A 144,179-nucleotide genomic window follows, 5' to 3' on the forward strand; every position below is an offset into this window, starting at 1 on the left:
CACGGCACACACCAAAGAAACTTCCCACGGTGAGAGAAACGATAAAATAAGGGACTTCTAATTTTTTAGGCGGAAACACTAAGTAGTTTCCGAAAAAAAGACGGTTAAAATTTTGCCGCTACTCATCGCTCCTCTTGCGGATATTAGACAGAATTGTGACGGTAGCGTAGTGGGTAAGAGTACAACTTCAAATTTTTGCGACCCCTCTTCCGATCCAATATTCTGCTGCTTTTTCCCTTTATCTTTCGTTATTGTGGAGGTATGTGACATCAGTATGTTTTGTGTCATAGTAAAATACAATGGAAGTATTGATAAAAAATAATTATTAAAAAAACTTATTACACTATGTGACCAAAAGTATCGGGACACCTGGCTGAAAATGACTTACAAATTCGTGGCACCCTCCATCGGTAATGCTGGAATTCAATATGGTGTTGGCCCACCCTTAACCTTGGTGACAGCTTCCACTCTTGCAGGCATGCGTTCCGTCAGGCGCTGGAAGGTTTCTTGGAGAATGGCAGCCCATTCGTCACGGAGCGCTGCACGGAGGAGAGGTATCGATGTCGGTCGATGAGGCCTGGCACGAAGTCGGCGCTCCAGAACATCCCAAAGGTGCTCTATAGGTTTCAGGTCAGGACTCAGTGCAGGCCAGTCCATTACAGGGAGCTAGAAGAAGAGCAATTTCTTTCGCATAACCTCTATAGAATCTTACAGGTATTTCATATCGTCCAAATGACTTTCCACTACTACGAAGTGTCGTATTCATGATCTATGTAACAAGTACTAATCTAATCTAATCTAATCTACATTTTCAACATAATCTCCGTTCAAGGCGACGGCGTTAGGTCACCTTATTGGGAAGGCCTCTATGCCCACATGGTACCATTCTACTGGTCGACATCGGAGATAGCGCTCCATTAGTAACCCTCTCCATCATCCACGTACTGCTTCCCGCCGAGTGCATCCTTCATTAGGCAAAGAAAATGGAAGTCGGAAGGTGCGAGATCCGGGCTGTAGGAAGAGCAGTCCAATGAAGTTTTGTGAGTTACTCCCAGGTGCGCAGACTTGTCTGAACGTTGAGTTGTCATGGAGAAGGAAAAGTTCGTTTGCATTTTCGTGGCGACGACCACGCTCAAGTTCCTCCAACATTGCACGAGTCACAGCTGTGTGCGGCCGGCCGGCACGCGGGAGATATGGACAGGTTTGCGCGACCTTGTCGTGATGATGATAGGCGCCTCACCCACCGACTCACCGTGCTTTTGTTCACTGCGGAGTCTTCGTAGACATTCTGCAAGCGACTGTGCATATCTGCGATGCTCTTCTTTTCCGCCAAAAGAAACTGAATGATGGGTCCCTCCATGAAATACACCTCCGTTACTGACGCGATTTTGAAGGCTACTTATAGCGACGCTATCTGAATTCATGAAACTATAGGGGCTGAAGTGGAAGTATTCCACGATGTCGCAGAACAAATTTCGCATTTTTTTCAACGAATTTGGCCTTGAGAAAAGGCGTTTGCGTCACTTATTGGATGCCCCTCGTAATTATGAATGTTTTGTGGGCGCAGAGTTGGTGCCCGAGCGACAGCGTCCCAGATGTGTTCCATCGGGCTCACAGCAGGCGAATTTACACTACTGGCCGTTAAAATTGCTACACCAAGAAGAAATGCAGATGATAAACGGGTATTCATTGGGCAAATATATTATACTAGAACTGACATGTGATTACATTTTCACGCAATTTGGGTACATAGATCCTGAGAAATCAGTATCCAGAACAACCACCTCTGGCCGTAATAACGGCCTTGATACGCCTGGGCATTGAGTCAAACAGAGCTTTGATGGCGTGTACAGGTACAGCTGCCCATGCAGCTTCAACACGATACCACAGTTCATCACGAGTAGTGACTGGCGTATTGTGACGAGCCAGTTGCTCGGCCACCATTGACCAGACGTTTTCAGTTGGTGAGAGATCTGGAGAGTGTGCTGGCCAGGGCAGCAGTCGAACATTTTCTGTATCCAGAAAGGCCAGTACAGGGCCTGCAACATGCGGTCGTGCATTATCCTGCTGAAATGTAGGGTTTCGCGGGAATCGAATGAAGGGTAGAGCCATGGGTCGTAACACATCTGAAATGTAACGTCCACTGTTCAAAGTGCCGTCAATGCGAACAAGAGGTGACCGAGACGTGTAACCAATGGCACCCCATACCATCACGCTGGGTGATACGCCAGTATGGCGATGACGAATACACGCTTCCAATGTGCCTTCATCGCAATGTCGCCAAGCGCGGATGCGACCATCATGATGCTGTCTCCGAGCTGATAGTCCATGCTGCTGGAAACGTCGTCGAACTGTTCGTCAGATGGTTGTTGTCTTGCAAACGTCCCCATCTGTTGACTCAGGAAACGAGACGTGGCTGCACGATCCGTTACAGCCATGTGGGTAAGATGCCTGCATCTCGACTGCTAGTGATACGTGGCCGTTGGGATCCAGCACGGCGTTCCGTATTACCCTCCTGAACCCACCGTTCCCATATTCTGCTAACAGTCATTGGATCTCGAGCAATGTATGCAGCAGTGTCGCGATACGATAAACCGCAGTCGCGATAGGCTACAATCCGACCTTTGCCAAAGTCGGAAACGTGATGGTACTCATTTCTCCTCCTTACACGAGGCAACACAACAACGTTTCACCAGGCATCGCCGGTCAACTGCTGTTTGTGTACGAGAAATCGGTTGGAAACTTTCCTCATATCAGCACGTTGTAGGTGTCGCCACCGGCGCCAACCTTGTGTGAATGCTCTGAAAAGCTAATCATTTGCGTATCACAGCATCTTCTTCCTGTCGATAAAATTTCGCGTCTCTAGCACGTCTTCATGGTGTAGCAATTTTAATGGCCAGTAGTGTAGTTACCAACGTATCAATGTGAGTTCACTGATATGCACAATTCTGGCCTTCCTTCTGGAAGATGCCATCGCCGTTGGGGAAGACATCAAACATGAAGTGATGCTGGTGATATGCAATAATGTGCATGGGGCCTTCGAATACTAGCAAAGATCCCATGGAAGCCCAGATGGAAGACACTCATAGCATAAACTTGCCCTTACTGGCCTGCATTCTCGGCGCTCCGCAGGTCCCACCAGCCGTTCGCCTGAATGACGGTGTACATTCGGACGAGACCATCAACCTGGTGAAACAATAAACGTGATTCGTTAGACCAGACTTCACGTTTCCATTGGTCCACGGCCCAAGCCTGATGATCCTGTGTCAACTGAAGTTGTAATTGACGATGTCGCTGGGTCAATCTGGAAACTCCTAGCCGTCGACCAAGCGAGGTGGCGCAGTGGTTGGCACACTGGACTCGCATTCGGGAGGACGACGGTTCAATCCCGCGTCCGGCCATCCTGATTTAGGTTTCCCGTGATTTCCCTAAATCGCTTCAGGCAAATGCCGGGATGGTTCCTTTCACAGGGCACGGTCGACTTCCTTCCCTAATCCGATGAGACCGATGACCTTACTGTTTGGTCTCTTCCCCCAAATCGATCCAATCCAATTCTAGCGGTCGAATACTGCGGACCCCATTGCAAACAATGTGCGCTGGACAGCGTGCTCCGGAAAACCTGTGCCTGCATCAGCATTGCGTTCTGTCGTCAAGTCACCTCCTACCCTGCTTTACAGAGTGGGTAATCCTCCGACCTCCACATTCTGTGGTGAGGTACGGGCGTCCAGCACATTGTCACCTGCTCGTCGTTTCACCGCTCCTCAACCACCTTACATAGAAGCTCACAACAGTAGCACGCCAACAGCCGACCAGCTTCGCCGTTTCGGAGATGATCGCTCCATGACGCCGTACCATAACAATCTGTCCTTTACTGTTACTTGATTCAGAAAAAAATCCTTTAGCGGTCAAGATCGCAGTTTATTATTTTTATTGATTTTAAGTTTCGGCTAAAGCTGTTAACCATCTTCGGATGAATCTGAATACTGTAAACAATAACAGATCGCGTATCTCGAATTTGTCCATGTCAAGGAGCAACAGAAATCTGTCCTCTGTCAAGATCGCTAATGGCAGTGTCCCAATATGCGGCCCGTGTCGTCGCTGGAATGATTCCCCATTGTTCTTTGCTCCGCATGTACACTTTCCTTTCCATAATACGTGCCTGCAAAACCAATTAACAGGCAACAGCAAAATGCCGCATGCACGTACAAATGGTTCAAATGGCTCTGAGCACTATGGACTTAACATCTGAGGTCATCAGTCCCTTGAACTTAGAACTACTTAAACCTAACTAACCTAAGGACATCACACACAGCGGCTCGCCATGCACATACAGGGTGTTCGTTTTAAATTGGGAGAACTAATTATCTCGAAAACGACGCATCGTATGAAGAAAATGTTGTAAGTGATAATTTAATACTAATAAAGGGGACATTTGTCTGTGTTACAAATGGCTACCTCTTAACCATACCTCCTGCATGGGCATGGTCATTTTAGTATTTTAAAATGGGACCCCACCCACACCCCATCATATTTCTATTGCATATTTGGATTCTACGCCAAAAAAATATGTGCGTTTTACTTAAACAATTGTTTCCCGCTCGTGGCAGATGGCGCTGTAATCGACAAATATCAAGTGCGCCAGTTTTTGCAGTTAAGGAACGATGCATTTGATTATCTGTTTCATTTAAGATGTAAATGTAAACCTTTGGGTTCTAACGGTTGATATTTATGTTAAAACGGTACTTGCGCGTTACAATATAAGTAATATGGCTAGACAAACTGCCTATTGGCTTCTGTCTCGGGTTCTTCGGCCGACGTTCATCTAATGATTTTTCTGACGTTTCGCCAGCACGAGTGGCTGGCATTGTCAAAGCTTCACCCTCCATTGCCGGTGGTGAACTGGAGCCGAGCTCGCGGGCGCAGACTATATGTACCTGGCGCGCCAACGTCCGAGGGCTTCTCCGCGGTCATTTCCGGTGCGGTTCTCCTCTTGCTACCTGCGACGGTCGTTCGCTGCAGTACGGGAAGCCAGGATCCGTTGACCTTAAGGGTTTCCTCTTTCTTGTTCAAACTGTTCGCGTGTTTTTGTATTTCTACAGCTTCTCTGAACAAGCGCGTGTGATAGTGGTTCTCTACAGCCAGAACTTCCGTGTCGGCGAATTTTATTACGTCGGGAATATACCGCATACCATGCACATGTGGAAAAGTTTATGTCGGGATGACTGGACGATCCATTAACACCAGGATCAAGGAGCATAAGCGACATTGCAGGTTGGGGCAGGTGGAGAAATCGGCCGTGGCAGAACACGCACTGAATGAGACTGACCACGTAATAAAATTCGCCGACACGGAAGTTCTGGCTGTAGAGAACCACTATCACACGCGCTTGTTCAGAGAAGCTGTAGAAATACAAAAACACGCGAACAGTTTGAACAAGAAAGAGGAAACCCTTAAGGTCAACGGATCCTGGCTTCCCGTACTGCAGCGAACGACCGTCGCAGGTAGCAAGAGGAGAACCGCACCGGAAATGACCGCGGAGAAGCCCTCGGACGTTGGCGCGCCAGGTACATATAGTCTGCGCCCGCGAGCTCGGCTCCAGTTCACCACCGGCAATGGAGGGTGAAGCTTTGACAATGCCAGCCACTCGTGCTGGCGAAACGTCAGAAAAATCATTAGATGAACGTCGGCCGAAGAACCCGAGACAGAAGCCAATAGGCAGTTTGTCAACAAGTGGCCACGAAAGCCTCAACAATATGGCTAGACATTGATCATTCTGGCAAATAAGCTACCTGTATGATAACGTAGTTTTCTGATCCCTACAGTGTCGATTGTGGAGAGTCCCAAAACCATCAGAGTGCTTGATTTCGGTAACCGATCTCGAACCTTGCCATCAAGATGATTTAGGTGTTTATTTCCATCCAACCAACGTAACTCTCGCGATGGTCGCTACGTGGCTACCGGCGGAACACAAACCACAACCATTCTATTAATGTAAAATGTCCATGAGAAGATAGTGATAGGCGCACTTTCCGCGGATACGCACCGAAATCAAGCACCCCAGTGCCAGGAGCCAAGGAGACTCTCGTTATCAAGCACCCCGATGGTGAGGGGCCAGGGGACTCACCAATATCAAACATCCCGATGGGAACAGAAAACTATTACATCTACTGAAATGATAATGACATCAGGACCCTAAGCTGTCGACAGGCGTTGATATACATCAACGGGAACAGCTGAAAATGTGTGCCCCGACTGGGACTCGAACCCGGGATCTCCTGCTTACGTGGCAGACGCTATATCCATCTGAGCCACCGAGGGCACAGACGATAGTGCGACTGCAGGAATTTATCCCTTTCATGCTCCCCGTGAGACCCACATTTCCAACTTAATGTCCACACACCACATTCGTAGTGCCCCTGCCCATTACACTCATTACTCGCGGCAGACAATCTTACCGAGTCCCGTCAGAGTTCGGACAATGCGTGTGCATCCAGCACGGAAGAACAAGGTCAATGACCGGTTAGTTTTAACTATATGAAGATGGTATCTGTTCTTTCGGACATGTCCGAAATAACAGATACCATCTTCATATATTACATCTACGTTTTTGTTCCTGGATCACGCTAAACGTAGCGTCTAACCAGACAGTGAAACGGCTAATCATATTGTACTGTACAAATCTGCAACGCAAAAGTAAATTTCGAACATTAATTCCAACCTTTAAATTTATATCGTAAATGACATGTAGAATCAAATACGTCGGTGGAGACTTGATATAACGATGGTGTGAATAAACATTACATAGTTTTAGTGAAGAATCCGAATAAAAAAAAGGGGGGGTGGATTCCCACTTGAAAAAGCAAATTTGACTCCGTCCAAACAGGAGAGGTGGGTAGGAGGTTTCCAGTTGTAACACAGACAAATGTCCCCTTCACTAATCATCATTTTGTGTCGTTTTCGAGATATCTGGCTGTCTCAAGTTAAATGTCATGTACACTGAATGTCCCTCCTAAGAGTCTTCAGGCGCATTTTGTCCGATGTTTCGTCGAATATTTGCAGTCTTGATTTCGCAATGTGTAGCTGGAGTCAGGCGAAAGAAGCACTGCTCATCAGACCTTTCATATGACTCCCAGTGCCGACGGAAGGTTACGTTTTTTTTTTTTTTCATCAAAAGCAAAATGGCATATTGTTCTGTTTGAATTCAGTAGAGGGGTGACAGCAACGGAGGCAACCAGAAACATTTGCGGCGTGTATGGAGATAACTCCATTGAGCAGAGCACGGCAAGAAAATGGTTTTGTCGTTTTAAGGAGGATCGTTTTGACATTAGTGACTCTCCGTGTTCAGGAAGACCTTCAGGATTTGACGAAGTTCGTTTAAACTCATTAATCCACAATGATCGACGTCGGTGTTCTCGACAAATGGCAAGTATGATAAGCTGTGATCATTTCAACATCGTATGACATTTGCATGCAAACCAAAATCACAAAAAGCAACGCGTGGCCATATAAGCATCTCTGCTTGCTCATCAACTATTCGCTCGTAAATAACACCTACCATTCCTATCCCGTATAGTTACTGGTGGCGAGAAATGATGTCTTTATGCTAACATAAGGAAAAGAAAGGAATGATTGAGCTCAGACAAAGCAGCAGCTCCCGGTACAAAGGCCTGCGCGCATCCACAAAGGATAATGTTATGCATTTGGTGCAACAGCGACGGTGCGGCGAACTACGAATTGGTTCCTCGATGCTGACAGTTATTGTCAACAACTGAGACGCCTTGCAGGCGCAGTTCAAGAACAGTCATCAGGAAGACTGCGTGAAGTGATGGTCGTCCACGATAAGGCCCGCCCGCATTCTGCTAGACTGACTACGAACACTATACAGGAGTTGGACTTGTTTCAGTTTGATGTATAATAAAGATCAGATGTTATCTGACCTTCATACATTATTCGTAGTGTGTAAATTACTAATTAGAAGTTAAAGAAATTGGGCTATAATTAAGAAGTTCAGCGAAAATATCGAGAAGTTCGGCCTGAAACAAAGGCTACATATATATCCCTCCCAATAGTCAACTGGCGCATTTTCCCTGATGTTTAAGCAGATATTTGCAATTTCGTTGTTGAATTGGCAACTCGAGCCAGCTCAAAGAAATACTGCTAATCACGTCTTTCGTGCAACACCAAGTGTCGCTGGAAACCGTCGCTTTGTTTCTTGTTACAAACAAAATTATTTTTACAGCATTCGACAGAGTTGACCCAAATTAGTCTAGCGCAGTAATCATCTCATCGATATGTATTAAGGGGGACAGTAAAAGAGGAAGATAGTAGCATCGACAGCACAGCGCTGGTCATAGAGGTGTCAGAGAGGTCGCAGTTCGTAGCAATTAACGAAAAGTCATCGAGTAAAACAGAAGTGATTTCTGGCGTTCCCCAAGGTAGTGTTATAGGCCCTTTGCTGTTCCTTTTCTATATAAACGATTTTGGAGACAATCTGAGCAGCCGTCTTCGGTTGTTTGCAGATGACGCTGTCGTTTATAGACCAATAAAGTCATCAGAAGATCAAAACAAACTGCAAAACGATTTAGAAAAGATATCTGAATGGTGCGAAAAGTGGCAGTTGACCCTAAATAACGAAAAGTGTCAGTTCATCCACATGAGTGCCAAAAGGAACTCGTTAAACTTCGGTTACACTATAAATCAGTCTGATCTAAAAGCCGTAAATTCAACTAAATACCTAGTTATTACAATTACGAAAAACTTAAATTGGAAGGAACACATATATAACGTGGGGAAGGCTACCCCAGAACTGTGTTTTATTGGCAGGACACTTAGAAAATGTAACAGACCTACTAAGGATACTGCCTACACTACGCTTGCCCGTCTTCTTTTAGAATACTGCTGCGCGGTGTGGGGTCCTTACCAGATAGGACTGACGGAGCACATTGCAAAAGTTCAAAGAAAGGCAGCACGTATTGTATTATCGCGAAATATGGGAGAGAGTGTCACAGAAATGATACAGGATTTGGGCTGGAAATCATTTAAAGAAAGGCGTTTTTCCTTGCGACGGAATCTTCTCACGAAATTCCAATCACCAACTTTCTCTTCCGAATGCCAAAATATTTTGTTGACACCGACCTACATGGGGAGGAACGAACACCACGATAAAATAAGGGAAATCAGAGCTCGTACGGAAAGATATTGGTGTTCATTCTTTCCGCGGGCTATACGAGATTGGAATAATAGAGAATTGTGAAGGTGGTTCGATGAACCCTCTGCCAGGTACTTGAATGTGATTTGCAGAGTATCCATGTAGATGTAGATGCAGATGGCCCGCGCTGACAGCTGCCACCACGCAGCAGCGCCATTGATTTGCTGCTGGAGTACCGGTTATTCTTTACGTTTTACTGTCCCTGTTATACATGCCAATAAAGCGAGTCTGTATCTACATCTATACTCTGCAAACCACCATAGGGTGCATGGCGGAGGGTACGTCCCATTGTACCGGTTATTAGGGTTCCTTCCCGATCCATTCACGTATGGAGCGCGGGAAGAACGATTGTTTGAATGTCTCTGTGCGTGGAGTAATATATTATTCTAATCTTATTCTCCCGATCCCGATCCCGATGAGGGTGATACGTAGGGGTTTGTAATAAATTCCTAAATTTATCACTAATGTCGCACTACACTAATTAAGAACCGCTCTGTCGAATGGGTATGTTCCGATTTCTCCACTCGACACTCCATTTTCTAGCGTCCACAGCTCCACTCACAAGGAACCTCCCCATCGCACCCCCGTCAGATTTAGTTATAAGTTGGCGCAGTGGATAGGCCTTGAAAAACTGAACACAGATCAATCGAGAAAACAGGAAGAAGTTGTGTGGAACTATGAAAAAAATAAGCAAAATTTTCAAATTGAGTAGTCCATGCGCAAGATAGGCAACATCAAGGATACTGTGAACTCAGGAGCGCCGTGGTCCCGTGGTTAGCGTGAGCAGCGGCGGAAGGAGGGGTCCTTGGTTCAAGTCTTCCCTCGAGTGAAAAGTTTAGATTCTTTATTTTCGCAAAGTTATGATCTGTCCGTTCGTTCATTGACGTCTCTGTTCACTGTAATAAGTTTAGTGTCTGTGTTTTGCAACCGCACCGCAAAACCGTGCGATTAGTAGACGAAAGAACGTGCCTCTCCAATGGGAACCGAAAACATTTGATCGCAAGGTCATAGGTCAACCGATTCCTCCACAGGAAAACACGTCTGATATATTCTATACGACACTGGTGACGGCATATGCGTCACATGACAGGAATATGTTGTCGACCCACCTAACTTGTACACTTGGTGAATGGGTAAAAAGATTCTTCTACCTTGCCCGATTTAGGTTTTCTTGTGGATGTGATAATCACTCCCAAAAAGTGATGAAAACATAAGAGTTTGTCACATAAACTGCAACAAACGATTCCCACGCCCGGGTTCCCGGGTTCGATTCCCGGCGGGGTCAGGGATTTTCTCTGCCTCGTGATGACTGGGTGTTGTGTGATGTCCTTAGGTCAGTTAGGTTTAAGTAGTTCTAAGTTCTAGAGGACTGATGACCATAGATGTTAAGTCCCATAGTGCTCAGAGCCATTTGAACCATTTTTTTGCAACAAACGAATGCAACAGTTTCACAGTCGCACAGTTTTCCCTGTGGTCTGTCAAAACATATGTTTTTAACGTTTTCATATTTTTCTGTATGTAGACCGTCAAATCCTGCATATGTCCAAGGAAATCTGAACATGTCCTGGAATTTTGGAGAGCGAAGTTGATTATGTGTGAGTGCCTGAACTTTGATAATTGACACACGATCACGTAAACAATACTGCTCTGTGTACCTGTGCAGCTTCGCAAAATCATAGAATCTTTTCACAAAGTATTTCACTTGCCGAAAACCAAACACATCTAACGGTTGCACAAGAGGTGTACAACCTGGAGGAATGGTAATCACGTCTACTTCCACACTAAAATTGTACAATGCCTGATCCTTCTGTCCTGTATAGCTGTCAAGGAGTAAGGCAAAATCTTTGTCCGCGTAAGGAGCAATCACACGTTCATTAAAGTCTTTCAGTAGTCTTTTCCCCATTTTTCCTGACGCACTGCAATTCACAATGACATACGGCGTTTACGCAGGTACCCTATTCACCTGTTGCTGAACTTGCGGTCCAAATACACCATTTCTTTCCTGCAAACATAAATAAAATGTAGGTAAAAGAAATCCTGCTTTGTTCAGAGCATATTGTATGGTATAACTATGTGAAGTGGCATGCAGCTGGTCTACAGTACATTCCGTGTCGCCTTCTCCAACGAACGATAACGTGCGGGTCGATTTCATTTCATAGTTAAAACCGGACGAATTTGTGGTGATAATATATGCGTCTTCATACTGTTGGAATCTGACGTTAGTTTCTGTAACAAACGTCTTGGAACACTCTAATAGTTCTTCCAGTTTATTCGCGTAGTTCTTGCTTACATATTTCGTAATCTTCCTGCTCGTAATTTTGTATTTTCTTTTGAACGTGACAAGTCAAATAGATGAAGCCTTGAAGTCCAGGCCGATTTGTTTAGCGTAATGCAATCCCCAAATCTGTAGGTATGTATCATGCACTGCACTTAATTCATTTCTGGCTTTAATAAATTGTCGGTACACATGGTTTTCTAGTTCACTGAACTTCTGTCTTCGGGTTCCACCTCGTTCCACGACTTCTTTGCAATATTTAATTGTGCTTTTTTCCTCCATCCCTTTAAATTTCTTAAATTTATTTGTTACTTCACTCCATAATCTATATTTGCGTCTTTTAATTGGTTTGGACAGTAACATGTATTGGAGCATTTCCTTCATGTAACCCAAAGAAATACCATCAGATTGAAGTCGTATTTCCTCTTCGTGTTCTTCGTATGGATCGTCAACAATCTCATCATCTAGTACATACAGCCCCGTAGCAATCAGCAAAGTATCGTCATCACCACACGTATTGTTTATCAACAAATGTAGGAAATAATCATACAAATGCTCGACAATCGTTCGATCCCTTAAGGAACTTTCCGATTCCTTACAGTTCGGAAAATATTCATTGACCTTGTTATTGAAGTCGCGAGCTATATTTGATGGATTCATATTGCCCACGCAATACATCTCACGTCTTTAATGAACTCTCGTCCAAAGTAGCGAACAGTCAACTGCCAGCCAGGGAGCCTCGTTAGCAGGAATATTCTCTCTTCCGTGCGCTGTAGTCGACTGACGTCGTGTGTTTCGATGTTTGCTTAGGTGTAGCGTCCCCATACTACGGGGCAGTTACCTCGCAACGGACGGACAGATAATAATTGTCCGAAAATAAAAAATTAAACTTTTCACTCGAGGCAATACTTGATCCAAACACCTCTCGTTGCCCAGTTGCTCACGCTAACCACAGGACCACGGCGCTCCTGAGTTCACATTATCTTTGATGTTGCCTATCTTGCGCATGGACTACTCAGTTTGTATATTTTGCTTATTTTTTTCATAGTTCTACACAACTTCTTCCTGTTTTCTCGATTGAACCGTGTTCAGTTTTTCAATGCCTATCCACTGTGCCAACTTATAACTAAATCTCAGAGGGGTGCGATGGGGATGGGGAGGTTCCCTTGTCAGTATCTCCTAAAGACAAACGATAGAATGTAAACATAACTGTGGTTGTTGTGGTCTTCAGTCCTGAGACTGGTTTGATGCAGCTCTCCATGCTACTCTATCCTGTGCAAGCTTCTTCATCTCCCAGTACTTACTGCAACCTACATCCTTCTGAATCTGCGTAATGTATTCATCTCTTGGTCTCCCTATACGATTTTTACCCTCCACGCTGCCCTCCAATGCTAAATTTGTGATCCCTTGATGCCTCAGAACATGTTCTACCAACCAGTCCCTTCTTCTTGTCAAGTTGTGCCACAAACTCCTCTTCTCCCCTATTCTATTCAATACCTCCTCATTAGTTATGTGATCTACCCACCTTATCTTCAGCATTCTTCTGTAGCACCACATTTCGAAAGCTTCTATTCTCTTCCTGTCCAAACTATTTATCGTCCATGTTTCGCTTCCATACATGGCTACACTCCATACAAATACTTTCAGAAACGACTTCCTGACACTTAAATCTATACTCGATGTTAACAAATTTCTCTTCTTCAGAAACGCTTTCCTTGCGAATGCCAGTCTACATCCTCTCTACTTGTACCATCATCAGTTATTTTGCTCCCCAAATAGCAAAACTCCTCTACTACTTTAAGTGTCTCATTTCCTAATCTAATTCTCTCAGCATCACTCGATTTAATTCGACTACATTCCACGATCCTCGTTTTGCTTTTGTTGATGTTCATCTTGTATCCTCCTTTCAAGACACTGTCCATTCCGTTCAACTGCTCTTCCAAGTCCTTTGCTGTATCTGACGGAATTACAATGTCATCGGCGAACCTCAAAGTTTTTACTTCTTCTCCATGAATTTTAATACCTACTCCGAATTTTTCTTTTGTTTCCTTTACTGCTTGCTCAATATACAGATTGAATAACATCGGGGAGAGGCTACAACCCTGTCTCACTCCCTTCCCAACCACTGCTTCCCTTTCATGTCCCTCGACTCTTATAACTGCCATCTGGTTTTTGTACAAATTGTAAATAGCCTATCGCTCCCTGTATTTTACCCCTGCCACCTTTAGAATTTGAAAGAGAGTATTCCAGTGAACATTGTCAAAAGCTTTCTCTAAGTCTACATATGCTAGAAACGTAGGTTTGCCTTTCCTTAATCTTTCTTCTAAGATAAGGCGTAAGGTCAGTATTACCTCACGTGTTCCAACATTTCTACTGAATCCAAACTGATCTTCCCCGAGGTCGACTTCTACCAGTTTTTCCATTTGTCTATAAAGAATTCGCGTTAGTATTTTGCAGCTGTGACTTATTAAACTGATAGTTCGGTAATTTTCACATCTGTCAACATCTGCTTTCTTTGGGATTGGAATTATTATATTCTTCTTGAAGTCGGAGGGTATTTCGCCTGTATCACACATCTTGCTCACCAGATGGCAGAGTTTTGTCATGACTGGCTCTCCCAAGGCCGTCAGTAGTTCTAATGGAATGTTGCCTACTCCCGGGACCTTGTTTCGACTCAGGTCTTTCAGCGCTCAAGTAAACATAACTAGCAGCGGTGAACTACAAATAAAAACTGACAATCGATAAACAAACTGTTTCACCAGTAATACCAACATGCAAAACAAAAACGGTACGAACTTATGCATCAGCCTCATAAAAACTACAGAATCATACCCGATTCCTCAACAACGACAGAGGTGACGTTTAAAGAGAAAGTGAAAAAAAAAAGTCGGGTGTGAGTGCGACTCAATGGATCGCGAGGCTGTTATTAACCGCCCGCTGCGCGCCAATTACAGGCTCCGGAAGCGGGACCCGGGCGTGCGGTGCGGCTGTGTGCCCGCGAGGCGAGCCAGGGAGACAGCCGGCGGGAGCGACCGGGTCATGGCTGGCACATATCGCCGTAATTCCGCCACCGTCCCTAACAATAATTGGGAACAATTGGCAGCGATCCGGAGCCCAGCCTGACCCTGGGACCTCGCTTTCGACGGCAATCCGTCCGCCGTTGGCTGCCACTCGCCGCCGACACTCACAACGCGCGATCCGCCGCAGCGCGCCGGCAGGTAAGCAGCGGGAAAGTAGCAAGCGCTGCGGGCGACGTTTCGCCGCGCCGCGCGATGTGATAACTACGTATACCGATCACAACTCTACAACGTACAGTAACGATTATTGATCTTTCCTGGGAATATTGCTTTTCACCTTTCAACCGCAGATGACATTGTTCTTAAATCGATTACGTAAACATCGTGCAGATCGTTGTGAACCTGGTAGTGGTGTGGCAGCAACGACAAATAAGTGCGAATATTTTGATACTTTTTTACGTGTCATCATTTGAATATCTTTTTTAATAAAAATGATCAAATCCATAAATTCGTCAAAATCTTTTCTTACCGTCTTGTTTCTATGACATCACATTTTAGACTATAAAAATTTCAGGACCAATTTGCACTTTTTTCCTGTTGGTGTTAGAACTGTTCTTCTCTAACGACACATTTATAGTGTTCTGCAGAGTCTACAGCGGACATGATAGCCTGATGTCTCTCAGTATATCACTGTATTTTTTATGCACGTCAATGCAATACACTAGTCTTGACGCAAGGTGCTTTGTGTACATATATAATTGTGTGTGCATGTGATGAATAGTTTATTCTACTGCAGAGCATAAAGGACAATTTTGTCATCTATAAAAAGTGAATAAGGAATTATATCCATTTATTCAATGACATACTCAGTCAATCAATCAATCTCTTTATTCATCTGTTAACAATATACATTGTATGGATGTAGTCAATTACAATATAGTTTCTTATCTTTAATTTGTTTCAAAAACTTGGATAATAAATACAAATATTTTATATCAGTATATATAAATAATATTACTTTTCCATATTCAGATATTCTTCAGTGCTATAAAAACTATGTGCTAGTAAAAATTGTTTATGATCTATCTTGAATTTATGAAATTTTTTAATTTTTTTAATTGTAGAAGGCAATGCACTTAAAAGTATTTTGGGCTGGTAGTTTATACTTTTTTTGGCAGAGTGCTTCTTTGTGGGTGTCTCTGTGAAAATCATCCATGTTCCTTGTTTCATGGCTATGAACCTGATTATTTAATGTTGAAAATTCCTGGTGTGTTTTCAGATAGCATACACATTCATAGATGTATAAGCCACGAAGAGTCATTATTTTAAATTCTTTAAATATTTCCCTACATGACACTCTGCAGGGAGCCACTTACATTATTCTAATAGACCTTTTTAGAAGTTTGAAAGCTTGTTTTGCTGTACCTGTATTTCCCCAGAAGATCACACCATATCTAAGCAAACTGTTCATGTAAGCATAGTAGGCACACAGCAATGATTCAGTGTTGTAGCATTCCCGAAGCATTCTTAGCACATAACAGCATTTACTTAATTTTTTACTCAAAACTTCTAGATGCTTTTCCCATCTCAAGTGTTCATCCACCCATATACTGAGGAATTTTGTGTTTGGAGCTTATGCAGCTGTAAGATATCATATTAGCCTGTCTGATTTAGACACTGATGAATGTTGTAAATGTAGTGTTAACGAAGAACAGTTCTAACTACAACAACAAAAAGTGACAAACTGATATTGAAATTTTTATAACCTAAAATATAATCTCATAGAAACAATATGGATGAGGAAAAATCTTGGATGCATTTACAGCCTTGATCATTTTCAATTTATAAATGTAGTTCTTCTCAAGAATGATTTATTCTACTGCATTTCAGAAAGAAAATAGCTCTGTCATGTCTCAACAGTGAATACAGAATTAGCTGTGCCTATTCACCAGGGTTTCATGACTGCTGTAGACTTTTCAGAATGCTGCAAAAGGAACACGTGTGTCTATATAAACAATCTCAGCAGTTAAAATGTAGAATATATTTACTGCAGTGGAGTGACACTGAGAAACACACACACACACACACACACACACACACACACACACACACACACACACACACACATCTTGTTTATTGTTTGTATTTATTGTATTTTTTTTTTTTTTTTTTTTTTTTTTTGCATGGAGACACCAACTGGTGTCTTTTGCAAGCGTCATAGCTTTTTTTTACAAGTTTAGTACAGTCATATATACACACAGGCGTGTGTCTGTATATGTGTCTGTCTGTCTGTGTTTGTATATGTGTGGATGGATATGTGTGTGTGTGCGAGTGTATACCTGTCCTTTTTTCCCCCTAAGGTAAGTCTTTCCACTCCCGGGATTGGAATGACTCCTTACCCTCTCCCTTAAAACCCACATCCTTTCGTCTTTCCCTCTCCTTCCCCTCTTTCCTGATGAGGCAACAGTTTGTTGCGAAAGCTTGAATTTTGTGTGTATGTTTGTGTTTGTTTGTGTGTCTGTCGACCTGCCAGCACTTTCATTTGGTAAGTCACATCATCTTTGTTTTTAGATATATTTTTCCTACGTGGAATGTTTCCCTCTATTATATATATATATATATATATATATATATATATATATATATATATATATATATATATATATAAGTTTAATATTAATATTCACTTAAAGAATATAAACACTTGTCAATCAAGAAATATTTCAGTTTCACTTTGAATAAGTTCCCTTTGTGGCACCTTATAGAGCTCGGTAATCTGTTGTACCATATTTGACCACTAATGCATGGACTATGGTCTGTTGTTTTTAATTTTGTTCTTTGTCTGTAGTAGCAGTCTTTACTTCTTGTATTATAGGCATGCATATCAGAGCACTTTGTTGCTTTGTTTTCATGTATCACAAAAAATATAATTAATTTGTAAAGATACAGTGAGTAGACTGTGAGGTATTTATGATGAACAAAGATTCCCCTGCATGAATCTCTGTACCCTAATCCATGGATAATTCTGATTGCTCTTTTCTGTAGGGTTAATATTCTGTTCATATGTATGTCGGCAGCACAACCCCATATCTCTATCCCGTAATTAATCTGTGCAAAAATGGTTCCATAATAAATTGTTTTTAATGTCTGATGTGGGACTACTTTTGTTAACTGGCTGATTAGATGTAATGAACTGCTGATTTTATTGCATAAAAATTTGATATGGTTTACCCATCTTAGATTTTCATCTAGGTGAATACCTAGAAACCTGCAGCCTTCTGTGTCCACTACTTCCATTCCACCTATGTTACTGATAGAGGTTTGGTGTGAGTTTGTAAGTTTAAATGGCAATAACTGAGATTTACTGATATTAACTTTCAAACCTTGATCTTGGAAATAAGTAGTTATTTGACGTAGGCCCTCAGTTGCTACCAACGTTAACTCATCATTTTGTTTACCAAGAAATAACAGTGAGGTATCGTCTGCATAGGTTACCAATTGAGAGTTGAAAGGTTGCTCTATATCATTAGATCAACCCATAATTTTTCTTTGGCACACCACTGATGCACATGATACATTTTAATTGTATAAGTTCAGAAATTTCTTTCCTCACATGCACACCTCTAAGTCAGAGCAGTTATTTTAGTTTAAACAAACATTTGGAAAAGCTTGTATCTTAACTTTTGCTTCAAATGTTTATCTTCAGTCTGATAGTCCTCTCTTCTTGCGTACCATTGTTAGTCTGTATACAGACACTGGTACCTTTTTCATATAGTTAACAATAAAATAGATGGAACTACATAAACCCCTGCCACATTTTCCATATTGTATTAGTATTTACTGTTGCGTATAAATATGTATACCATCACAGTTGAATTACAACGATTACTCTGTTTTATGGCATTTTTGATGTTAACAGCAATATATTAACTATTTTGTAAATAGCTTACTGCAGAGATGTTATGCAGTGAAGAGTCATGTTAACAAAATGTTCAACATTGCAGTACGTTAGTAGCAGTGGTGAAACGTAACTCATCAACTGTGTATTCACCTCTAGTTAATGAGGCTATAGACTATCCAGTGCATCCATTGTGTTGTGTATGCTTGTCTTTACTCATTTCACTGTACGTTATGATCAAGGGGTTTGCATTATAGTATTAATCTACAAAAATGTAGTTGTTTCCATTGTTGTTTTATATTAAAGAACCCATTTATCAAATTCATTTATACTTTGAATTTCATTGCAATAGGTAAGCCACTCTGTCCTTGTGTACTAATTACTTCCATAAAACAATTTCAGTGCCTGCGTGGGCTATGGCAACTCTGTTGGAAATATTTCCACTATGGAGATTGGATTGCTTACTATTTTTAGTGGCAACAGTAAGTGTACTCTATGCTTATATGATGTGGAAATACAGGCACTGGCAACTACAAGATGTGCCTTTTGTGAAACCAGTATTATTCTTTGGAAATATTGGTGATTATATCACAAGAAAGAAAGCCCTTAGCTCTGTGTATCAAGATTTGTACATGTAAGTAGGAGAAGAAAAACTGTAGTACCATAATACGAAAGTATTGCAGAAATTAATAGATACTAATTTCAAGAAGTTACATTATGAAGAAATGGAAACTTTTTATGTGGAAAGAAAATAGCTGCTACATTAATATAATATTGTTTTCTTCTGTTGATGTGATTCACCAAGCTCCTTTTTAATACTGTCATTAAAAGTAAAAATGGAACAATTTCTTCCCAATAAACTACATTTGAACATCAAATTTCAGCTCAATTTTTCTGTTGAACATAACGGTTTTTACAGGAAGCTGGAAGACCATCCGTATGGTGGTTTTTACAAGTGTCATCAACCAGCAATTTTATTGCGAGATCTGGAGCTAATAAAGACAGTTCTAGTTAAAGATTTCCACAATTTTAGTGACAATGAATTCCAAGTGAATGAAGAAGTTGACCCAGTAGTTGGAAAAAGTCCATCTGTACAGCATGAGGAAAGGTATGCCATGATATCATGTGCTCTTATATCTCTCTTGCTTCAGTGTTCCAATAACAGTGTTGTCAGATTTGTGTACTTGTGTAGTGGTCGTGGTGAACATGAAAAAAGTGAGGGAAACGTATGAGTAATGATATGATATGGAGAATGCACATAAATATGAATATGGCATCAGGAGGAAGCTTACTACAAAGCAGGCAGGGAATTAGCATACTGCACATAATCCTGCATGTGACGAGATGGGAGAGGGAAGAGCAGATTGCAGGATGGATTTATTTTATTTATTTATCATGTAGGTCCAAAAGAACTAATGATAAAATGTTGAGATTTTTATACAAAGACCTATAAAATGAACTGAAGGGAGACCTACAGAATCAAATAGTGAGCTTTATGAAACTTTTGGTGTAGGACTGGTGGCAGGAAATGGCTTGAAGATTGGACTAAAATGTCTAGGTTTTGGAGAGAGGTTCTTTATTCAGGTGCAAAGGTTCTGCATAAGGCCCCATGTGACATAAAACAAGATAGTGAGAATCACTACAAAGTTAAAAGAAAGTCTATGATTGTGTCATAATAAATCAACAGTGTTGTAGAGTAAGTACAAACATTCACAAATGACATTATGTGTTGTATTTTAGCAGCTTTCTAACATACATCTATCATACTAAATTTGGGCACAGAGATCCGAAGATGGTCATAACCATCTGAAACAGTCACTCATCTATTGTAAAACTGTATCAAAGTCTGAAACAAGAAACTTTTTAAAAGTTCCTGAATTGTTGCTATCCTCCACAAAGATAATGCTGTGATTAAAAAAAGTTAAGAACATTTTTTTACTAGCCTTTTCACCTAAATTTTATTTTTTATTAATATTCAAGAGCTAAAGACCCTTGTTAGCTGCACAATGAATAGTAACAGTCATTGTAAACACACCTTCTTTTGTTGCAATTGTAGCTAAGTATTATCCTGTGACAAATATTTTGTAGCTCTGAAGTATCTGATAAGTGTAATTTAAAATATACACCTACATTTAGTTATGCACTGCAAGCCACTGTATGATGTGTCAAGTAGTGTACATAGGGTACCAAAATAATTTGACCCCTCTTCTCATTCAATATGATTATGCTACATGGGAAGAAAGGCTGTTGACACACCTATGCAAGATTCTGAATTTCTCTGATCTTACTACTACAGTCATTGCTTGGGATATATTGGTATGTTGGAGGAGGTAATACTTTTCTTGACTCATTCTGAAATTTGAGCTCTCAGAAATTTGTGAATGAGATTCTACCTAATGTACAGCATTGTTCTTGCAACAGAGTCCTCATCTGGCTCACTTGCACATAAAAATAACCCCAACATATATTTACAAATCATTCATGTACTGTAAGTTTTGGATACACGTAAACTAAGCAAGAATGTTTCTGCTAATGTACTTTAAATGCAAAGCCTCAATTTTTTGTGGATATTAAAATCAGCACTTTTCTCTCTTTGCAGATGGAAAGTCACAAGAAATCTCTTGACTCCAGCAATGACAGTAGCAAAAATTCGACCAATATTCCCTCTGATGATGGAAGTTACCAAGGAGGCCTTGGTATACTTAGAAAAATTGCCAGAAGCCAGGAGTCAAGGTTTGTTATACATATACACTGAGGTGGCAAAAAATCATGGGATAGCAATATGGATGTATACAGATTGCAATAGTATAACATACAAAAGGTATACAAGGGCAGTGCATTGGCAGAACTGTCATTTTTACTCAGGTAATTCATTTGAAAAGGTTTCCAATGTGTTTATGGCTGCATGCCAGGAATTAACAGAGTTTGAATGCATAATGGTAGTTGGAGCTAGATGCTTGGGACATGCCATTTTGAAAATTATTAGAGAATTCAATAGTTTGCTACCCACAGTGTCAAGAGTATGCGAAGAAATCACATTTCAGGTATTATCTCTCACAATGGAGAAAACAGTGGCTGACGGCCTTCTGTAACAACCAAGAGCAGTTATGTTTGCATAGAGCTGGCAGTGCTAACAGTCAAGCAACACTATATGAAATAACTGCAAAAATCAATGTGGAACACTTGACAACCATATCCATTAGGGCAGTGTGGTGAAATTTTGCATTAATGAGACATGGTAGCAGGTGACCATCATGACTGCCCTTGCTAAGAGCACATCACCTGCATCACCTATCCTGGACTTGTGACCATATTGATTGGACCCTAGATGACTGGGAAACCATGGCCTAATCAGGTGAGTCCCTATTTCTGTTGGTAAGAGCAGATGCTAGTGTTCAATGTGGCATGGATCCTGTGAAGCAATGGACCCTAGTCATCAACAAGACACTGCACAAGCTGGTGGTGGCTCCATAATGATGTGGGCTGTGTTTACATGGAATGGGCTGGGTCCTGTGGATGTTCTGCTACATGGAGATGGTTTTCAGCCATTCATGGATGTCATGTTCCCAGACAATGATGGAATTTTAATTGATGACAAAGCACCATTTCACTAAGCCATAAGTGTTCATAGATGGTTTGAAGAACATTCTGGGCAATATGAGTGAATGGTTTGGCCACCCATATCGCCCAACATGAATCCCATAAAACGTTTATGGGACATAATTGAGAGGCCAGTTTGTGCACAAAATCTTGCACTGGCAACATTTTCACAATTGTGGACGGATATAGAGGCAGCATGGCGCATTATTACTGCAGGAGACTTCCAACAACTTGTTGAGGCCATGCCATGTCAAGTTGCTGCACTACTCCAAGAACATTAGGTGGTATCTCATGACTTTTGTCACCTCAGTGCATTAAATACATTAAATATTAAATAGTTGCAGACTGGTTGCATGTATAATAGATGACTTTTATCTTTTATGCCATTAAGTCCTGCAATGCATTTAATTATTGTTATCATTTGAGAATTAGGCATTAAATAAGCACATAAACAAATTTGTGAACACTGCAACTTACTTCCCAAATTTACTTCATCAGAGTGAAGACACTCACACACACTCACACACACACACACACACACACACACACACACACACACACACACACACACGCTTTCTTCACTTGTTTACTGTTGTATAAGTTTCCAGCAACATTGGATGTAAACCCTCATTTTTGTTTAATTATACACTTCATCATACATCATGTTCTCTGGATGGCATGATAAAGGAGAGCCTTTGGGGCTACTGAGTGACTTGAAGTAGTCATCTGTCACTAGAACTAACTGGAATTCACAAACTTTTTCTGAATGTTACATTACTAACATAAGTTTGCTATGCTCCACACAAACATAGAACAACCATAAATGAAACCTCTCAAACAACTGATAAAAAACCTGTTACATTGAAACTGGTAGTATTTCTTCATAGTACTGGTATTTGCTATTCTGTTCTCTTAAGATGCTTGACAGACACTTACACGACTACACTGATAACTTTCTAAGAAAAAGCATTCTATTCACTGTAACAAAAGAGGTAATTTACATTGGGCATCATTATTTATTAACAGGAATCCTCAATTCCTAATATGATGTACTGGTAAACAAGTAATTTGTATTGGGAGTTACTTCTTTTTTTATTTGATAAAATTTGATAGACTGCTAGACACTTAAGTGTGATTTGCAGAGTATCGATGTAGATGTAGACTTACATATGAGTTTACATAACTCTGTTTCGAACTGAATGAATGGATAAATATATACAGAGCGCAAGGCCTTGTATCACAGATGTGAAAATCACAGAATAAATTCATTATTTCTTTCATCAGCATTACCACAGCAGGACTAATAGCAACAAAGAAATATCAAAATTGAATTTCTAAATTCACATATCTATTAATAGAATATACCATTCAGTTGAAAAAAAAACAACAATGAAATAAACCTGCAAGAGGAAGAAGAAAATATAAAAGAAAGACTTGAACAAATAAAACATAATGGATGAATAAAATAAAACTAAAAATAGTATATCAAACAAACAATATAGAAAGAGAGGATTCAGTGAGAATGGCATAAAGACAAATGAAAATGGAAAAGAAGAAAGAATTTATGAAATCAGAAGAGAGTAATAATATAATATTATATTACAAGTTAAATTAAAGGCAATGACAAGTTACTTTTTGCACGAAACACAAAAGGATAAGTTGTGCAAATGTGATAAAAATTGGAGGAAGACAAATTAATGAACCTCTTAAAATAAAATAATAAATGAACCATCATTATTTAAGGACTATTAACTTTACTTTTTGATGTGGCAAGGACTTAACTTAGCATTGTTTCAATGGGTGCAGAAAATGAAATTCATATGTAGCTAGGAGCTTCATTGATCATAGTGTATTTGCTGGCACTAATTCTCAAAGTGAATGATTTCACCAGATGAACTGAACAAAATGTGTTCCTCACCCTCTTGTTACTATCATTACCCTTCCTTTATTCCTTCTTATTGTCCTCACCCTAATGGCCCAGTACTTAATGTCTTTGGTTAGTAATCTCTGTGCATACAAAACTATGACAAAAGAAGGAAGTACTTAAGATTCAAGAAGCCATTGGAGACACAGAAAAATCAGAGATGAAAAGGCCAGCTTGTTGATGAAACAATTAGGTAGATGAATGTAAATGTTAAGATGGGAAATCAGTGGAATAAGCTAGTGAGGTAAAATTCAACCAGACACCCAAAGAAACAAATCCGTGAAAGATGAGAAGATACTTAAAACAAACGAAACAAGAAAGTCAGTAAAATAATGTTGTCATATAACTGAGGGTATAAACACAAAAACTGAAAGCAATTTCCCTGAAGAAAAGCATGAAATTTTTAGACAATGAAATGAAAATGTGAAGACTCCCATAGTGACAACAAAAATGCTACTTAGCTGACTGGAGTATATCAAACAATTGCTTCATGTAAAAGAGGAGTCTGATAACACTATTATAAAAGACCAGCAGGTTGGCATAAAAGAACTATATGATCCAGTTATTCATTCTGTTAGACAGAACACTGAGTCAAGTAAAAATGATCAGCAGGTTTTTTTAGTTTTCTTTGGAGCCACTGAACTATGCAGGGCCTAGGTATACTGAAGTCTCAGATTACTTGATATGGTCCCAAAAAAGCTATGGAATGATTGAAAAAATCAGATTGCCGCGAAATAGATAATTATATTCATTTATTTACACTGTTGAAGCAGATTTTAAAGTTCAGAATATACTTTTAATTCTATATTCAACCTAAAAGCTGTCAAATTCTACATCAGTTACTTGGTGTTATGCATGACAAACTACAAGAAAAAAGAATAACTGGTCAGTATTCACCATCAGGACACAAAATTCTAAGTGCTGCTAATAGATACATATAAATGCAGAATAGAAACTACCATAGTTTCAGAGCTTTTTATTCCTTCCTCAGGGAGGAATGAGGAATCGGTTGGGGAAAACTTTAACTGTGAAGATCATAAAGTTCTATGAAGAAAATTGAAGTCTTATGGCACTAACAGCATCCCTATTGTATAGATGGAGTGTTAACTCCATAACAGCAAGCAGATGATGTATGACAGACTATGTAACAACAATGTAGGGAAAGATATATTGCTACTTAAGTTGCAGACAGGCACAGTTAAAAGGCACTTACGCATAAGCTTTTGCCCACAGCTTTCATCAGAAAAAGAGAAATACACACCATTCATTCACATAAGCAAGCACACATAACGCACACGGGACCGCCAACTTCAGCAGCTTGGGCAAGAATGCAGCTATCGTGTGGGATGGAAGGAGCAGTCTGGAAGGGGTGGGGAATTGGGAGGGATAGGTATGTACAGATGGTAGAAGGGAGGAGTGCTGTCTGGCGGAGTGTGCAGGGACTAGAGTGCCAATAGGTGAAGTGTCGGGAGGTTGTAGGACAGGAAGTTGGGAAAAATGAAGGGGAAAAGGAGAAGAGCATGGAGAAATGGTTGGGTGAAGGAGGTGATAGGACAGAGGAGCAGGTGGAAGCTGTTGGGTAGAAGGTGTGGGAATAGTATGTTTCCATAATTTGAGGCTGGGATGATTACAGGAGCAGAGAATGTGTTTTAAGGATAACTCCCGTCTGTGCAGTTCAGGAAAGCTAGTGGTGGAGGGCAAGATCCGGATGGCTCAGGTAGTGAAGTAGCTATTGAAGTCAAGCATGTTACATTCATCTCCATGTTGTGTAACATGGTGGTCTGCTTTTGCTCATGGCCACAGTTTGGCGGTGGCTGTTCACCCTAGTGGACAGCTTGTTGGTAGTCATACCAATATAAAAGGCTATGAAATGATTGCAACAGAGCTGGTAAAAGAGAAGGCTGCTTTCACAGGTATGCTGGCTCAGGAAGTGGTGAGTGGGGGGATAAGGCAGATCTTGCACCTGAGATGTCCACAGGGATATGATCCCTGTGGTGAGGGGTTGGGACTGGGAGTGCCAAAGGGATGAACTAGGATATTGTGGAGGACAACGGAACACTACTTTCAGAGGAGTGGCAAGATCTCAGGTAGAATGTCCCTCATTTCCAGGTATAATGATAGGTAATCAAAGCCTTTGTGAAGGATGTGGTTCAGTTGTTTCAGTCCAGGGTGGTACTGGGTGATGAAGGAGCACTTCTTTGTGACTGGTTCTTGGGGGTGGTGGGAGGATTTTTCATGTGAGGGGAAAAGGTGAGGTCTTTCAACAGGATTGAAACTTCTGTGGAGATAAGGGTTTTGATGGAAAGATTAACAACAATGTTACAGGAAGGTTTTGGTTCTGCAGTAAGTTGTCAGCTAGGCAGGCTTCAGGCACTATGAGGGGTGGATGAGGAGGAACACTGTGAGTGGGATAAAGGTTGGGTACTAGTACCCCAAGGTGAAAGTAACATGTCAGCAGGTTGAGTAACTTACAGAGGTGGTGTCCATCTAGAAGAGATTTTCCTAGCCAAATCCCAGATCTGGTTCAGTTTCATTGACAATATCTTCATAAATTGGACTCAGGATCAAGACAAAATATCTTCATTCCTTCACAACCTCAACATCTTCTCTCTTATCCTCTTCATTTGGTCTTCCTCAACCCAGCGTGCCATCTCCTTCTCTCCAATGGCTCCATCCACACCTCCTTCCACATTAAACCCATCAACCACCAACAATACCTGCAGTTCAACAGCTGACATTCCTTGCACATGCCAAACAGCCTGGCCACCTGGAGATGGTATATCTGCAGTGACCAGAACTCCCTGGCTCAGTATGCTGAGGGCTTCACCAATGCCTTCACAGACAGGCACTATTCCTCAGACCTGGTTCACAAAATGATCTCCTGTGTCATTTCCCCTCACACCCCAAATTTTCTCACCGCCCTCAAGAACCAGCCACAAATAAGTGTCCTCTTTGTCACCCAATACCACCCTGGACTGGAATGTATCATCATGCCATGAAATGAGGACATTCTACACAAGATCTTTTCCACCCCTTCTAAAGTGGTGTTGTCACCCACACAACCTCCACAACATCCTTGTCCATCCCTATGCCACTAACAATGCCATCTCCTTGCCAAAGGGATCATTTTCCTGTGAAAGACCCAGGTGCGAAATCTGCCCAGTCTCTCCACCCAGTACTTCCTGTTCCAGTCCTGTCACAAACCCGGGCCACCTGTGAAAGCAGCCTTGTCATTTACGAGCTGTGCTGCAATTAATGCATTGCTTTCTGTATTGGTGTGACTACCAACCAGCTGTCCATTAGAATGAATGGACAGCACCAAACTGTGGCCAACAGCAAAGCAGACGACACTGTGGATTAGATTAGATTAGATTAGATTAGATTAATACTAGTTCCATGGATCATGAATACGATATTTCGTAATGATGTGGAACGAGTCGAATTTTCCAATACATGACATAATTAGGTTAATTTAACAACATACTTAAGTTAATATAACAACTTTATTTTATTGTGTTTTTTTTGTTTTTCTTTATTTTTTATTTTTATTTTATTTTTTTTAATATTTTTTTGTTTTTTGTTTTTCTTAATTTATATCTAAAAATTCCTCTACGGAGTAGAAGGAGTTGTCATTCAGAAATTCTTTTAATTTCTTCTTAAATACTTGTTGGTTATCTGTCAGACTTTTGATACTATTTGGTAAGTGACCAAAGACTTTAGTGCCAGTATAATTCACCCCTTTCTGTGCCAAAGTTAGATTTAATCTTGAATAGTGAAGATCATCCTTTCTCCTAGTATTGTAGTTATGCACACTGCTATTACTTTTGAATTGGGTTTGGTTGTTAATAACAAATTTCATAAAAGAGTATATATACTGAGAAGCTACTGTGAATATCCCTAGATCCTTAAATAAATGTCTGCAGGATGATCTTGGGTGGACTCCAGCTATTATTCTGATTACACGCTTTTGTGCAATAAATACTTTATTCCTCAGTGATGAATTACCCCAAAATATGATGCCATATGAAAGCAATGAGTGAAAATAGGCGTAGTAAGCTAATTTACTAAGATGTTTATCACCAAAATTTGCAATGACCCTTATTGCATAAGTAGCTGAACTCAAACGTTTCAGCAGATCATCAATGTGTTTCTTCCAATTTAATCTCTCATCAATGGACACACCTAAAAATTTGCAATATTCTACCTTAGCTATATGCTTCTGATTAAGGTCTATATTTATTAATGGCGTCATACCATTCACTGTACGGAACTGTATGTACTGTGTCTTATCAAAATTCAGTGAGAGTCCGTTTACAAGGAACCACTTAGTAATTTTCTGAAAGACAGTATTGACAATTTCATCAGTTAATTCTTGTTTGTCAGGTGTGATTACTATACTTGTATCATCAGCAAAGAGAACTAACTTTGCCTCTTCATGAATATAGAATGGCAAGTCATTAATATATAATAAGAACAACAAAGGACCCAAGACTGACCCTTGTGGAACCCCATTCTTGATAGTTCCCCAGTTTGAGGAATGTGCTGATCTTTGCATGTTACGAGAACTACTTATTTCAACTTTCTGCACTCTTCCAGTGAGGTACGAATTAAACCATTTGTGCACTGTCCCACTCATGCCACAATACTTGAGCTTGTCTAGCAGAATTTCATGATTTACACAATCAAAAGCCTTTGAGAGATCACAAAAAATCCCAATGGGTGGTGTTCGGTTATTCAGATCATTCAAAATTTGACTGGTGAAAGCATATATGGCATTTTCTGTTGAAAAACCTTTCTGGAAACCAAACTGACATTTTGTTAGTACTTCATTTTTACAGATATGTGAAGCTACTCTTGAATACATTACTTTCTCAAAAATTTTGGATAAAGCTGTTAGAAGGGAGATTGGACGGTAATTGTTGACATCAGATCTATCCCCCTTTTTATGCAAAGGTATAACAATAGCATATTTCAGTCTATCAGGGAAAATGCCCTGTTCCAGAGAGCTATTACACAGGTGGCTGAGAATCTTACTTATCTGTTGAGAACAAGCTTTTAGTATTTTGCTGGAAATGCCATCAATTCCATGTGAGTTTTTGCTTTTAAGCAAGTTTATTATTTTCCTAATTTCAGAGGGAGAAGTGGGTGAGATTTCAATTGTATCAAATTGCATAGGTATGGCCTCTTCCATTAACAGCCTAGCATCTTCTAATGAACACCTGGATCCTACTATATCCACAAGATTTAGAAAATGATTATTAAAAATATTTTCAACTTCTGACTTTTTGTTCGTAAAGTTTTCATTCAATTTGATGGTAATACTGTCTTCCTCTGCTCTTGGTTGACCTGCTTCTCTTTTAATAATATTCCAAATTGTTTTAATTTTATTATCAGAGTTTCTGATTTCAGACATGATACACATACTTCTGGATTTTTTAATAACTTTTCTTAATATAACACAGTAGTTTTTATAATTTTTGATAGTTTCTGGGTCACTACTCTTTCTTGCTGTCAGATACATTTCCCTTTTCCGGTTACAAGATATTTTTATACCCTTAGTAAGCCATGGTTTGTTACAAGGTTTCTTACGAGTATATTTGACTATTTTCTTGGGGAAGCAGTTTTCAAATGCATTTACAAAAATGTCATGAAATAAATTATATTTTAAATTGGCATCATGTTCACGGTACACCTCATCCCAGTCTAACTGCTGTAGGCTTTCCCTGAAATTTGCAATTGTTAAATCGTTGACTGGACGTACTACTTTGGAGGACTGTTTAGTATTGCTGAATGGAGCTATGTCATATATTGTAACTAGCTGTGCACCATGATCAGAAAGACCATTCTCAACAGGCTGAGCATTTATCTGGTTAAACTTATCTTGGTCTATAAAGAAGTTATCTATCAGTGAGCTGCTATCCTTTACCACCCGAGTAGGAAAATCAATAACGGGTGTCAAATTGAAAGAACCGAGTAATACTTCAAGGTCATTTTTCCTATTACCCTCTTTCAGAGAATCTACATTGAAGTCCCCACAAATAATAATTTGCTTCCCCCTGTCTGACAGATAGCACAACAAGGAGTCCAAATTTTTCAGAAATAGATGAAAATTTCCTGATGGGGACCTATATACAGTTACAATTATAAATGTGCCTCTATTTAATTTAAGCTCACAGGCACATGCTTCTATATGTTTCTCTACACAAAACTTTTTTGTTTCTATACTTTTTGCACAATGATAACGTTTGACATATATGGCAACTCCTCCTTTCTCCATATTTTCTGTAATTACATGTGCAGAGAGCTTATATCCACTTACATTTACCTTATCCATATCAGTAACAATGTGATGCTCAGACAGGCATAGTATATCTATTTCATTCTCAGCTTCTAAATCTTCTAAACAAACCAGAAGCTCATCTACTTTATTCTTTAAACTCCCAATATTTTGATGAAATATACTTACATTATTTTTAATTATACTTTTATGAGAACCTTTCCTTATTCTAACATTTGCAGTACTCTCCTGTCTGAGTTTCTCATTGTGCTTAGGCCTAATTCCTATACCAGTGGTCACACGGTGTTCAGAGAGGCAGATTATGTCAACTGGGTTGGGTGACTTTAATTCATCAATGCAATTACCTAGGACTGAGATACAACTTGGTGGAGATAAAATTTCTGGTGATTGGTGAAAATTTATAATTGACAGCTGCGATTGGTGATCCAATGTGCTAGAATTGTGCTGTTTAATTTCTTTCCTAAACTGAAGATTTGTTTCAATCCTGACCTCTCGTAGAACTTGACATCTTTCTGTCTTACCTATCCTAAAAAAGGTGCTGCTCCAACACCTGTAACCACTGGTATTTTACCATTCATGGCAGTGCCTCCCCCCCTTAAATTTCCTGCTATTACCCCAGCCAGTTTCCCCTTCCCTTTCCTGTTGAGATGTAGGCCGTGCCTGGTATAGTCCCACCTACTGAGATAATCAACAGGAACCACACCAATATGAGCCCCCGCACCCGACCCAAGCAGCCGTTCCAATTCCAAATTAACTCTCCCAACAGAAGAGTTCAAATGAGGCCGGTCATGGCGTCTCAGGACAGATACAAATTCAACATTGGTGTGTCTCGATGCCGACGCAATCTTTACCAGGTCACACTCTATACTGTACCCAGGATCTCTGTCGATGCTGTTCCCTGGCCCTCCCACAATAACCACGGTGTCTTCCCTGGTAAATCCTTTACAGAGTGAACCTAAATCCTCTGTCACCTGATCCAGACTAGCACTTGGTTTGAAAAAATTTGTGACCTGGTATTCTGGTCCTAATTCCTCCTGCAGAAGTTGGCCTACACCTCTGGCATGAGAACTGCCTAACAACAAAACTTTCTTCCTTTTCGATGACTTTCCTACATTCTTTTTCAATTTCCTATTGAAAGTTTGTTGTGTCCTGTCTACACCTACCTCTGCTTGAGGCTCATCAGTTTCTAACTGAAGCAACAGGTCAAACTTATTTTTGACATTCACCACAAAACTGTCAGACTTAGTTCTAGGCCTGTTCCTTCTGCTACCTGTTGCCACTTCCCACCTCTCTTTGCCCTTCTCCCTCCTTAACCTGTCCAGATCTTCCCTAGCCTGATCTAGCTCAGCCTGAAGGGCAGCAATTTTCCCCTCCTGTTCCACTATCTTCCTATCTCTGCTGCAAATCCTACATAACCACTGATGAGCCTGATCCACTTTCCCAACACCCACGCCACTGCAATCCCCCCAGTGAAAAAAACTACTACATCCATCACACCAAACCCCGGAACTAACAATTCTACGGCAAGTCAGGCACTTCTCACTCATGGCAAAAATAATACTTTAGCTAGAATAAATCAATTAAATTACCGAAACTCAAAAAAGACGTTACAAGAATTAAGCCTATTCACAATGTATATAAGCAAGTTTCTGATTTAAAATTCCGCTGTTTTTCTGAGATCTGTATTAAAACAATGAAGGTATACGCTATTTATTATATATTTAACTCGATTGAATGAAAAAAAGGACAATTAAACGAGGTACTTTAACTTTGATTCTCCAAAAACGTTACGAGAATTAGGCCTATAAACAAATGTATATAGGCAAGTTTCTGATATAAAGTTACGCTGTTTTTCTGAAATCTGTATTAAAACAATGAAGTTATACGCTATTTACGGTAGTTTACTTATTTGTTACCGAGAAACTAGTTAAATTACTGTGAAACAATAAACAAACACGTTTACAAAATTTAAGCCTAAGCGGGACTTCGCGAGGTTACGATCTTTTCGTGTTTTCTGAAAAAATACGCAAGGAAAAGTCAAACCTTTAATGGCAAGACTAAACGATACACTAATGCACGTATTTAATTTGTTGTCGGCGTTAAACTAAATTATATTCCTGTCTAAATCACTTTACTTTCTGGAAATGGTTTCTGGCGTCACTTACTCGGCGGCCATCTTGCCATGTGGCACAACATGCTGATGAAAGTAACACACTTCATTTCAGTGGCTGCTTCATTACCTGAGTCATTTGGATCCCTTCCTGTTCCCCACCCCTCCAGCTTGCTGCTTCTATTCTGTGTGATAGTTGTATTCTGCTCCAAGCTGCAGGAGTTGGTGGTCATCTGTGCATGGTGTGTGCTTGCTTGTGTGAATGAATGGTGCATGCTTCTCTTTTTCTGACAAAGACTGTGGCCAAAAGCTTATGTGTAAGTGCTGTTTAATTGTGCCTATCTGCAACTTAACATATCATCTTTATGGTAAGTAGCAAATCTATTCCTTCCTACATTGTTGATATTCCTACTTATAGATTCCATTGTTAGACTATGTCACAGGTACAAAAATAACCTCAGAATGGCATACACAATATGTAGAGTGCCAGAGAGATTTGTACTGGACCAACTCTTGTTTCTAACATGCAGAACTGTTCTTTCGAAGACTCTGCAGAGCAGTTCAAAAACTGTAGTGTTTTCTGAGAACACAAACATACTACTCAAGGATCCAAATTCAACCCTAGCAGACACATCTCAGATGATAGCTGAACAGGGCTACAAATGGTATAATGTTTAAGCCTTAATCTCTTAAAAATTCATATTATACAAAATGATGACCTGTTAGCACCAGAAGTAGACATTAATGATCATGCAATGAACATAGTGCTTGTGTAAAATTCTCTGGATATTCAACTGGATAACAAGTAAAAATGGAGTCAAGACATGGATAAACTAATCTGGAGGCTTATTCCAATGTGCTATGTCCTTAGAAGCATGCTCCATTGTGCCACTGCATTGACTTAAAGTCAAGTGTTGGCTTATTTTGCACATTTTCATGCTGTGTTCTCTTCTATAATTATCTTCTGGGATAGTGCAACCAAAGTAAATTGCTTTGTGCTTGGTCACTGGTACACAGCAATATAGACCAGAGGACACCACCATGATGCACTCCTGCTGTGGTACCGCACTGAGTTCCAATCTGTTGCCATCTAGATGACACTCACAATAAAGGACCAATTTCTGCCTCTGTTACAAGAGTGTCAAAGCAACACGTGGAGCTATGTCTTCGTTCTGACATCTGGGTATGGATAAAAACTGTATACAGCAAGCATCTGCTGTGAGTGATATCAGCTGCCCCAGTGGACACTGATATCTGAAATGGTTTTCCTTGTCTTGATGCAAGATTATTCTGCTGATCATAGTGTGTAAGCAAAACCAAAACATGGCGACTCTCATACAGTTTACACGTCAAGATCAGTTGCAATTCACATCTGACTCAGTTCACACCAAGTTCATGTCCGAGTGGCTACTGTTATATATTTCCAGTCTCCATCAGCTGATGATTCTTCATTCACCACCAAGCAACAAGCCACTGTTTATGAGTGTTCAAGAGACTGTTCAATACCAAGTGCCTAGTGAAGTTATTTGTCAGAGACAGAACACAGTACTCTCAAAAATGGCAGTTCAGCTAAATATTTATAGATTTTATGGCTATCTTCAGTGTGTTAGGCAAGTCAGCATGTCCAGTCATGTATCTATTAATGCTCAAAGCTGAGTATTACTTTAAATAAACTTAATAAATGTTTATTATTTGACCCACTTTGTGTTGTTCATATTTCGTATGTTTTAGAGCCCTGTGTTTACATAAAGTTACAAAATGTGCAGACCAGCTACCTTATACAATATGGGTTGAACACAGATTATGATCACTCACACTGGTGGTGATGCAGAGACAGCTGAAACAAACAGTTGGTTCATCTGGGCATTGATGGCACCATTCATGAAGTGAACAGCTAGCCAGAAGCAAAGTCCAGAGAATAGGAAAAATTGTCATAAGCATTTGCAAACAGTCCAAGGAGTGATCTGAGTTGAAAACCATAAACACAGCCAAGGTCAGTCACTCTACTCTCAATGGCATATAATGAAGGCTTCAGAGAAAAGTGAGAACAGCCACATATGTATGGGGCAGTGATGTTGATAGACACTGTTACATTACATACTAGAGGTGGCAGTGGGAACCTCTACAGAGGCTAGCTGTGTTTGTGGTATGAAGCCACAGTATGTCTGGCCTTTCCTGTATATTGATGCCAAAGCTGGGTGGGGAATACAAATCACTGTCAGATACTAAAACTTGCTTCACTGTTGAGGGTTCAGAATTGAGTTATGTACTCTGGTGGTAAGATATTTACGCTCCCACCTAATATAGAGCAAAAAATTGGGACTCCCAATCAATTCAAAAAATACCTCATTAGACAGACTTTTTACAAATTGTCTGAATATCCGGACTCAAGTATTTAAAATATCTGTTATCTACATGGCAAATATCAATATTCATTATAAAGTTGTATGACAGGCAATAATGAACTATAAATAGGGCTCAGTGTACATAAATGTAAAAATATTTTCTTTGAAAAATATCATTGTAATTAAGTAAATGTGAACTTACTAATAGCAGATAAACAGCAGCTATGCAAAAAGACTGAGACAGCAGTTTCTTTTAAAAGTAGCAGTTTTATTACTAATTTACTTGTTTAAATTTTGATGGAATAAGTTTGAACAGTATTAAATAGTATAGTGATAGTACAATATAGAGGTTTAAGTTTCTATGATTTATTTGTTTCATGTTAATGTATATCTTGACTCATTCCATATTCCTGAAGGTTCTTCTTCTTGGCAGGATCTATAGAAAATGATGAATGAATTAATGATTGCGAAGGCAGGGCAGGCCCTCAGGCCTCAGATTGTTAATTAAGCAGAGTGCTACATGTAAAACATGAGAAAGAAATTCTTATGTATATTTATTTGTGCTAAACTGTTGTATCATCTCTTGTGAGAAATTCTATCAGCCAGATTTACTTAATGATGAAGCAGATTTTTGTAGTGTACATGAAAAGCTTAGTGTAGATGAAAAATTTAATCTAAAATTTGTGTTCCACAGAGCACTACATTGACAGTTAAATTTATTTGAAAATTCAGCATAATGATGGAATAAAAGTAATTACCACTAATATATTTTTTATTAAAAGGTAGTTCAAGCTTTGTAATCATTGTAATTGGTTTTCCCTCTAGATGGTGTGGATATTAAGCAGTTTTCACTTCAGTTTGCAACGGATATCATTGCATCAAGTGTCTTTGGTCTTAAAGGAAATGCTTTCAGAGACCCGGAGGCTGATTTTTGGAATATGGCACAAAACATAGTAGTGCCAAATTTATGGAAAGACCTAAAGCATTTTGTAGTTGTTAAAGCACCAAAGCTTGCTGAAATTCTCGGATTCAGGTGAGTGAAATAAGATCTTGCTGAGGGAACTGGAACCACATGTCAGTATAAATCACACACACACACACACACCATTTATTATTTCAGCAGTAATGTTCTTCCTAAGATTATTGGCCGTTTAGACTGAAGAAGACAGAACATCAAAAGGGTAGAGGGTTGTGTAAGGGACATATAACAGACTATGGCTTGGAGTCAGGAAATGATAACCAGTGGCAGATTAGCAGAGAATGAGAGGGAGTGCAGAGGATGAGAGGGAGGACAGATACAGTGAGTGTGGGCTGGGTCACAGCAGGAACTAATTTTATCCAGTTTGTAGTACCTAACCAATAATTCCTAATGATCAGACATGTCTAACCTTATTTTGCTTAAGAAATTTTCAGAGGCACTAATAATTTGCCCATACTACATTTTGAAATTTGTAACTTGGAAACAGCTTGATAGTCACCCCTGTAGACAAAGTTTACAACAGTATGATTATGAACTGCAGTAATGATTAGATTGAAGGGTTTCTATGATCAATAGACATATTTACTTAGAAGCCTTATCCTAAGGTGCAGGTTTGGGGTGGGGGAAGGTATCAGTGATGCCTCTGGGAATGAACAGAAGTACATAATGACTGTCAGTGTGTTCAGCACATTTTGTGTAAATGGTTATTATGCTCCCATCAAAATCATCTATGTCGCTATAAACCAGGACCAGTGATGTGATACCTATTGTATACTTTTTTCATTGTCTTCTATAAGGTCCAACTGATTCCTTGTTCCTCACAGTGAATATCATATCTATAGACGCTCTCATATTCTCATTACCATGATCTTACTGCTACTAAACCTACCCTTACCAATGAAAACAATATTTTGTACAGTTGACAATTAAACTTCACGTATAAGGTTTTTTTTTTTTTTTTTTTTTTTTTTTTTTTTTTTTTTTTTTTTTTTTAAAGCAACAAAATGAAAGGATAGATGTTGCTCATCACATAGAGGAGCCACTGAGTCGCCAAGCAAGTACAGTGAAATAGATTGCAAATATTATTCAAATAGCCAATGTAGACAACAAAACTCACAGACATTCCCACAAGCTCAACTTGCACACAAATGACTACTGTCATCTCCAGGCACTAAAGCTCAAATCTGGCTGTGTCTGAGGAGAGCAACAATCTTTGCTGGGGAGGTTAGTGGTAGTACAGGAAAGGTATGGGGCAAGGAGGAGGAGAGGTGCAGGTTAGGGGTGGGGGAAGGTGTCAGTCATGCCTCTGGGAATGAACAGAACATGGTTATGACCAGATAGTGGACTGGTGAATGCAACACCAGGACACTGTGCACTGTACTCTGGGGGGTGGGGGTGGGGGATGAGTAGAGGGAAGAGGACAGAAATGTGAAAGGTGAAAGGGGTAGTGAGGTATGCTAGCAGGGTAGAAGGCATGAATGGGAGGAGGGAATGGGATAGCCACATGGAGGACTGGTATTGGTGAAGGTTGAGGCCAAGGAATATATGGCAAAGAAATATACTGCCGAAAGAGCACCCACTTGTGCATTTCAGAAAGGCTAGAGTTGGTGAGAAGAATACAGATGTCAAAGGCTGTGAAGAAATAGTCATTAAAATCAAGCAAATTGTGTTGTGTGGCATGCTCAGCAATTGGTTGGTCCAGCTATCTCTTGGCCACAGCTTGGTGGCGATCATTCACATTGTTAGTTGCAGTGCCCATTTAGAATGCAGTACCCTGCTTGCAGCTAAACTGTAGATTGCATGGTTGTTTTCAAAGGTGGTCATGCCTTTGATGGGGTAAGAGAGGCCTGTGACAGGAATGGAGCAGGTGTTAGTGGGTGGATGTCTAGAACAGGTCTTGTGTCTAGGTTTGTTGTGGGAATGTGAGCCATGTGGAAAGGTGTCGGTTGAGGTATTCTGTGTCATCATAATAGCTCAGCTTTGTGTGTGTTATTGATGATTAGCTGTCCCATTGGTATGTGTTCGTCCACATGATTATGAAATTTTCAATGGTTTGGGAGCAGAGGTGGAACAGAGAAAGACAAGGATATTGTGTAAGTTGGATGGGCACTAGAATGCCACTGTGGAAGAGGTGGGGATAATAGTGGGTAGGATTTTTCTCATTCGTGGGAATGAAAAGAGGTAGTTGAAACCCTGGTGGAGAATGTGATTCTGTGGCTCCAGTTGGTAGTGCCACAGAGTCACAAGGGTGGTGCTCCTTTGTGGATGTGCAGTGACTGTATGGGGGTGATATGTGACTGGAGGGACAAGGCACAAGAGATCTGTTTCTGGACAAGGTGTGGAGAATAAATTCACCATTTTTGGAGAGAGATTGCTTGTCACTACAGATGTGACAACCATGGGTGGCTAAGTTGTATGGAAGGGACTTCTTGGTCTGGGAAGGGTGACAGCTGTTGAAGTAGAGGTATTAATGGTGGATGATAGGTTTGATGTGGACAGAGATACTGGTGTAGCCATACCTGAGGTGGAGGTCAATATTGAGAAAGATTGCTTGTTGGGCTGAAGAGGTCCATGTGAAGCGAATGGAGGAGATGATGTTGAGTAACTGGAGGAATGGGGACAGCATGTTCTGATTCTCAGTTCAGATCATGAAAATGTCATTAATAATTGTGAACTAGGTGACTGGTTTGGGTTTCTGGATGGTTAGGCATAGGATGGTGTCATGCAAATTCCCATTGCTGTATCAAAAATTTAAGGGACTCCTTCAGAGGAGAAGGAATTATGGGTGACAATATAGTTGGTCATGGTAATAAGAAAAGAGGTTATAGGTCTGGAGTTGCTGGGTTATTGTGAAAGGTGTTGTTCAATAGCGGCAAGTCCATGGGCGCTGGGGATGTTAGTGTAGAGGAAGGTGGCGTTGACAGTGATGAGCAGGGAACTGAGTGATAAATGAACAGGAACTGTGGAGCATTGGTAGAGGAAGTGGTTGGTGTGTTTAATGCAGGAGGGGTTGGCTACAAGTAATTAGCTGAAGGATGCTGAACTATGCAGATATTCTCTCTGTGGTGGCACTGTAGCTGACCACAGCAGGGCATCCTGGCTGTTTGGGTTTTTGCACTTTATGACGCATGTAGAAGGTAGACAGGATGTGGGTAGTGATGGTGTGAGGAGGGAGATAAACTCAAGGGAGAGGTTCTGTAATGGACATAGGGATTTGAAGAGGGACTCAAGGAGGTTGTGAGATGGACTTAGAGATTTGGGAAGAGACTGGGGATCCTACTAGATTTTTAGAAAGGGGTCAATGAAGCAAAGCTTTTAGTTGGACATTTCTGACAGCTGGTGGAGTGCCCCAAACGGGTAATCCCTGCGGTGCATAACCACATTGTATGACCCTTTGTTGGCAGGTAGTGTTATAAGGTAGACATAAGATTTTAAGGTTGTGAATTGCAGTTCATTGTATGAATGTGGGGTTTGTTTCCATGTCCAGGGGTTTGGGGAATGTTGTTGATACATGGCTGAGGTTAGGAAGTTCTGCAAAATTAACAGTGGATGATTCTGGAGTGGGAATGGATCGTGGTTATAAGGAGGAGTAAACTGAGTCAGACAGGATTCAGTATTGGTTTTGAATTGAGTTTGATTGGTAAGGTTAGTGGCAGAAAGTGGTCCCACTGCAGGGGAAAAGTTAAAACAATTAATTTACTGACCTTCCATATTGTCTCAAGTTCAGGGTGGAGTGCTATAATCATGAAATTCATGAAATTTGTTGAAAATTTAAGGTGTAAATAGCTAAATGAAGAATGACTTTCCAACAACAAATCCATTAACTTACTTCTTATATGTTAAGGAAAATGAGTGTATTTTATTACATCTTTTTTTCTGTGATGGGTATGTATGTAAGCATTTTTATAATATGACAATTAGTACTTTTATGACACCCTCCTTTGAAGTGCCAATTTGATTACAAACCTGTGTAAAGAATCTCACATCACATCCATAGACCATATCATGTATAATTTGTTACTTCATGTGCTCCACCATACACAATATTCACAATCTGAGAGCTGTATTAAAATTACTATCAGCTTACAGAGCCTATGAGTGTTGATACAGTTTGGGGTTGCTGCTGGATTCATTCATCCATCACTTAGGATGAGTAGCAGATGCTTAAAAAAACAAAATTGCATCTCCAATATACAAACTAACTAAAGCTCCAGCCTGAACCCTGCCTCCCTTCCTCCCCCACCCACACTCCACATCTTTCAGGGGTCATAGTGATCAAAAGTAGCCATTTTCTCATCATCTGTTTCAGAGTAATTCATAAAATTTTTATTACTTAGATCCATAAATGACAAATGCCTTCTTATCTTTACAAAACATTATTACTTTTCATAAACACTTTTCAGTTGGTTTCATACACAGCAGTCCCTGTTTGCACTGACATCCGCTTGTACGGCAGCTCTAGATGGATCCCCAGATTAGAACTTTTAAACACAAACAATTCTACAGTTGTGATAACTGCTGTCTGTCCCATACTAAAAGATTCTTCCTCGTCTGTCCTCACACCCATTGCTGTGTCAGCAATCATGAGCTCTCTATGTCCATGTATGCTGAATATCTCATGAAGGTTATTACAGTCAGCAAATATCACACGTGGGAAAAATATATCTAAAAACAAAGATGATGTGACTTATCAAACGAAAGCACTGGCATGCTGATAGACACACAAACAAACACAAACATACACACAAAATTCAAGCTTTCGCAACCAACGGTTGCTTCGTCAGGAAAGAGGGAAGGAGAGGGAAAGACAAAAGGATGTGGGTTTTAAGGGAGAGGGTAAGGAGTCATTCCAATCCCGGGATCGGAAAGACTTACCTTAGGGGGAAAAAAGGACAGGTATACACTCGCACACACACACATATCCATCCACACATGCACAGACACAAGCAGACATTTGTAAAGGCAAAGAGTTTGGGCAGAGATGTCTGTCGAGGCAGAAGTACAGAGGCAAATATGTTGTTGAATGACAGGTGAGGTATGAGTGGCGGCAACTTGAAATTAGTGGAGGTTGAGGCCTGGTGGGTAACGAGAAGAGAGGATATACTGAAGGGCAAGTTCCCATCTCCGGAGTTCTGACAGGTTGGTGTTAGTGGAAAGTATCCAGATAACCCAGACAGTGCAACACTGTGCCAAGATGTGCTGGCCGTGCACCAAGGCATGTTTAGCCACAGGGTGATCCTCATTACCAACAAACACTGTCTGCCTGTGTCCATTCATGTGAATGGACAGTTTGTTGCTGGTCATTCCCACATAGAAAGCTTCACAGTGTAGGCAGGTCAGTTGGTAAATCAGGTGCGTGCTTTCACACGTGGCTCTGCCTTTGATCATGTACACAGGACTGGAGTAGGTGGTGGTGGGAGGGTGCATGGGACAGGTTTTACACTGGGGGCGGTTACAAGGGTAGGAGCCAGAGGGTAGGGGAGGTGGTTTGGGGATTTCATAGGGATGAACCAAGAGGTTACGAAGGTTAGGTGGACGGCGGAAAGACACTCTTGGTGGAGTGGGGAGGATTTCATGAAGGATGGATCTCATTTCAGGGCAGGATTTGAGGAAGTCGTATCCCTGCTGGAGATCCACATTCAGAGTCTGATCCAGTCCCGGAAAGTATCCTGTCACAAATGGGGCACTTTTGGGGTTCTTCTGTGGGAGGTTCTGGGTTTGAGGGGATGAGGAAGTGGCTCTGGTAATTTGCTTCTGTATCAGGTCGGGAGGGTAGTTGCGGGATGCGAAAGCTGTTTTCAGGTTGTTGGTGTAATGGTTCAGGGATTCCGGACTGGAGCAGATTCGTTCGCCACGAAGACCTAGGCTGTAGGGAAGGGACCGTTTGATGTGGAATGGGTGGCAGCTGTCATAATGGAGGTACTGTTGCTTGTTGGTGGGTTTGATGTGGACGGACGTGTGAAGCTGGCCATTGGACAGATGGAGGTCAACGTCAAGGAAAGTGGCATGGGATTTGGAGTAGGACCAGGTGAATCTGATGGAACCAAAGGAGTTGAGGTTGGAGAGGAAATTCTGGAGTTCTTCTTCACTGTGAGTCCAGATCTTGAAGATGTCATCAATAAATCTGTACCAAAATTTGGGTTGGCAGGCCTGGGTAACCAAGAAGGCTTCCTCTAAGCGACCCATAAATAGGTTGGCGTACGAGGGGGCCATCCTGGTACCCATGGCTGTTCCCTTTAATTGTTGGTATGTCTGGTCTTCAAAAGTGAAGAAGTTGTGAGTCAGGATGAAGCTGGCTAAGGTAATGAGGAAAGAGGTTTTAGGTAGGGTGGCAGATGATCGGCGTGAAAGGAAGTGCTCCATCACTGAGAGGCCCTGGACATGCGGAATATTTGTGTATAAGGAAGTGGCATCAATGGTTACAAGGATGGTTTCTGGGGGTAACAGATTGGGTAAGGATTCCAGGCGTTCGAGAAAGTGGTTGGTGTCTTTGATGAAGGACGGGAGACTGCACGTAATGGGTTGAAGGTGTTGATCTACGTAGGCAGAGATACGTTCGGTGGGGGCTTGGTAACCAGCTACAATGGGGCGGCCGGGATGATTGGGTTTATGAATTTTAGGAAGACGGTAGAAGGTAGGGGTGCGGGGTGTCGGTGGGGTCAGGAGGTTGATGGAGTCAGGTGAAAGGTTTTGTAGGGGGCCTAAGGTTCTGAGGATTCCTTGAAACTCCGCCTGGTCATCAGGAATGGGATTACCTTGGCAAACTTTGTATGTAGTGTTGTCTGAAAGCTGATGCAGTCCCTCAGCCACGTACTACCGACGATCAAGTACCATAGTCGTGGAATCCTTGTCCGCCGGAAGAATGACAATGGATCGGTCAGCCTTCAGATCACAGATAGCCTGGGCTTCAGCAGTGGTGATGTTGGGAGTAGGATTAAGGCTTCTTAAGAAGGATTGAGAGGCAAGGCTGGAAGTGAGAAATTCCTGGAAGGTTTGGAGAGGGTGATTTTGAGGAAGAGGAGGTGGGTCCCGCTGTGATGGAGGACCGAACTGTTCCAGGCAGGGTTCAATTTGGATAATGTCTTGGGGAGTTAGATCATTAGGAGTAGGATTAGGATTATTTTGCTTCATGGCAAAGTGATATTTCCAGCAGAGAGTACAAGCGTAGGACAGTAAATCTTTGACGAGGGCTGTTTGGTTGAATCTGGGAGTAGGGCTGAAGGTGAGGCCTTTGGATAGGACATTGGGAGAGAGGTTTGGAGGAAAGGTTAACTACTGAATTAGGGTGTTGTGGTTCCAGATTGTATTGTTTAGAATTTTGAGGTTTTGGGGGGAATGGAGCTGGAAGTGGGAGATTGAGTAGATGGGAGAGACTGGGTCTGTGTGCAATGAGAGGAGGTTGAGGTTTGCTGGAAAGGTTGTGAAGGGTGAGTGAGTTGCCTTTCCGGAGGTGGGAAACCAGGAGATTGGATAGTTTTTTGAGGTGGAGGGTGGCATGCTGTTCTAATTTGCGGTTGGCCTGTAGGAGGATGCTCTGAACAGCCTGTGTGGAAGTGGGAGAGGAAAGATTGAGGACTTTTATTAATTATAGGAGTTGACGGGTGTGTTCATTGGCTGAGTTGATGTGTAGGTGAAGGATTAGGTGAGTGAGGGCAATGGATTGTTCAGTTTGGAACTGGTATAGGGACTGATGGAAAGAAGGGTTACAGCCAGAGATGGGAACTTGAAGTGTGAGTCCTTTGGGGGTAATGCCAAATGTCAGACAAGCCTGAGTAAATAAAACATGGGAGTGTAATCTGGCTAGGGCGAAGGCATGTTTGCGGAGGGAATGTAAATAAAACTTAATGGGGTCGTTGTGGGGATGTTGTGAGGGTGACATGGTATTAGAAGGTGGAAAGTGTAACATGGCTGAAATGAAAATAAAAATATATGGGAAGAGATGAAGGTGAACTAGAAAGCAACTGGAGATCAGGTGTGAAAAAGGTCGAAAAAGTGTTGGTTAAAGATGAGCTATGTTGATCCTGTGGTGAACTTGGGTTGGTAAACAACGATGTGCACAAAGGTTAGGTGGTTGTGTTGCCGTCTGAACACGTTAAAGGGTGGAGAAATTTGGGAAAATTTCGAAAAAACTGCGTGTAAATGTATTAAAAGGAGTGGTTTTGTGGTGGCAGATTATGAAAATGAGGCTAAAAATTGTCTGACGAAGAAATAATGACGTTAAAACCTGTGGGAAGCGGCTAAAAATGATCTGTGATGTGGGAAAAACGGAAATCGAAATAAAGCGAAAGTTATCAGAACTAGCCGAAATGGTTGTTTAATAGGTGAAAGGAACTGTTTGTGAACTGGAAACGGTGGATTTTATAGCAGCGGTAGTTTTGAAAACGGAAAAAAAATTTTTAGTTATGGTTTGGAAGTGGGTTACGTATTATTGAGTATATATAGGCGGGATAAAATTGTATGGTAGATAACGGTAAAAAGGAGGTGAATACAAAGTGAAACTACTTGCAAAAACAGAAAGAGAAAGTAAGATGACAGAAAAGATTTCGAAATGCAATAGTGACAATAACAAACGTAATTGTTGGGTTCAAATTAATGATATGAATATAACAGAGGGAAACCTTACACGTGGGAAAAATATATCTAAAAACAAAGATGATGTGACTTACCAAACGAAAACGCTGGCATGTCGATAGACACACAAACAAACACAAACATACACTCAAAATTCAAGCTTTCGCAACCAACAGTTGCTTCGTCAGGAAAGAGGGAAGGAGAGGGAAAGACGAAAGGATATATATATATATATATATATATATATATATATATATATATATATATATATATATATATATATATATATATATAAACCTGGATATAGATATTTTCATGTGTTACATTACTGAATTGAAATTTTTGTTGCTTACACTGCTAGAGTCAAATGTCTATTCAATATGGAAGTGGAAAAAGAATACTAACAATATTAGAAGTGGAGCCAAAGTAAGAACAGCAATTGCATGGCTGAGAGACATACATATTTATCATACAGCTGAAAGAAGTTTTATATATTTTTATTTATTCAGCTCTACACCAGTTGTTCCTCCTTCAGTGACTGGTAAGTAGATGTTCCATTTCTTGTTTGTCTATACATATATTTATGCATTTTATATATCTATTAGTATACACAATAAATTACCACATAAGTACAAAAAATTCAATTTACATATCAATCTGCAAGGAAACTGATAACTGAATGGGTTGTTGGAGGAAAATACTAATCCCAGGAGCAGATTTTGAGTTGTTGCATATTATGTGTTGGAATAGCTACAAAGAAAAGAATGTAAATGCAATAAGACAAAACAGTTTTATGCAGAAGACAGTTCTGTCTATCAGTATATGTTGAATTACTTCTTACCAGAATGTGGTACATTCAAGTATACTACAGATGAGGTGATCAGATTCATCATAAATTAATGCTGAACCTTTCAGTTTATTGATATATTAAAAGAGATAAATTCCACCAACCACAATTATGTTGAAAAGATTAACAGATACTTCTAAGTGCAGTTTCTGGAAATGGAAAGATTGGTTTTTTAGAAATATTTACCAGCTGCTAAAGTGCAATGATGAAGCAACAACATCCCTGTCTAGTGTTTAAAATAGCATGATTAAGGCACCCCATTGAGTAATAAAGTCGATTCAAGTGACGGACAAAATTTCAGAGATGAAGTGCAGTAGTGAGTGACTGAGCAACAAACAGGAAATACTGGAATGATGTAAAGATTTAGACAAAGTCAGATAAGTCAAAAATATCAACAAGTGGAAATTGTCAGCTGTTGGTGCAGCAGTTCAGTATGATCCAAGAATGTCAATTTAAAAAGTGGAAAGTCAGACTCAATTAAAAGAGTTCATTATATACACATTTGCAAAACACCATATCCATTTCTGCTGTGCAACAAGGAAAATACCATGACTGGTAATGATGGATTTGATGTTGGCAGCATGTGGTTCACAGTTGAAATTCCTCAGTCTGACAATCTGGCATGCCATATCCAGCAAAGATATCCCCGGAATTATTTTGTGTAAGTAATAATAAATACTGCCTGGTACACATATGGGACAGTCAATTGCACACTACAAGCATTTTACACTCCATCAGATTCACTGTAGTTCATGTAAGATGAAGCCCACCCTCACTGTAACCTAGTAATTTTACTTTCTTGTTGAATAGCTTGGACTTTTCCACATTTAATGGAATAGGCATTATCTGACCTGCATACTCCTCCAAATTTATCCCACTGAATAAACTTATTGTAGGATATTTGAAGAGCACTATTTCCTACAGTAATCTTGGAATGCTGGAGAAGCTCACATAGCCATTTGTCCAATTCCTTTACCACATTCCAGCCAATGATGGCTAACTTTGTTATTTGTTTTATAATCAGAGTGCTGAGCATGAATGCAACAACGCCATGCACAGTGCAGACATACCATAGTTTATGATTTCTCCCCTGTACATGATACAGTAACAGCAGTGGCAGCCCTTGAGCCACTGTTTGTCATGTTTAGAATTAAGGTGAAACCTCTGTGTTTGATTTTTTATGACATTCCTGCTAATGAGGCCACTTACTGTAGCCGTTTTTCATTTCAAAATGAAAAACACACTGTATCTGTGATAAATGTGCAGTAACCAAATAACAAAACATTAAACACTTTTCCATGTTTACAGAGACTGTTTCCAGATGTTGAAACACATTGAATTATTTATTAACAATAAAAGGGAAAGAACATCAAACAAGGGAGAAACCAGGATGGAATGTAACAATATTGTGAAAATAAAAGTTGCCACTCACCATACAGCAGAGATGTTGAGTCACAGGTAGACACAACAAAAAGACTATCACAAATGTAGCTATCAGCCAGTAAAGCCTCCATCAAAATTAGATGATAAACACACACATAATCACTCATGCAAATGCTATTCACACACACATGACTGCAGTCTCAGGCAACTGAATGTGACCTCAGTTGCCTGATACTGCAGTTATGTGTCTGTGAGTTACGTTTGCATGAGTGTGTATGTATGTTTCTGTCATCTAATTTTGACGAAGGTCTTATTTGCTGAAAGCTATATTTGTAACAGTCTTCTTGTTGTGCGCATCTGTGACTCAGCATCTCCATTATATGGTGAGCGGCAACTTTTCTTTTCACAATAAGGGAAAAGGATAGATTGCTACTCACTGTAAAGATGACACATTGAGTTGCAGACAGGCTCAATGAAAGGACTGTTACACATTTAATTTTTGACCTAAACCTTCAGTTAAGAAAACACACAGACATTCATTCACACAAGCAAGGACACTTCATGCATACGTGGTTGCCATCTCCAGCAGCTCCAGTCTGAGCTGCCAAAGATGGTGGTCGTGTGTGTGTGTGTGAGGCATGCTTGCTTATGTGAATGCAGGTGTCTGTGTTTTCTTTACTGATGAAGGCTTTGGTAAAAAGCAATGGTCCTTTCATTGTGCCTGTCTGCAACTCAATGTGTCATCTTTACAGTGAGTAGCAATCTATCCTTTCCTTTTTATTGTTGACATGCCAACCTGGATTTTCCATTGCTTGAATTATTTATTAAATTTACCTACACCTCTGGTGATTTATGTGCAACATTCACAGATGTACATCATAATAATAATAAATTCAGTGCAGAAACAATTTCCTTAATGTTCTGACATATTTATAATTGAACCTTGAGTACTTCAATTTTATCAATGATTTTGCCCACAGGATAGTTGATGCTGAAGTGTCAGACTTCTTTTATAGAGCAGTGAAACATGTTGTTTCCTATCGGGATGAGAACAATTTCAAGAGGATGGATTTCATGCAAACGATGATGCAGATACATAAAACAGACTCAGATGAGAGCACAGGTCTGTTAGTGTTTCATTGTCCTCTTTTAGAATTTTTTTCTTAATGAATGCTGATGTTCTTGTGTGCTTCTATGAAAATGAATGATCCAAATTAGAATTGTTTCTGCTTCTAGCATTTTCAGAACCATTGAATAGTTTTTTTTCTGTAAAAAAGTCAGCTGTTAGACTGTTTTATTGATTTGCTACCTGTATATTCCTAATGCTGTGTATGACATCAGAATGGATCCTAAAAATACTTACACTCACATGTCAGAAAGTATACTTGCTGGTGGTGTTCATGCCATCAATTCACACAAAGAATCAAGAAGACAGAGATGAACATTCAATGTTAAAGAGAATGCATTAATTTCAGTGAATGCAGAAACTGACCAGGTTCACTAAGTTATGTACCTGAGATATTGCTCATTACTTAGCTCTCCTATGGTTTAATAACAGTTTTTGGAGCTATAATTGTCATTCCAGAAGTTATTCGATCATATTGGCAACTAATTTTATATAAGTAGCTAATACTAAAGCAGTAAGCTGTAACCAGCATTTTTAATCGCAGCAGAATGTTTATAAAAGAACTGCTCGCTTACTCACTGGTACCTGATTATCCTAAAATAATATTAGACATGAACAGAATGTTGAATCAAAATTATTTTCTAGAACGAATTTTCACTTTCTCCCTGCTCTCTGTTTTAATGGTAAGACTCCATACAAGTAAGAGAGCTGTGTTAATCTCACAACATTTTAAATTCCTAAGTTGAGCTAACGCTTCACATGATCAAAGACATTTGTAGTGCCACAGTCAAAACAAATATAACAAATTGTCGTATATAGCTATTTGTTTTATTTATTATCTGTACAATGCATCATATGCTGTACAATGTGTTCTGTGATACTGGTTACCTAAAACCTAAAATTTTATTGTACTTACTTTTGTTTGCACACTCTGTTTTACAGAATATCATTTAAGAGATTCAACAAAAATATTAAAAGGATAGTTTGCTTCTTATCACATGGAGGAGACAATGACTGACAGAGAGGCACAGTGAATAAAAACTGTTAGACATTGTTTAGCTGCGACACTATATCCTAATCAGTCTTTCCTTCTCATCCCGTGTGGTAAGTCTGTCCTGACCCACGTTTCTGGGTGACTTTCCCAAAATCTGCTCCTTTTCCTAGATCTCTCCAGTTCTTTTCCTTCACCCCTCTTCCTTCCCTTTCAAACCTTCTGCCTGAAGAAGGAGCCACTGGCTCTGAAAGATTGCCTAATTACAACCTTCTTTTGTGTTTGTGTTCTGCTGCCACTTGGTGAGTAGATTTTTTGTTTAGCTAATTAAAGTAGATCATATCCTTTGTCAGATATAGACAAAACACACAAATTTTCACACATACATAACTCAGACACATATGGCCACTGCCATATCAGGGCATTAAGGCCTGACTGTGACTGCCTTTGAGGTGAGTGGCATTCTCAGTCGGGGCAGGTAGTGGGAGTACAGAAGAGACATAGGGTGGGAAAGGTGAGAGGTAGCAGGGTAGGGGTGGGGGAAGGGGCTAGTGCTACCTGTGGGAGCATGCAGGGATGTGGTGGGAACATGATAGGAGGCTAACAGGATTGAGAGGTTGTACTGAAAGGGGGAGGGGGCACAGAGGAGAGTACAGAAGTAGAGAAAGGGAAAGGACTATGCAGGTGTACTGCCAGGCATAAGGTGTGTGCAGGCTGGAGTAGAAGCAGGGAAGAGGATAGAGTCAATTAGAGGACAATGACCTGTACAGGTCCTCTACCAACTCTTCACAGTTCCTAGCCACTATCAATGCCATTGGCCTCTACACCAACATCCCTAGTGACCATGGCACTGTTGCTACTGAACATTACAGTTCCCAATACTTGTCTGACTCTAAGCATATAACCTCCCTTTGGTCACAATGACCAACTATATCCTTACCCAAAATATTATTTCTCATTTGAAGACTTGACCTACAAAAACCCTATGGTACAGCTGGGCATCCACATCACACCATCCTGTGACAACCTATTTATGAGCCATCTAGATGAATCCTTCCTAGCCACCCAGAATCCCAAACTCCTCCAAATTCATTAATGACATCTTCAGCATGTGGATCGAAGGTGAGAACATCCTATCCACATCCAGAACCTCAGCTCCTTCTCCCCATTTGTATCACCTGATTGTCCTCAGATCAACAAGCCACATTCTTTGATGTTGACCCTACCTCACAGATGACTAAATCAGTACCTCCATCTGCATCAAGCCTATATATCACCAACAATGCCTATACTTTGACAGCTATCAACCATTCCACACCAAGAATCCCTTCAGTACAGCCTAGGCACACAATGTTGTTGCATCTGTAGTGACAATCCCTACTTCTCCAAATATGCCCAGTCTCACTGGGTGTTCCTCACTCTCCTCACCTTGTCTAGCAACATATCTCCTGCATGCATCTTGTCTTTCCAGTCACCTATCAACTATCACACATCAACTGAGCAGCCTCAAAGAAGTGCTGCCTTTATCACCAAGTACCATCCAGGACTGGACCAATTGAATTACATTCTTCACAACCATTTAGACTACCTGTTGTCATGGAAGGAACTGAGAAATATCCTCTCCACAGCACATCTGATATGTGCAATATCCTTGTCCATCCCTGTTCCCCTCCTGCTCCCAACCCCTTGTACCATGGCTAATACTGCTGAAATAGATCTAGATGTAAGTCCTGTCCCATACATCCTCCCAGTACCAACTACTACAGCCCTGACGCAAGCATTTTCTACTCCATCAAGGGCAGGGCCACCTGTGAAAGCAGCTACGTGACCTACTAACTTGGCTGCAATCACTATGCAAAATTCTGTGTGAGTATGACCACTAGCAAGCTGTCTGTGTGCATCGTTGACCTCCACCAAACTGTGTCTGGGTGACAGCTGTATCATGTCATTGTTGAGCATGGTGCCCAACATGTGCTTGACTTCAAGAACTGCTTCACAGCCTGTGCCATCTGAATCATCCCACCAACACTAACTTTTATGAATTACACAGGTGAGAATTACCCTCACAGCATTTTCTTCGTTCCTGTAAACCATCCCCAGCCTCAGGCTTCATTAGGCCCTGTCCTCCAACTTCTTGGATTCCATTCATGCCCTACACACAACTTCTATCCCTACAGAATACCTGTGTGGTCCTTTCCCCTTATTTACTTCTCTCCTCTTCTCCTTCCTTACTCTGGCACAGCCTACCAATGCTGCACCTAGCAGTCCACTATCTAGTCCTTGCCATGTCCCTGCATGCTTCCACAGGCAACACCAGCATCTTCCCCAGCCCCTACCTTGTTATCCCACCCCCTGCCTACTCCATCTCGCAGTCAGGACTTGGTGCCTGGAGACATCAGTGGCCGTGTGTGTGTGAGTCATGCATGTCTGAATATGTGTGTGTTTTGTCTATGTTTGATCATGGACTTAGTCCAACAGTTAAATGACATCTAGAAGTGCTCATCAAATGAACTTGTCTGCCACTCAGTGCCTCCACCATATGATGAGTGGCATCTAATCTTTTCATACTGGTGTTATCACATCCAAAATTTTCCAGGGTTTGGTTTAACAGATTCATACATGCGATCACAAAGCATGCATTAATTGCAAATTTAATTTACGATTTGTGAATTAATATTTATATATGTTACCAAAATATCATTATATTGAGTAGATGGAGTGATGCTGCAGAAATATGCTTATCATTTTTCATAATTGATGGATTTTATAGTACATGGAAGCTTGTTGTACAGTTTTATGCCAAATTATGTGTCCTTTTTTGACATCTCTTAGAGCTTGTAGGCGTCACATGTATATTATCTGGCTGCTTTGTACAGTTATTGTGAAAGTCGGAATTTTTTTCACGTTTCCTTATTAATTTCATGTTCCTTGATGGACAATAATCTTTTGAAGATGTACAAGCCAGACAATGGTGGAATATTTAATTTTTTAGAGAATAGTATGAATGGGTGTCTAGTGGTCCTTTCAGCACTCTCGTATTCTGAATTTTTGTATTCTGAAAGTACCCAGTTATGCAGGAGAGATACTTCAGAATATGATTCCATATTTTGGATGTGAATGAAAATGTATAATATTTACTCAGAGCTGCCTGTTCATTTATGCAGATTTTTCAGGATCTTTGGAACACAACAACCTTTGCTCAGCTTTTAGTTAAGGTGTGTCACATGCTTGTCCAAATTCTTTTTACTACAGAACCGTTGATCCAAGTATATTGCACTATATGTACTACTTGGATAATGGGTATTTATAATATGTGTATTGTGAAAATTTAGGGCTACTGTTCTGTTTTATTGTTGTTTATAAACAGATGGTTTGCTGAGAACAGCCACTAAGCTCGTTTCTGTGGTAGTTTTTTTTGAAGAAACTATCTTTTCAAATTTATTTATAATAGTTGTGCCTTCAGCAAATAATATTGTTCTTGTGGACATCTAAATTCAAGATCACATCTTTTCTTTGTCATCAGTCTTCTGAGTGGTTTGATGCAGCTTGCTGCAAATTCCTCTCCTGTGCCAATCTCTTCACCTCAGAGTAATACTTGCACACATTGTCAACATTGTCAACTGTCTTCTCTTACAGTTTTTACCCTCTACAACTCTCTCAAGTACCATGGAAGGTTTCTCCTTGTGTCTTAACACATAACCTATCATCCAGTCCCTTCTACTTGTCAGTGTTTTCCACATGTATCTTTCTTCACCAATTCTATGGACAACATCCTCATTCCAAATGTTATCAGCCCATCTAATTTTCAACATCATTCTGTAGCACCAAATTTTAAATGCTTCAATTCTATTCTTTCCTGGTTTTCCTGCAGTCCTTAATTCACTGACATGCAATGCTGTACTCCATACGTAAACTCGCAGAAATTTCTTCCTCAAATTAAGCCAATGTCTGATGCTAGTGGGCTTGTTTTGGCCAGAAATGACTTCTCTACCTGTGCTAATCTGCTTTTTATATCCTCTGTGGTTCATCTGTAATGTGTTATTTTGCTCCCTAAGTAGGATAATTCCTTTACTTCGTCTACTTTATTGTCCACAATTTTTACGGTAAATTTTTTCACTAATCTTATTTCTGCTGTTCTTCATGAACTTCAGCTTTCTTCAGTTTGTTCTCAGTCTGTATTCTGTGCTCATAAGACTGTTCATTTCATCCACTATGTCATATCATTCTTCCTCATTTTCACTGGGGACAGAAATTTCATCAGTGAATTTTATCATTGATATCCTTTCACTCTGTATTTCAGTACCAGTCATAAAACTTTCTTTTATATTCTTCTTTGCTTCCTCAGTGAAGAGATTGGATGGCAGTTAATAAATGCCGCATTTATGTCTTACACCCTTTTTAATACAAGCACTTTATTCTTGATCTTGCATTCTTATTGTTAGTTCTTGGTTATTATACAGATTGTGTATTACTAGCCTTTCTCTATAACTTACACAGTTTTTTCAGAGTATTACGTACATTTTGCATGATTTTACATTGTCTAGCACTTTTTCTAGGTTGACAAATCCTATGAACATGTCTTCATCCTACTTATTAAGTTCAACATCAGAACTGCTTCTCTGCTGCCTTTACCTTTCATAAAGCCAAAAGCCAAAAGATCACCATCTAACATATCCCCCTGTACACATCTTTCTGTACATTTTCTCAGCAACTTTGATGCATGAGCTGTTAAGCAGATTGTGTGATGTTCCTGTACTTAGCTGCTCCTGCTAACTCTAGGATAGAGTGGTTGATATTTTTCAGAAGTCTGATGGTCCATCTACAGACTTACAAATTGTATAAACAGACATAAATAATTGTTTGGTAGATACTTTCACCAAAGATTTTAAAAATTATGGAGGAATGTTATTTATGCTTTTAACTTTATGCGATCATAAATCTTCTAAAGCTCTCTTAATCTCTGACTAATTCTAGATCCTCTATTTCTACGACTTCAGCTGCTGTTAGTAACAATAATGATAATGATAATAGTAATAATAATATGCATAACTTGTCTGAAAAAAGAAAAAAACATGTTTTTGTAGAATTTTGTTATCTTGTGCTTAATTGATGGCTGTGCGAGTGGGAGTTTTTGTACTTTTTTATTTTTTTTTGGAAAAATGTTCGAGATACCTAATACATGCATTAGTTAACGAATTAACGTCTGGGGCGAAAATCAGTTTTACGTTGCACCCACACAACAACTTATGCTTATTATAGACTTCATTGTTAAAATTTCGCTTTGTTGCCATGCTTATTTGATTTTGTCACTTCCTCAGACAACGGATCTGGTCTGGGAGGCCTAGTTCCTTTGTGGCTAATTATTCCTGGTAATTTCCTTTTCTGTTAGCACTTAAAACAGATCCAACAGAGTTCATGTTAATACTGCATGAGAAAGCCGATTCCTCCACAGTAAACAACCAACGAGAAACCCAAATTGCCATATGTGGAAATAATTAATTTCAAGTAGGACGGTGCTGTTTACCAACATTGGCACCTGATTACGAATGAGGTGCTGAGAGTCACAAGGGTCAAAAGCACACTGTCTTCGACCCCACATTTAAGTGAACATCAGACAAACCAATGAGAGTTTTTCACGAATGTTCATACATATGTATAATGTGGGCCTACACTACAGATAAGCATGGCTCACCGTAAGATCAACAGATGTCAGAAGCATGAATAAATGCAAGAGTCTCACAATCGACGCTGATGTTTAAGGTTATGAGCATATCAAATGGATTACTATATGGCAAAATCCAAATCTTAATTTACTGTATCTCGTTCAGAATCCCACAAAATAGGTTTTTCTGTCAGTATAACTATAACGTATACTGATGTCTGATCTAATTTTACTATATAACGAGTGAATTGGCATATCTGATGAATGTGCTACTGTCTAGTGGGATTTACGAGGTGCAGCAGTAAAGTAATGAGACTGATGTGAAAAAAATGTTGCTTACCGTTTAGTCAAGTTTACTGTTGTCTTCTTCAAAGTAGTTCCCTTCTGATTGCACACATTTTTCCAGCGCTTCTGCCATTGATGGTAACATTTCTGGAACTCATCTTCTATAATATCCTCCAAAGCCCTCGTCACAGCTTTTTGGATATCTTGTGTTGTTTGAAAATGGTGTACCTTGATCGCCGTTTTGACTCTTGGAAATAGAAAAAAGTAGCACGGAGCAATATCTGGTGAATAAGGCGGCTGTGGTAGTACTGAAATTTGTTTTGAGGTTAAAAATTGCTGTACTGACAGAGCAGTATGGAATGGCCCATTGTAGTGATGCAGAATCCAATTATCAGCACTGTTGGCACGGACACGAAGAACTCTTGTACGAAGCTTTCTAAAATTTCTTCATAGTAATATTGGTTAAATGTTTGTGCAGGAGGCATCCACTCTTTATGAACAATTCCCTTGGAATCAAAGAAGCACACAAGCATGTATTTCACTTTTGACTTTGACATGCGAGCTTTTTTTCGCTTTTGACTTTGACATGCGAGTTTTTTTTGGTCTGGATGATCCCTTTGAGCACAATTGCGAACTTTGGCGTTTTGTCTCTGGATCGTACTGAAAAAAACAACTTTCATCACCAGTGATAACGCATCTCAACAATTATGGATTGATTTCAGTTTGCTCTAACAGATCGGCTGCCACATTTTTTTGTTTCTTGCTTTGTGGTGTGAGATGTTTGGGGACCATTTTTGCACAAATATTTCTCATACCAAGATCTTCAGTTATTATTAGACGAACCGTTTCTCGATTAATGTTCAGTTCTTCTGCAATCATTTTCACGGATAATCTTCAATCAAATCATACGAGTTGACACACCCTGGCCAAGCTGACATCCACCCGTGAGGTTGATGGTCGTTCACTGCAGTCTTCATCTTCAACATTCGTTCTGCCTTTACTAAACATTTTATGCCAATGAAAAACTTGAGCTCTTGACATAACCTCCTGTCCAAAAGCCTTCTGAAGCTTACCGTAAGTTGTTGTCGCGTTTTCACCCATTTTAACACGAAAAGAAATGGTATACCATTGCGCAATATTATGCGGTTCCATTTCCGTGACGAGGGACAAAAATGTTCAAATGTTTGTGAAATCTTATGGGACTTAACTGCTAAGGTCGTCAGTCCATAAGCTTACACACTACTTAACCTAAATTATCCTAAGGACGAACACACACACACCCATGCCCGAGGGAGGACTCGAACCTCTGCCGTTACCGACAAGAGACGCAAACACGTCTTAACTTATTACAGCACAACCCATGACTGAGCAGTTGCATCAATGTGTCGCTTGGACTAGAAGCAGCTTATAGGCCAAGGTCAAAGATGCTGTGCCTACGCAAGTCTGCAGGGCTGCCACATCATCCAAAGAAAATCAGTCTCATTACTTTATTGTCGCATCTCGTATGTTGAGCAAAGGGGGATAAAAGTCTGCTGCAGTGTGCTACCACCTCATGGCATTGACATCAACTTGTAGTTGAGTAGTAAAGACCAACTGTTTATCAAATCTGCATTTATTTGGCCCATGAGGCAGTTATGTTATGCCAGTTGTGCAAGTGCAAAAGCCCCTTAAACATGCAAAACTGAAGGTGTACTCGTGCCCCTGATGTCAAGTTTCACCGAGTCTACAGGAGCATAGCGTGGCAGATTTAGTGCTGTGTATTTCAGATTACTACATCTACATTATGTTTAACAGCATTCAGAGAAAAATAATCAATAAATCCAAAAAGTGTCAAAAGTTTGGGTGTTCATGTGCTCCTGTGTTCTTACACAATAGCCGCCACTGAACATCGCTACTCAATGAAGTAAATGAGTTACAAAGTCTCAGCTGTGATGAGTCCCCGGTGTCAGAGAATGAAGCGTCCTCTTGATCCATCTCTCACTATGATGTAAAATAATAGTAGCGTGTACTGAGCTCCGTGTAGATGTCTTTGGCACGATGTACACAACCAGTAGACACCTGAAGCAATATGCAGAACCAGTTACCCATTTAATCCCTGGTGGAGCTTGCAGGTTACTCCTTAGAAGACATCGCAGCGCACGGGACGATGTTCTTCACGGAGGGGTGCGACCCGTGCGCGACTGCCCTCGCCTTCACCCTGTTCGAGCTGGCGCACAACGCGGACGTGCAGGAGCAGCTGCGGGAAGAGGTGGCGGCCGCGTCTGGGGCGGAGCTCACGTACGAGAAGCTGCAGGAGATGGAGCTGCTAGACCGAATCGTCTCTGGTGAGGATCGCTTCAGTACTGCTCCTGTTGCGGGCTGCATGCACTGTCTGATCGGAAGCATCCTGCGTAATGCGGGATTACTTTAAAAACGGACACAAACAGTCCCGACCGCAGAGTCATCAGTCTGCGCCTTCTACATCTACATCTAAATGGATACTCTGCAAATCACATTCAAGTGCCTCGCAGAGGGTTCATCGAACCACCTTCACAATTCTTTATTACTCCAATCTCGTATAGCGTGCGGAAAGAATGAACACCTATGTCTTTCCGTACCAGCTCTCATTTCCCTTATTTTGTCGGGGTTGTCGTTCCTCCCTATGTAGGTCGGTGTCAACAAAATATTTTCGCATTTGGAGGAGAAAGTTGGTGATTGGAATTTCGTGAGAAGATTCCGTCGCAACGAAAAACGCTTTTCTTTTAATGATTTCCAGCCCAAATCCCGTATCATTTCTGTGACACTCCCATATTTCCCGACAATACAAAACGTGCAGCCCTTCTTTGAACTTTTTCGATGTACTCCGTCAGTCCTATCTGGTAAGGTTCCCACACCGCACAGCAGTATTCTAAAAGAGGACGGACAAGCATAGTGTAGGCAGTCTCCTTAGTAGGTCTGTTACATTTTGTCAGTGTCCTGGCAATAAAATGCAGTCTTTGGTTAGCCTTACCCACAACATGTTCTATGTGTTCCTTTCGTTTAAAGTTGTTAGTAATTGTAATACCTAGGTATTTAGTTGAATTTACAGCTTTTAGATTAGACTGATTTATCGTGTAACTGAAGTTTAACGAGTTCCTTTTAGCACTCATCTGGATGAGCTCACACTTTTCGTTATTTACGGTCAACTGCCATTTTTCGCACCATTCAGATATCTCTTCTAAATCGTTTTGCAGTTTGTTTTGATCTTCTGATGACTTATTAGTCGATAAACGACAGCATCATCTGCAAACAACCGAAGACGGGTGCTCAGATTGTCTCCAGAATCGTTTATATAGAAAAGGGACAGCAAAGGGCCTATAACACTACCTTGGGAAACCCCAGAAATCACTTCTGTTTTACTCGATGACTTCCCGTCAATTACGAACTGTGACCTCTCTGACAGGGAATCACTACAGTCACATAAGTGATACTATATTCCATGAGCACACAATTTCACTACGAGCCGCTTGTGTGGTACAGAGTCAAAAGCCTTCCGGAAATCCAGAAATACCCGATCGATCTGAAATCCCTTCTCAATAGCACTCAGCACCTCATGTGAATAAAGAGCTAGTTGTGTTTCACAGGAACGATGTTTTCTAAACCTATGTTGACTGTGTGTCAATAGACCGTTTTCTTCGAGGTAATTCATGATGTTCGAACACAATATATGTTCCAAAATCCTGCTGCATATCGACGTTAACGATATGGGCCTGTAATTTAGTGGATTACTCCTACTACCTTTGTTGAATATTGGTGTGACCTGTGCAACTTTGCCGGCCGGGGTGGCCGAGCGGTTCTAGGCGCTACAGTCTGGAACCGCGCGACCGCTACGATCGAAGGTTCGAATCCTGCATCGGGCATGGATGTTTGTGATGTCCTTAGGTTAGTTAGGTTTAAGTAGTTCTAAGTTCTAGGGGACTGATGACCTCAGCAGTTAAGTCCCATAGTGCTCAGAGCCATTTGAACCATTTTTTTGTGCAACGTTCCAGTCTTTGGGTACGGATCTTTCGTCCAGCGAACGGTTGTATATGATTGTTAAGTATGGAGCTAAAGCATCAGCATACTCCTAAAGGAACCTAATACAGTCTGGACCACAAAACATGCTTTTATTAAGTGATTTAAGTTGTTTCACTACTCTGAGGATATTTACTTCTTCGTTACTCATGTTGGCAGCTGTTCTCGATTCGAATTCTGGAATATTTACTTCGTCTTCTTTTGTAAAGGCATTTCGGAAGGCTGTGTTTAGTTACTCTGCTTTGGCAGCACTGTCTTCGATAGTATCTACATTGCTATCGCGCAGAGAAGGCATTGATTGTTTCTTGCCGCTAGCATACTTCACATATGACCAGAATCTCTTTGGATTTTCTGCCAGGTTTCGAGACAAAGTTTCGTTGTGGAAACTATTCTAGGCATCTCGCATTGAACTATGCGCTAAATTTCGAGCTTCTGTAAAAGATCGCCAATCCTGGGGATTTTTCGTCTGTTTAAATATGGCATGTTTGTTTCGTTGCTTCTGCAATAGTGGTCTAACCCGTTTTGTGTACCAAGGAGGATCAGCTGCGTCGTTTCTTCAGTTATTTGGTATTAATCTCTCAATTGCTTCCGATACTATTTCTTTGAATTTAAGCCACATATGGTCTACACTTATGTTATTAATTTGGAATGAGTGGAGATTGTCTCTTAGGAAGGCATCAAGTGATTTTTTATCTGATTATTTGAATAGGTATAAGTTTCGCTTATTTTTCGAGGATTTGGGGATTGCAGTATTCAATCTCGCTACAACTCTGTGTTCACTAATCCCTGCCTAAATCGGTTTTGATGCTCGTTATTAACTTAGGATTATTTGTTGCTAAGAGGTCAAGTGTGTTTTCACAACCGTTTACTATTCGCGTGGGCTCATGAACTAACTGCTCGAAATAATTTTCAGAGAATTTCGGATGATATTTTATGCGTACCTCCGGAATTAAACATAACGAACACTTTGCATGCGTCTCGTAATTAATCAATGTTTGGCCAACGCCTGTCACTTCATAATCACTCGAAGGACCTATAACGAATAACTTAAAAATTCCTCATACTGCACCTAAAGGATATTTACACCAAGTGATCAAAAGTATCCTGACACCTGGCTGAAAATGACTTACAAGTTCGTGGCGCCCTCCATCGGTTTATTCTGGAATTTAATATGGTGTTGGCTCACCCTTAGTCTTGATGACAGCTTCCACTCTCGCAAGCATACGTTCAACCAAGTGCAGGAAGGTTTCTTGAGGAATGGCAGCCCGTTCTTCACGGAATGCTGCACTGGCGAGAGTTATCAATGTCGGTCGGTAAGGCCTGGTACGAAGTCGGCGTTCCAAAACATTCCAAAGGTGTTCTTTAGGGTTCAGGTCAGGATTCCGTGCAGGCCAGTCCATTACAGGAATGCCATTGTCGTGTAACCACTCCACCACAAGCTGTGCATTATGAACAGGTGCTCAGTCGCGTTGGAAGATGCAACTGCCGTCGCCGAATTGCTCTTCAACAGTGTGAAGCAAGAAGGTGCTTAAAGCATCAGTGTAAGCCTGTGCTGTGATAGTGCCACGCAAAACAACAAGGGGTACAAGCTCCCTCCATGAAAAACACGACCACACCATAACACCACTGCCTCCGAATTTTAGGCAATACACACACTGGCAGATGACGTTCACCGGGCATTCGCCATACCCACACCCTGCCATCGGATCGCCACATTGTGTACCGTGATTCGTCACTCCACACAACGTTTTTCCACTGTTCAATCGTCCAATGTTTACGTTCATTGCACCAAGCGAGGTATCGTTGGCATTTACCGGCGTGATGTGTGGTTTAAGAGCAGCCGCTCGACCATGAAATTCCACCTCCAGCCTAACTGTCATAGTACTTGCAGTAGATCCTGATGCAGTTTGGAATTCCTGTTTGATGGTCTGGATAGATGTCTGGCTATTACACATTACGACCTTCTTGAACTGTCCTCGGTCTGTGTCAGTCAACAGACAAGATCGACCTGTACCGCTTTCGTGCTGTACGCGTCTTTTCACGGTTCCACTTCACTATCATATCGAAAACAGTGGACCTATGGCTGTTTAGGAATGTGGGAATCTCGCATACAGACGTATGGCACCCAATCACCTGTCCACGTTCGAAATTCGTGAGTTCCGCGTAGTGCCCCACTCTGCTCTCTCACTGTGTGTAATGACTACTGAGGTCGCTGATATGGCGTACCTGGCAATAGGTGGCAGCACGATGCACCTAATATGAAAAACGTATGTTTTTGGGGGTGTACGGATACTTTTGATCCCATAGTGTACTTAACACATTAGAAGAGACATAAATTTGTGTTCACTACAAAAATAAACTTTCGTCCACACTCAACAAGCAGTTAAACTTCACATGAAAAGTATTTCTGTAGTCTTTTTGAAGAGTTACTATAAAATGTTTCTGCTCTTTTGTACCTCTTTAATTCTTTATTTTATATTTTATGGAATGTTTTCTTAACTGTATAAAACTTTGCTCACTTTATTTTAAAGTCTTGGCTGCTTATGTTTTTTACTTTTTATTCATGACTACCTTAATGGGCCCACTCAGTTGTATAACAATCACTGTGCAGTATCACCTTTGATGTAATGTGACGATTTTGCTCTGGGCTAACTAATTTTACTTCCGTTCGTTTTAATTATCCTTTTATTTCTCCAAATAATAATTGTAACTGGTCGCTAATTGCTATTTAATGAACGTATGTGACTGTAAATAACTATATTCGCAGTATCCTTTCTACCTTTTGACTGCTTACGCATTAATTTTACGTTTATGACTACGTAGAGTGGTCTACGTAGTGATGTAATCAATATTTCTGTACATCTGACAATATGTACGACCTATGGAATTTCGTGGAATATTTATGACTGTATACAAACATGTTCATAATTCCTTGAAACTTCAACCTCTTATACTCGTTGTTTTGTGGTTTTGACTACCTCAATGAGTAAATGAGATTTTTTGCCGTAGTTCTTTTGCTGTAGCTTGTTTTTACATGCTTTAGATATTATGTATACTACTTTACTTGTTACCTTGTTTGTTACTTGGGTGATCTCATCTGAGGGGTCTGACACATATGACGACAGCTATCTTACTTGCTTACCAGTGTTTTGTAACAGATAGTCGCTATCACAACTTTGAATTTGTGCTGTGTTGAAAAGTGCACATCGACACCTCCACGCCATTTCCATGGCGAATAACGGTTTCACTCAAGCAGTATTTTCACTGGCTTCTAGGAGCAATCGGCAGTACCTGGCATGCATTTCTACATGTCGTCATGCATGCCAGTACGCATTTAACACCCAGTAGGTGTTGCAGCTCTAAAATGGTCTTCATCTGGATAGCGCATATCGAAACGACAACGCCGTCTCCATGGGAACCATTGGTGTTGCTTAACCACTGTCCTTGCTCGCATACAGTCTACAAGTTTGTGACAAATCCCCACAGATGGTTACCGGTGTTCTCACAACCGGTTATGATTGGTTATCTCTTTTATATATATTTTTATTACGTACTGAAGAAATGCTGTTTGTAGCAATTACTTTATATAATGTAATGCGCGTATCTGTTCATTTGTTATTCGCTTTCGTGTAACTATTCTGTATATATCTTATTTTAATAACTGTTTTACGTCCTCTGTACCTGATTGGATGTCGTTGAGGTATTTCGGTATGCAGTGGGTGGAGCATCGCTTATTTAACCAGCAACTACGTTGCTCTCCTTGCCAGTTGACGTTCGTGTAGTTAACAACACCCGCTCATTCACCGCCACCGCCTACCATCATGAGTATAATTTCTTCTTTTAATATTCGTTGTATATAATGTATTTTATATGTTACTACTATTATCAGAGATCCCTCTAAATCGATTCTATGTTCATACACTACTGGCCATTAAAATTACTACGCCAAGAAGAAATACAGATGATAAACGGTTATTCATTGGACAAATATATAATACTAGAACTGTCATGTGATTACATTTTCACGCAATTTGGGTGCATAGATCCTGAGAAATCAGTACCCAGAACAACCATCTCTGCCCGTAATAACGGCCTTGATACACCTGGGCATTCAGTCAGACAGAGCTTGGATGGCGTGGCGTGTACAGGTACAGCTGCCCATGCAGCTTCAACACGATACCACAGTTCATCAAGAGTAGTGACTGGTGTATTGTGACGGGCCAGTTGCTCCGCCACCATTGACCAGACGTTTTCAATTGGTGAGAGATCTGGAGAAGGTGCTGGCCAGGGCAGCTGTCGAACATTTTCTGTATCCAGAAAGGCGCGTACAGTTATCCTGCTGAAATGTAGGGTTTTTCAGGGATCGAATGAAGGGTAGAGCCACGGGTCGTAACACATCTGAAATGTAACGTCCACTGTTCAAAGTGCCGTCAGTGCGAACAAAAGGTGACCGAGCCATGTACCAATGGCACCCCTATACAATCACGCCGGGTGATACGCCAATATGGCGATGACGAATACACGCTTCGAATGTGCGTTCACCGCGATGTCGCCAAACCATCATGTTGCTGTAAACAGAACCTGAATTCATCCGAAAAAATGACGTTTTGCCATTCGTGCACCCAAGTTCGTCGTTGAGTACACCGTCGCAGGCGCTCCTGTCTGTGATGCAGTGTCAAGGGTAACCGCAGCCATGGTCCCCGAGCTGATAGTCCATGCTGCTGCAAACGTCGTCGAACGGTTCGTGCAGATAGTCTTACAAACGTCCCCATCTGTTGACTCAGGGATCGAGACATGGCTTCACGATACGTTACATCCATGCGGATAAGATGCCTGTCATCTCGACTGCTAGTGATACGAGGCCGTTGGGATCCAGCACGGCGTTCCATATTACCCTCCTGAACCCACCGATTCCATATTCTGCTAACAGTCATTGGATCTCGACCAACGCGAGCAGCAATGTCGCGATACGATAACCCGCAATGGCGATAGGCTACAATCCGACCTTTATCAAAGTCGGAAACGGTACGCATTTCTCCTCCTTACACGAGGCATCACAACAACGTTTCACCAGACAACGCCGGTCAACTGTTTGTGTATGGGAAATCGGTTGGAAACTTTCCTCATGTCAGCACTTTGTAGGTGTCGCCACCGGCGCCAACCTTGTGTGAATGCTCTGAAAAGCTAATGATTTGCATATCACAGCATCTTCTTCCTGTCGGTTAAATTTCGCGTCTGTATCACGTCATTTTCGTGGTGTAGCAATTTTAATGGCCAGTAGTGTATTTCAGTATGAGGGTCGAAGGGTCGTCAAAAACTGACCGAAACCGGTACCATGGAAACAAAGGTTTTTGCGGCCGAGACTGTGTCCATTTTTAAAGTAGTTTTAGCCAGAACACTGCTTCTTCACGAGAAATGTTATCAAAAATTAGTAATGCGGAGTTGGCCACTAGATGTCACGAGAGGCAGACCCTCCAGTGTAGAAGGGGACGAGGAGTGCTGTGCTGCCAGTAGAGAAGCGGTAACAGCGAACAGTTCGGTCAGGACAGCTCAATTACTTCGAATGTGGGCTACTCATTGGATGTCACCTTGGTAACAAATGAAAACGGCCTTGCCGCAGTGGATACACCGGTTCCCGTGAGATCACCGAAGTTAAGCGCTGTTAGGCGTGGCCGGCACTTGGATGGGTGACCATCCAGCCGCCATGCGCTGTTGCCACTTTTCGGGGTGCACTCAGCCTCGTGATGCCAATTGAGGAGCTACTCGACCGAATACTAGCGGCTTCGGTCAAGAATACCATCATAACGACTGGGAGAGCGGTGTGCTGACCCCATGCCCCTCCTATCCGCATCCTCCTCTGAGGATGACACGGCGATCGGATGGTCCCGGTAGGCCACTCGTGGCCTGAAGACGGAGTGCTTTGGTAGCAAATCCATCAGGGACGTTTCAATCCTTCTAAAGCTTGTAATGTGTCGCTGGATTTGTTAAATTTTGAATGTGGCAGAGGATAACGTTCTGACTGTCTTCTCAAGTCCAGGGTGGTAAACAAACATTCCACATAGCTATTAACTCTGCCCCTATCTCAAAGTAATCAAAAATGCTACTGTGACATTCCAAGAATACATAAATTGATATTAATGACAAGTTTGGGATTTAAAATAAAATGATAACACAATCTCTCCCTTTTCCATATTACATTTAATTTACCAAAGCTCTCAAGTTGGAATAAATAAGCAAGTTTAATTACCTCTTCTCTCAATAAATTGATTAATATTTAAACATTGAATATGTAAGTAATCAAACTATATCCCTATATTTCAAAATGTTATCAATTGAAACAAGTAAATCTTCAGCAGTGAAAATTACACCTACGTCGTAGATGTACAACGAATTAAGTTCTCATGTACTCATTGGAGGATAGGTTAGTAATTAGCTCTTGAATTTCTCTATTCAAAGCGTACGCATGTTGGAGTATGCAACTCTCGCAAAATTGGACTCAATATTTAATTTCGCCAAAAGCGCTTCGTACATTACCAAACGGCAACTGCGGCGGCGTTGTCTCTGTGCTGGATCTCAAATCGATAATTCCCTACTCTGGTCTTGACTGAAAGTAATCAGTCTCAAGCGCTATGCGTTCCGTGGAACGTTCAAATTTCCCTAGTCGAAATTAATGGCAGTTGCACGCTCGCTCTGGGTTGAAGCGACGTGCACAAAATTCAACCAGAAAAGATTCCCGCAGGAATATTTGACTATCGCTTTATGTTCGTCGCCACGATACGTGAAGCGTATCAGCCTCACTTCGCAAACGTAAAGCAGAGTCAGAGTGGCGCCTTTACCACACGCAGGTGTGTGGCCCGCCGCTAGACATGAGCGCCCGCTCTCTCTGTCTCTGTGGCTTAATTGAGTTCTAAAATGTTCAAATGTGTGTGAGATCTTATGGGACTTAGCTGCTAAGGTCATGAGTCCCTAAGCATACACACTACGTAACCTAAATTATCCTAAGGACAAACACACACATCCATGCCCGAGGGAGGATTCGAACCTCCGCCGGGGCCAGCCGCACAGTCCATGACTGCAGCACCTTTAGACCGCTCGGCTAATTTCGCGCGGCCAATTGAGTTCTCCAAGTGCTTTTATATGACATTATCATCCCCACCTTGATTCTACTAAGTCACACGTCTGGCTTCAGCCGACCGCTCCCACGTTAAAGGTAAATTCTTATTTTTCTTGCCTGGGTCTCCACTCGTTAATGTACTCTGGCCACTTACTTGCGTCTCGGCCGTGTTTATTCTGATAGGTGTTATATTGATTTTCTCTTATTTCTTTCTGCAGTGCGCCTGGGCTTTCTTTTGTTAAAGCTAATTGAGTCGTTCCAGTGTCATTAGCCACCTGGCCTGTCCGTCTCCAAGCTGCATTCAGTTTGTTATGTCACTCATGCCCCTGTCATTAGAAGGGTAAATCGTTTGATATTCCGTACATGAAATGGCTCTAATTATTTCCTTTTGTCCATAATATAGTTATTTGCTGGGATTTTATTCGGTATCGTCGTTATGCAGTTTATGTAAGGCCCGAAAATGTGGACACCTTACAGGGTACCCAAGTCGACTGTTGGTGGTGTGGATGTGAAGTGGAAAATCGAAGGAACAATCGTAGCTAAACTGAAACCAGGCAGGCCTCATGTAATGACAGACGAGGGTTGTCGAGCATCGCGGAGGATTGTTCTAAAAAAGCGAATGAAATCAGCGGAAGGAAACACCTGTGAGTGGCAAAGTGCTATCAGCAGTCCAGCTAACACAATGTGGAAGGATATGAACACATTCTACAGCGTTCTGTACTGTGTACAGTAGAGGAACAGCTTGGAGAAAACGATAACTGCATCAGCGTGACATGGCACTGTGTCATAAAGCAGCATGTGTGGGGTAATGGTTTATGGACAATAATGTGCCTGAAATAGACTGTCTGCCCAGAGACCCGATATGAACCCAATGGAATATCTTTGGTATTAATTAGAACGTTGCTTCACTCCAAACCCCAGCGTCCAACATCACTATCTTCTCTGGTTTCGGCTCTTTAGGAAGAATGGGCTACCAGTCCTACACCTAACTGAAAGTGGCCCAAGCAGAGTTCGAGCCATCATGAAGGCAAACGGTGGATACACCCCAAATTAATGCCTGGCAGTAGGTGTCTGGATACCCTTCATCGATTAGTGGACTTGTTGGGTACAGTTTCTGTTGGAACAGTGCTTCTGTTCCCTTTATTTGAACAAAAGACTAGTTAAAATATCTGTGCTGGTTGAGGATTTGGCGCGTAACACGAACTACTCGCTGGTTGTGATTAAGCAAAAAAAGGAATCTGTGAAATACTGAAAGTCCATGAATAAAGTCATTGTCCATTACATTGGTATGAGAAAGTCAGCCAGAGAGCACCAGACATAGTCCATGCCCACAGTGTAGATCGTCAACAAGAGGCCAGTTGGCGCTTAGGTTGTAAGCATGTAGACTCAATACGACTCTGTCTCGTTGTCACTGTACATGCAGCTTTATCCCTTTCCAGAGACTCCTGGATCACCCCAAGTGACTTGACATGGCGGTGAGGGCGTGTCTCCGCCCCTGTGGTGTGATCGCTGTCTTATATGGTGCCGCTGGCTGTGGCAGTAAATAAATACGAGATATAGTTCTCTCAGTTGCTGGCTCCAGCACCTTCAATACGTTTGATTTTCCTTTCTGTGGTTGAATACTCTTCCTAAGGCTAAAATATCGCACTAGACAACATATGCGAGGACCAGTTGTGCTCACTGCCTGCCTGTGAAGCATTTGATTTCTGTTCTGTGTATTTTTTGAGGCGCAATTGAAGAATCAATTCGGAATTTGTACGTCCGATTCGACTTCCCTTCATACTCCAAAAGGTGTTGACATGGTAATAAGTGCAGTCAGCTCCAATATGTGTAGGATGGATGGTGTTTGATCGAACTGCACAATGGCCATTTGCATAATCGAGTTGAAGAAAGACTTTTTAATACTAGTGTTCTCAGTGAGATAACTGGGTTATTCCATCTTCTTTGTTAGAAGTGCAGACTTAAATTGATAGTTATGTACTCCCAAATTTCACATTTCAGAGTGACCAGCTGTTAGCCATGAGTGACTGCTGTGTGCAGGTGCAAGCTGAGTTGGTAACCCTTCACTCACAGCTCCAGATCATGGAGCTGGCTATGGTCACTTGGATTGAGGTTGTTGCCGATGGCATCACTGTGAGGGGCCTGATGTGGGGATCCAAAGGATAGCTAGCACGTCCCACATGTCTCCCAGTCCGTCCACTGCTGCGATCTCCCCACTTATTGCACGCATTGAGGTTGACCCCCCCCCCCCCCTCCACACACACACACATGTGCTTGAGAGGGAGATTGTCTCCAGTTGTGGCAGGCAGCGAAAGACTTTCCAGAAGGGTTCCCAAGTTTATCTGACAAACAGGTTTCAGGCGCTATCTGTGGCTCATAAAGATCCTGACCCACATTCAGCTGTTTGTAGCGCTTCAGGGAAGCCTCTCAGGCTGCAAGACCTCGATATTCATAGAGGGTGGAGTTCCTATAGTTGGAAGCCCCAATTTTAGGGGTGTAGTGGGGCCCCTTAGGGGCACGGCTGTCAAGGAGCGAAAGAAGCCCATTGTGCACAGTGTGTGCATACTGGCAGGGGAGTGGTGAGCCATCCGCGATGGGAAACGACTATTTTCGGATGCCACGAAGAGACAGAGTACAACCTACTGCTGATGGTGGCTCAGTTTGGTACTAATGATGCACGTCGCTATGGATTGGAAGAGATTCTCTCTGTTTTCTAGCAACTGTCTGAAGTGCCGAAGATAGCAACTGTCTGAAGTGCCGAAGAGTGCCAGTGTTGCTTGTGCAGCAAACGTTTGATAGACGTTTGGTACAGAGCTGAGTGGACAGAGGCACAGGCTATCCTGCCATTATGTAGGTTGCAGACTACTTGATGTGTACTGTAGGGTATTGTATCGGGTTGTGCTTAATAGGTCAGGGACTCATCACATAGTGGAGGCAGCTACACAGGTAACGGGCACTGTGGGGAATGGACTGGGTTGCTTTTTAGGTTAGACAGTCTGGGTATAGTACAAAAAGGCCTTCTATCTCAATGGGTGCAGGTCAGTCACAGGAAAATTCAAAACCTAGGAATCTTAGGTATTATAGCTGTAAATTGTCATTAATGTGTTGGGAAAGAGCTAGAGCTCCATGCACTAATAGAAAGCAATGCAGCTCAAACCGTTATAAGTATTGGAAGCAGACTACAGCTGGAGATAAGTTTGGCTGAAACTTTTACAAAGACTTAAAGGTGTCCAGAAAGGATAGATTAAATACAGTTTGTGGTAAAATGTTTGTTGCTGATAGAAGTAGTTTATCTTGTGGTAAATTACTGAAGTAGATACTTCCTCTGAGTTACAATGGGTAGAGGTTGTACTTTAAATACAGCATAAACTAATAACTGGTTCCTTTTATCGATCTCTGGACTTAAATGACACAGTTGCTGAACAGTGCAAAGAAGACTCGAGTCTCATTTCAATTATATACCCCACTCATACAGTTACACACTAGTGTCCAAAAATAAAGCAATAGTGAGCTGTTTCCCCGTCCTGTGACTAATTCACGATATAATTATACAAACTATCAACAAATGTCCGCACGACCGTGTTCCGCACGGAAGATGGCATTCCGGTCAACGGAAAACCTCGCCGACGATGACGTCAGGGCGACTACCAAACGGGGAAGCGTTTCCGGGTAGACCCACATTCACAATCGCTGTGTACACAGCTGTATGATGTAGTATGGCACAGGGAAGACGCCTACCAGACTCTCTGTGGTGGAGGACGGAAGAATGGAAGCAGGGCGGGCGCAAACTGATGTGGCTCGATGCCTTAATGTGAACCATTCTGTTGTTTCTCGGATGTGGCGACAGTTTATAGAGACCGAAACTGTGTCCTGAAGACCACGCCAGGGCCGACCACGTGTGGCATCAGAAAGAGAAGGCCGTTATGTGGCTGCAAAGGCCCGGGGTACTGCCTTAATACTGCACAACAACTGACAGCTGAACTCGCAGCATCCACTGGACGTGTTGTATCGAAGCAATCGGTGTACAGAAGGCTGTAGCAGAGTGGCCTTCATTGTATGTGACCTTCTGTATGAGCACCACTGATGCCTCTTCACATATGGGAACGTCTAAAATGGAGTCGTCAACATGCCACCTGGACAGTCGAACAGTGGGCCAGTGTGCTTTTCACAGATGAGTCCCAGTTACGTCTGGAGTGTGATTCTCGACGCATTCACATCTGTAGGGAACGAGGAATGCGATTTCTGGACCCAAACATTGTGGAAAGAGACCGATATCTAGGAGGATATCTAACGGTGTTTACAGGGATTATGTTGTCCACTCGAACATGTCTCCACGAAATTGTACGGGTGAATCGGCAAGGTTGCTGTCCGGTATTGTGACGAGATCTTGGGACCTCATGTGCGGTTCTTACGACGTGCTGAGGGTCCAGGCTCCATAATGACGGACGATAATGCTCGACCTCATAGAGTATGCCCGATTGATATTTTCTTGGAAACGGAAAATACTGCTTCCATGGCGTAGCCTGCTCGCTCTCGCGATTTGAATGCCATGGAGCATGTCTTGGATGCACTAGGGAGACGGGTTAAGCCGGCCGAGGTGGCCGAGCGGTTCTAGGCGCTACAGTCTGGAACCGAGCGTCCGCTACGGTTGCAGGTTCGAATCCTGCCTCGGGCATGGATGTGTGTGATGTCCTTAGGTTAGTTAGGTTTAAGTAGTTCTACGTTCAAGGGACTGATGAGCTCAGAAGTTAAGTCCTATAGTGCTCAGAGCCATTTGAACCGCTTGAGACGGGTTAGATCACGTCAGCTTCCAGCAACCACTCTCCAAAACTTGCTAGCAGCTCTGCTGGAAGAATGGACGTCACTGCCTCAACATGAGTTGATGACATTCACAGCACACCCCGTCGTTGTATTGTATTGCTGGCAGAGATGGTCACACCCCATACTGAGCACATTAACCAGTTGTCGGAATGTGTGTGCAAATCCGTTAAGTTGGAGAAAAACTAAGAACATTTTTGTCTACCAATTTACATGTTGCAGTTATTTTACGTTCTGTATTCTTTACATTGTTTCTCCTCACTATCACCTGTTTGTACTATTTTGTGGTGAAGTAAACACAACCTTGAAAAATTTCCGTTTACTGCTTCAATATTGGACACCAGTGTAGTCTGTGGTGACTTCAAACTACACTCGATACCTTGGCGAAAATGCATGTTCAAATCCTGTGGTATGCGTAAAAACATTGTCCGAAAATGTGCTAAATGCTTTCTCCGGAAATTATTTTGAGTATTTAGCTCAGGAGCTACTCGAGCTGTGAATGTTAGAGAAACCATGCTTGACCTCTTAGCGAAAAATAATCTTGAGCAAATAGGGAGCATCATGATGGTTACAGGGATTAATCACTAAAAGGTTTCGTTGCGAGACATTCAAACCCGCCAAAAATAAATGCAAAACATATCTACTAGAAAAAGCAGATAAAAATTCACTCGACGCCTTCCTAAAATACAGCCTCCATTACTTCAGAAGTATGTGAGTATAGACCAGACGTGAACTGAATTCAAAGAATGGTATCAACAGAAATTGAGAGACTCATACCAAATGAATTAATAACAGACGGAACTGATCGCCCATGGTACACAACGCAGGCTAGAAATCTGTTGCAGAAGCAACGAAAAAAGTTTGCCAAATTTAAAATAACGAAAAATCCTCAAGGATGGCGAAGTTTTACAAAAGCTCTAAATTTAACTCAGGCTTCAACGCGACGTGCTTGTTATAGTTTTTACAACGAAACTCTGTCTCTAAATCCATCAGAAAATCCAAACAGATTCTTTTTCGTATTTAGTGTACACCAGTGGAAAAACACAATCAATATCTTCGCTGTGCGATAGCAATGGTAAAGTTACCAGTGACACTATCACTAAAGTGGAGTTACTAAATACTGTTTTCCGAAATATGGTTCAAATGGCTCTGAGCACTATGGGACTTAACATCTGTGGTCATCAGTCCCCTAGAACTTAGAACTACTTAAACATAACTAACCTAAGGACATCACACACATCCATGCCGGAGGCAGGATTCGGACCTGCGACCGTTGCGGTCACGCGGTTCCAGACTGAAGCGCCTAGAACCGCACGGCCACACCGGCCGGCACTTTCCGAAATACCTTCATCAAAGAAGGCAAAGAAGACGTTCCAGTATTCGAATCAAGAACAACTGCCTATATGAGCAACTTAGAAGTAGATAACCTCGGTGCAGCGAAACAATTCAAATCATTTAATAAAGGCAAGACTATATACCAATTATGCTCCTTTCAGAGTAAACTGGTGTAATAGTTGCATACTTAGTAATCATAGCAACTACTCAAGAAAGGAAATAATAATAATGGCGTGTGACGAGGTCCTCCCGTCGGGTAGACCGCCCGCCTGGTGCAAGTCATTCGATTTGACGCCACTTCGGCGACTTGCGCGTCGATGGGGATGAAAAGATGATGACTAGGACATCACAATACCAGTCAATGAGGGGAGAAAATCTCCAACTCTGCCGGGAATCGAACCCGGGGCCTTACGATTGAGTCTGTCGCGCTGACCACTTTTTTTTTTTTTTTCGTTGTTGATCGTTGTGTTTGTTCGTTGCGGACGTCACATGACATCCGGTCAAGTTCGTTTCTTGATCGTTTCACTCAGTTTTATTGCAGAGGCCACCCCGCTCTCTGACCGAACACGCTGAGCTACCGTGCCGGCAATGGTTCAAATGGCTCTGAGCACTATGGGACTTAACATCTATGGTCATCAGTCCCCTAGAACTTAGAACTACTTAAACCTAACTAACCTAATTACATCACACAACACCCAGTCATCACGAGACACAGAAAATCCTTGACCCCGCCGGGAATCGAACCCGGGAACCCGGGCGCGGGAAGCGAGAACGCTACCACACGACCACGAGCTGCGGACACCACTCAGCTACCGGGGGCGGACAAGAAAAGAAATGGGATCCGCTGAATAACAGACCCATATCAGTGATGTCGATTTGCAATAAGATTTTGAAACATATACTGTGTTCGAAAATTTTGAATTTTCTCGAAGAAAACGATCTATTCGCACGTACAGAAAATATCGTGCTTGTGCAGCACATTTAGCTCTTTGTTCTCATAAAGTAATGAGTGCTATCGGCATGGATCTCAAATTTATTCCATATTTCTAGATTTCATGAAGGTTTTTGATACTGTTCCTCACAAGCGGCTTCTAATGAAATTGCGTGCCTACGGTGTATCGTCTCACTTGTGCAACTGGACTCGTGATTTACTATCAGAAAGGTCACAGTTCGCAGTAACTGATGAGAAAGTCATTTAGTGAAACATACGCGGTAAGTGATATCTGGCGTTCTTTGAGGAGTGTTTGACATACTCTGCTGTCCCTCATATAGAAGGGCTTGCTGAAAAGTAATGCCATAGAATTTTTTATGTGGAACTCTTAAAGATTTTTAAATAAAAATCATCAACTTTTTCCTCCGAATGCAAAAATATTTTGGTAACATCCAACTACTGTGGAAGATATGATCATCGTAATAAAATAACAGAAGTCAGAGCTCGCACGGAAAGATTCAGTTGTTCGTTCTTCCCGTGCGCTGTTAGAGAGTGAAACAGTACAGAAATAATATGAGAATGGCTCGATGCAGCCTCTGCCAGGCTCTTAAATGTACAGTCATGTCGATGTAGATAAGGGCTAGCAAGTATTTAGTAAATTATCAGTCATTGCCTTCATTTTGCAATACTTGCTCTAGTCAACTTCATTCCTAACAAGGGAAACTCCCCGTCGCACCCCTCTCAGATTTAGTGGTAAGATGGCCTAGTGGATAGTCCGTCAAAAATGAACGGAGTTAAAGCATGAAAACTGGAAGAAGGTTTACTGAACTGTGGAGAAAGAAGCAAGATAGAAACAGTAAACGATCCAAGCTCAAGATGTGCTACATAAAGCGAATATGAATAGCCATTGCGCTGTGATTATGTTGACACGGTGCTGGATTTCCAAGTGGGACGTCCGTATTCAAATCTCTCTCGTACCCCCTCCCCCCCCTTTTTTTTACACAAAACTGTGAACAGTCCGTCCGGTCATTGACATGTCTGTTCACTGCATTTGCGTCCGTGTCGCGGCGTAACGTCCTTTTGCAACAGCGAGGTATAAGAACGGGACGTCCACACGTACCTACCTATTTGTTCGACCCAGGTACCTTGCGTTCCGGTTTGGAAGTTTTGATCCTTGAGTTCTTTCTTTGCAACATAGTTCAGACGCGTTTATTTGTTGTTTTCATTTCTGTGAGAGGTCTGTGCTTCACCTCGCCTGCTCTCATTATTCATTGCATTTTCTTACGACGGTTGTATATTCTTACCACATGACTCATATTCTAGAACCAATGTATAGTATGATAATTGCCAAGACTACAGGAGGAGAACAGACACGTCAATGACCGGACGGTAAGTTCATAATTTTGTGTAATATTTGAACACGGATCTCTCTCTTTGCAGTCCAACGCTGTGATCACGACTCAGTGGTTCTTGCAGTTCGCTCGATGTTGTACATATTGAACTTGGACCGTTCACTGTTCCTATTTTGCTCTTTTTCCACAGTTCAGTACACCTTCTTCCTGTTTTCATGCTTGATCTGTGTTCACTTTTTGACGAGCTATCCACTGGGCCATTTTACCACTAAATGTGAGGGGAGTGCAACGGGGGAGGTTCCCTTGTAAGCACAGACAACACTAATTAAGGTCTGAAACAAGTTATTTCCAAGGGATCTCTAAACATTACATAAATCGAATGCGATTTTCAGATTTGTGAAGACAATGGTGACGTACACTGGCGATTTACAACATTTACAAAAATTAAATGAAAACTATGAAGTCTTAAACTCAGGCTCTGTGGAAGGATAGAGGTTGATTACTACTCATATACAGCTGGCAAATCGAAGAAAGTTGAAAGAAATGAAGAAGGATTCGCAACAGTGGTGAGAATGTGAGGGAAAACTTTTCAGTCTGTTGTGTACATAGTTCCGCGTAGTCAGCGCGTACACAACTTTCCCACTAGAGTGCGCCCAGCTAAGCACAACAGCGCAGGCGCAGCGCTCGTCCGTCTCTGCACTACAAGGTGGCGCTGCCTTAGAGACGGACCAAATTCTGCTTCCGTCGATCCGCGTATTAATATGTAACGCAGCCAATGAGATTGCTGCTAATGCAGAACCTTTTCTCCTCGCGGATCACACTCGTGCAGTGATACATGAACGCGCGAGGTATTATAATAAGTGTACAGACCTCCGATCAGTTAGTCTGCATTAATCTGTACAAGTATGCATTTATCTGCACCTGTCTGTACCAGTCTACATTAGTCTGTACCAGTCTATAGTCCAGTTTCAGTCTGCACCTAAGAAGATTATCATATTCCTGAACATAGCCATGATGATAAATGAATAGACACTTTGTCAAGTATCAGAGATATGTGAGAATAAGATTAACGTACCAAGACCAAAGGAACTTCAGGTTGTCAGTTGTAAACAGCATCCAGAATCAAGTTACGTAATGTCTATGCTTTTTATTATTTTAATAAATGTGTGTGAAAATTAATCAAGTTCTGTTTAAAGTTGCTCACCGTCAATCTGCTACTCTAAGTGTGCAAGTGGCATTTCTATCGTCTGACCTAACGGCAGAAGATAAACACGTCACGGTAAGACCACGAGACATATTGCTGACACTCGCCTGCTTCGTTAGAGCGACAAGTCAAAAAGTCTGATGGTGTTTGTACCGAAGGTCTTACAGTACGCACACCACACAGTCATACGAGTAACAACATAGGATTATACAACCAATCAGTTGCACGTAACCGGTAGGTACATTGACCTAGCTTTCGACACCTACCACGAGATTCGGGAGGACGACGGTTCAATCCCGTCTCCAGCCATCCTGATTTAGGTTTTCCGTGATTTCCCTAAATCGTTTCAGGCAAATGCCGGATGGTTCCTTTGAAAGGGCACGGCCGATTTCCTTCCCCATCCTTCCCTAACCCGAGCTTGCGCTCCGTCTCTAATGACCTCGTTGTCGACGGGACGTTAAACAACACTAACCTAACCTAACCTACCACGAGTGTCTTCATCATAGCGAAATTTTGCTAAATCGTAAAATTACGTTGCCAAAACCCAATGGTCAGAGGAGCAGCAATGCCTAGTAGGTGTCGAACCTAGGTCAATGAACCTACCAGTTATGTGCAACCGGATAGCTGTATAATCCCGTGTTGAAACTAGTATGCGGTTGCTGAGTAACAGCCATGTTCAAAACTGTCATACGAGTGAATTGGCAGATTCGAGACGAGTAACAGGTATGCTCAGTGGTGTGGTATAATGGAAAACACAGGAATAGTCTCTCTATTTGCCGATGTAGGAGGTGTCTCCCGATGTCATATAAGAATTCTGCTCTTGACCATCCTCATTTTTATCTTCATTTCACTTTTATTAGAGGACTACACCAACATGAGTCATTTAACAAATGTCAGATCAGACTATTGCGTCTGTTTTCAATTATTTTTTTAAAGTAATTCCCTATTCTGCGTTTATCAGTACCTCTTCATTCGTTCTTGCTTTGTGTGTGGTGAAAAATGTAAAGTCAGCATAGATTAAAATGCAGAAGTCTTCAGCAATCAAACAAAAAAGGTACGCTCATGAGTGTTTCAGCAATTGTGTTTGTTTTTTAATACTGGTGTTGACAAAAGAAAAGGACATACTGTTGGTGCAGCCATGGAGGGCACTAAAGACTTATGTGTGTAGCTCGGATCTTTGTATAGTGCTAACACACAAAATATGTACAATTTATGTAAAGAGAGTAAAGCTGACTAGGGTAGTCCATGCAGCTACGTTAGCTAGAGTGCTGTGTTGGCGTGATGGCTAACATACCTGCTTAGTAAAGAACGAGACCTGGATCCAAATGTTGGCAATGGCACAAATTTTAATTCATTTCTTCAGCTTCCATGATTATTGGTATGAAAGTAATAAGTTGATATTGGTCGTTAGCCATGTAATCCATACATCAAACTTGGTACACAAATACCTCAATGTCAGGCGACTTTCGCTGTGGGAGTGAGAACCACCTACCCATCAATATGGGGAGGATGGGTGTGAAAAAGAGACGTAGCTTGTGACGCGTGAATTCCCAGACTTTATTTTTCCAGTATTTGTGAAAGAGAGCACTTAGCGTCTTGCAATAAACTTTACACATTATTTCAAACTTTTTCAAATTTTTTTGTCGTACTGCTTTTCTGCTGTTCTTGCAGTTAAAGCACCGCATGAAGCATGTCGTTCAGCATCTACATATGCCGCTGAACGTATCTACAAAATTATATCATTGTACGATTCATAGCTCGCATTCGGAAGGACGACGGTTCAATCCCGCGTCCGGCCATCCTGATCTAGGTTTTCCGTGATTTTCCTAAATCGCTCCAGGCAAATGCCGGGATGGTTCCTTTGAAAGGGCACGGCCGACTTTCTTCCCCATCCTTCCCTAATCCTATGAGACCGATAACCTCGCTGTTTGGTCTCTTCCCCCAAACAACCAACCAACCAACCAACCAACGATTCATAGATGAGGATATATGAAATGATAGTTAAATCGAAACCCTAAGCTGCCAACAGGCGTTGATATACATCAACGGGGACAGTTGAAAATGTGAGCCCCAACTGGGACTCGAACCCCAGATCTCCTGCGCACATGGCAGATGCTCTATCCATCTGAGCCACCGAGGGTACAGAGGATAGTGCGACTGCAGGGACTTATCCCTTGTACACTCCCCGTGCGACCCACATTCCTAACTTAATGTCCACACACTACATTCGTAGTGCCCCTGCCCATTACACTCATTACTCGTGGCAGACAATCTTACTGAGTCCAGTAAGAGTTCGGGCAATGCGTGTACATCCGCACAGAAGAAAATTAATGGCCAGTTAGCCTTAAATATATGAAGTATAATTAAATCAAGACCCCAAGTTGCTGACGAGAGTTCATATACATTAACAGGGGCAGTTGAAAATGTGTGCCTCGACTTGGAATCGAACCAGGGATTTCCTCCTTACATGGCAGACGCTCTATCCATCTGAGCCACCGAGGGCATAGAGGATAGTGCGACTGCAGGGACTTATCACTTGCACGCTCCCCGTGCGACCCACAATCCCAACTTAATGTCCACACACTAAGTTCGTAGTGCCCCTGCCAAATTACACTCATTACTCGCGCAGACAGTGTCAAGGGGAGCATGCAAGGGATAAGTCCCTGCAGTCGCACCATCCTCCGTGCCCTCGGTGGCTCAGACGGATAGAGTGTCTGTCATGTAAGCAGGCGATCCCGGGTTTGAGTCCTGGTCAGGCCACACATTTTCAACTGTCCCCATTGGTGTATATCAACGCCTGTCGGCAGCTAAGGGTCTTGATTTAATTATCATTTCATTGTAGAGAGCTGCACAGTCACCGATGGTGTCTGTTCTTTCGGACATGTCATAAACATTGAGTGGATGACCAGATACTGCATGGTACAAGAATGGACACACAGATAAGTAAACATCTGGATTATGCCGGGTTTCTGTGCTAGTTTACATATAATTGAATAATGGCGATTTTACTTACCAGATACGTTTTTGTCACTTTCTTTGACCTTTTGGAAACACAGTTTGATGCTCTGCAGGTTTTCTCCTATAAAAATTTGCGTAAAATTGACCAGTTTTCAGACGTTTTATGTTTTATAGTGAGGAAAAGAATATTTTTCGCAAAGTCTGAAAAATGCCTTTTGTATGGATAATTTAATCAAACAGCAATGTTTTGGTACTCATTCGACTTAGAATTTAATGCTCTAAAGTTCTGATACCCTGACGTTTTCGATTAAGCGATTAGCTCCAGAGGACTTTGAAAAAAAAAAAAAGTCTAAAATTTTGGTGGTTTTCTTTTCATTGACTTTGCTGCAGTGGTAACACCGGTTCCCGTCAGATAACCAAAGTTAAGCAGTGCGGGGCTGGGCTAGCACTTGGTTGGGTGACCTGCTGAGCGCTGTTGGCCCTTGTGAGACAAACTGAGGACTTACTTGATGGAGAAGTAGCGGCTCCGGTTTCGTGAAATGACATACAGCCTGGAGAGTGGTCCACAGACCACATGCCCCTTCATATCAGCATAAAGTGACGCCTGTGGGCTGAGGATGACACGGCTGCCGGTCGATATCATTGGACATGCTCAGACAGAGTTTAGTTTTAGTGTCCTACCTAAGTGATAAGAGTTTCCAGACTTCCACAAATTTTTGGAAGGCAACCCTCTTTTTTGGAGCTAATTTTGCTGGTCTGTGGGGTGATGTGAGAAAAGTACGTTGCGGCGCTCGGCAGCAGACTGTTTGTGCCGCAGAGAGCCTGCGCAAGCACCCGCCGGTGCCCGCGCTGACGCGGCTGAGCGCCGCCGGCGCCACGTTGTGCGGCCGGCCGCTGGAGGCGGACACCCCTGTCGTGGTGCCCATCCTGGCGCTGCACCGCGACCCTGCCCTCTACCCGGACCCCGAGCTGTTCGACCCGCGCCGCTTCGCCGAACCCGCCGTCGCCGCCCGCCACAGGTTCGCCTACCTGCCGTTCGGCGAGGGACCGCGCGTCTGCCTGGGTAAGACTGGTCGCCGCTGCGGCTGCTACCTCCGGGCTGCTGAACCGTGAATTTACCTTCAAAATCTTTTCTTAAAGAATTTATTTTCTTACTAGCGATTCATCAAGAACATTAACACATTTAATCACACTATGTGAGCATGGAAGTAGTTGCCAGTGGGTAACTGATGAAAACAAACTTGTTTCAACAAATGGAAATTTTATTCCTAAAAACCCCTTTTTTTTAAAAAAACAAAAACAAAAACAGATTTAAAATTTATTTGACAGTATGAGCTTTCGGGCTGAGAACCTTGCCGCTCCCTTTTAACACGGCCGTAGTCACGACCGCTCACAACAACCTCTGAAAGATTACACTGGTGCAAATCTGCAACACAACAGATTACTTTAAACTAAAAATTTTAACAACTCACACAAACACATAAACTATGCACCCTGTAGGAGGGATGGAAATGGTACAACAATCACATAAAAAAAAAAAAAATTACTTGCCACCGAAAGTGCAACTCCTTTTTAAAAGACAACTCTTGTGGTGGAAGGGTGACAACTTTATATACTAAAATGACCATTTAAATAAAAACCTGTGAAATGCATTCTTACATAAAATATACAAACATGCTCTACATTACACATATACCGCATCTCAAGATGATAGGCAAGATAAAAACATATTTCAGGAATTGGGTCGTTACACTTCAAGGCATAAATTCGTTAACACCGAATCCGACAAACTTGACAGCTATTAACGTATGGCAGACCGACAGACAGACAGACTGGCACTAACTGCCTAACAAATGCGGACGGGAGACAGACGAGCAAGCTGGGGACGAGACACTGACCAAGAAAACAATTAGAATTTAACAAGTAAATGAAACAACATATCTCCAATCACTTCACTTCTAATAAACTGAGATTTCTGGCGAAGACCTGACGCAGCGCCCACGAAACGCTCTCCCGAACAGTCCGCTGTCAGCCGCTTCAACGGACGCAGGAAGGAGCGCCGATCTCCCGTCTCACGGCGTCGCAGCCGCCCGGCCAGACTGATGTCGTGGGTTGACTCCTCTTGATCTCGTGTCGGCCGCGAAGCCACCACCCTCGCTATACGGCGCGGGCCACTGGACTGACGTGGCGACCTCACATGCGCCGACGCTCGAGACGGACAAGTAATCTTGTGTCCCAGTGCGCGACCGACCAAACGACCGATCCAACCGCCAATGACCATTGTCTGAACAAACTCGAGCAGACTGGCGGCTTAACACATACTAGCACTCCGGACGACAGACAGACACTCACTGCCCCACACTGACCCGGCTGACCAACTGACTACAGGCGAGCTCATAGCGACCCTTAAATGCACGTGAAAAGGCAACCTTTCCCCTTTCCCACCAGAGGGAGACACCAGAGCTGCGATTGCCACAACGGCGCCACCGCCAGAAACCGAGGGCAACTGCTTCACACTACGTGCTGAGGCGCGCTCTTCAAAACAGCAGTTTTTACCACGGCTCAGCTGCCTCTTCCGCATAATATACTGTTGTTGTTGTTGTGGTCTTCAGTCCTGAGACTGGTTTGATGCAGCTCTCCACGCTACTCTATCCTGAGCGAGCTGCTTCATCTCCCAGTACCTACTGCAACCTACATCCTTCTGAATCCGCTTAATGTATTCATCTCTTGGTCTCCCTCTACGATTTTTACCCTCCACGCTGCCCTCCAATACTAAACTGGTGATCCCTTGATGCCTCAGAACATGTCCTACCAACCGATCCCTTCTTCTAGTCAAGTTGTGCCACAAACTTCTCTTCTCCCCAATCCTATTCAATACTTCCTCATTAGTTATGTGGTCTACCCATCTAATCTTCAACATTCTTCTGTAGCACCACATTTCGAAAGCTTCTATTCTCTTCTTGTCCAAACTAGTTATCGTCCATGTTTCACTTCCATACATGGCTACACTCCATACAAATACTTTCAGAAACGACTTCCTGACGCTTAAATCTATATTCGATGTTAACAAAATTCCTCTTCTTCAGAAACGTTTTCCTTGCGATTGCCAGTCTACATTTTATATCCTCTCTACTTCGACCATCATCAGTTATTTTGCTCCCCAAATAGCAAAACTCATTTACTACTTTAAGCGTCTCATTTCCTAATCTAATTCCCTCAGCATCACCCGACTTAATTCGACTACATTCCACGATCCTCGTTTTGCTATTGTTGATGTTCATCTTATATCCTCCTTTCAAGACACTGTCCATTCCGTTCAACTGCTCTTCCAAGTCCTTTGCTGTCTCTGACAGAATTACAATGTCATCGGCGAACCTCAAAGTTTTTATTTCTTCTCCATGGATTTTAATACCTACTCCGAATTTTTCTTTTGTTTCCTTCACTGCTTGCTCAATATGCAGACTGAATAACATCGGGGAGAGGCTACAACCCTGTCTCACTCCCTTCCCAACCGCTTCTTCCCTTTCATGTCCCTCGACTCTTATAACTGCCATCTGCTTTCTTTTTCGCTCCCTGTATTTTACCCCTGCCACCTTCAGAATTTGAAAGAGAGTATTCCAGTCAACATTGTCAAAAACTTTCTCTAAGTCTACACATGCTAGAAAAGTAGGTTTGCCTTTCCTTAATCTAGCTTCTAAGATAAGTCGTAGGGTCAGTATTGCCTCACGTGTTCCGATATTTCTACGGAATCCAAACTGACCTTCCCTGAGGTCGGCTTCTACTAGTTTTTCCATTCTTCTGTAAAGAATTCGCGTTAGTATTTTGCAGCCGGGACTTATTAAACTGATGGTTCGGTAATTCTCACATCTGTCAACACCTGCTTTCTTTGTGATTGGAATTATTATATTCTTCTTGAAGTATGAGGGTATTTCGCCTGTCTCATACATCTTGCTCACCAGATGGTAGAGTTTTGTCAGGACTGGCTCTCCCAAGGCTGTCAGTAGTTCTAATGGAATGTTGTCTACTCCCGGATCTTTGTTCGACTCAGGTCTTTCAGTGCTCATAATATACTAGTTTCCACAAAATCAAGAAAAACCGCAGAAATAACAACAAAATACAGTTTGTACTGCTTGTGATAATATTCAGCCAATACAGCGTGTTCAAAAAGAATAACCTTGTACTGGACGGCAATAATTACGAAACCTGAGACGTGCCGCCAAGTAAATATGTGTTGTTTCGGGCGTGATCGAGAGTTTTAGGATATTGCCGTTAGATGACAGTCAATGCGTCATCTCAACTTACGGTCAGTCAGAAGTAAGATGGCGCCTGTTCAACACAAGGTGTTTTGTCTGCTGCAGTTTGCAAAGAGTGAGTCAGTAATTTCGGTACAGCGTGCTTTTCATCGGGTTTTGACACTGATCCGCCTGCACCCAAAAAACATTCGTCATTGGTATCGCCAATTTGAAGAGACAGGATGTTCGTGCAAAAGTAAGGTCCAGGTCGGCCTCACACTTCTGATGACACGGTGGAAAGGATTTGGCAAAAAGAATGGGCTTTTCCACTAGTTTAGGAGGAATCAAATGACTTTATTTTCCAACAGGGTGGAGCTCCACCACACTGGCACAACAATGTATATCAGCTTCTCAATGAAACTCTGCCTCAATGTTCTACAGGGTGCATGTGACCTCGAGACACTGCCCTGCATTCTTGGCCTCCAAGAGGGCCAGACATTATCCCATGCGATTGTTTCTTGTGCAGGTACCATAACTTCTGTAACAGTAGATACACTGTGTAAAATTTATGGCGAATTTAGCTATCGTCTAGACGTTGTTCGTGCTGCTGCTGGTGGACACATAGACCATTTACACTGAAGAGCCAAAGAAACTCGTACACCTGCCTAATATCGTGTAGGGCGAGCATGCAGAAGTGCCACAACAGGACGTGGCATGGACTCGATTAATGTCTGGTGCTGGAGGGAACTGACGCCATGAATGCTGAATGCTCCAGGGCTGTCCATAAATCCGTAAAGGGGGGGGGAGGGGGAGATCTCTTCTGAATACCACGTTACAAGGCATCCCAGATATGCTCAATAACGTTTGTGTCTGGCTAGTGTGGTGGCCAACAGAAGTGTTGAAACACAGAAGAGTGTCTTTGGAGCCAGCCTGTAGGAGTTTTGGACGTGTAGGGTGTCGCATTGTCTTGCTGGAATTGCCCAATTCCGTCGGAATGCACAATGGACGTGAACGGATGCACGTGATAAGACAGGATGCCTACGTACGTGTCACCTGTCAGAGTCGTATCTAGACCAATCAGGGGTCCCGTATCACTCCAAGTGCACACGCCCCACACGATTACAGAGCCTCCACCATCTTGAACAGCCCCCTGCTGACACGCAGGGCCCATGTATTCATGAGGTTGTTTCCATACCCATACACTTCCATCCACTCGATACAATTTGAAACGAGACTCGTCGACCAGGCAACATGTTTCCAGTCATCAACAGCCCAATGTCGGTATTGACGGCCCCATACTAGGCGTAAGGCTTTAAGGCTTTGTGTCGTGCAGTCATCAAGGGTACACGAGTGGCCCTTCGGCTCCGAAAGCCGGTACCGATGATGTTTCGTTGAATGGTTCGCAAGCTGACACTTGTCGATGGCTCAGCATTGAAATCTGGAGCAATTTACGGAAGGGTTGCACTTCTGTCACATTGAATGACTCTTCAGTCGTCGTTCGTCCCGTTCCTGTAGGATCTTTTTCCAGCCGCAGCGATGTCGGAGAGTTAATGTTTTATTGGATTCCTGATATTAGGGGTACACTAGTGAAATGGTCGTACGGGAAAATTCCCACTTCATCGCTACCTTGGAGATGCGCCAACTGTAACACCACGTTGAAACTCACTTAAATCTTGATAACCTGCCATTGTAGCAGCAGTTACCGATCTAACTACTGCGCCAGACAGTTGTTGGTTTATGTACGGGTTGCCGACAGCATCGCCATATTCTGCCTGGTTACATACCTTTGTATTTGAATACACTTGACTATACCAGTTTCGTTGGCGGTTCAGTGTATAATAGCATAACTAAAACAAAGATTTTGTGAGTATTTTACAATGCATCCCATGTTTGTAGTATGTTTCTATCAATAAATATGGGGTTTTGAAATCAGGCTAGTCGTTTTGGAGCACCCTGCACATAGAAAACACGAAAAAAATACACCTGACAAAAATGTGTTACCTCATCGTATATCACGCTAATATTGTGTTAACAACGTTTTTTATGACTTGTTTGATATGAATTGCAACAAATTCCTCTCATTCTTCACACTTATGAATTAAAGGAATATTGGAGTTAAGTATGAGAAACGAAGACGTCTACAGTTCATGGCACTCGAAGTATTGTACTGTACAAACCAAAGATACTAAGTGAATGTGATGCAATTGTGTTATGCACTCCAAGCACTAGCTTTTATTGCTTTGTATAGAAAAAGAGACTATTTCTGTTATCATAAAAGGACTGTATATGGAAGAATAATTCTAGCAGCTATTATTTCGAACAGTGAATGCGGAATTACTTAGAAGACGTATAGAGTTTTGTGTGAAATGATATAATAATACATTGGAATATTGTGGAGATAATAATAAAAGCAAGATCCACGAGGTGGCTGGAATGCTTTCGCTCTTTATTTTATTAATCTTCTGTAAGATATTGCAGTACATCATGGCGGTGAGTGAGGAGCTTGGATGCCGTGGTCGAGCCTGCAGCACACGGTGTATGCAAAATTCTAAGCCTCCACAATGAGGTACGACTTCTTATACCTGGCCTGCGGTGATCACCGACTGATTTACTAGCTTTCTGTTGCTGACTTGTGTGGATAAATTTATTAGCTATTGTTTTAATAAATTTTTTGTGGGCTTTCCCGAGGAAAATTGCCAGTAAAATTTGGGAGATAGTATACTGCGTCAACCTTTTCACTTCAGAGTAGCACTTACACTCTAGGTACTTAGTTATTTTCTGAATGTATTGCCATCTCTGGCTTCCTCTACAGTTGTTACCCTCTAAGCTTCTTCTAGTACCATGGAAATTATTCCCTAATGTGTTTTAGCCTTCATAAAGACGTAAATTCGACGAAGAAAGGAGTTCATAAGTTTCTTCAGCTGAAAGGCTAACATCAAATAAATATCGAAAAAGAACGATAAAAGCCAAAGAGCTACCACGTTTTCGGCTTTTTCATTGCTACATTTCACCTGCCGCTGAAAATAGTGCCAGGTAATTTAATGAGCCAGTCAAGCCTGACAGCTGAGTGCACTAACCTCAATTAAAAATTAACCGTGCTTAAGTTGGCATTTAACCTAGTTCAGTGCAAACCTCTGGTGTATCGACTTCAATGAAAGTTAAACGAGGGTGTTGACCATGGTTAAATTTAACCCTGACTCATACCAAATTTTCGCGAGTTGAGCGTGTTTTTATAGGCATATGGTATTAAGATGGCAACACGTAACAGTGCATTGAGACAGACTCAAAGCATTGCGTACTGTACCCTGTACATAACATGGACCCAAAAAGTTTATTAATTTATGAATCAAACTTCCTGGAGTAGAATTAAATTGTGCCTCCACAGATGCCCACATTGACTATTTTCTCTAATAGAGGAACGACATGTCAATCAGATTTTCGCATTTTTTAAAAATTTATGGTACATGAAGCTCAAAACTCAAATACGAGTATATCTCGCCCAAAGCAGTTCGATGCAACTCCCAAAAATGCCCTAGCAAATCAGCTCCTAAGTTTTCCGGCCTTGTTTAAGATGCTACAATAAGGTAGCCGATTTTTTCAGCAAGTTGCGTGAATCTGTGGTAGTGTGCTTGCTTACTTGCTGCATGAGGAGGGGGGGGGGGGCAGATTCCGGTTGGTTTCAAGTTTTTAAACAAAGCATTAACAAAGCATTTTATTGAAGGCTAAAATACAAAAGGATAGAAAAATTTAATTTTTAGTTTTTTAATTATACAATCTTGATTAATAAAATTTTGTAAAAGATCGCTAGTTAAGCATTTTTGTTTGAAGTGAAAACGGAATTTTTGTATGCAGTATGTAGTTAGAAATAAGGAGATGTCCATTTTTGCATAAAAATGACAATGAAATGTGTTAATTAGCATATATTTGATGACTTTTATATTTAATTATGTAGTAATTCGAACCGAACGGAAAGAAACGAAGAACTTAATGAGCAAAACGAGACACTGTATATTTCTTGTGCCATACTGCATCTAACAGTTTTTTTATTTTCAAGAACTGATGCATTCGCACTGACCAATTAGAGAAGTATACTCATCTTCTACTTCGAAAAATTTGGTATTCGTCATTTATTATCCACTTCACGAACGGGACTAATAGCGAGGTAAAAGAACATTTCTGCTTGTTGATGAAAGAGAGAGCATATTACAATGACGTCACATTCACCTGCAATTGTCTAGAAAACTTATGTACGTAAGTGGAAGCATACAAATTCAAATTTCTATTAACATCTTTGCTTCTCAAAGGCGTCTTCCATTGAAGTATGCAGCGTAAACTGTGGTCAAATGTACGGTTATCTGACGACAGTTAGTTGACTTGCAATTAATGTTAGTGCACTGCAGAGACATTTTAAACGTATTTTAATTTTAACCGTGATCACAGGACCTTGGATGTCTTGGATGTCTTTTTACTGACGTTGGTGCTCATCCAATGTGTGCTTGCAGCCCTATAAACAAGGGTGTTGTCATCTTGGAAGATGGGAGTGTGCACAAAATACTCATCATGCAGACACATAAGGAAGGTCAACACTTGGTAAACAAGAGTGTCGAAATAAACATCCATTTTCACGCTAACAGTAAACGAAACAAATGATCATCACATAACTATAACACGACGTGAAAAGGCGGTAGAAACTTTTTTCTTTGCTGATAAATTATATGAAATCCCTGTGTAACAGAAAAAAAACAATAGTAAAAGAAATAACTGTTGTAACTCTTCATAAACAATGGAATAATGAAAACCTCAAGTAATACGCTAAGTAACGTGACTCACAGCGATTCTCAGTCTCAAATGGACGATAAACAGAAAACAATGTAGAAAACGCTTCGTCGTTTTCAGACGACAAGCTGTAGAATAAACTACCGGCATACACAACTTATAACGTCATATGAAATATGCGATCAAAAATATAACCATACAGTTTTCGAGTTAGTATCATAGACCTAAATCTTTCAGCATAGTGCAAGTGTACAACATATTATGTCTCAATTGCGTGACATGTTTCTTTAACTTTAAATATAAACTAACGAAATATACTGGTCGCCTAATTATCACTTCTTTGTAAGTAGCTGTTAATCGAAAAGCTCATATAACCTACGCAAGAGATTTACATGTTATAAAAAATTTTGAGAAAGAAAATAAACGTAAATAAATTCCTACGAAGATAGCACATAAAATGTTGGAACATGCCTGGACAATAACAGATCGAAAAAAAGAAAGAAATGCCGTCTTGAAAGAGTTGGAATTTCTCTCCAGTTGAATACAAACGTTTAGCAGATCTCTTGTATTGTTTACCTTCTTCTTCTTCCGGATTTTACAGCCCTTGATGGGTCTTGGCCTGCTCTAGTACATCATTCTATTCGTCCCCGTCCAGTGTCTTGGGTTTCACACTATGACATGAATAATTTTTAAATTTTCTTGTATGTCATGCAAGTATGGAAGTCTTGGTCTTCCCTGCTTCTTCGTGTGATTCGGTTTTGCAGCTGTGCTATTTTTATTGGGTTCTCATGTTCCTTTCGAAAAACGTGAACGACCCACTTCAGGCGGTTTATTTTAATAAACTTCGTTATTTCAAGCTCTTTATATAATCTGTACAGTTCGACGTTATATCTTCTACTGCATGCTCCATCTTTATTAGTCGCTCCATATACTTTGCGTGACACCTTTCGTTCGAAACATTCTGTTAGCTCTTCTCACTGTTGTGTCAGTGTCCGTGTTTTTGACCCATATGTTAACACTGGACGTATTAAGGTTTTATGCAGCTGACAATTTGTTTTTCTGGGCATATTTCTGTACTTAAGTTGTGGGGCCAGCTCATAACAGCATTTATTAACTTGGTGGATGACCACTTTATTTTCATACTAACACCATTCTGTGATGTTATCACAGTTTCCAGAAAGACAAATTCACTAACAGATTGTATTTATGCCTGGTCAATTTGTGACACTGTATTTAGTCCTGGTCGTATTATTCGCATGTAGCCTATTTGGTTTTATTGATGTTCAGCTTCCAGTCCTATATCTACTGCTGTTGCCACCAGATCCCTATGTGTTTCTTTAGCAGCTAGTACCGCTCTTGCAACAATATTCACATCATCTGCATAGGCCAGAAAGTGCACCATCCTATCGTATATTGTGCCCGTTATGTTGATTTGAGCTGTCTTTATTACCTCGGCTAGTGCTACGATAAAAGCCACACATGAGAGTGCATCCCATTGCCTCAGATCACAGTTAGTTTCAAAACTTGATGTTAAGTTTCCTTGGATCTGTACTTAACGTACTACTTTCTTTATAGTAACACTTACTAAGCGTTTTGGATGTTATGGTATAGCCAACTCGTTTACGGCTTCAATAACGTTATACCTTTTTGTGGTGTCACACGCTGCTTTAAAATCAACAAATATGTGATGTGTTTTTATATTGTATTCCTTTGTTCTTTCTGATATCTCTCTCAGGGTGAATATTTGGTCAACAGTTGATTTGCCAGACGTAAGGCAATATCTCCCAACTGCGTTTTCTGCAAAAGTTTTTACTCGGGTTCAAAGCAGGGAGAAGAGTGTTTTACATGCCGCGTTCAATAATGTAACTCTCCTATAGCTTTACGTTTCAGGAAGCCCCTTTCTTATGTACAGCAAAACTTTAATCCAGTATTCCAATCATGTGGGATGACTTTTTGCTTCCATATAATCGAGCTGAGGGCGCACATGGATCTAACTAGATGTTCTCCACCACACTTAATAAGCTCAGCTGGCAGATTGTCATTGCCACGTGACATATTGTTGGCTAGTTTCTGTATAGCTAACCGAATCTCTTGCATAGAGGGCATATCATTTTCCTCTTCTTCCACTTTTTTGTTTTCGGTTAGCTTCATTGCATCAGCATTTCCTGAGTATAATAACTCTTGAAGTATTTTTTCCTGTGATGCTATTAGTTTACCATCCTTTCCTCTACATTGTACTGTTTTGGTTGAAATTCCTTTCTAAGATTATTGGCCAGTCTGTACAAATTTGCTACTTTCATTAGCGTTATTCAGTGATTCATTGTCCTGCAACTGTCTTCCGATAACGCTTTCCTTTTTTGCTTTCAGAATCCGCTTTTCTGCACGCCATTTTTCTCTATAGTCATTCACCATCATTCTTGGTCTTCTGGCCTGCATATTTTTATATGCTTCATTCTTTGTTCTTTTGCCTCCTCACACTCTTATTCATCATACCATCATACCAATCATTCCCCCTTTCTTCACGTATAAAATATCGTTGGACATTGCTTTAAATCCTATTACTAGTTGTTCATTGCTCTGACTGACTATAAATGCCGCTCCAAATATGTGTTCTCTATTGTGTCCGCTGCAGTACAAAGTACATTGTTATTTTTCGAAGGCACCCTGTCTATTCCATCTTACCTCTTGCGAGGCCATGGTATCCAGCTTGTATGTTTTAACTATTCCAGTCAGACTTCCAAGGGCTCAAATTCTATGTAATGTCTGTAAATCCCATGATCAAATTGTTATGTCCCTTGTTGCTGTGCCATGTCTTTGCATTAGGGTCGGTCCAGCTGCATTTTCTTGAGCTTTCATAATAAGACTTCTTCCTGGGTACGGGCTGTCATTTCATAACCGAAGCCCTGTTTTACTCTGATCCTGTTTCCCACTGGAGTTGGGTACCCAACCTTCTACAGGTTTGGTTAGGTTCCTGGCGTTCACGAACTTGGAGGTGAGGGACAGAATTAAGTAGGAAGGCTGACCTTCACTAGCTTGAAGTCATGTTTTACGCATCACTACCCCATTTTAAACACATATAATTTTCCAATACGACTTTTTATAGATATAGTGCGCCCAAGAAGTGTCTACGTTCCGTTTGCTATCTGTTGTTGTTACACTAACCAAATAAAAAACGATATATATCTGGCAGTACAAGTCTTCTGTTACACGTTCATCTCATAACAAACTCGTTTATAGAGACCAGTTGTATTATGTGGAAAAGAAGGACTATTTTTGTCTCTGTTTCAGGCAAAACAATGGATCATTAACATAGAGCAAGGACATTAGTGGATACATTAGGCATCCAGGGAACAGCTATTGTACCGAGTGATCAAAAAGTCAGTATACATTTGAAATAAACCAGGGAATAATGTAGATAGAGACGTAACAATTGACAGACATGCTTGGAATGACATTGGGTTTTATTAGAACAAAAAGAAAAACAAAGTTCACAAAATGTCCGACAGATGGCGCTGGACAGCAAAACGTCAGTGTCCGCACATGACAATCGTGTATAAAAGGAGCTGCAATGAGAGAGAGAATCCGATGCGCCAGCAGTCGCAGCATGTTGACGTTACCTGAAAAGGCGCTTTTAATGAAGCTGTATTATCAGAATGGGGAATGTGCTAATTCAGCGTTACGATCCTGTCGCCATAGGAAGGGGATTCGAACAAAAATGCAGCCATGGCGAGAATGATTTCGAAGTTCGAAGCCACGGGTTGTTTAGACGATAGACCCCGTAGTGGCCGACCCAGCACAAGGCGTAATGCTGCCGAGATAGTTCAGGAAGAAATGGAGACTGTAGCGGGTTCGTCTATGCACGGGGAAGTCAGCGCTCGTGCAGTCGCACGTCGCACCGGCATTCCACACACTACTGTTTGATTGGCACTTAGGCGTGCACTCCGATACTATCCGTACAAAATCCATCGGCATCATGAACTACTGTTACCTGGCGATTTAGTGAAGCGGAGGGCATTTGCGGTGTGGGCATTTCAAAAGATGGCGGAAGATGACGATTGGTTGAGTAACGTGTTGTGGACCGACGAGGCTCATTTCACGCTCCGAGGGTATGTCAACGCCCACAACTGCAGAATTTGGGCTACCGAAAATCCTAGAACTGTCGTGAAAACTCCATTGCACGACGAGAAAGACACTGTATGGGTTGCATTTATCACATCTACCATTATCGGGCCATTTCTTCTCCGAGGAAATGCGTGAGTCTGGTTTTGTAACTGCTACCGTGACGGGTGAGAGGTACGCCGATATGTTACAGAATCGCATCATCCCCAGCCTGGCTGATAAACACCTGCTGGAACGTACGATGTTTATGCAGGATGGCGCTCCACCCCGTACTGCTAGAGACGTGAAAGATCTCTTGCGCACGTCGTTTGGTGACGATCGTGTGCTCAGCCGCCACTTTCGTCATGCTTGGCCTCCCAGGTCCTCAGACCTCAGTCCGTGCGATTATTGGCTTTGGGATTACCCGAAGTCGCAAGTGTATCGTGATCGACTGAAATCTCTAGGGATGCTGAAAGACAATATCCGACGCCAATGCCTCACCATAACTCCGGACAAGCTTTACAGTGCTGTTCACAACATTATTCCTCGACTACAGCTATTGTTGAGGAATGATGGTGGACATATTGAGCATTTCCTGTAAAGAACATCATCTTTGCTTTGTCTTACTTTGTTATGCTAATTATTGCTATTCAGATCAGATGAAGCGCCATCTGTCGGACATTATTTGAACTTTTGTATTTTTTTTTGTTCTAATAAAACCCCGTGTCATTCCAAGCATGTGTGTCAATTTGTACCTCTCTATCTACATTATACCGTGATTTATTCAGTTTTCAAATTTATACTGACTTTTTGATCACGCGGTATTTCTTCTGCGTGTAGAGGATGTGACGTTTCCATTTAAATTGCTCTAATAGCCTAGGGTAACTTCCTGTGTTCTCCAAATAAGGCAGTGTATCTGTATGTGTGTTGCAGGGATGCGGTTCGCGCTGTCGCTGGTGAAAGTTGCGGTGGCAGGTGTGGTGCGCCGGTTCGAGCTGCGGCCATGCCCACACACAGTGCTGCCGGTGGCGCTCAGCCCCCACCACCACACACTCACTGCTGCCCACGGGCTTCGCGTCACCATCCTGCCCAGGCACGAGACGTGACTACTATTTGCTGTACTGCAGCACCGTGTCGGCACCTTACATCACCTGCTGCTTATGGATGCAGACGATACCGCCCAGTCACAAAAAGTGATGGCAGCTTGTTTTGCAGTTGGACTGTGGTGGATATCTAGATCGTTACGCACTTGTAACTGCACCCAGACTGCCTCTCGATACTCTTGATAGCCACAGCAAGTGGTTAGATGCCATTGTTCCAGTTCATTGTGGTGAGACTCATTAACGCTTTTGTCTGCTGCTGCACATGGACTTGAAAAGTTGTCACAACGTATCTCACCATGTTAACTAGCTCATGCTGTATTATTCGTGAGTGGTCTACAACACCGCACAAAGTTGTTTGTTGGCTTCTTATGCAGTCATAAAAGTATGATATATGTTCCTAACCTCGCCTATAGCTTATGGAGAGATTGTCTAAAGAAGGAAAAAGTTACCGTATACAGAGTGCTTGAAAAGAAAAGTGTCACATATTATTACAGGAAGTGCTGTTGATCACAACTAGAAAAAAAGTTCCCATAACTAGATGCTCAGAAACCAACACCTGTTGTGATATGGGCCAGTCTGTCCTCTCACTCCCATCTGTCTGTTACACAGAAGCAGATGCTGTGGCCATCAGCATGTGGCTACCATGCGTTCTGACACATCCTTCAGCACTTATTCGCAATGAATCATGCACTATTACAAAAACACTTACCTCAATTCAGACTGCATCACATGCATCAGTCACATGCTCCTATAATCTATACACACTGCCGATGGATTTAGCATTCACCAGTGCCTTTAAAAGTCTCTATAGCCAGAAATCCAACGGACTCAGATCTAGTGAAGAGGGAGACCACACTATCGGACCTCCTTGACCAGTCTGCTGCCTATCAAATGTTGCTGTTATGTACTGTCACATGATCTGTAGAAAACAGAGTGGCGCCGCATCGTCCATAATCCACAGTTGTTGTCTTTCTAATCTCCCACAGCGCAGGTAATATCGATGGTGCACCTGTTGATCTCTTTGATAACATGTATGGCCCTATGAATCTGTCATTCACAATTCATTTCCATAGATTGATACTGAAGTGACTCTGATGGCCTCACCTCTATAAGTGCTCGAGGATTTGCATCTGCTCACATGTGTGTATTGTAGTAAATTACAATGCCATCACTTGTAAACGATGGGGCACCTCCCTATTTTCTACAGATTTGCGACATTAGGTCACAGCAATGTTTCATGGGTGACTGATTGGTCGAAGAGGTCCGATGCCAAGGCCTCTCCATCCGCTGGACCAGATTTCTGACTACAGGCACAGTGAAAGGCATCGTAGTACACTCAACTCTTCAACACAGTGTGTGTGATACAGGAGCATGTGATCAATGCATATGACGCAGTCCAAACGAAGCCATGAGTATTTGAACAAGTGCATGATTCGCTGCAAGTAAATACTGAAGGGTGTGTCAGACAGATGGGAGTGAGACGACAGACTGGTCCATATCTCAACAGGCATTGGTTTCTTGACCTATAATTATGGGAACTTTTCTTCTAGTTTTGATCAATACTACATTATGTTGGAATATGTTTCACTTTTTTAAATACCCTGTTTACAATTGGACAAAACGAGTGAAACACACTGAAGTTATTACAAAAGTAAGTGTTTACTTTAGTCATGATTGATTGTGATCCAAATCAACAGTTGCAGAATAATGTAACTCTATTACTGATGAATAAGAGTAATCTTGTTTCAGCATCTGATGTTATTTAATATCTTCTTTTGGTCAAAATTTATATCAGATATGTGTGTATGAGTATTACCCATCACATTACTTCTATCTTGGTCCTCAATTCATTGGTACCGTTTCATGCTGGGTACTGTTAAGGCTAGGTGACAATGGAAACAGTAATTCCAAGGAAGACGGGAGGCACTGTATCTGCCACATAGTGGAAAAGGATTTATTGTACCACAGAAGAGGCGGCTAGGCACCGCTGTATTGAAATGTATGCTTAGAGCTGTGCTCATCAACTTCCGATACTTAAGAGACCACAATTACATTGGAGCCATATTTCTGTCAATCCGATTCAGTGTAGATCGAAGATCGAATGACGTCAGAAGGAATAAAAAGACACCCAGACTAAAATGTAACTGCCTACACAGGAAGCGGAAACCCTACCCAACAACATCTTATCAGACCGACAAGTTTCGCGACCAGACATGTTTGTTTCCAGTCATATCTCGGAGCCCAACAGCATGTAATGATAACAGATACTATTCTAGTTCATACACAGTTAACTACTAACAGTCATTTATTAATAACACCAATATTAGGGTGAAAATATAGCCTAGTTAGCATAGCGTGAATTGTTATTTCTTTTAAAGTAAGAGCTACACAGGCATTTCTCTGTAACAGAAACAAATTTCTAAATCTTATACCACTCTTAAATATTAAGAGAAGTAATAATTCATTTTCACTGAGGGTAATATCTGATATCTTCAAAAACAATTATTGTTGTCCTTATACATATAAGATGGATCACAGTTTATAGTGACACTTGACACTGTGAAAGTATATGATAAGAGAAACGAATGTCTTACAATAAACATGGGTCCGTAAGAAGTTATTTAGGAGATAACTAACCTTTTCCCAATGGTTTTTCCCGTTTGTAAGTTTGACACGTGTGGAACACATCTTCTCCTCCCCTCTCTGTGAGTGCCTTGTCCGCCCTTTGTCTGTCCAACTCATCTTCCCACCTGTATCTGTCTATCTCCTTCTCCCCATTCTCTCTGTTTCCTCATCTCCGTTCTAGGCGCTTCAGTCCGTAACCGTGCGACTGATACAATCGCAGGTTCGAATCCTGCCTCGGGCATGTATGTGTGTGATGTCCTTAGGTTAGTTAGGTTGAAGTAGTTCTAAGTTCTAGGGGCTGATGACGTCAGATGTTAAGTCCCATAGTGCTCAGAGCCACTTGAACCATTTTTGAATCCTCATCTCCTCCTCCCCCTCTGTCAATTTCCTCCATCTCCTCTCTGACCATATCTTCCCCCCTTCCCTCTGACTGTATCCATCTGCCCCTTCCTTTCCATTCTGCCTTCCTTTCCACATTCCCACTGCCCTTCTATTCCTACCATCTGCCTACTGCCCCTCGATATCTTCTACCTGCATCATGCATCTCTTCCTCCTCCTCTCTCTTGCTCTGCCTATTTCCTCCTCCTCTCACTGTCCATCCACTCCTCTGTCCATCACTACTGGTCTACAGCTATGCTTATCAGAATAAAGCTGGTCGACACTACTCGCACAATACGCTTGTCATGCAGGTATGGTTACGCACCAGGTGTTTGAAAGTCATTTATTTGCTCCTGAGACACAGGACGCCAAGAAAAGCAAGTCGATAACGCAGACCAACACAACACACCTGTCATGGAGAGCAACATACATGTTGGGGCCTGGAAAAGCATTTCTTGCCACTTGCAAACCATGTTTATTTGGCAGGCCAATACTGTTCCCACACAACATGCTTGTCTCGCAGGGCAGCCTATACCTCAAGGACTGGAGAAACAGCTTTTACTCATATCTCCACTCCTATTTGGAGATTGTAAGCCCATAGCGCTGATACTTGTGAGGCCTGCTGTTTCTGTGCCACATGTGGTTGAAATTGATCCAGAGGTTTGCGAGGAGTACCAGACATATATGTGGATGTACTCTGATTTATACTCTGTATAACAGATTATGAATGTGTGTTTATGAACTGCCATTAACGTCTGTGCAAGATGTTGTCCTAGTTAGTAGAATTGTATCTGAAATGTAAACTTTCTGATTAAGTAGCTGCCTAACTGGGCTCAAAATTCACCTATTTGCCTACCTTGCCCTGTGCGACACTGGGGAATGTGGCACATGCATGATGGGGAACAGGAATATTTTGTTGCTGTTATAAGATGGCATCTAACATGCAACCACGGTCCGAGACAGATGTGTCAAACAAAGCTTGTCCTTTGGCCTCCAAGGTCATCTGACCTGAATCTTTTGGATTTTTCTGTATGGGTTTTCTCAAAAGTGAAGTGTATAGAACTCCCGCTGATATAGCTGTGAAACTGGAACAGCGAATTGTAAAATGCTGTTAAGAGTTATGATACGACGTGGGTATGTTTTAAGGATTTTGCTGCTCGCAATAGAGATGAGTGCAGTATTGCTTACAAATGTGAGGATGACATGTGGAATACATTTTTTAACGGGCACAAATGCAGAGTAAATTGTGTCAAGTAACACGCTGTAGTAGTATTGTATTTATTGTTAAGGTAGCACTAGAGCGAAATTTGCAGCCAATTAGATGAGGATATCAGCGAGAAATTAAATTTATGTAACAAGTTTGTACTATTAGGACAATATTTCACAGTGGCAGCTTGTAACAACACATTCTCAATGAACTTGCAAAACGGCTCATTTACTCGAACGTTTTTGCTTCTGTGAGTGTTGTCATATACTTTCACCCATGTCTGCTTTCGCTACTTATTATTTTTCCCTCTATATAAAACTTTTGCACTTGGACTCTTTTTGCGCACATTTCACTTTGGCGCCTCCAGCAGCCACTTGTGTTGCTTGGCCCTTAAACCTGCCCTAATCGGTCATATTATTTGTTAATTAGTTAGTTAGTTTCATGTTACAATGGATTATTTGCATGATGAATCATAATGAAGTGGAACAAGGAATTTTACATTCAAATTGCAGATTAATTTGTAAATATGGCTACATGCTGAATATTTATAAATTTTTTTAGATATACAGATGTGAGTTAGCAATTACTGTCGTACACCTTTTATACATTACAATAAAAGAAATTATTCTATGAAATAGAAGGCGTTGTCAAGGAGAAACTTTTTCAGTTTGTTTTCAATTTTACTTTGTTGTTTGAAAGACATTTTATATCACTGGCTTAGTTAACAAAGATTTTAGTTACAGCATTCTGTATCCTTTTTGTGCTACAGACAACCTTCAGGAATGTAGTAATGAATGCCTTTTTCCTTCTGGTATTGTAATTATATACATCATTGTTCCTTTTGAACTACAGTGGATTATTTACAACACACTTCATGAGAGAGTAAACGTATTGTGAAGCAGTAATCAGAATGCCGCACTCCTTAAACAGATGTCTACAAGATGATCGTGGGTGAGCACTACATATTATTCTTACAGAACGTTTTCGACCAATGAAGACATGCTCTCTTCAGTGTAAGTTATTCCAGAACGATGTTCCGTATGATATTACTGAATGAAAATATGTCAACATCCTGATTTGTGTGTCCCCAAGATATGCGATGATTCTAAGTACAAACGTGGCTGAACTACGTTGTTTTAGGAGCTCCAAAATGTGCTCTTTCCAGTTTCAATTCACATTAATACGGAAATCTAAGAATTTTCAAGTTTCCTCCTATTTGCTATTACATCACTATGTGTTGATGTAATAAGCCTAAATGTGCAGAACTGAATATTCATGTATTTTTAAAATTGAGGGTGAGATGATTCACAGAAAACCAGTCAGTTATACTTTTAAAAACGTTGTTTACCATTACTTCTGTTTCTGTATGTGTGCCTTCGTTGATTACAATGGTAAATCTACTTCTTGTATATCAAACAGAAGATCGTTTGAATAGGTGAGGAACAATAGTGGACCTAAGACTGAACTGTGGGGAACCCCATACATGATTTCTCCCCAGTTAGAATAATTTGCCTTCAAAAATGTGATCGAAAGTTTCTGTAGCCCTTGAATTTATCTCGGTAATTTTGTAAAGGCTTGCAGATTCCACAAAACTCTCCTACAGATCTTCATTAAACTGGTGCACCCACTCCTTCTTCTAAGTATCTCATCTAGGAGAACGTTCTTTTCCAGCAGAAACCAACACAAAAAACGACCACAGGGTACATAATCATTGTAAATCAGAGCGGGAGAAATATGGATAAAATATAGGTACTCACGATGGACGGCGTCGAACAACATTGGGTCGCCTAACTGGTCTGCATCGGACTGGATCGGGTCGGATCGGGAGAAATAGGGGTCAACGTAGATGTAGCCTTAGTAACTGCCGCTGGAACCATCTAATGAGGTGCGACACGCGTTGCTGGCGGCGCCTTATCCGCTGTGTTCCACGTGGTGATTATTGCACTGTTTGATATTTAACGATACGTATGGCCAAGGCATCCGTCATTGAACTACAAAATTAAATGTAGCTATGACAATGTTAATTAGAAACTATCGTCTTTCATGTTTCCAGTAAATTTTTTGCAACTTTACATCTGGTCCCAGGACTTCGGCCTTGCTACCGTTGTGTTTTCTTCTACAACGCCAACTCTCGCCTCAAGTGGGGGAGGGCTAACCACTTTCTTTTTCTTTGGGTCGCCCTTCATCAGCGTGTTGTTTTTATAAGCCTATCACCCCTCAGGTGCTATTTGAAACAGAATCCTCGCCGCTACAGATCCTGCAATATTTACTATCGTTTTCTGTAGTTAGAAAAATCCTTGGCAAATTTTTCTGATTTTGTGATAATTTTTCTTCCTTAGACTTCGTTATTACACCTTGTCGAAAGACAATATGGCACCACATAGGCCACTAAAGCCAGCGGTACAACACAATCAAAATCTTGCTCGTACCAACTTACTACTATTCATTGTGTCTCATGGAAACTCACAGTGTTCAGTTTCCTCTTTAAAATTACCTTTTCAGTGCAATTACTTTGAGTTTCAACATTACAATCTAAATAATTAACACTCTTGACAATATGTTTCATGAATGACAATAACTACTAAATTGAATATTTTATTATTGGTAATGACAGTATGAATATTCTACTTCTCATGGATATTGTCATTTACATTCACATTACTTGAATTTTGCTGTTAATGTATGACCCTTACATATAATTAAGACTTCACTCACCTGCAGTTGTCACTGTCCAGTGGTCAATACGGGTCTGGCTTAAAGTTGAGCTAAGCATCTGACAATTCTGTTGTATCCAGTAAATAGTACTTGAATCATGAAATTCTATTACCATATTGACATACGCTAAAGGTGATACGGAAGCTTCCAGTATAAATAATTCAGCCACAACAAAGGCACTAGTTTGCGTATTTTTTTTTAAATAACCATAAGTTATGACCAAACAAAATTTACATTATGACAAAACTTTGAGGCCTTTCACTACACTATCAGTGACGTGGGCGGTCCATTGCTATATAGTCTTGGCGCATTATAGTGCTTTTGTCGAAATCTGGAATAGTGGAAGCTTACTGCTTCGGGATGAATACTTCGGCCCTGAGGCTGAATTCCTCTTGCATCAGTCAGGGCCTTCGTACTTGAAATCCCATGTCAGTAACCATTCATTGTGGTAGAGACATATAGCCTCAATTTCGCACACTTCCAGGAGGATTACCAACATGTGTTTCAAATACTAAAGTACTCATCACTGAGAACATACTGTCTCACACTGTCGATTTAAATGCAGCCTTGCTGATTTTGAATACAGTACTGCATACTCTTGAGCATTGTCCTCACACATCTACAGCGTATTAAATATATTTAAAATCTTCTTCTGCCCACTCCATGACGTTGTGAGAGCTGCGTTCGTCTCGACTTTTTCCTGTGCTTTCTTTTACCTTAATTAGTCGTTTCTGTTGTGAATCTCATTTCCTCTATAGCGCTCCTATGTTTTTGTGTGGATGGCATGCCGGTAGTCTGCAAAAAGTGTGCGCAGAGCTTCGGGACTGGTCAACGATTTTGTTTTGTGATTTTTCACGCGCATATTTAAGCGTTAGTGACTTTTCTTTGAGGACTCACAAGTCTCGTGGAATATTTTTTTTAATATTGCTCTTGAACTTATTTGATGTGGTGAACAGTTATTGAATAAATGTACGGAACACTTTAGCACTTACCTTTTCATTCTCTTCCCATTTCATGACTTAAATTTGGTTTCGATGTCATCTTGCTTGTATGTATCAATATCAATTTCATAACACAGATCGGTGAGCTACATGGATTATAAGTGGTTGCACAGATTCAGATGTGGAATTATAGCAAAGCATATTGACTTAGTTTACGAATGGACTGTGTATTGAACATTACATGTTAGATGCTCACTATAGACAGCCTCACAACATATATAGCAAATGTGCTAGTTAACCAATCATCGACTGATTGGAATTTGGGTGCGACGTCTATATAACGACGCGCGTAGTTTACAAATAAGAAAACGGGAAAATACTCAACTCTCACACTTCAGATACTGGCATGAAACTCGGTTAATGTAAAACACACACAGATACGTTAGGCAGTGAAATTATGTTGATTAATTATTAGCTGTAGATTCAGAAATCGACAAAATTTATGGATACTATTTTGTGAAGTAGAGGTTTCCAAAGCCCACCAAGAACTGACTGGTGATGATGCTGATGATGTTTGGTTTGTGGGGCGCTCAACTGCGCAGTCATCAGCGCCCATACAAAGTCCCAATGTTTACACAGTCCAGTTTTTACACAATCCAATCTAGCCACTGTCACAAATGATGATGATGAAATGATGAGGACACCCAGTCCCCGGGCAGAGAAAATCCCCAACGCGACCGGGAATCGAACTGGGAACCCGTGATAAGAACTCATTGGAAAATTACGTTGTATAGTTCGGTTATTTCGTAAAGTAACATGTTATTTAGGAAAAGTTATACATGTTTGGAAACAGAAAAACTAGGGATACAAAATAGTAACAATGGTATTTTGGTAGGGTTGCATTTTGAGATTGGAGCATTCTGCAATATGAAAATTTTGAATACAAGTAACTTCTGAAATAAGATTGCAAAAAAAAAGGTTGGCGTGTAAGAGGAGAATGAAGCTTTGAAATAAACTAAGTGAATCTTAAAGCAAACAGTTTTCAGAAGGGTTAAATTCCAATGTATCTCACCGCTACTTGTCGAGGCTTTTATTAACTACATTGTCGTTCAAATATTGATCTTCACATTCATGTTATTCATTGATCATATCTTTATACGAACCACCTTGAGGTGTCAATTTGGCACTGAATAGGGAAGAATAAATATCTTTCTTGCAAATTATGATAAAATTTGTCTATAGGGTCTCATTATTCCACATCTGGCGGTGAAGCGAGTAACGAATTTCAAACTAGTCTAACGTACACATAAAGATCAAATTTATTCTCCAGGAAGCATAGTGAGTAATGAATACAATTAACAGAACAGCTGGTTAAAGTAGTTTACTTCGGGGTTAGCTTTTTTTACTACACGCCAAGCGTTAAAAAGGACTCAAAGCTCAAAGCCATATGAAAGCCTTTCCGTATTACGCCATTTCGGAGGCTTGTATGTCTACATCTACATCTACATCTACATTCATACTCCGCAAGCCACCCAACGGTGTGTGGCGGAGGGCGCTTTACGTGCCACTGTTATTACCTCCCTTTCCTGTTCCAGTCGCGTATTGTTCGCGGGAAGAACGACTGTCTGAAAGCCTCCGTGCGCGCTCTAATCTCTCTAATTTTACATTCGTGATCTCCTCGGGAGGTATAAGTAGGGGGAAGCAATATACTCGATACCTCATCCAGAAACGCACCCTCTCGAAACCTGGCGAGCAAGCTACACCGCGATGCAGAGCGCCTCTCTTGCAGAGTCTGCCACTTGAGTTTATTAAACATCTCCGTAACGCTATCACGGTTACCAAATAACCCTGTGACGAAACGCGCCGCTCTTCTTTGGATCTTCTCTATCTCCTCCGTCAACCCGATCTGGTACGGATCCCACACTGATGAGCAATACTCAAGTATAGGTCGAACGAGTGTTTTGTAAGCCACCTCCTTTGTTGCTGGACTACATTTTCTAAGCACTCTCCCAATGAATCTCAACCTGGTACCCGCCTTACCAACAATTAATTTTATATGATCATTCCACTTCAAATCGTTCCGCACGCATACTCCCAGATATTTTACAGAAGTAACTGCTACCAGTGTTTGTTCCGCTATCATATAATCATACAATAAAGGATCCTTCTTTCTATGTATTCGCAATACATTACATTTGTCTATGTTAAGCGACAGTTGCCACTCCCTGCACCAAGTGCCTATCCGCTGCAGATCTTCCTGCATTTCGCTACAATTTTCTAATGCTGCAACTTCTCTGTATACTACAGCATCATCCGCGAAAAGCCGCATGGAACTTCCGACACTATCTACTAGGTCATTTATATATATTGTGAAAAGAAATGGTCCCATAACACTCCCCTGTGGCACGCCAGAGGTTACCTTAACGTCTGTAGACGTCTCTCCATTTATAACAACATGCTGTGTTCTGTTTGCTAAAAAATCTTCAATCCAGCCACACAGCTGGTCTGATATTCCGTAGGCTCTTACTTTGTTTATCAGGCGACAGTGCGGAACTGTATCTAAGGCCTTCCGGAAGTCAAGAAAAATAGCATCCACCTGGGAGCCTGTATCTAATATTTTCTGGGTCTCATGAACAAATAACGCGAGTTGGGTCTCACACGATCGCTGTTTCCGGAATCCATGTTGATTCCTACATAGTAGATTCTGGGTTTCCAAAAACGACATGATACTCGAGCAAAAAACATGTTCTAAAATTCTACAACAGATCGACGTCAGAGATATAGGTCTATAGTTTTGCGCATCTGCTCGACGACCCTTCTTGAAGACTGGGACTACCTGTGCTCTTTTCCAATCATTTGGAACCCTCCGTTCCTCTAGAGACTTGCGGTACACGGCTGTTAGAAGGGGGGCAAGTTCCTTCGCGTACTCTGTGTAGAATCGAATTGGTATCCCGTCAGGTCCAGTGGACTTTCCTCTGTTGAGTGATTCCAGTTGCTTTTCTATTCCTTGGACACTTATTTCGATGTCAGCCATTTTTTCGTTTGTGCGAGGATTTAGAGAAGGACCTGCTGTGCGGTCTTCCTCTGTGAAACAGCTTTGGAAAAAGGTGTTTAGTATTTCAGCTTTACGCGTGTCATCCTCTGTTTCAATGCCATCATCATCCCGGAGTGTCTGGATATGCTGTTTCGAGCCACTTACTGATTTAACGTAAGACCAGAACTTCCTAGGATTTTCTGTCAAGTCGGTACATAGAATTTTACTTTCGAATTCACTGAACGCTTCTCGCATAGCCCTCCTTACGCTAACTTTGACATCGCTTAGCTTCTGTTTGTCTGAGAGGTTTTGGCTGCGTTTAAACTTGGAGTGAAGCTCTCTTTGCTTTCGCAGTAGTTTCCTAACTTTGTTGTTGTACCACGGTGGGTTTTTCCCGTCCCTCACAGTTTTACTCGGCACGTACCTGTCTAAAACGCATTTTACGATTGCCTTGAACTTTTTCCATAAACACTCAACATTGTCAGTGTCGGAACAGAAATTTTCGTTTTGATCTGTTAGGTGGTCTGAAATCTGCCTTCTATTACTCTTGCTAAACAGATAAACCTTCCTCCCTTTTTTTATATTCCTATTAACTTCCATATTCAGGGATGCTACAACGGCCTTATGATCACTGATTCCCTGTTCTGCACTTACAGAGTCGAAAAGTTCGGGTCTGTTTGTTATCAGTAGGTCCAAGATGTTATCTCCACGAGTCGGTTCTCTGTTTAATTGCTCGAGGTAATTTTCGGATAGTGCACTCAGTATAATGTCACTCGATGCTCTGTCCCTACCACCCGTCCTAAACATCTGAGTGTCCCAGTCTATATCTGGTAAATTGAAATCTCCACCTAAGACTATAACATGCTGAGGAAATTTATGCGAAATGTATTCCAAATTTTCTCTCAGTTGTTCTGCCACTAACGCTGCTGAGTCGGGAGGTCGGTAAAAGGAGCCAATTATTAACCCAGCTCGGTTGTTGAGTGTAACCTCCACCCATAATAATTCACAGGAACTATCCACTTCTACTTCACTACAGGATAAACTACTACTAACAGCGACAAACACTCCACCACCGGTTGCATGCAATCTATCCTTCCTAAACACCGTCTGTACCTCTGTAAAAATTTCGGCAGAATTTATCTCTGGCTTAAGCCAGCTCTCTGTACCTATAACGATTTCAGCTTCGGTGCTTTCTATCAGCGCTTGAAGTTCCGGTACTTTACCAACGCAGCTTCGACAGTTTACAATTACAATACCGATTGCTGCTTGGTCCCCGCATGTCCTGACTTTGCTCCGCACCCTTTGAGGCTGTTGCCCTTTCTGTACTTGCCCGAGGCCATCTAACCTAAAAAACCGCCCAGTCCACGCCACACAACCCCTGCTACCCGTGTAGCCGCTTGCTGCGTGTAGTGGACTCCTGACCTATCCAGCGGAACCCGAAACCCCACCACCCTATGGCGCAAGTCGAGGAATCTGCAGCCCACATGGTCGCAGAACCGTCTCAGCCTCTGATTCAGACCCTCCACTCGGCTCTGTACCAAAGGTCCGCAGTCAGTCCTGTCGACGATGCTGCAGATGGTGAGCTCTGCTTTCATCCCGCTAGCGAGACTGGCAGTCTTCACCAAATCAGATAGCCGTCGGAAGCCAGAGAGGATTTCCTCCGATCCATAGCGACACACATCATTGGTGCCGACATGAGCGACCACCTGCAGATGGGTGCACCCTGTACCCTTCATGGCATCCGGAAGGACCCTTTCCACATCTGGAATGACTCCCCCCGGTATGCACACGGAGTGCACATTGGTTTTCTTCCCCTCTCTTGCTGCCATTTCTCTAAGGGGCCCCATTACGCGCCTGACGTTGGAGCTCCCAACTACCAGTAAGCCCACCCTCTGCGACCGCCCGGATCTTGCAGACTGAGGGGCAACCTCTGGAACAGGACAACCAGCCATGTCAGGCCGAAGATCAGTATCAGTATGAGACAGAACCTGAAACCGGTTCGTCAGACAAACTGGAGAGGCCTTCCGTTCAGCCCTCCGGAATGTCTTTCGCCCCCTGCCACACCTTGAGACTACCTCCCACTCTACCACAGGTGAGGGATCAGCCTCAATGCAGGCAGTATCCCGGGCAACCACAGTCTTAGTCCGATCGGGGGATGCGTGGGACGAGCTGGCCGTCCCCGACAAACCCCCATCCGGACCCCCACAGTGATGCCCATTGGCAACAGCCTCAAGCTGTGTGACCGAAGCCAACACTGCCTGAAGCTGGGAGCGAAGGGATGCCAACTCAGCCTGCATCCGAACACAGCAGTTGCAGTCCCTATCCATGCTAAAAACTGTTTTGCAAAGAACGTCTGAACTAATCTACAGAGAGCGCAAACAAATCGACAAAATTTAAACGGTTATTAAAATACAAGATTGCCTAGTAAATGCAGTAATGCTGCTACTAACGCACTGCTGACACACTGCTCGGCAGCGGAAGGAGACTACGCGATTTTACACTATTCAGGTACTAAAACGCGATGCTACAACTCTCAAATACTATAATACGCCCGAAATTTATGTATCAAACAGTGCAAGTACCAAAAACACGCAAAGAAATTAAGAATTAAACTATGTAAGAAATGAGTGAGCTAGGAGTATACGACTTGCTGCTGCAGCTGCTTATCCAACGGCGGCAGGGAGCAATGTATTTGTAGAAAACCTGATTCAATTTGGCCTGATATGGCTGCATAGAGGTCTCTACAGTTTTTCACACTCATTAAAAACCCAAGATCAACGAGAATAAAACCTGTAGTTCCGGCCCATATGTCCTACCAGTGACGTTAACCACTGTCCCACTGTCGCATTTAGTCAAGGACCACGCGATTCGAGCTCCCGGTAACCTATTCTTGCCCATCGGTATATAAATTTTTACAAACAAATGAAAGTGAGTATAGTTATAACTGTGTCTTCTAAGACTGATGTGTGTTTGCTACCGAAACGAGCATCTATGACTTGTACTGACCAAGATAAACACAGTGTCCGACGTAATAAATAGTTTCTGGCATAATTTATGTTCACGTACTGTGATATCGTGCAGTTTGCCAAATGACGAGAGTTTTGATCATATGTAGTTCATAGGCTCTGAAGAGATTTTCTGGGGAAATATTCACCCCGAAAGATGCTGGCTTTGAATGTGTTATTCAACGATAAATTGGAAATCGCCTGCAGTAAAGCTCACGGGCAAAAGTCGATATCACAATAGCACTCACCATGGCGTTACGGAGCCAACACGCTTTCATGCACTAAACAGCGGTTCGCATCCTGAAATTGCTAAGAACGTCGTAACTCTGCATTCTCAAGCACGTTTACCTGGCGAGTTAGAAAGCAGCAGGCAAAAGACAATAAATCATATTTTGTATGTGAAAAGCGAGTAGATGGTTAACAGTCCACACTGCCAATATGCATATCTTATGAACGGCAGTGTGTGACACACATTCTACGTATGACGTTCAAAATCCAGGTAATTAAGCTCTTATCAAGTGGTAATAGCGAAATGTACTCGTCCTTTCGTGTCCCCTTGTCAAAGACCACCTTCACAGGAGACACCAATGACGGGCTTCACTAAATATGCAGAGTATCCTACTACTAAAAACCATTCAAAAGCCGAGATCGCACAATTTTGCTTTATTCATGGCAAATGGTTCCAACAGTCTTGGCTGTCATCTTGAGGTATTAAAAATTTTTTTGTAGTAAAACATGTTCGTTTTATACTGAACCTCATGCACAAGATGACAGGTGGATAAAACCCAGCACATTATAAACGTCTGTCATCGCTAAAATATTTAAAAACACACGGCGCCATGGCCCAGCGGCCATGTCCCTATAGTATTGTTCGCATATGCTTGTTACATGATACAAATACGGTACACAGTAGCACATCTGTTTACATATGCTGGGTATCATGTAACAAGCGTCTGTGGGCAATATGTATCAGACATGGACAAACTAAACGTCTTACGCTCTCTGGCTACTTTAACAGTGAATATTCGCCGCTCTTTCACTTGATAAGTGAGCTGCAAGAAAACTATCCATTGGACGAGCTTCGTTAGAATAAAACGCGCATGAAATTAAGGTAAAATAACAGACTAACTATTGGCAATGGAACACTTAAACAGACATACCATGTAATGACTTCACAATATACATATACAGGGTGTCCCAAAAAACACCAACAACGTTTAGTATGTTTTGTAGGAAGGCAAATTGATTGGTTTTCAAGAAGGAATCCATATCCAGATACCCATAGCTTGGGAGTGGGAGAGCATCGAAGTCTGAGAACTAACGGTAATGACCCTTTAGCCATCTGTGTACTGCGGACGGACGACCTGAGCCTAATAAATTCCTGTGAATGCTCTACACTCCTTCACATAGCCCTTGTGCGCATCTTACTGCGGACCTTGTGTGGTCTGCCACTGCAGTTACGTTGTTGTCAGCAGTGTGGCATGTACCAGTACACAGCTGCGACAATGACCGACAGAGTGTTTGCATACATCAAAACAGATTGCAGTGGAAGAGCTGCTGCAAGATTGTATGCGGACCGTCTTTCAAACAGATGTACCCCACATCTTTCCACGTTTGCGGCCATCGAGAGACGCCTCAGAGAAGCCAGAGAGTTGCACGTAAGTATTTTCTGCCTGAGGCTTGTTAATTGTACAGTAAAAGAGTAGCACATTTTGCTGGGTACTTGCGAACCTATCACCAATCAACTGTTTGTCCTCTGGTAAGTGATGCGGGTCGTCCACGCTCAGCTCGAAGGAGGAGGTGCTGTAAATGTCCCAAGGGGACCCAGTCATCAGCACTCGGCAGGTGGCGTAGACACTGCACGCGGGTAAAAGTGACTTGTGGTGTGTTGTCCATGAACGCCAGCTCTAGCCATACCACCTGCAAATAGTCCAGGAGTTACGGGAGTAGGACTGTCCACGACGGGTACAGTTTTTACAGTGGTATTTACAACAGTGCATACTTCAACCGCAATTTCCGAGATGGTGCTATTCAACAATGAATGCACGTTTACTAGAGACGGCATATTAAATTTGCACAATACGCATGTTTGGCCTTACGAAAATCCGCGTGTGCAAGTTATTCAAGACCAACAACACAGGGTTGGTATTAACATCTTGGCCGGGATAATTGCTGACCATATCATTGAGCCATACCTACTGCTAAACAATCTAACAGTGCCGATGACTTCACATTTATTAGAGATATTTTGCCTGATCTATTGGATGTAGTGCCACTAAATGTTCGAATTGACATGTGGGTGCAACACGACAGAGCTCCAGCACACTTTGATGTCTATGAGTGGAATCACCTCAAAGTCGTATGTCCGAGTCGATGGACTGGCAGAGGTAGACCAGTTCCGTGGCCAACACGGTCGCCAGATCTGAAAGCTCTCGACTATTTTCTGTGACGTAGGGTGGAGTGTAAAGTGTATGGCAACCTGTAACGTCAGTGGAAGACCTTATTGCTCGAGACCACCGAGCGACTGAAATCAAAATCGCACGTGTCGGCTCATGTGCGTGACACTCAGCACCGCCGATGTAGGCTCTGCATTGACGTAGGAGGTACGCAGTTCGATGTCCATTTGTAATACAGTCAGTGCGATGTGCTACTCATGTTGGGTTTATTGATGTAATGTGGAACGCACACCAATCTAAGACTTCTAATCTCTCCCGCACCTAAGTCGTGCTTTTCCGGATATGCTTTCTTTCTTATATTATACTGCGAAAGCGATTCGCCCTCCAATGCAGACCAGGCTTCCCTCATGCAACGCAGGTTGCACGGGCAGTCTACTTGCCAGGCGGAGCGAGACAGCCAACCTTTCGAGCGGCCTAGAACATAAGTCACTAGCATAACAGAAGCTATGTTGCTTGTCAGCAGTCACTTGCAACAAACAGTGTGCCGTTTCACATGACTGCGCTAACCAGGATATAAGCCGTATTCATCGGTCTAACGGGCAGATCCAGTTCCTCAAGCTCAGCAGTTCCAACGCTTCTCACCTGCCGGGGAGGGGAGCATCGATCCTTTTCGCCGAAGGAATCACCAAGTTCGCCGATAACGAGTTCGACGTGAAAACAGCAGCCCAGCGACAACGAAAGACCTTGCCACAGAGCAGTGCATCAGAAACAAAATTGTTGTGTTCACCAATCTGAATTAAGTCTCAGAATGCGTCACTGGCACAGATTAGGACTATTTGTACAACGATCACATGAAAAGTAAGTATTGGTGCTACTGAATAAATGTATGGGCGTAGACATTTGCAGTTATTACTGTAGTTGTGATATTTATATTTATGCTTGCCTTAAACAGTTTGCCTGTCGTAGCACCCCTGTTCCCACAGACGTATCACTGTCATCTCGTAAGGTCTCTTCGCCATGAACATTACTCCAGTGAGAGAAACGTATTTAAAAGGAAGTTCGCCACTATCCAGTCGCCTATAGAACAATATGCTGTTCAGTTCGTTCTTAGTACACGGACTACTGTGGTAAAGTGCCTCAATCCAGCACTGGAAACGCATTTAGTAGTGCACTTCTCTTCAGCCACCTATCGAAAACTCTGCCATTCATTTCTGTTACTACGTGCAATCCTGCAATAGAGTGCTTCAGAATTTTCCACTCAAGCACACTCATCTAATGCAGTTGAACTGGACCAGTGTCTTACGTTTATGTCTGTCTTACGGGTGGTACTTGCCCAAACCTGCACTCGTTCACTGCTGCTGCGACGCCTTTCCAACCTCTACTCACTGTAACTGTCACGTCCCGTAGCTCATTCAGCTGTCTCCCATCTCCTGATACGTTACCCCCTCCTCTAAAACCACCCAATTGGCCGCCTCGTAACTATTAATCCTCATCTTGAAGGACTGGTCATCAATATCATCTCCTTTCAAGAATTATGTGTTACAGTCACGAGTTCCGGTCTCTATCTTCACTCCGCCTATTACGAGGTCTTCCTAGTTCTCTCTTTCCAATCGGCCGATAATTCATTGTTTTCTCTTTTTGGTAACCTATTTTCTATTGTTTCATCAACATGATTCTTCTATTTCATTCCATTCTCTTCCACATTGTCATCAATCGAAAATATTTTTAAACATAGCCTCCTTGTTTCATTCCCAATTTTACCCATTTTTTTTACAGACCCTTACGTATCTCGTTGCCTGTAGATGTGTTTTTTTTGTTATTGTCCATGATTCGGTATCGTGTTTCCTTTCTTGTCTGTCTTTCCAAAGTTCTCGCAATTGTTTCGCAGATTGTTTGAAGTTTATTAACCTTTCTGTCATTGACTTACTCATAGTTAACACTAACATCACATCCTACACAATCACAGGGGAAAATTCTTCTAAAATTTTCTCATTTATTATTGTTTTATGTCTGACTGGATTCTTCCCTTTGAAAGTCATTGTATTTACCTTATTCGAAGATGTCGTTAAATTGTAATATATTGCGTTTTGCTCAGTCTATGTATTGCGCTTTGTAAATTATTCTCTGTTTCCTGTACTGTTGCCTGGTCATCAACATGAAATACATTATTTAATTATATTCATGATCCTAACTGATCCCTAGCTGTATTTCAGCTTTACGCTTGATAACTAGGACGTCAATATATAAATTAAATGAAGTGGAAGGTAGACTACGCCCCTGTCGAACACCTTGGTTTATTAAAATTTTTTCCGAAAGTTTCGAAACTGAACTTACAACTATTTTAGTATGTACATATAGTCTCTTTATGGAATTAAGAAGATGTTTAGGAAGACCTTTCATTTCTAATATTTTTCACAAAAAGGTTCTTTTTACCTTAACAGAGGACTCCTTGTAATCAGTATATGCTAAATGCGTTTCCGCGCCAAAATCCCAGCGTTTTTCAATAATTTGTCTTATTATAAACATATTATTACTACACGAAGGTTCCTTCCTGAGACCTGACTGTTCTGAAACTGTTGCATCTGGTATTGATGACAGACTGATTAAGAATTTATGCATAAATTTTATACCCCCCATTTAGTAAATCTATTCCTCTATTCGGTGGTAGGAGGGACAGGACTTCTAGTCAGACGAGTAGAGGGCTATACTTCCATAATCAAATAGGGGTAATGAAGAAGTAGGTCTAATAATGAAGAAGATAATAGGAATGCGGGCAAGCTACTGTGAACAGCACAATGGACGCTTTATCGCAACCGAGATAGGCACGAACCCCACCCCACAGTAGTACAAGTTAATATGCCAACTAGCAAGGCAGTTAATAAAGAGATTGAAAGAGCGTATGATGAGATAAAGGAAATTATTCAGATACTTAAGCGCTAGGACAATTTAATTGCGTTGGGGGACTGGAATTCGATAGCAGAAAAGGGAAGAGAAAGAAAAATAGAATATGGGCTGGAGGGGAGGGGGAGAAATGAAAGAGGAAGCCGACTGGTAGAATTTGGCACAGAGCGTAACTTAGTCATCGGTAACACTTGATCTAAGAATCGTGCAAGAAGGTTGGGTTTAATAATCGTGAAAAAAGAAACCTAGAGACACTGTAAGATTTCAGAGTGATTATATAATGGAAAGACAGAGATTTCGGAACCAGATTTTAAACTTTAAGACGTTTCCAGTGGCAGACGTGGATACTTACCACAATTTAAGTGTTATGAACTGTACATTAAAAGTGAGGTGACTGCAAAAAGGTAGGAAATGAAGGAAATGGGACCTGATGAGTTGGAATAATCAGAGGTTGTTATGCAACGAGTGACGATAGCAAGGGAAAGGAGAGCCGTGGATGACGAATGGGTAACTTTGAGAGATGAATAGTGAAGGCATTAGAGGATGAAGTAGATAAAAAGACAAGGAGTAGTAGAAATCCTTGAATGTCACAGAGATACTGAATTTATTGAATGATTTCTTGAAGCATTCAGCTGCTATTTTCTTTATTTACTGTACGATTGAACAATTTCGGCCATTTTCAAGTATTTTATGGATGACTTTTTGGTAACAGATTATGTCATATAAGTCGTTGCCCCTATGACATCGCCGGCCGGTGTGGCCGTGCGGTTCTAGGCGCTTCAGTCTGGAACTGCGTGACCGCTACGGTCGCAGGTTCGAATCCTGCCTCGGGCATGGATGTGTGTGATGTCCTCAGGTTAGTTAGGTTTAAGTAGTTCTAAGTTCTAGGGGACTGATGACCTGAGATGTTAAGTCCCATAGTGCTCAGAGCCATTTGAACCCTATGACATCATGTTATGCTCACAAATTAGTTCGAGGTGTTCACGCTATTTTAGTGCTTTATATAAGCAAAGCTCTTATATATAAGAGCTTTGCAACAACTGCTCGAAAGTAACGCGTTCCTAAAATAGCGTGAACATCTCGAACTAATTTATGAGCATAACATGATGTCATAGGAGCAACGACGTGTATGACATAATTTGTTATCAAAAACTCATCCATAAAATACTTGAAAGTGGCCTAAGGCCGAAATTGTACAATCGTACAGGAACTAAAGAAAGTAGCAACCGAATGCTTCAAGAAATCATTCAAAAAATCCATCGCAGCTGCGGACCCTACCGCAGTGGAAAAATATTGAATTTAATTGATGAAAGGATAAAATATAAAAATGCAGCAAATGAAGCTGGCAAAAGGGATTACACACGTCTAAAAATGAGACTGACAGAAAGTGCAAAGCAGAAATGACAAGAGGACAAAATGGTTCAAATGGCTCTGAGCACTATGGGACTCAACTGCCGAGGTCAAAAGTCCCCTAGAATTTAGAACTACTTGAACCTAACTAACCTAAGGACATTACACACATCCATGGCCGAGGCAGGATTCGAACCCGTGACCGTAGCGGTCGCGCGGTTCCGGACTGTAGCGCCTAGAACCGCTTATATATATATATATATATATATATATATATATATATATATATATATATATATATATATATATATATGTGTGTGTGTGTGTGTGTGTAACTAGGGGAAAGATAGTTACTGTCTATAAGAAACTTAAAGAGGCCTTGGAAGAAAAGAGAAGAAGCTGTATGGATGTCAGGAGCTCAGACGGAAAATGTGTAGCAAGTAAAGAAGGAAAAGGTCAAAGTTGCAAGCGGTATGTAGAAGGACTGTACAAGGAAAATGTACCTGAAGGCAATAATACAGAAGGGGAAGAGGATGCAGATGAAGGTCAAATGGGAGATGTGATACTGCAAGAAGAATTTGACAGAGCATTGGAAACCTAATTCGAAACAAGCCCCATGAAGTAGACGACATATCGTCAGAACTACTGATATCTTTGGGAGAGCCAGCCTCGCAGAACTATTCCACCTGATGCATAAAGGTGACTGATGAAATACCCTCAGACTTCAAGAAGAATGGGATAATTCCAATTCCAAAGAAAGCAAGTGTTGACAGGTGTGAATACTACCGAACCGTACGTTTAATAAAGCATGATTACAAAATAGTGACATGAAATACAGAAGAATGGAAGAAAGAAGCCGCCTCAGGGAAGATCAGTTTGGAACCCGAAGGATAATAGGAAAACGCGAAGCAATACTGAACCTACGACTTCTGTTAGAACATAAGTTAGGGAAAGCTACGATTATAGCATTTGTATACTAAATAAAGCTGATAATGTTGATTTGAATGTGGTCTTTAGGTGAAAAATACAAGATGCGAAAAGTTACTTACAACTTGAACAGAAACCAGACGGTAGTTATAGGAGTTCAAAAGCATGAAAAAGACGAACTGGTTGAGAAGGGAATGAGACAGGGTTGTAGCCTATCCCCGATGTTATTCAATCTGACATTGAGCAAGCAATAAAAGAAATCAAATAAAAATTTGAAAAAGAAATTAAAGTTCAGGCAGAAGAAATAAAATCTTTGACGTTTGCCGATGATATTGCAATTCTGTCAGAGACAGCAAAGGACTTGGAAGAGCAGTTGAACGGAATAAACAGTGTCTTGAAAGGAGGATATAATATCAACATCAATAAAATCAAAAGAAGGATAATGGAATGTGGTCGAATTACGTCAGGTGATATTGAGGGAATTAGATTAGGAAACGAAACACTAAAAGTAGCAGTTAAATTTTGCTATTTAGGTAGTAAAATTATTGATGATGCCCGTATTAAAGAAGACATAAAATGCGTACTCACAATGGTAAAGCAAGCATAGCTGAAGAAGATAAATTTGTTAACATCGAATACGGATTTAGCCAGCTTTCAGTAACTATAAGGAATTGAGCTTGTGTGTTTTCTGTTAGCATTTTGAGCTCTGGTTGTCTCCCAACACAGCTACGATAATTTACAGCTACAATACCGATTATTGCTAGGTCTACCCGCGTCCTATGTTTGGCATGCATCCATTAAGACTGAAGCTCTTTCTGTACTTTCCCGAAATCCTCCTACCTAAAAGACCGATCATTATGGCCCACACAGCCCTGACTACCCGTGTATTCGCTTTCTGTGTGTAATGGACCCCTGACCTATTAAGTAGAATCCGAAACCCGAGCTCCTTGCTGCGCAAGTCGAGAGGTCTGCACCCTACACAATCGCAGAACCGTCTGAGCATCAGGTTCTGGACTCGACTCTGTACCAAAGGTCCACAATCAGTACTATTGATGACGAAGCAAGGGCGGCAGCCTTTGCCGCTTCAGGTAGCCGCACGAAACCCCAGAGAATCAATTCACATCCAGAGTGACTGTCATTAGTACTGACATGAGCCACCACTAGCAGCTGGCTGCAGCCAGTGTTTTTCATGGGTCGGACAGCATCCGTTCCACATCCGGTATGCCTCCCTCCACCGACCCGTCCCACCCTTCCCTAGTATACACACAGGGCGCACGCTGAAAGTCTTCCATTCGGTAGCCATATCTTTAAAGGGCCGCATTACGTTTCTGACTTTGGAGCTCCCAACTCCCGGCGTGTGAATGCCCAGATCTTGCAGGACCAGAGGTCTGAAACAGGGCAAGCGACTGCATCCAGCTCAGGAACTTTATCATCCCCAGACAGTGCATAAAAGCTGTTTGCCAGACGAACTGGGAAAGCCTTTCGATCGGCCCTACGGAAAGTCTTTCGCTGCAGGCTACGCCTTGAAACGACCTCGCACTCGACGCCGGGTAACGAAGAGCCTTAATGCGGGCGATAACTGGGGCGGCCACAGTAGTGCACCGATTGGGGGATCCGTGGGAGGTGATGGACGCTCCTCGGATCCCGCGTCAGGCTCCCCACAGTGACGCCCATCGGTAACGGCCTCAAGCTGCGTCAACGAGGCCGGCACTTCCTGGAGGAAGCCAAGGGTCGCCAACTCAGCTCACATCCGAAAACAAGTTACAGTCCCTATCCATACTAAAGACCCTGGAGCTGTACACTAGACATGCGTCATCTTGCTAAGTATACAGGCAAAACATTTACGAATTTAAACCAAGAAGAGCACAACTCAATCAAAATAAGTCTCTTCTCGTGAGAAGCTCGTAAAACATTTCACAAACGAAGCGGTGCGCCCTGCTCTGCTGTTGCAGGGACGGAAATGTTGCCTAACTCTTACCACTATGTGATTTCGTTAAAAAGTGATAGATCCGTTTGTTTGTTAATATATGCTGAAGACTGTTGTGGACTGTGGAAAGCGTGGACACTCAAAAGTCGACCATGTCTCTGTCGTAGAGTCAAAGAAGTGAACACGAGAAGAATGAAACCGACCATAACGCTCACTTGAGCTCTTGAGCTCTGGCCTTTTTTTCGCATCTGTCGACTCCTTGCTGCTTCAAGCGTTGCCGAGCCAGATGGTGACGTGGCAAGGCGCCACTCGTTTGCACCATTACGGAACACGGTTGTAGGCACCTCTGCGGCTAATTTCAAACTTCTGCGTCGCAATGAGAGATAACTGCAGGGCTGCTTAAAAGTGATTTTCTAATTGCGTTGCACAATGCACCTCTAACTGATGAGCAGAATTAAGAGAAGACACATTTCTTTTACTTCTGCACGCGGCCTAGTAGATGTGAATCTAAAGAGTTACTGCCACTACCGCTGTTTTTAACAGTACATAAACATCTGTTGCATTAGAAAGACGCTATTAAATGTCCAGTAAAATCCTAGTTGATGAAATCTGTAAGTGGTATTCATAGACTCCCCACTCGGCCTGCATCTGTGATTCTGATGAGCCACTGACACCAGCGAGTAATATCACAGTGGAGTTGTACAGGCCACCTCCACACCGGTTCTGTCACACGAAGAATACAGTATGATACACTCTAAGACAAAGAAATGACGCACCGCGAAGGTGTTATGCAACTGATCACTGACGGAAAATGCTAAAAATGTTAACTGTGGCAGGCGAAGGATGAACGCGTGACGCCGCCGTGAAATTCCGCCAGGAAGCTAGCAAGGATATTAAACAGAAGACATTTATATACCAGGCCGCAAAGTCTTCACGAATTTCCTTCCATTTACTCAGACAGAAACTATGTCTTTCAGGCGTGTGGTTAAGATATGCAGATGTCAGCATTTGATAGAGGATATGTAGTTGGGCTCAATGAAGCCGACTGGAATAATCGGCGAACCGATCGAAATTTGAATACGAGTGATGCAACTCTTCAACGATGTTGTTAGCAATAGGAGAACTATGGTTGAATACAGCGTCAAGAAGGAAACGGTCGACCTAGAGAGACGAAAGAACGAGAGGCCCGTGGAATCGTAAGAGAAGTACTCAGAGCTCCGTATTCATCATTATCACCGATTCGACGTGCAACTGGTGCTTCAGTGACCATAAGGATCATGGCCTCAGCTCACAGCTGCCGCTGAGCCGACTACCCTTGAGCTCTGTACGCCAACAAGCCCGTTCGCACTGGTATACGATATATCCGGCCTGAAATCTTATTGACTGGATTAGAATTGTCTTCAGCGATGAGCCCCTCTTCGAACTGAGCCCCGATGACTAGGGAAGACGTGTCTGGAGCCTCTCTGGACAACAGTAGGATATCAACTTGACAGTTGTCCACTGTACAGCCCGACAACCAGAAGAGATGGTCTGCGCTGCATTTTCAATTAACCTATAGCGGTACGTCTACGATAGTCTACACCCTGTTTTGTTGCCTTTCATGGCAAGCCGTTCTGGGATTACATTTCAACAACATAATGCCCGCTCACACACAGCGAGGGCTGCTACTGCTCGCCTTCGTGCTTGACAAACCGTTCCTTGGTCAGCAAGGTAGCTGGATCTCTCCCCAGCATTATGGGCAGGGCCTTCCAACCGGCTCGGGATTTTGACGATCTAAGTCGCCACTTGGACAGAATTTGGTACAGTATCCTTCAGAAGTACGTCCAAGAACTGTATCAATCAGTGCCAAACAGAATAACTGCTTGCGTAGTGGCCAATGCGTTACTGACCTGCTCAATTCGTGAAGCTCTTTCTCTTGAATAAATGATCCAATTTTTGTGAAATTGTAATCATTTGTTTGTCTATACGTGTCCATGACATCTACCGATTTCGGTCCCGTTCGAATAATTCCTTCGTGCCACGTCGTTTTTTTTTTTTGTCATAGAGTGTATACCGTTCATGGCAGAAGTTGCAAACAATTGAGTTTCTGTAGTCGAGAAGTTAGGGAAAAAAGTGCTCTAGGTAGACCAAGAAAGCAGATTCTGACTGCGTATCTCGAAAGTAACGGCCAGTGAAGACCCCGTAGCTGCAACATAAATTTAGAACCTGAGCCAAACTACAATGAAGAAAGTGTTCTGCTGTATGCAGATTACAGATACCAACTGAATCCATTTATCTGCGATCTTTAATCCTGACTGATAATCTAAGAATTTGTTACGCCTTCGCAGTCCAGTGGTTGGTGTTTTTGATTATCAATGTGCATGTCCTCCAGGTTTCATTGTCTTATGTCACTTAGGACTTTTTGCGGAGAAAAGTTGCTGAAACGGTCCCTCAGTCTCAGGAGGCCTCGTGAGAAGCTATTTAAGTAAAATAAGTAGCGAACTCAACAAGAAAGCCACCGAAATGCCGTCAAATTGGGAGGTTTGCACCGGACTGGGAACCTCAAGAGACGTTTTCTTGTTTCTGCTGCTGAGTAAGATAAAATCAGAATTAGATTCGCTGTTTATTTCCTAGGCCTCTAGAGAAGAGAACACTGAGAACGTGAAACGTGAGAGAAAAAAAGTATGTAAGGCATTTTATGTAAGAACTGACATTTTCGTGTTCCGTCCAAGAATTCTAAGTAAGACTGCATGCAAGGATATGAAGTGAGACAAAATAATTACACACTTTTTCATTTACTTATGAATTAAGAAACTACCACAAACAATTGTGTTTACAATAAAGGGCAAAAGAAAATTGCAAGGCGATTGTAACCAAGCATAGTCAATATCAAAAAACGTATTGCAAGCCCTCACAGAAGTCTCCAAGTTAACATTCTGTTTCAATCAAAGTGCTTTTTATGAACGCAATCAGATTTGGTCTTTCTGAACATCTGTTACGACGAACTGTTATGACGAACTATCTGTCCCACACTTTTACAACAGTAATTTTTTGAGATCTTCTTTTTGTGGGGCCCACTCAGAGAATGAAACATCTCATCCGAATACGTCAATAATGACTACGATAGCTGTAGTATTTATGTGTGATGCCATTATGGTTGTAAATTCCACATATCCCATTTCTTTCTCTTTCATCCTGTGTAACAGCTCTTTTCCAGTAAAGATGGTAGTGAGTCTGAAATCTTTATTTTTGTCTTCTTTTTGTGTTGTCCTTCACATAAAATTTACGCAAAACAGCAAACACCGTTGGAAAATTATAAATGTTAATTACAAAGAATTTGTAATTAAGTGCTGTATTTTATTACAATAATAACGGTGTTCAGTTTCTACACCTGTCAATACTATGAGTGAAACTTCGGGATTTCATCACTGTGGAGCATCAGTCGGCCAAATTATACTGGATGTCATTTCGCTAAGAAAATGATATTTATTTTGTTGTCAGAGAATCACACCTCCCAATGAGCAATAAAATTTAATCAATCAGAGGATAACAAGTATCTATGGAAGAACAGAATCTGTGGGAACAGATACCATCTCCATATAGTTAAAGGCTACCAGGCCATTGACCTTCTTTTGTGCGAATGCGCACCATTTGCCCGAACTCTTACGGGACTCATCAGCTTAGTCTGGCGCCAGTAATGAGTGAATGGGCAAATATCTATTAGGAACACTACGACTGTAGATTGTGGACAGTTGGGAATGTGGGTCTCACGGGAAGCGTGCAAGGGATAAGTCTCTGCAGTCGCACTATCCGCTGTACCTTCGGTGGCTCAGATGGATAGAGGTCTGTCATGTAACCAATATGTCCCAGTTGGGGTACACATTTTCAGCTGTCCCCATCGATGTATGTCAACAACACCAGTGAGCAGCTAAGTGTTTCGATTTAATTATAATTTCTGTTTTTTTAATGAGGCTATGATGATAGATTTAATGAAAAGATTCTAAAATGGTGCCATTCAATTTTTAGATAATCTGTGTTTTTTTGAGAACTGTTCTGGATATTGTCAATTGAAGAAACAGTATGGGACCTAGTATAACTGTATAGATACACCTCTGATCCAGGTTTTAATTAGCCATTCTTTCACAGCCACAGTACTGAAAATGCTCTTTCCTTATTCGTAAATTATTTTTTTAAACACACAGGCATAGCTCAGACACGTTATCTTAATATTGTCGAAATTGTACGATATCTTGCCATGGAGACGTTAATGACTCACGCCTAGTGCATTTGTACACTGTGTGACGTCGCGAGTTAATGCGCGATAACAATTATTGCAGTAAGCTACACTGCAGTAAAGCCCACAGTATTGGAGCCGGAGGCTGTGAAGGAAACCGCAAGTTGTGTCCTACCAATGAATCATATGCACCTCGTGTCACTTCGAGCGACTGTATATTCATGCCACCTATGAACCTAAATAAACTATATTAAATATTATTCAATCACTTTCAAAACCTGTACACTGCCTTTTGTTATCCAGGAGAAGAGTGTACAAAAATTTCAACATTGTAAGCATCATAGTTTCGGAGATAAAAAAAAAATTACTTAAGAAGTCAAAAACCGACGCTTAGGGAATTAAATTCAGTTAAGAACTATAGTAGTTTATCTTTTAGTATCATTTGAAAACATAAACAGAACTCTTAGTGTGCACAATTAATTAAATGAGATTGTCATATTAAAACTTATTTTTCATTTTCGTAATATAAAATTCAAGCGAAATTATTACTTGTGTCTTACGTCATTGTCGGAGTAAATGAGAGTGAGTGAAAGTGTGTATGTGGGACATACGTTAAATTTCAAGATTAATTTTTTGTAATGCGTTACGCAATCATAGCTTGGGGAAAATGTTTGTACCCACATTGCTGATGACGTATGTCTAAGTGTACTTGCTTTTGTAAAGAGGCAGCCAGAATATAAGTAGGTAGTAAAATCATATTCTAAATTTATTTCAAGATTAGTTTTCTTTTTGTTTGGTTTTGTTAAATAGTATATTAGTATTTGCATGTTGGAATGACGTAGATGCATCTGTGAATAGTGATTGGCACAGGCCAGTTTTGGCGCGAGAATGATCCCGAATGATGATTCTGATTGGCCAGCCAAACAAATCAACCAATCAGAATTAAGCAGTTCCCGTGCACTGCTAGAAAGATATGCTGTGATAGAAACAGACTGAAGGGAAGTCGCTAGTCAGTTATCGGACGTGCAGGTCATGTTGAAAGCTTCCATCTTTATTATGTGTAAAATGGAGAAATAATTGGCTTTCTCGCCTCCAGATTGTGTGGCCGTAGTAGCAGTTGCATTTACGGACAGTTTTGTGAAGACTGGAAGTTTTAGAATTGTTTTGTTGGAAAGTTAGCTGCGTGTGAACTTTCGGCCTGTGTGAAAATTCCGCGTTGCGTATTCTGTATAAATTATAGAATATTTTGAGAGCATCTTTTGTTATAAAGACCAATGAGAAAGACTGAATATAAAACTCAATTATAGTTGCGGATCTGAGACTGTGAGATCGCGTAATCGGTCGGGTCAGACTTACATAAATTCTGGCTGCTTTGCGTGTGAACAGAGAACTATAGATACGTTAATTAGGTAAATGTGGACTTGATAGCCCATTTTCTTGTGTGGAAGAAGCAATAAAAAGGCTTATCTCAAAATTTTATGATCATTTACTGTGAGAAAAATGCACCATATTACCGGCCAAAATTTTGATAAATGTGAGACTGCATGAACTGAAATACTACTAGAGTTTACGCGGACTTTGCTGGGTAGGTATTAGGCGGCATCTTTCTTCAACGCTGCTCTTTCGTCGTCTTGTAAGTATCTACACCTGCAGAGTAAAGGGACTGTGAGCGGTCGCTGTTCTAAGGTAGGTGGACTTTAAATTTGAACAGAACGACGAATGAAATTTCTCAACCCCACATCGGTGCAGCTGGAACACAGCATAGTGGTAGATGTGCAGCAACAAGAAGTCATCGGCTTCTATTCTTCCTTGAAATTCCGAAGAATGGCAAAGAACGAGTAAGACACATTTAAAACCTGCAAAAAGAGAGAAATTAATGTTATTCATTTACATATACATTTTTAATCATAATCAAATATGACCACATTTCTTCTGGAAGTTCAGTATTCTTCAATCTGTTATACATATAAAGCGCGCGCGCGCGCGTGTGTGCGTGTATGACACAGATCTCGTTCCAAATTGTTGGATTGATTTCAACCAAATTTAGCACGGAAACATGAGGCCTCATGAGCAACAACATTGTGGGGCTTATAACTTACTAACTTCAGTTCAAGCAGATGTGGGCAATAACGTGTTTTTCCAAGTGCCTGGCATAGAGGCTGTTCCACATGATAGGAATGGTCTGTGGGAACGGTATCCACCTACCAAGTCAACCTGCTTTGCTGGGCATTATGTATGTTGAGGGCAAGAATCTTTTTTCTGGGCCCCAGCATATAGGTTGCTCTGAAGGAGAGCATGTTGCAGTAATATCGGCTTACTTTATTGAACTGTAGTGCAGGGACTCCACATACCAATGAAATGGCTGGGGACAGGTTGAGGTGTATAGAGGAGGGGATGGATAGAGTGAGGGGCAAAAAGAAATGGACACAGAGAGGGTAGGAGAAGGACATTTATGAAGGAAGTAGAAGGTGTAGAGGGATAATGGACACATGGAAAAGGAAGAGGGGGAGGTAGAGATAGAAAGAGAGAGGGGATGAATGATATGGTCAGGGGAAGGGGAAGGAAGAAATCGTAAATTGCAGGGGGTGGAAAAAAGAGAGGGAAGAGGAGCTGAAGAGACAAGGAGAGTGAGGAGGAAGACATAGAGGAGGGAGGATGAGGTAGGCAGATACAAGGAGGGAGAGGCGGATGCAGAGAGTGGGAGGAGGAGGTGTGTTCAATCTATATGTAGAACAAATACGCAGCAGAAGCCACAGTAAAAAAAAAAAAAAAAATAAATAAAAATAAAAAGAATGGAAATGGGTGGTGAAAATGGGTTAAGGGGAGTTACGAGGTCAGAGCCTTAGTAGTAATTTGTGTAGAAACGAATATTTGCAGTGGAGACAGATGGCAGTCTTCTGTGAGCCTTCTAAATCACTACTAGAGTGTTTGGAGCTGAGTTAGTATGTAAATACCTCGGTACGTGTACTTTGCTCTGGCTAGTTCTGTGACACTTGTGATGTGCGTCTCTGAGTAGGTAACACTTTAACAGAGTGCATTTTATTCTGAGACAAAGGAGTTGGTCTCAGTTGAAATATACCTCCGCGTCTGCATCTACATACTAACAAACATATTGTACTTGGCAGACGATACCTTGTACCACTACTAGCGATTTCCTTTCCTGTTCCATTCGCAAATGGAGCGAGGGCTAAACGACTGACTCTATGCCTCCATCGAGCCGTAATTTCTCTTCTCTTGTTTTCGCGGACCTCACCCGACATGTACATTGATACAAATAGTATAGTCCTGCAGTCAATCACAAAGTTCAGTCCTATAAATTATTTCATTAGCTTTTCGCGAAAAGAAATCGCTTTACCACCAGGTGTTCCCATTTGGATTCGCGAAGCATTTCCGTATATTCGCGTGTTGATTGAACTTTCACGTAAAAAAATCTAGCAAAGTGCCTCTGAACTGCGCTGATGTCTTCCTTTAATCCGACGTGGTGGGGACCCCAAACACTCGAGCAATACTCAAGAATGGGTCGCACAACTATTCTGTACGCCGTCTCCTTTGTAAATGACCTACACTTCATAGAATTCTCCTAATAAACCGAAGTCCACCATTCGCCTTCCCTTCTACCGACCTTACTTACGCTTTACGTTACATATCGCTTTGCCGAATTATGTCTAGATATTTAACCTACGTGACTGAGTCAAGGAACGCACCACTAATACTGAATTGGAATATTACATGTTTATTTTTTTCTCTTATCTGCATTAAGGGTAGGTGCTTTACATTTAGCGCAAGATGCCATTCATCACACTTAAAGATGTCACTTTCTCGTACACTACAGTGCAGAGTGGGCCAGAATCCAGAAGTGGCGATAAATAAAAAATAAAAGTTCGGAGTTAAGAAGTTTCGTTTAATAGGTTGGCTGGGACTATTGAACCCCATTATTAGAAGAGTCCAGCTGCTTCTCTCTTATGTTGAAGTTCAGGCCCAACGTGACCTTCACTTGTGAGCCACGTGCCGTGCTACCCGAGCTGGAAGAGTACTGTATCGTTCGGATGAAATATTTTTGTTCAGGGAAAACATACCAATTTTTTAAATGGACGCTGTTCTAGAAGGTATCATGATCACTAATTTCATTATTTAATCATTAATTAACAACTGGATTCTGTTAATTGACTTTCTACTGGAATACAAATAAAGAAAATGTAAAACGCGAGCCAAAAAGAAGTTGAGTTTTAGGTTCCACGACGTTTCGCCTTCTACTTCACCCCCTACTTAAGTACCTACTACTTTCTTCGCGTATCACTCTTAAAATCCAGCTCCTCCGAGTTTGAGTAACGTTTTAAGCGGCAGGTGCAAATGTCATTACTTACACCGAGAAACTAAAGCTGAAAATTTTACTAAAATATGAGTAAAACACATATGCACACATAATCGTACAGCTGTTTTTTCTCTAAAAGTGCTGATAAGCTACTACAAAATAAAAATATAATTACCACAATTTTACCAACCGTTCGGGTATTGGATATTGCGCAGGAATCAAAAAAGAAGTTAATAAGAAAATAACGCCTAAGCTTTGCCCCAAGAAGAAATGCAGATGATAAACGGGTATTCATTGGACAAATATATTATACTACAAATTACATGTCAGTACATTTTCACGCAATTTGGGTGCATAGAGCCTGAGAAATCAGTATCCTGAACAACCACCTCTGGCCGTAATAACGGCCTTGATACGCCTGGACATTGAGTCAAACGGATCTTGGATGGCGTGTACAGGTACAGCTGCCCATGCAGCTTCAACACGATACCACAGTTCATCAAGAGTAGTGACTGGCTTATTGTGACGAGCCAGTTGCTCGGCCACCATTGACCAGACGTTTTCAGTTGGTGAGAGATCTGGAGAATGTGCTGGCCAGGGCAGCAGTCGAACATTTTCTGTATCCAGAAAGGCCCGTACAGGACATGCAACATGCGGTCGTGCATTATCCTGCTGAAATGTAGGGTTTCGCAGGGATCGAATGAAGGGTAGAGCCACGGGTCGTAACACATCTGAAATGTAACGTCCACTATTCAAAGTGCCGTCAATGCGAACAAGAGGTGACCGAGACGTGTAACCAATGGCACCACTATACAATCACGCCGGGTGATACGCCAGTATGGCGATGACGAATACACGCTTCCAATGTGCGTTCACCGCGATGTCGCCAAACACGAATGCGACCATCATGATGCTGTAAACAGAACCTGGGTTCGCCCAAAAAAATGACGTTTTGCCATTCGTGCACCCAGGTTCGTCGTTGAGTACATCATCGCAGGCGTTCCTGTCTGTGATGCAGCGTCAAGGGTAACCGCAGCCATGGTCTCCGAACCGATTGTCCATGCTGCTGCAAACGTCGTCGAACTGTTCGTGCAGATGGTTGTTGTCTTGCAAACGTTCCGATCTGTTGACTCAGGGATCGAGACGTGGCTGCACGATCTGTTACAGCCATGCGGATAAGATGCCTGTCATCTCGACGAGGCCGTTGGGATCCAGCACGGCGTACCGTATTACCCTCCTGCATCCACTGATTCCATATTCTGCTACGATGCACCGCAATCGCGATAGGCTACAATCCGCCCTTTATCAATGTCCGAAACGTGATGGTACGCATTTCTCCTCTTTACACGAGGCATCACAACAACCTTTCACCAGGCAACGCCGGTCAACTGCTGTTTGTGTATGAGAAATCGGTTGGAAACTTTGCTCATGTCAGCACGTGTAGGTGTCGCCACCGGCGCCAACCTTGTGTGAATGCTCTGAAAAGCTAATCATTTGCATATACAGAATATTTTTCCTGTCAGTTAAACTTCACGTCTGTAGCACGGCATCTTCATGGTGTAGCAATTTTAATGGCCAGTAGTGTATGAAGGACGTTTCCCGGAGACTTCTAGCAGAAACTGCTCCCTACATTTCTTCTTTGAAGAAAGTGGAAACATATTCGTCAGAAGCTGTTGCCCTCTTTGTACCTGCTGCAAAAGATTACGAGGAGTCGTAGCTGGGGATGATAAAGAAGATACAAATGTCGGTGAGGAAGAAGATTTAGAAGAAAATGCAGAGGAAGAAGAAGAAGCACAAGAGGAATAAGATCTTTGTAATAAAGGCAATAATAAAGGCTGCTTTGTAATAACGTTTACCATTAAAATTATAAATGTTGACCGAAAACATTCTTTGTCCTCTTCATTAACTTTTTACAGATTGTTTCAGTATATTGGATCCGTCATTTTGACTTTTTCTATATTGTTATTAAAATCGTTATCAGAAAGGCCATACACTCCATTATACCCATATTGGAGCAGATTTTGAAATTTTGACCAAGTTTTCAGGATTCTGGCCCACTGTACAATACCATCACATACAGTCGCAGATTTCTGTTCACCATGACCGTCAGATCGTTGATGTATACAGAAAATAAATGAGGTCCTGTAACATCTCACTGCGGCACTCCACTCGATACTCTTGTCTCTGATGATGTCTGGCATTCTAGAACATGGTTTTTATTAAGAAGTCTTCGAGACAATCACATATCTGACAACCTATTCCGCATGTTAAGACCTTCGTTAATAGTCTGCAGTAAGGCAATGTGTCAAACGCTTTCCGCAAATATATGAATATGGAATCTGCCTATTGCTCTCCATCCATGGTTAGCAGGAGCTGAGTTTCGTACGAGGGATGCTTTTGAACCCGTGCTGGTTTGTGGACAGAAGCTTTTCTGCCTCAAGGCAGTTTATTGTATTCGAACTAAGAATATGGTCAGGAATTTCTGCAGCAAACCGGCGTATTTTCTGTAATTTGCCAGGTTCGTCCTTTTGCCCTTATTATATACGGGAGTGTCCGCCCAGGTAGCTGAGTGGTCAGCGTGACAGACTGTCAATCCTAAGGGCCCGGGTTCGATTCCCGGCTGGGTCGGAAATTTTCTCCGCTCAGGGAGTGGGTGTTGTGTTGTCCTAATCATCATCATTTCATCCCCATCGACGCGCACGTCGCCGAAGTGGCGTCAAATCGAAAGACCTGCACCAGGCGAACGGTCTACCCGACGGGAGGCCCTAGCCACACGACATTTCCATTTCCATATACGGGAGTCAGGTGCTTTATTTTCCGGTCACTTGGGACTTTGCGCTGAGCGTGAGATTCGCGATAAATTAAAACTATGTAATGGCTAGTGGTGAAAGAAAAAATTTCGAAACCTCATTCGAATGCCATCCGGAACTGGTGACCTATTTGTTTTAAACTCTTTCAGTTGCTTCCCAACGCCAGGTATTTTACATGCCGTTTGATATCCAGTGATGAGGTAAAACCGAAGCAGATTTTAAAACGTTATCTGTCTGACCACCTCACAAAGAGTTTAAGTTAGTTATTTCACTTAATTCCCGACTGACTGGCTCACACATTTTCCATCGTCCATTCACATACTTGAGTGACTGTGTGCCAGGGTATAGTGTGCTGATGGTATTTGGAGCCGAAATAGTAAACAAAATAAAAGTGCGACTATAGAGTGAAGAAAAAAAATTGTTCTGATTGTGTTCGTCGCTGTTCCAGCCGTCTGGAATTGTGGTATTCGCATAAATTGCTGTAGTGTTGTAATGCTTCTTATTCACTTCTTTTTCGTTTGACATTTTGTTTAAGAGACGGTTTAGAGGTTTCTTTCTAATGTTTTATAATTTCTTAATCTTTTAAAAATTTTCGTTGCCTTTGAAATCTCCATAGTTCATTAACCAAAACCGTATCATCACAGAAAACGCAGCTCTGTGTCGTAAAAAAAAAAAAAAAAAAAAAAAAAATTTCACGCAGCAGCGTAGCTCATTATCTTACTGAAGAATGATACGAAACAGCAGTGCCTGTGTTATTAAGAAGTGCGATGCACTGTTCCTTCGGACATGTATTTCTTTGGCAATACTAGATCCTCGACTGTCAATAAATGTGTCCTTCCTGGGGAGAACATACGTAATGCTGGAGTGCAGGTTGTGACACATGGACGGCGATATAGAGATGTTTGTTGCTGACAATGATTCGGGCACAGACAACTGAAGGTGTTAAGGTGACCGCTCGGGGAAAGCGGGGTATCGGGTTTCGAACCGCGCGAGGTGGCCCAGTGATTAGCACACTGAACTCGCATTTGGGAAGACGACGGTTCAAACCCGTCTCCGGCCATCCTGTCCGCCCCCTTTAGCTGAGTGATCAGCGCTGCGGAATGCCACGAAAAAGGTGCCCGTGTTCGATTCCCGGCTAGGGCAGGAGATTTTCTCCGCTCAGGGACTGGGTGTTGTGTTGTTCTCATCATCATTTCATCCCCGTCTCCGACGCGCAAGTCGCCCAATTTGGCGTCGGATGCGATAAGTACTTGCCTTCGGCTGCCGAACTTCCCCGAACGGGGGACTCCCGGTTCAGAATGCTGTGCGCTCATTTCCAATTTTTTCCGGGCATCCTGATTTAGGTTTCCCGTGATTCCCTAAATCGTCTCAGGCAAATGCCGATTTCCTTCCCCATCCTTCCTTAATCCGAGCTTGTGCTCCGTCTCTAATGACCTCGTTGTCGACGGGACGTTAAACACCGATCTCTCCCTCCTCTTCTAAATCCGGGTTCGAGTGCTGGTCAGGCACAAACTTTCATTGTCGTCATTATAATACAATATACAGTTGATAGCAGTTCATATTTGCATTTGCTAATACATTTCCTGTATTGCTGAAGAAGAGTTGAATCTCCAGAATAGTACATGACTTTATGTAATGTGTGTGTGTGTGTGTGTGTGTGTGTGTGACTGAGAGAGAGAGAGAGACAGAGAGAGACACACACAGCGAGAGAGAGAGAGAGAGAGAGAGAGAGAGAGAGAGAGAGCGAGAGAGACAGAGAAAGTCTTTCTTACATTAACGAAGGATTCCCTGGACAGATCGAAGAAGCCGCCAGCCGTAATATGGAGTGGGCGCTGCGCGCGCGTCATCATTAGCAGGAGTGACCGCTTCAGAGACACGGGGCATCCCTCGAGTGACGTCACTGTTGAGTAGACCGCCGCGCTGACTTTCTCGCTCTGCGAAAGCGTAGCGAACATTTTTCATAACGTGAAAAAATGTCATAATGAAGTGTCATAATTTTAGTTTTATGCATGTCTGAAAGTGAAAAGTGCTTTATTTGCACTACTGTATTTAATTTCAGTTCGAAATACTCGACGAAAGTGGATTACGGCCATAGGAACAGCCTAAGGAAATGATAACATCTGTGTCACATAAAATTACTCAACACAAAAGCATCTAGCATCAAGCCTGTGACCTCTAATCGGCTAATGGAATCCTGGCACTAACAAGAACTATGGTTGAAGTTGAAGAGCTCTCGTTCGTACTCTTCTATAACTTTCTTTCATAGAATGCTTTCCGATATTGTACCACGGCCACACTACTGAATTATGATTTAGAAAGATATTGCTATAAAGGGCTTTTTAGGTCATTTCAAATATAAGAAATACTGATCTCAGAAAAATGACACTGCTCGACAGTACAGCTTCTCATAACTCTCGGAATCTGCTTGGAAGAGGATCCTAGGTGAGCACATCTCTCTTGACGAGGACGCAGATAGGCTAAACGTACAGATCTACAGCAGAATGCCGTACTGAAACAAGTGTGTACACGTAATCAGCAAGCAGGCTTATGTGTTACGCCTCTGTAAGAAATGATATTAGATCACACATGTGTCGTATTACAATCCACGTAAGATATCCCCTGACCTTCCTGGATGTTTGCAGCGACCAATGGAAATGTTCTTATGTTCATTGCACTCTACACTTTCTGTACTCTGAGTTTACGAGGCACGAATTGAGTTATGATGAGATTAAGAGTAAGAAGCTTAAGGGAGATATGAGGTAGTAGCTAACGAACTCTGATAATACGGATGATTAGGTATTTTTGTCGTGTGGATCGACGTGGTGACTGACATCTGTCATGCACACACAGTTAACAACTACATTTGACTCTAGAAACAGCAGTTATTCCCGAATCGAGATACTGAGTGTGAAAGTCAGTTCCTGTATACCTCCAGCTATGTTGCCATGTAATCGACTGCTCTCTTCTGATAGCGATGAGACTTTTTTTTTTTTTTTTTTTGAGGTGTCGCGTCGTGTTCAATTTATGCGTGAGTGCCACTCAGAAAGCCAACTACATTACGATTATGAATAACGTGAACTACTCCACGCAATGAGCGTAAATAAGGGAGCTCTCTTTATAACATGGTCCTTGTTCACAATTCGATCAAACTTTCGTATCGCTCACATTTGTTAACATTTCATGGACAATGTCGTCGTTCTTATCTTGCCCAGCAGTCAGCGACAGTCACTGCTTGGAGGTAATCAGGATTCATTTGTGAAGAGGACTCATAGCACTTTTTACAGATCTGAGTAACACACAGACACACACAAACACACACACACACACACACACACACACACACACACACATACATTTGGTTATCAGCACTCTCCTCTAGGATACTGCGTGAGTGGTGCGCGCGTACACACACACACACACACACACACACACACACACACACACACACACACACAACGCAAACTCTTGGTTCACAGGTCCGTTTTATAAAACTGATGTTTAAAAAGGTTCAAATGGCTCTGAGGACTATGGGGCTTAACATCTAGGGTCATCAGTCCCCTAGAACTTAGAACTACTTAAACCTAACTAACCTAAGGACATCACACACATCCATGCCCGAGGCAGGATTCGAACCTGCGACCGTCGCTCGGTTCCAGACTGAAGCGCCTAGAGCCGCTCGGCCACAACGGCCGGTGCAAAAACCGATGTTTACAGTTCTTTGGGTGCTGATGGCAAGCACAACTTCGCCGCGCACTCTACATTCTATTGACAACCAAATGAACGGATCCTTCTGTGGCAACCATCTGACTTCGTTTTTTTTACTGCCTTTCAACAATATGATCTGCAGACATTGAATCGATGTTATCTACGAAGCATTCTGACCTCAGTCACTTCTGCACACTACAGAAGGCTGTTGGGGCCTGAGAGAATAGACATTCTAAAACGACAGATAGCACTAAATAGTCTCAACGGCAATCTCACAGATCTTCACAATATATACATTACTCTTTGTTTCACAACTGTCTATGCCAATTATTCTGTGCCTAATGACTTCAGTTTCGTCTTCAGTCGTTTACTCTCTTCACATGTTTCCACTTTTTTTCTCTCTGGCGCCACTCAACTTTCTATATATTTCTTGTTTACATCGTTTGTGACATCTTCTTTCCTCGGCGGGTGATATTATATGGTGCATCCCAATTTTGACGTTTAGCATGTTATTATTTTCTTGGTAGTCCTCATGCTAAGCAGCTTGTCCAAGCCATTGAACAGCTATCACTTCTTTTAACTAGAATGGTTACTTGATCTGTGAGCATTACCTTTGGTATATCTCCCTTTCTTCCCTTTGGACTGTTGTTGCCCAAAAGCACAGCGGACGATATTCAATTCGAGAAGTCCTTTATAACCTCCATTATTAAACTGTGTAAGTAGTACAGCTGTCGATAGTGATGTGACGTAATCAATCGTACGCCTTACGCATCGCTGTTTATAACATTCGAAGGTGAGCACACCTGTGCTATCAAGAGGCACAGCCTCGCTGCTTCGTTTAACGCTTTACTGATCTAAGCGAGGGTAGCCGACGTTCAGATTCAGCGTGCGACTGTCGTATGCAGTCGATTCACAATAAGAAACATGGACAGTTTGCAAATGTTGACAAAATATGAGTCTGGGAATTTTCTATCGATTGGTAGGGCAATCGGAATGGTTAGTCGATTTATTCGCGGAGGATGCGCTACTTAGCTAGTAGCATCCTTTGGCGAGCTATATTATTCCTTGAACAGTTATTAAAGGAGCTGCGAACTTTTAAAACATGGTAATACAATTGCGAAATCAATGCCGCAGTGTCAAACTTTAATGTGAAAGCTAGCTGAATTCCACTACTAATATGAGCGTAGTTTGATCTAGCCACTGTTAAAAAGTGTTTTACTTACAGACTTAATAACCGGTAGTAAATGAAATGTGATTTTTCAAATCGAACTTTTCACTTATATTGGAGAAGTGATGTCGTTAATATTCGTAAAGAAACGAAGGTTGTCGTTTAGGTAACACTGTCATGTCTCGTACTACAAAACATGTTCTGTGTGTTAACGATGCCTTACCACGTCAGATCGCCACAAGAAGAACTATTTAAATTAAGAATTACCCAAAATAGTGGGCGGTGAAATGTGAACATTGGTCTTTCTGGTGAATGATAGAAAAACCTTCTGTCTATGTGCGTCCTTGGGTTCACCTACAGCATCCTGTAGTTAACGCACCAACCCATCGTATCCGAATTGTATCAAATGGAGCGAAGAGCACTGCACAGATGTAGCGTGCTTATGTGACCCGCAAATCATGTACATGGCATCCTATTGAACACCCGTCGTACGTCTTCGAGAGATATGCTTCCCTTGGACCTTGCTCCGAATTCTCTGCCAGCGGTGGTTGTCCGTTATGGAGCGGGCTGGCTAACGTTGTAAGCATAGAACTGTATCGTTGACTATCGATAGTCGCGTCTCTGCCGAGAGCAGAGTCGTGGCGTAGCTTTCGTGGAGAGTGGGTGGAGTGTTGTGTTGACGCCGTGGCTGCAGCACATATCTTGCAAGTTATGGTTAGGTAATTGAACATGTTTGCCGCACAAGTTTTGCGTTTAATTTCGGTGTTCACGACGCAATATCAATGGTTATCGAAAAGGTGATGTTTCTCGGTTTAGTGTGTCGTGTCGGGAGAACAACAATCAACCGCGTCGCGACGGTTACGGAAAAATAGTGTGGACTGGTATGATACTAACTGCAAGTTCTAAGTGAAAGAAACATATATTGCTTTGACTGGCTGAATATCACGAGGCAGGTACTTTCTCGTTCGTATATAGTACCCCAAATTTGGTAATTTCCAAGAATGATTGCCTATCGAAGTCGCGGGGTTCAAACGATACGTATCGAACGTGTGATTGTAATTCGATCATGCGACTCTGGTGGCGGGTGTTATGAGTATATTTACGGCAACAATAAAAGAAGAGCGTTACAAAAATACTTGTAATTACAGAGGAGACGACTTACCTTACTCGTCGTCGGTGTTGTCGTCATTCGAAAGTCCATGTGATGTGTACTCTACAGGGAAATTCCCTTTTTGCCATAGTCTGGGTAAACTCTGCCAATATCACGCAAGAATATTGGCAGTGTGTCACATGCGTTAACTTTTCACTGAGAACGCAAGTTGTGGAAATAGAGGTACTGAAACAATTACAGTTCGTCTCTTTGTCCTGGACGCCCTTCTCTTTTAATGGAAGATTTCACAGATTTCCATAGGCGCTCGATGTTCTGCGTGTGCTCACTGGGGTCATCCTTCTAGCTAAATGAGATTCGTCCACTTCCACAACTTTACTCGGTCCATCAACTGGTACACTGTCATTTGTCACTACCACATAACACACTTGTCTGCAAAACCCGAAATAGTCACACACTGTATTAGGAGAGAAGTCAGTTTCCGATACTGTTGCTTGCAAGGCGTAGTCTCGAATCCAGCAAGATAGAAGAATTACACTGGTGTGGATGGATAATTTGGAAGAGTCGAACCACGTATTCTACCTGATACTCGTTCGCTAGCCCCACTGTCCGCAATGAAATTGTAACGGTATTTCAGCAGCGAAACTCCTCTTACGACGTTTTACACACTTCGCACCACCACGGTCTACACAGTCCCTCCTTTCCTTGTCCAGTGGTACAACATATTTGCGACAAAAAGTCAAACACTTTTCTATGCTGTATAAGCACGGAATCAGATTTTTCCATCTGTGAGAATCCGCCGAAGAAACGTCAGGAACACCAGACATCCCACTCACTATTTAGTTTCCCAAGCAACTCACAAATAATTCGCGGAGGTACGTAATTTAGAGCAACTAAAGAAACGACGGAAAACAGATAAAAATGACGATCACAAATAATTGATCATAACACCCGCCACCAGAGTCACATGATCGATTTACAATCGCACGATCGATATGTATCGTTTAGACCCCGCGACTTCGATAGGTAATAATTCTTGGAAATTACCCGTGTTATAAGCTATTGAATTAATTTGTACTGTTGGAAGAACTGTGCCAATCGTCAACTGATAAATCATCCGTTGAACAGTGATTATTTTGTGTTCAGTGCGCCGTGTCTTTGCATTGGATGCCATTATTTAAACAACAACCCTATACGTCACAACGGACACGTACTTGGAGTACAAACACTGATCACGTCCATTTTGGAATAATGTTAATTGTGAACAGTGCAGCCCCACCCTGTGCGAGTGTTTAACAGTATACAGTGGATTCTACCAGATCAACTTGGTATTGTTGGTGTGAGTGGCTCCTCTCCTTGTTAGACAACAGTTATTACAGGACACATCGTAGCAGGCAGTGCAGAGAGCAGCAGATCAATGCCGCGGGAAGGACGAGGTAGGTGAGTTTAGGCAACGGTCGTTAAATATCCAGCCCCGTTCCTGTATCTGGAGAGTGTTGTACAGTTACGAGTGCTAAAGGCTAGCTTTTATTAGTACCGCATATGTACCCCCTTTCCTCCCGGGCGTGTTACAACGTTTTTCTTTTACGTGATATATTCCAGCATGTGTAATATTCTCTTTATTATTCTTTTCCCACGTTGTCAGTTTAATCGCGGCAATCAAGTAGCAGCTCACCTCTGTGATGAGGTCGTCTCCGAACCAGCAGTAGACGAACAGCTGAGCCAGCATGACGGACAGGTAGCAGCCGAACTTGCCGGCCTCTGCCAGGCTTTCAGCACTCTGAAAAGGAGAACAGGCTCACAGCGCAGTGTTAACGTAGGTTTCTTAGTACACCTGGCTTATTTTCCTCGGCATTTCATGTTGTCTCAGTTAAGACCTTACGGGTTCATAATCAAGGAATGCGCGTTTTCAACTAGCAGCCAGTTGCTCTATCACGTTCTTCATCCAATCTGTTCGCCCCAGGTCCCTCATATGCGCTGTCGCTTTTCTGAAGTCTGCTCTGATTTTAGGCACCGAATTCGAAATTTCGATTTACAATTGTGATGTGAGCAGTGACTGTTTATTGGCAGAAAAAGTACAGGACACCACATAAAAGTAATATTCAAAGGAATTAGTCTGGAATTTGCAAAATGAAGGCACTCAGCTGACCTGGTCCTAAAAGACCCGTTTCTACAGCGAATGCTGTGAAAAAAACTGTTTACTCTTTGAAGATTAGCAGCTAAAAGAAGTTTCTGTTTCAATGGGGTGTCTTTTGCTAAGTCGAAACGATTGAAGGAAAATCTGTATAAGTGAAATGCACAGACTTATTGGAAACGTCATCGTTCTTGTTAAACAGACGGCGATGTTTATTTAAGAGTGATCCATAATCATTTAGCGTGTAAAGGGGTTTGGGAAGTTAGTTTATTCGCCAGATTAGTCGAAAGAATTCGAATGTGTCGCTGAGGACAACGGAAATAGTAGCGGCGTTTAAGAGACTCACCGTGGCAACCTGGAACAGCTGGAAGCAGATGGAGGCCCCGATGGACAGGCTTTGCCCTAACAGCATGCTTCCCAAGCACTCCTCCAGCGACTCAACGTTCCTGGAAACACAGAAGAAGAGGAGGGTGCATTAAGAAATCAAAAAAGATGGCAGGCCCATAACAACATTACACAACGTAAGGAAGAAGAAAACGCAATTGCAAGAAAATACACTACTGTCCATTAAAATTGCTACAACACTAAGATGACGTGCTACAGATGCGAAATTTAACCGACAGGAAGAAGATGCTGTGATATGCAAATCATTAGCTTTTCAGAGCATTCACACAAGGTTGGCGCCGGTGGCGACACCTACAACATGCTGACATGAGGAAAGTTTCCAGCCGATATCTCATACAAAAACAGCAGTTAACCGACGTTGCCTGGTGAAACGGTGGTGGGATGCCTCGTGTAAGGAGGACAAATGCGTACCATCACGTTTCCGACTTTGATAAAGGTCGAATTGTAGCCTATCGCGATTGCGGTTTATCGTATCGCGACATTGCTGCTCGCGTTGGTCGAGATCCAATGACTGTTAGCAGAATATGGAATCGGTGGGTTCAGGAGGCTAATACGGAACGCCGTGCTGGATCCCAACGGCCTCGTATCACTAGCAGTCGAGATGACAGGCATCTTATCTGCATGGGTGTAACGGATTGTGCAGCCACGTCTCGATCCATGAGTCAACAGATGGGGACGTTTGCAAGACAACAACCATCTGCACGAACAGTTCGACGACGTTTGCAGCAGCATGAACTATCAGCTCGGAGACCATGACTGTGGTTACCCTTGACGCTGCATCACAGACAGGAACGCCTGCGATGGTGTACTCAACGACGAACCTGGGTGCACGAATGGCAAAACGTCATTTTTTCGGATGAATCCAGGTTCTGTTTACAGCATCATGATGGTCGCATCCGTGTTTGGCGACATCGCGGTGAACGCACATTGGAAGCGTGTATTCGTCATCGCCATACTGGCGTATCACCCGGCGTGATGGTATGGGGTGCCATTGGTTACACGTTTCGGTCACCTCTTGTTCGCATTGACGGCACTTTGAACAGTGGACGTTACATTGCAGATGTGTTACGACCCGTGGCTCTACCCTTTATTCGATCCCTGCGAAACCCTACATTGCAGCAGGATAATGCACGACCGCATGCTGCAGGTCCTGTACGGGCCTTTCTGGATACAGAAAATATTCGACTGCTGCCCTGGCCAGCACATTCTCCAGATCTCTCACCAATTGAAAACGTCTGGTCAATGGTGGCCGAGCAACTGGTTCGTCACAATGCGCCAGTCACTACTCTTGATGAACTGTGGTATCGTGTTGAATCTGCATGGGCAGCTGTACCTGTACACGCCATCCAAGCTCTGTTTGACTCAATGCCCAGGCGTATCAAGGCCGTTATTACGGCCAAAGGTGGTTGTTCTGGGTACTGGTTTCTCAGGATCTATGCACCCAAATTGCGTGAAAATGTAATCACATGTCAGTTCCAGCATAATATATTTGTCCAAGGAATACCCGTTTATCATCTGCATTTCTTCTTGGTGTAGCTATTTTGATGGCCAGTAGTGTAATTAAAGTGCACCTACCCAGAGAGGTGCAGTGCGGTCTGTAATTGCCATATGGCAGCAAAAATTGGTAGATGTGGTAATGCACGAGTTAAATCAATTATTATCCGCGAAGTAGTTATAAAATTTTATTGTGATCAAATATGATACTTACAAGAACATCATTTTTCGACATAGTCTCCTTGCGTTTCAACGCACTTGGTCCATCGTTGTACAAGCTCCCTGATGCTCTCATAAAAGAAGGTTCTCGGTTGAACTGCGAGCCAGGAATGCACCGCTTCTTTCACTGCTTCGTCCGAGGCAAATCGACGGCCCCTTAATGCCTGTTTGAGTGGACCAAACAAGTGATAGTTAGAGGGGCAAGATCGAGACTATATGGAGGATGATCCAGTACTTCAAATTTGTTTCTGGTGCGTTCCAGCAGTTTGGGCATTAATAAGCGAACGGGGATTGTCATGCAACAACACAGCACCTTTTGACAGCAATCCTCGGCGTTTGCTTAGAATTGCAGGATTTATCCTGGCAGTAAGCATCTCACTGTAGCGTACACTGTTTATTGTTGTGCTCCTTTCCCCATAATGTTCCAGTATTCGACCTCTTACGTCCAAAAAAACCGTAAGCACCAGTTTTCCTGCGGACGGTTGGGTCTTGAACTATTTCCTTCATGGCGAATTTGGATGTTTCCATTCCATATTCTGCCATTTACTCTCCGGCTCGTAATGATGGAACCATGTTTCATCATCGGCAATGATCCTGTCTAAGACGTTGTTCCTTTCGCTGTCATAGTGACCCTAATGTTTTTTGCCGATGTCCAAGCGCCTTTGTTTATGGAACTGTGTGAGTTGTTTTGGGACTCATCTTGCACAAACTTCATGAAACCAAAGTCTGTTTTGGTGATTTCGTAGGCAGAACCGTGACTGATTTGCAGACGATGTGCCACTTCGTCAATAGTTAATCTTCTGTCTAAGAGAATCACTTCACGTGAACGCTCAATGGTTTCTTCATTTGTGTCGCTAAACGGTCGCCCGGCTTCTTCATCGTGCGTAACACTTGTACGACCACTTCGGAATATTTCAAACCATTCGTAGACACTCCGTTGTGGCAAAAACTCTACCGAAAGTCTTCGATTAACTTCGGCCCCTGATACGCCTTCCGAGCACAAAAAACGGATCATTGAACGTTGCTCTTCTTTGTTGCAAATAGAAAGCGGAGCAGCGATGATTAACAGCACGTCAGCGATAACGAAACTAACCTAGCAGCTTGAAAATTGCAAAGATATAACAACAAATAAACAAAGCATGTGACATCAACGTAGAACGACAGTACTAACAAAATAAAATAAAATATAACTAAATTGCGGATAATAACTGACTTACCGTCGTATTAATGCAGAATCGATTGATGTTGGAAAAAATTAGTCCCAATTTTAGTCACCAGGTTTAAATTTGGTGCTGTACACTGACAGTATGACACTCACATTGTCAGTTTAAAATCCATAATGTGAGTGAACGGTATTACTATCGAGAAGAGGCACCGTGCACAGTTAGTGACACTGTTTTATGTATGGAGCAGCAATTATACTGCTGCAGTGAGAGAATCGTCGACTGAAGCGTCTGACGAGAGGTCTGTCATCATTAAATGGTTTAAAGAAGATGATAATTAAATTTGAAAACATGGGTGAGCTTGGTGTGCGACCTGGAAAAGGAAGGCGTCCTACCTGCTGGAAGTTACTGACGGGGTTGCTGTCGCTGTAATTTACCATGCAGCAGTACCACTCCACAGGTGGAGTGGTACTGCTTGTGCAGTGTCATGAGCATTGTCTGTCCCATGGTCAACAGTACGGACAATTTTGTGGTCTGTTTTACGCTGTTATCAGTACAAGATCCCGATGGTGCAGCAACTGAAACCTCATGATCCACAGCATCGTTCTGAATTTATTGTTCTGTTTCTGGCTTGATTACATATGACTGACCAATATTCTAAGGAGTGATGAGCCACATTTAGCATTACAGTGTGTAGTAAATACACAGAACTGCCGAATTCGCAGTACTGTTAAACCGCCTGTTGTGTATGAAGAGTCATTGCACTCGTCTTTTTTGGTGTGGATTCACAAGCACATTTTCTCGGGTCGTTCTTCTTTGAAGAGAATACACCCATAGGGCCTGTCAGGTGTACCGTGACGTCTGCACATTATCGAGATCTCCTTGTGCAACATGACATGTGATCCTGCTTTCGAAGAGCGTCACTGGGTGGAAACCACAGTCCTCATACAAGACAGGGCAACACCTCATGTTGCTCGCCCGGTAAAACATCTGCCTAATGCAACCTTCCACAAACATCGGATCTGCAATGGTTTTCCAGATACACGGCTTGTAACATTAGCTGTTTTGAATCCATGTGACATTTGGGTCTGGGGATATATAAAAGATAGCATTTGCCGAGACACATATACATTTAGCCTCTGATCTGAAGGCCAATGTACAGGAACACATTGCTCAGATTCCATCGGAACTGTAGAGAGCAGTAGTTGATCACCTCGTTTTACATATGCAGCATCTCCTCTACTCGTCTGGTGCTCATATTGAACAAATTGTATAAGGACAGTTAATACTAAAATCAACATTATGCCTGGTGCTCATATTGAACAAATTGTATAAGGACAGTTAATACTAAAATCAACATTATGCCTTCCTCGTTTGTTTCACCTTTCCTGCCCATGTCCTGTTCTTAATCCACTATACGTGGATATATTTATATGTGTCTTTTCTAGCATTCACACAGCCAGATTTGCACCTGGTGGTCAAAATCGGATCTAATATTTTTCAGTGTAAACTGGTTGCACATTAATGCAGTAGCGTAACTACCAATTACCTATTTGACTGTATTGTTTGATTTCGAATAATAGGAGGATACTATTGTGTGTATGGAAAGAAATACACTACTGGCCATTAAAATTGCTACACCAAGAAGAAATGCAGATGATAAACGGGTATTCATTGGACAAATATATTATACTAGAACTGACATGTGATTACATTTTCACGCAATTTGGGTGCATAGACCCAGAACAACCACCTCTGTCCGTAATAACGGCCTTGATACGCCTGGGCATTGAGTCAAACAGAGCTTGGATGACGTGTACAGGTACAGCTGCCCATGCAGATTCAACACGATACCACAGTTCATCAAGAGTAGTGACTCGCGTATTGTGACGAACCAGTTACTCGGCCACCATTGACCAGAAGTTTTCAATTGGTGAGAGATCTGGAGAATGTGCTGGTCAGGGCAACAGTCGAATATTTTCTGTATCCAGAAAGGCCCGTGCAGGTCCTGCAACATGCGGTCGTGCATTATCCTGCTGAAATGTAGGATTGCGCAGGGATCGAATGAAGGGTAGAGCCACGGGTCGTAACACACTTGAAATGTAACGTCCACTGTTCAAAGTGCCGTCAATGCGAACAAGACATGACCGAGACGTGTAACCAATGACACCCCATACCATCATGCCGGGTGATACGCCAGTATGGCGATGACGAATACACGCCTCAAAAGTGCGTTCACTAACATGTCGCCAAACACGGATGCGACCATCATGAAGCTGTAAACAGAACCTGGATTCATCCGAAAAAATGACGTTTTGCCATTCGTGCACCCAGGTTCGTCGTTGAGTACACCATCGCAGGCACTCCTATCTGTGATGCAGCGTCAAGGGTAACCGCAGCCACGGTCCCCGAGCTGATAGTCCATCATGCTGCAAACGTCGTCGAACTGTTCGTGCAGATGATTGTTGTCTTGCAAACGTCCTCATCCGTTGACACAGGGATCGAGACGTGGCTGCACGATCCGTTCCAGCCATGCGGATAAGATGCCTGTCATCTCGACAGCTAGTGATACGAGGCCGTTGGGATCCAGCACGGCGTTCCGTATTAGCCTCCTGAACCCACCGATTCCATATTCTGCTAACAGCCATTGGATCTCGACCAACGCGCGCAGCAATGTCACGATACGATAAACCACAATCGCGATAGGCTACAATCCGACCTTTATCAAAGTCGGAAATGTGATGGTACACATTTCTACTCCTTACACGAGGCATCACAACAACCTTTCACCAGGCAACGCCGGTCAACTTCTGTTTGTGTATGAGAAATCGGTTGGAAACTTTCCTCATGTCAGCACGTTGTAGGTGTAGCCACCGGCGCCAACCTTGTGGGGTTGGGTTGTGTGGGGGAAGAGACCAAACAGCGAGGTCGTCAGTCTCATCGGATTAGGGAAGGACGGGGAAGGAAGTCGGCCGTGCCCTTTCAAAGGAACCAAACCGGCATTTGCCTGGAGCGATTTAGGGAAATCACGGAAAACCTAAATCAGGATGGTTAGACGCAGGATTGAACACCAACCTTGTGTGAATGCTCTGGAAAGCTAATCATTTGCATAACACAGCATCTTCTTACTGTCGGTTAAATTTCGCGTCTGTATCAAGACATCTTCGTGGTGTAGCAATTTTAATGGCCAATAGTGTATAACCAGCTGGTTGTTTGCAGAATTGAGACAGACACTGTGGCTGTTGGTCTTCTTTAAAGTTTTTAGGATTTTGGTTGCGTTATTGCAGATTACAATTCCAGAGGCATACTCTAGATTTAACACTATCAGAAATCAATTATTTTACTACTGCACCATTCAAACTTGTGTTCTTACCTGATGATAGCTTGGTGGTGGCGAATGATGCTCCGTAGACGATGACGTAAATGATTGCTTTTGACATGTGTTGGGGACTTCACGGTCTGACTGGAGTACGCGACAGACAACTCGCGACCTCCCTCGTCAGCCAGAGTACGGATGTTGCCGGAAAGCACACTCAGCTGCTGGCGCAGCTGAGCCATGAGGCTGACGTTGTAGGAGTCGAACACCATGGTGATGACGGCGACGTGCATGGTTATGCAGAAGCAGAAGAGCCACGTGGCGGCAAAGGCAAGTGGCTGGTCGACGCTGTAGGGCAGCGCCATGTAGAACGGCAGCCCGTTGCTGCAGACTCCGTAGCGCACCAGCGGGAACACGTCCCAGCCGATGCCGGCCACCGCGCCAAACAACAGGTAGGCGAGCACGAAGCGCCGCAGCGAGCGACCGCGCATGCTCAGCAACGCGGCATCGCGTCGTGTCACGAACTCGCCGAAGTCGCTGCCCATCTGTCCACGGAAAACATGAGAAGAATTTAAAGTCAGTACTGTGCGGAGAATTCATCACTAAAACCATTCTGTTGCAACTGCGTTTACTATCCGAAAGCTGAAAAATAGAGAGTTGAATGAATTGTAATGCCACACCCTCAAGAGGTGTCAATAAAAAGTCAAGTAACACACTCAAGGAACTGCAGCACACGAAGTTAAAAATTTAACTCAGAAACATCTGTAATTAATGAATGCACAAATTTGCATATAATTTTAATGTATGAGGTGAGCGCGGCTGAGAAATGATAAACAGATAATAGTCATACATACAGAACTGGCCCTCAAAATTGCTACACCAAAAAGAAATGCAGATGATAAACGGGTATTCATTGGACAAATATTTTATACTATAACTGACATGTGATTACATTTTCACGCAGTTTGGTTGCATAGATCCTGAGAAATCAGAACCCAGAACAACCACCTCTGGCCGCAACAACGGCCTTGATACGCCTGGACATTGAGTCAAACAGATCTTGGATGGCGTGTACAGGTACAGCTGCCCATGCAGCTTCAACAGGATACCACAGTTCATCAAGAGTAGTGGCTGGCGTATTGTGACGAGCCAGTTGCTCGGCCACCATTGACCAGACGTTTTCAATTGGTGACGGATCTGGAAAATGTGCTGGCCAGGGCAGCAATCGAATATTTTCTGTATCCAGAAAGGCCCGTACAGGACCTGCAACATGCGGTCGTGCATTATCCTGCTGAAATGTAGGGTTTCGTAGGGATCGAATGAAGGGTATAGCCACGGGTCGTAACACATCTGAAGTGTAACGTCCACTGTTCAAAGTGCCGTCAATGCGAACAAGAGGTGACCGAGACGTGTAACCAATGCCACCCCATACCATCACGCCGGGTGATACGCCAGTATGGCGACGACGAATACAAGCTTCAAATGTGCCTTTACCGCGATGTCGCCAGACACAGATGTGACAATCATGATGCTGTAAACAGAACCTCGATTCGTCCGAAAAAATGACGTTTTGCCATTCGTGCACCCAAGTTCGTCGCTGAGTACATCATCACAAGCGCTCCTATCTGTGATGCAGCGTCAAGGGTAACCGCAGCCATGGTCTCCGAGCTGATAGTCCATGCTGCTGCAAACGTCGTCGAACTGTTCGTGCAGATGATTGTTGTCTTGCAAACGTCCCCATCTGTTGACTCAGGGATCGAGATGTGGCTGCACGATCCGTTCCAGCCATGCGGATAAGATGCCTGTCATCTCGACTGCTAGTGATACGAGGCCGTTGGGATCCAGCACGGCGTTCCGTATTAGCCTCCTGAACCCACCGATTCCATATTCTGCTAACATCCATTGGATCTCGACCAACGCGAGCAGCAATATTGCAATACGATAAACCGCAATCGCGATAGGCTACAAACCGACCTTTATCAAACTGGGAAACGTGATGGTACGCATTTCTCCTCCTTACACGAGGCATCACAACAACATTTCACCAGGCAACGCCCGTCAGCTGCTGTTTGTGTATGAGAAATCGGTTGGAAACTTTCCTCATGTCAGCATGTTGTAGATGTCGCCACCGGCGCCGACCTTGTGTGAATGCTCTGAAAAGCTAATGATTTGCATATCACAACATCTTCTTCCTGTCGGTTAAATTTCGCGTCTGTAGCTCGTCATATTTGTGGTATAGCAATTTTAATATCCC

At 42.1% G+C, this 144,179-nt stretch overlaps 1 protein-coding gene across 1 annotated transcript; it reads left to right on the forward strand.

Moving 5' to 3' along the window:
• The first annotated feature begins 14,652 nt into the window (after positions 1-14,652).
• LOC126195255 (probable cytochrome P450 6a13) lies at positions 14,653-97,207 on the forward strand. Its single transcript, XM_049933781.1, has 9 exons — positions 14,653-14,701; positions 18,801-19,032; positions 19,318-19,506; positions 20,998-21,131; positions 35,501-35,708; positions 47,436-47,578; positions 56,631-56,843; positions 79,081-79,326; positions 92,303-97,207. The coding sequence occupies exons 2-9, from the start codon at positions 18,815-18,817 to the stop codon at positions 92,473-92,475; spliced, it is 1,524 nt and encodes a 507-aa protein (XP_049789738.1). The 5' UTR covers positions 14,653-14,701; positions 18,801-18,814; the 3' UTR covers positions 92,476-97,207.
• Positions 97,208-144,179: the final 46,972 nt, after the last annotated feature.

Source organism: Schistocerca nitens, chromosome 7 (assembly GCF_023898315.1).
Source record: "Schistocerca nitens isolate TAMUIC-IGC-003100 chromosome 7, iqSchNite1.1, whole genome shotgun sequence".
NCBI lineage: Eukaryota > Metazoa > Arthropoda > Insecta > Orthoptera > Acrididae > Schistocerca > Schistocerca nitens.

Coding starts and splice junctions, on each gene's coding strand:
- LOC126195255 (XM_049933781.1), top strand. CDS start 18,815: ATGGCAACTCTGTTGGAAATATTTCCACTATGGAGATTGGATTGCTTA. Junction 19,033..19,317: donor GTGTATCAAGATTTGTACAT/GTAAGTAGGAGA, acceptor CGGTTTTTACAG/GAAGCTGGAAGACCATCCGT. Junction 56,844..79,080: donor GCTAGACCGAATCGTCTCTG/GTGAGGATCGCT, acceptor TTTGTGCCGCAG/AGAGCCTGCGCAAGCACCCG.